The sequence below is a fragment of the Biomphalaria glabrata genome, chromosome 5 (genome assembly GCF_947242115.1).
Source record: "Biomphalaria glabrata chromosome 5, xgBioGlab47.1, whole genome shotgun sequence".
Classification (NCBI taxonomy): Eukaryota; Metazoa; Mollusca; class Gastropoda; family Planorbidae; genus Biomphalaria; species Biomphalaria glabrata.
In genome coordinates this window covers 15143568-15287746 of record NC_074715.1, presented here as the reverse complement: position 1 = coordinate 15287746, position 144179 = coordinate 15143568, and positions in this window count along the sequence as shown.

The following is a 144179-nucleotide window of genomic DNA, read 5'->3' as shown; positions in this document are numbered from 1 at the left end:
GCGAACTTCAAAAGTCCCAGAGGACTGGCAAATAGGAGTGATTGTAAATCTTCCAAAAAAGAGCAACTTGGCAGACTGCAACAACTGGAGAATCATTACTCTCCTCTCTGTCCCAGGCAAAGTTTTCAGCACTGTTTTGTTGAGACGGCTTCAACAGTCTGTAGATGAAAGGCTCAGAGAAGAATAAGCAGGTTTCCAAAGAGGCAGATCATGTACATAGCAGCGTAGCATGAGGTTTGCGGGACATGTTCAACGTCAAAATGAATTACGCACACCAAGAGTTGCGATAACATGGAAGCCAAAACGAGGAAAGCGCAAACAGGGACGTCCTCGTATTACCTGGCGACACACCTTCATAGAGGACCTCAGAACAGTGGACTCCGGGTGGGAGGAGGCTTCAGACATTGCCAGTGACAGATCATTATGGAGACAGCTTGCCGCCCAATGCGCAGAAAGGCGCAAGAGTACCTAAGTCTAAGTCTAAGTCTAAGACCATCACATAACGTATATGAAAACGCAACCATCAATTCGAAGTTATATAAAAGTTAGCCTCAAACATTAAAAGCATATACATTTCATAGCCTTTCGGTAGTCTATTTGTTCGTAATATTTTCCTCTCTATCTATAAGTCTGCTGGTGCAGTAGTAGTTTTGACAGAGTTGTAAATTGCATTATATTGCAATGTTAATACCTAATGGTTGTGTGCAGGTCTTCTCCTTACTGCCAGATCTCGAGAAAAATCTTTTAAAATGCGTTTTTCATGTTCTTCTCTCCAGCCTGTTGAATTATAGCTCACATTTCCTAAACTCCAGCTCACTTTCCCCATTTTAGATAACTATTGAAAAGCGAGTTACATACCTTTGATTTAACATTAAAAAAGCCGTTGAAATGTATCTTTTAAGAGAGAATTGTTGCACAAATATAAAGGGCTTCAATCCATGGAGCGCTGGGCTTTTTGAGGGACATATTCAGTGATACATTTTCTAAAGAAACAAGAAGAATTAACTTTGTTGGTGCAGTGAGATAAAGTTTTTCCATGTTTTATTCCATTCTTGAATATTCGGGTGCCAATGGAGCTGTTGAGTTTGAATACTAAATCTACTTTTAGATATAAGAAAAATAGTTTGTACTTTAACAAATGAACACTTTGGCTGGCAAACAATAGGCCTACTCCTTAATACTGTATCATGGCCAACGTTGAGCTGGTATGGCCATATTGTTAGACTCGACTCACTTTCAAAATCATTCTTAAAAAACAGCCCGGACATTATATACAATCAATTAAGTTGAAGCATTGGTTTACTATACACATGCATAGAGTGACATCTACATTTTTAAAAGGAAGTATAGGCTCTATAATGCTATTAAATCGTGAAGTGTGTAGCCCCTAAAAGGCTGACTCCTACTAGATCTAGTAGCACGTTCTACCTATGTAGGTTATTACAGTATTTCTTAAAATATAATAGATTACAGTGTACAGAGAATTTTAAACACGACGCACAGAGGGCCCATTTATAAGTAAATATTATAAAACCATTAACAATTTAATACATAGTGGCATCTATGTTGTACTTTCAGTGACCCTAACGGCCCATTTGGGTAGATTCCTACAGGGCTTTGCAATAATGCTCATATAGCTAGTTTTCCCCTGTCAATAATTGTACAAAAATTATAGATAAAAAGAGAAGATAAACAAGATGATCGAAATAAAAAATTGGCGGGCCTTTCTCTTGATCTGTGATAAGATAGCTGCTAAATCGAAGGAATAAAAAATTGTTGTTTGTGAAGCATAACAGCAGCCCAGCGACATTATTTAAGAGACAGATAATGATAACAATTGTTTAAAGAGATAAGCATTAAATATATTTTCGGACAAAATTGCAAGTTTTAGAATATCCTAATACAGTTATTTATTTGTTTAAAAAAAATGAATGAAAAAGAATTTAAAAAAAAAAAATACATCTACGGAGATTTGAACTCTCTACATTTGCATTGGAAAGCCAATTATCTACGCAACTGCCACACGGCACAAGTAACAAGAGAAAATATAGGATATTTATGAAAAACACTTTCATCAAAGTTTCTTACTGAAAGATAAATCTACAATTTTTTATTTAGTATTTTTTAAATACTGCTTCAAAATGTTGAATTTTATATAAAGTAATAAATTGTATATGTTTTAAAACATTATTAGTGAAATAAGAATGCATTTTTAATGCTGATGCTATATTTGACCTTTCAAATTCTAAATCTAGTAATATTTATATAGAATAAAAATAGATGACATCTTTTTCAAGAGTTATTCATCCTGCTAAGAATGACCCTACCGTTTTTCATTTTCGTAGTACAAAGACATAGAGAACTCTATAGTTGTTTAAATAAGAAAAATTAGCATTTTTTATCAAAATAAATTCCATTTTTCAGTAAAAACTCACAGTTGCATAAACTTACTAAATTAATTTTAAAAGTCATTATTATAACAATTTTACAAAAACAAAATAATTTTTTATTCATTTTTTTGGACAATTTATAATTTTTTTTGAATATAGTACATTGCTATAATCTACCTATTCTACTTTGAATATTTAGTTTATATAAATAGAAAACCTTAACCAGCTTTTTCCGCAATAGTTTACATAATGATAGTACTGTATCTGTCCAATGACCATCACATAACGTATATGAAAACGCAACCGTCAATTCGTAGTTATATAAAAGTTAGCCTCAAACATTTAAAGCATATACATTTCACAGTCTTTCGGTAGGCATTTCGTGTGTAATATCTATGTATAAGTCTGATGATGCAGTAGTAGTTTTGACAGAGTAGTAAATAGTCTTTTATTGCAATGTTAATAACAAGTGGTTGTGTTCATGTCTTCTCCTTACTGCCAGATCTCGAGAAAAATCTTAAAAATGCAATTTTTATGTTTTTCTCTCCAGCCAACTTAGACACCTATAATTGCCATAAGTATATGTAAAATAATAGTATCGTATCTCTTACTCCACCAGACATGATAGTCACCTTGGCGATAAGGAAATAGTGTCCCCGGTCTAAAGGGAGACAATAAAAAATTGTCAAGAAAGGGAGAGTTTATAATTTTATGACATTAACCTAGTTCTTTCCTAAGAACGCTTGCTGCAGTTGTAATCCACAAACATACCAAAAGTATTTGAATATATGTCGTTGGCCTGTTACTTGTTCCATTTTTTTTTAGATACATTCATCTATATTTTTATTAGTAAAAAAAAAAGGTAGTCTTGCGCGAATATTTAACGTGAGTAAAAACTTTCAACATGTATGTAAATTGACTTTAGCATCAATATCTGGCTGTTGCTGTCATCATTTTCCAGAGTACTTCTGCAGTCTAATCGACGTCCATGATGGAAATCATGAATTGTGCTTTTGAAACTAATCCTTCACAAATTTTAGTTTTTATTAAATATTCTTTGTATTATTACTGATATAAAATAATATATTGTGCCTTTTCTTTTGAATACAATTTTATTTTTAAAAAAAAGGAGCCCAAAAGAGAAGCTAAAGCCCCAAAAAGAGTTGAATGAAATACCCGAAAAAGAGGCAATAAAAGAGGCCTAGGGCTCAAGGATTCCTATGATGAAAAAGCTAAAAATAAATAGCACAAATGCTGAGGATTTAAAAAAAAAGAAAAGAAAAAAGTATCTCTCCACTGACCATCACAATACAAGGGACAAGAGGCACAAGCAGCTGCAAGCAGAAATGACACAAAAACCCTCCATCGTATTGTCCGAGATCTCACTGGAGCAAAAAGTGGACATGGGGCACCAATAAAAGACAAGCAAGGCAAAACTTTGTTAACGAAAGAAGAACAGGATGCAAGATCGGTAGAGCACTTTAAAGAGACCCTTAACCAACTGTCGCCAGACCTAACTTACATATTCAAGGACCCCTCTCCAGACAATGATCTCAAGGTCAAGACAGACCCAATAACTGCTGAGGAGGTTACCATGGCCATTGCAGTGCTAAAGAATAACAAAGCACCAGGACTAGACATGATATCAGCAGAAATGCTAAAATATGGGGGACAGTGCATTGTTAACAGAATGACTGATCTCTTAAATCTCTGTTGGCGAACTTTAAAAGTCCCAGAGAACTGGCAAAAGGGATTGATTGTAAAGCTTCCAAAAAAGGGCAACTTGGCAGACTGCCACAACTGGAGAATCATTACTCTCCTCTCTGTCCCAGGCAAAGTTTTCAGCACTGTTTTGTTGAGACGGCTTCAACAGTCTGTAGATGAAAGGCTCAGAGAAGAACATGCAGGTTTCCGAAGAGGCAGATCATGTACAGAGCAGATTTTGTTTTACGAAATATCATAGAACAAAGTCTTGAGTACCAACAACGGCTAACGATCAGTTTCGTGGACTTCAAAAAAGCGTTTGATAGTGTCCACCGATAATCACTATGGAAAATAGTTAGAGAATACGGTATCCCAGAAAAATTCGTCCACATCCTACGACACCTTTACAGTCAGTCTAGTTGCTGCATTAAAACAGAAGAGGGAACAACAGAGTTTTTTACAATCGAGACAGGTGTGAGACAGGGGTGCATCTTATCTCCCTTGCCTTTTCCTCCTAGCCATCGACTACATAATGCTATGGTGCCACAGCATGGGGCTCAGCAGCCCATACCAACCTTTGAAAAATAGACAAGGTTCAAAATATTGGTCTAAGGATAATGACAGGAGCAATCAAAACAACACCCATAAGAGCTATGGAGGAAACCGCTGCCCTGATCTCTCTGGATGAAAGAAGAGAAATAAAAATCCTTTCCCAATTCACAAAATTGGAAACCTTGGAGAGGCACCCACTCAGAACAAAAATCCACAAAACTGGCACAAAAAACCGTCTCAAAAGGACCAATTTCATACAGGAATCTCTAAACCTAAAAAAGAAACACCAACTTGAAAAAATTACTCTGGAATCCTCGATACACTATAATGAATCTCCACCCTGGGACGAAAGCCCTCTTCCTACTATAAGGGACCATATTGAAAACATAAAAAGAAAATCTGATTACAGACCAACAGAGCTTAAGGAAATAGTGAACTGTTTTCTACATACCAATTACCCTAGCAATCAGTGGATCAGAGTTTACACGGATGGCTCATCCCATAAAGCCACCACAAATGGAGGAGCTGGAATACTTATCGAATGGCCAGATGGAGAAAAACTAGAAAAATCCTTTGCAACTGGAGAGCTCTCTGACAGTCACAGAGCAGAAAGGGAAGCACTAGCACTAGCTGCTACCATGCTAGCAAATCATCCAAGTTCCCCTCACAGTCAGATTGTCTTTCTAACAGACGCAAAAACAACCCTCCAAAGCCTGCAAAACTCTGATTCCCCTTATATTAAAAACCTCAGAACAGCACTCACAAAGCTCAACCACAACAGCAAAAAAACTGTCATTCAATGGATACCAGCTCACATACAACTAGCAGGAAATGAGAAGGCTGACACACTCGCCAAGAGTGGGAGAACAAACTCACAAGTAAACTCTGCTCTCTATCCAGAAGAAATGAAGAAATTAATTGTAGATAAAATAAATGAGAAATGGACGAGCTCCCATCCAAATCACAAGAAAGATGATGCTTACTATAAGCTATCCCGACAAGACCAACGTCTAATCTTTCGACTCAGGACCGGACACAACAGAATGCGACAACACATGTTCCGGAAGCTCAAAATTGGAACCAGTGAAATCTGCCCATGTGGAGTATCACCAGAAAATGCCGACCACGTCCTCCAAAACTGCTCTCTCTACCAAGAGGCCCGTATAAGACATTGGCCCCAAATCACCCCAATAGAAAGAAAACTATATGGAGAGCTCCCTGATTTGGAAACCACTGCGCAGTTCATCTCATGTATTGGTCTAGTCATATGAACACTCCAACATAACAATAAGAACGATGAAGAAGAAGAAGAAGAAGACTACATAATGAGGAGAGCAATGAACCAGACTGCCTTTGGTATTCCATGGCATGAACAACTCCGATTGACGGACTTGGACTTTGCTGATGATGTGGCACTACTCGGGGCTACAAATAAATGCATTCAAGAAATGACGGAGAGCCTAGACAGAGAGGCACCCAAAATTGGCCTCAGCATAAACTTGGATAAGACTAAAATTATGCGAGTGGGATATAAGGCAAAGGGTGTCCCCGTACGACTTGGCGAATCAAAGCTTGAAGAGCTATACAAGTTCACGTACCTTGGCAGCATCATAACAAATGATGGAGATGCTTACCATGATGTAGCGTGCCGAAAAGGAAAGGCAGGGAGCATTTTCCAAAGGCTGCAGCCTATTTGGACTAACCAAGCCATTGGACTCGAGACAAAAATACACCTTCTCAACACAATCGTCATTCCAACTGCTACATATGCATGTGAGACGTGGAAGTCATCTGTCAAAATTGAGAAAAGACTAAATGTGGCTAAACAGAGATGGCTGAGATGGATTTTGGAAGTCAGTTACACAGACCGGATCTCAAACAAGGAAATCCTATGCCGAACTGGGAGTCGAACACTTAGTGAGGTTGTGACTGAGCGTAGCATGAGGTTTGCGGGACATGTTCTACGTCAAACTGAATTACGCACACCAAGAGTTGCGATAACATAGAAGCCAAAACGAGGAAAGCGCAAACAGGGACGTCCTCGTATTACCTTGCGACACACCTTCATGGAGGACCTCAGAACAGTGGATTCCAGGTGGGAGGAGGCTTCAGACATTGCCAGTGACAGATCATTATGGAGACAGCTTGCCGCACAATGCGCAGAACGCTGCAGGAGTACCTAAGTCTAAGTCTAAGTCTAAGACCATCACATAACGTATATGAAAACGCAACCATCAATTCGAAGTTATATAAAAGTTAGCCTCAAACATTTAAAGCATATAACATTTCACAGCCTTTCGGTAGACTATTTGTTCGTAATATTTTCCTCTCTATCTATAAGTCTGCTGGTGCAGTAGTAGTTTTGACAGAGTTGTAAATTGCATTATATTGCAATGTTAATACCAAGTGGTTGTGTGCAGGTCTTCTCCTTACTGCCAGATCTCGAGAAAAATCTTTTAAAATGCGTTTTTCATGTTCTTCTCTCCAGCCTGTTGAATTATAGCTCACATTTCCTAAACTCCAGCTCACTTTCCCCATTTTAGATAACTATTGGAAAGCGAGTCACATACCTTTGATTTAACATTAAAAAAGCCGGTGAAATGTATCTTTTAAGAGAGAATTGTTGCACAAATATAAAGGGCTTCAATCCATGGAGCGCTGGGCTTTTTGAGGGACATATTAAGTGATACATTTTCTAAAGAAACAAGAAGAATTAACTTTGTTGGTGCAGTGAGATAAAGTTTTTCCATGATTTAGTCCATTCTTGCATATTCGGGTGCCAATGGAGCTGTTGAGTTTGAATACTAAATCTACTTTTAGATATCAGAAAAATAGTTTGTACTTTAACAAATGAACACTTTGGCTGGCAAACAATAGGCCTACTCCTTAATACTGTATCATGGCCAACGTTGAGCTGGTATGGCCATATTGTTAGACTCGACTCACTTTCAAAATCATTCTTAATAAACAGCCCGGACATTCTATACAATCAATTAAGTTGAAGCATTGTTTTACTATACACATGCATAGAGTGACATCTACATTTTTAAAAGGAAGTATAGGCTCTATAATGCTATTAAATCGTGAAGTGTGTAGCCCCTAAAAGGCTGACTCCTACTAGATCTAGTAGCACGTTCTACCTATGTAGGTTATTACAGTATTTCTTAAAATATAATAGATTACAGTGTACAGAGAATTTTAAACACGACGCACAGAGGGCCCATTTATAAGTAAATATTATAAAACCATTAACAATTTAATACATAGTGGCATCTATGTTGTACTTTCAGTGACCCTAACGGCCCATTTGGGTAGATTCCTACAGGGCTTTGCAATAATGCTCATATAGCCAGTTTTCCCCTGTCAATAATTGTACAAAAATTATAGATAAAAAAAGAAGATAAACAAGATGATCGAAATAAAAAATTGGCGGGCCTTTCTCTTGATCTGTGATAAGATAGCTGCTAAATCGAAGGAATAAAAAATTGTTGTTTGTGAAGCATAACAGCAGCCCAGCGACATTATTTAAGAGACAGATAATGATAACAATTGTTTAAAGAGATAAGCATTAAATATATTTTCGGACAAAATTGCAAGTTTTAGAATATCCTAATACAGTTATTTATTTGTTTAAAAAAATGAATGAAAAGAATTTAAAAAAAAAATACATCTACGGAGATTTGAACTCTCTACATTTGCATTGGAAAGCCAATTATCTACGCAACTGCCACACGGCACAAGTAACAAGAGAAAATATAGGATATTTATGAAAAACACTTTCATCAAAGTTTCTTACTGAAAGATAAATCTACAATTTTTTATTTAGTATTTTTTAAATACTGCTTCAAAATGTTGAATTTTATATAAAGTAATAAATTGTATATGTTTTAAAACATTATTAGTGAAATAAGAATGCATTTTTAATGCTGATGCTATATTTGACCTTTCAAATTCTAAATCTAGTAATATTTATATAGAATAAAAATAGATGACATCTTTTTCAAGAGTTATTCATCCTGCTAGGAATGACCCTACCGTTTTTCATTTTCGTAGTACAAAGACATAGAGAACTCTATAGTTGTTTAAATAAGAAAAATTAGCATTTTTTATCAAAATAAATTCCATTTTTCAGTAAAAACTCACAGTTGCATAATCTTACTAAATTGATTTTAAAAGTCATTATTATAACAATTTTACAAAAACAAAATAATTTTTTATTCATTTTTTTGGACAATTTATATTTTTTTTTGAATATAGTACATTGCTATAATCTACCTATTCTACTTTGAATATTTAGTTTATATAAATAGAAAACCTTAACCAGCTTTTTCCGCTGTAGTTTACATAATGATAGTATTGTATCTGTCCAATGACCATCACATAACGTATATGAAAACGCAACCGTCAATTCGTAGTTATATAAAAGTTAGCCTCAAACATTTAAAGCATATACATTTCACAGTCTTTCGGTAGGCATTTCGTGTGTAATATTTTCCTCTATGTATAAGTTTGATGATGCAGTAGTAGTTTTGACAGAGTAGTAAATAGTCTTTTATTGCAATGTTAATAACAAGTGGTTGTGTTCATGTCTTCTCCTTACTGCCAGATCTCGAGAAAAATCTTAAAAATGCAATTTTCATGTTTTTCTCTCCAGCCAACTTAGACACCTATAATTGCCATAAGTATATGTAAAATAATAGTATCGTATCTCTCTGACTCTACCAGACATGATAGTCACCTTGGCGATAAGGAAATAGTGTCCCCGGTCTAAAGGGAGACAATCAAAAATTGTCAAGAAAGGGAGAGTTTATAATTTTATGACATTAACCTAGTTCTTTCCTAAGAACGCTTGCTGCAGTTGTAATCCACAAACATACCAAAAGTATTTGAATATATGTCGATAGTCTATTACTTGTTCAATTTTTTTTTAGATACATTCATCTATATTTTCATTAGTAAAAAAAAAAAGGTAGTCTTGCCGCGAATATTTGACGTGAGTAAAAACTTTCAACATGTATGTAAATTGACTTTAGCATCAATATCTGGCTGTTGCTGTCATCATTTTCTAGAGCTCTTCTGCAGTCTAATCGACGTCCATGATGGAAATCATGAATTGTGCTTTTGAAACTAATCCTTCACAAATTTTAGTTTTTATTAAATATTCTTTGTATTATTACTGATATAAAATAATATATTGTGCCTTTTCTTTTGAATACAATTTTATTTTTAAAAAAAAGGAGCCCAAAAGAGAAGCTAAAGCCCCAAAAAGAGTTGAATGAAATACCCGAAAAAGAGGCAATAAAAGAGGCCTAGGGCTCAAGGATTCCTATGATGAAAAAGCTAAAAATAAATAGCACAAATGCTGAGGATTTAAAAAAAAAGAAAAGAAAAAAGTATCTCTCCACTGACCATCACAATACAAGGGACAAGAGGCACAAGCAGCTGCAAGCAGAAATGACACAAAAACCCTCCATCGTATTGTCCGAGATCTCACTGGAGCAAAAAGTGGACATGGGGCACCAATAAAAGACAAGCAAGGCAAAACTTTGTTAACGAAAGAAGAACAGGATGCAAGATCGGTAGAGCACTTTAAAGAGACCCTTAACCAACTGTCGCCAGACCTAACTTACATATTCAAGGACCCCTCTCCAGACAATGATCTCAAGGTCAAGACAGACCCAATAACTGCTGAGGAGGCTACCATGGCCATTGCAGTGCTAAAGAATAACAAAGCACCAGGACTAGACATGATATCAGCAGAAATGCTAAAATATGGGGGACAGTGCATTGTTAACAGAATGACTGATCTCTTAAATCTCTGTTGGCGAACTTTAAAAGTCCCAGAGAACTGGCAAAAGGGATTGATTGTAAAGCTTCCAAAAAAGGGCAACTTGGCAGACTGCCACAACTGGAGAATCATTACTCTCCTCTCTGTCCCAGGCAAAGTTTTCAGCACTGTTTTGTTGAGACGGCTTCAACAGTCTGTAGATGAAAGGCTCAGAGAAGAACATGCAGGTTTCCGAAGAGGCAGATCATGTACAGAGCAGATTTTGTTTTACGAAATATCATAGAACAAAGTCTTGAGTACCAACAACGGCTAACGATCAGTTTCGTGGACTTCAAAAAAGCGTTTGATAGTGTCCACCGATAATCACTATGGAAAATAGTTAGAGAATACGGTATCCCAGAAAAATTCGTCCACATCCTACGACACCTTTACAGTCAGTCTAGTTGCTGCATTAAAACAGAAGAGGGAACAACAGAGTTTTTTACAATCGAGACAGGTGTGAGACAGGGGTGCATCTTATCTCCCTTGCCTTTTCCTCCTAGCCATCGACTACATAATGAGGAGAGCAATGAACCAGACTGCCTTTGGTATTCCATGGCATGAACAACTCCGATTGACGGACTTGGACTTTGCTGATGATGTGGCACTACTCGGGGCTACAAATAAATGCATTCAAGAAATGACGGAGAGCCTAGACAGAGAGGCACCCAAAATTGGCCTCAGCATAAACTTGGATAAGACTAAAATTATGCGAGTGGGATATAAGGCAAAGGGTGTCCCCGTACGACTTGGCGAATCAAAGCTTGAAGAGCTATACAAGTTCACGTACCTTGGCAGCATCATAACAAATGATGGAGATGCTTACCATGATGTAGCGTGCCAAAAAGGAAAGGCAGGGAGCATTTTCCAAAGGCTGCAGCCTATTTGGACTAACCAAGCCATTGGACTCGAGACAAAAATACACCTTCTCAACACAATCGTCATTCCAACTGCTACATATGCATGTGAGACGTGGAAGTCATCTGTCAAAATTGAGAAAAGACTAAATGTGGCTAAACAGAGATGGCTGAGATGGATTTTGGAAGTCAGTTACACAGACCGGATCTCAAACAAGGAAATCCTATGCCGAACTGGGAGTCGAACACTTAGTGAGGTTGTGACTGAGCGTAGCATGAGGTTTGCGGGACATGTTCTACGTCAAACTGAATTACGCACACCAAGAGTTGCGATAACATAGAAGCCAAAACGAGGAAAGCGCAAACAGGGACGTCCTCGTATTACCTTGCGACACACCTTCATGGAGGACCTCAGAACAGTGGACTCCAGGTGGGAGGAGGCTTCAGACATTGCCAGTGACAGATCATTATGGAGACAGCTTGCCGCACAATGCGCAGAACGCTGCAGGAGTACCTAAGTCTAAGTCTAAGTCTAAGACCATCACATAACGTATATGAAAACGCAACCATCAATTCGAAGTTATATAAAAGTTAGCCTCAAACATTTAAAGCATATACATTTCACAGCCTTTCGGTAGACTATTTGTTCGTAATATTTTCCTCTCTATCTATAAGTCTGCTGGTGCAGTAGTAGTTTTGACAGAGTTGTAAATTGCATTATATTGCAATGTTAATACCAAGTGGTTGTGTGCAGGTCTTCTCCTTACTGCCAGATCTCGAGAAAAATCTTTTAAAATGCGTTTTTCATGTTCTTCTCTCCAGCCTGTTGAATTATAGCTCACATTTCCTAAACTCCAGCTCACTTTCCCCATTTTAGATAACTATTGGAAAGCGAGTTACATACCTTTGATTTAACATTAAAAAAGCCGGTGAAATGTATCTTTTAAGAGAGAATTGTTGCACAAATATAAAGGGCTTCAATCCATGGAGCGCTGGGCTTTTTGAGGGACATATTAAGTGATACATTTTCTAAAGAAACAAGAAGAATTAACTTTGTTGGTGCAGTGAGATAAAGTTTTTCCATGATTTAGTCCATTCTTGCATATTCGGGTGCCAATGGAGCTGTTGAGTTTGAATACTAAATCTACTTTTAGATATCAGAAAAATAGTTTGTACTTTAACAAATGAACACTTTGGCTGGCAAACAACAGGCCTACTCCTTAATACTGTATCATGGCCAACGTTGAGCTGGTATGGCCATATTGTTAGACTCGACTCACTTTCAAAATCATTCTTAATAAACAGCCCGGACATTCTATACAATCAATTAAGTTGAAGCATTGTTTTACTATACACATGCATAGAGTGACATCTACATTTTTAAAAGGAAGTATAGGCTCTATAATGCTATTAAATCGTGAAGTGTGTAGCCCCTAAAAGGCTGACTCCTACTAGATCTAGTAGCACGTTCTACCTATGTAGGTTATTACAGTATTTCTTAAAATATAATAGATTACAGTGTACAGAGAATTTTAAACACGACGCACAGAGGGCCCATTTATAAGTAAATATTATAAAACCATTAACAATTTAATACATAGTGGCATCTATGTTGTACTTTCAGTGACCCTAACGGCCCATTTGGGTAGATTCCTACAGGGCTTTGCAATAATGCTCATATAGCCAGTTTTCCCCTGTCAATAATTGTACAAAAATTATAGATAAAAAAAGAAGATAAACAAGATGATCGAAATAAAAAATTGGCGGGCCTTTCTCTTGATCTGTGATAAGATAGCTGCTAAATCGAAGGAATAAAAAATTGTTGTTTGTGAAGCATAACAGCAGCCCAGCGACATTATTTAAGAGACAGATAATGATAACAATTGTTTAAAGAGATAAGCATTAAATATATTTTCGGACAAAATTGCAAGTTTTAGAATATCCTAATACAGTTATTTATTTGTTTAAAAAAAATGAATGAAAAAGAATTTAAAAAAAAAAAAATACATCTACGGAGATTTGAACTCTCTACATTTGCATTGGAAAGCCAATTATCTACGCAACTGCCACACGGCACAAGTATAAGTGAAAATATAGGATATTTATGAAAAACACTTTCATCAAAGTTTCTTACTGAAAGATAAATCTACAATTTTTTATTTAGTATTTTTTAAATACTGCTTCAAAATGTTGAATTTTATATAAAGTAATAAATTGTATATGTTTTAAAACATTATTAGTGAAATAAGAATGCATTTTTAATGCTGATGCTATATTTGACCTTTCAAATTCTAAATCTAGTAATATTTATATAGAATAAAAATAGATGACATCTTTTTCAAGAGTTATTCATCCTGCTAGGAATGACCCTACCGTTTTTCATTTTCGTAGTACAAAGACATAGAGAACTCTATAGTTGTTTAAATAAGAAAAATTAGCATTTTTTATCAAAATAAATTCCATTTTTCAGTAAAAACTCACAGTTGCATAAACTTACTAAATTGATTTTAAAAGTCATTATTATAACAATTTTACAAAAACAAAATAATTTTTTATTCATTTTTTTGGACAATTTATAATTTTTTTTGAATATAGTACATTGCTATAATCTACCTATTCTACTTTGAATATTTAGTTTATATAAATAGAAAACCTTAACCAGCTTTTTCCGCTATAGTTTACATAATGATAGTATTGTATCTGTCCAATGACCATCACATAACGTATATGAAAACGCAACCGTCAATTCGTAGTTATATAAAAGTTAGCCTCAAACATTTAAAGCATATACATTTCACAGTCTTTCGGTAGGCATTTCGTGTGTAATATTTTCCTCTATGTATAAGTCTGATGATGCACTAGTAGTTTTGACAGAGTAGTAAATAGTCTTTTATTGCAATGTTAATAACAAGTGGTTGTGTTCATGTCTTCTCCTTACTGCCAGATCTCGAGAAAAATCTTAAAAATTCAATTTTCATGTTTTTCTCTCCAGCCAACTTAGACACCTATAATTGCCATAAGTATATGTAAAATAATAGTATCGTATCTCTCTGACTCTACCAGACATGATAGTCACCTTGGCGATAAGGAAATAGTGTCCCCGGTCTAAAGGGAGACAATCAAAAATTGTCAAGAAAGGGAGAGTTTATAATTTTATGACATTAACCTAGTTCTTTCCTAAGAACGCTTGCTGCAGTTGTAATCCACAAACATACCAAAAGTATTTGAATATATGTCGATAGTCTATTACTTGTTCAATTTTTTTTTAGATACATTCATCTATATTTTCATTAGTAAAAAAAAAAAGGTAGTCTTGCCGCGAATATTTGACGTGAGTAAAAACTTTCAACATGTATGTAAATTGACTTTAGCATCAATATCTGGCTGTTGCTGTCATCATTTTCTAGAGCTCTTCTGCAGTCTAATCGACGTCCATGATGGAAATCATGAATTGTGCTTTTGAAACTAATCCTTCACAAATTTTAGTTTTTATTAAATATTCTTTGTATTATTACTGATATAAAATAATATATTGTGCCTTTTCTTTTGAATACAATTTTATTTTAAAAAAAAAGGAGCCCAAAAGAGAAGCTAAAGCCCCAAAAAGAGTTGAATGAAATACCCGAAAAAGAGGCAATAAAAGAGGCCTAGGGCTCAAGGATTCCTATGATGAAAAAGCTAAAAATAAATAGCACAAATGCTGAGGATTTAAAAAAAAAGAAAAGAAAAAAGTATCTCTCCACTGACCATCACAATACAAGGGACAAGAGGCACAAGCAGCTGCAAGCAGAAATGACACAAAAACCCTCCATCGTATTGTCCGAGATCTCACTGGAGCAAAAAGTGGACATGGGGCACCAATAAAAGACAAGCAAGGCAAAACTTTGTTAACGAAAGAAGAACAGGATGCAAGATCGGTAGAGCACTTTAAAGAGACCCTTAACCAACTGTCGCCAGACCTAACTTACATATTCAAGGACCCCTCTCCAGACAATGATCTCAAGGTCAAGACAGACCCAATAACTGCTGAGGAGGTTACCATGGCCATTGCAGTGCTAAAGAATAACAAAGCACCAGGACTAGACATGATATCAGCAGAAATGCTAAAATATGGGGGACAGTGCATTGTTAACAGAATGACTGATCTCTTAAATCTCTGTTGGCGAACTTTAAAAGTCCCAGAGAACTGGCAAAAGGGATTGATTGTAAAGCTTCCAAAAAAGGGCAACTTGGCAGACTGCCACAACTGGAGAATCATTACTCTCCTCTCTGTCCCAGGCAAAGTTTTCAGCACTGTTTTGTTGAGACGGCTTCAACAGTCTGTAGATGAAAGGCTCAGAGAAGAACATGCAGGTTTCCGAAGAGGCAGATCATGTACAGAGCAGATTTTGTTTTACGAAATATCATAGAACAAAGTCTTGAGTACCAACAACGGCTAACGATCAGTTTCGTGGACTTCAAAAAAGCGTTTGATAGTGTCCACCGATAATCACTATGGAAAATAGTTAGAGAATACGGTATCCCAGAAAAATTCGTCCACATCCTACGACACCTTTACAGTCAGTCTAGTTGCTGCATTAAAACAGAACAGAGTTTTTTACAATCGAGACAGGTGTGAGACAGGGGTGCATCTTATCTCCCTTGCCTTTTCCTCCTAGCCATCGACTACATAATGAGGAGAGCAATGAACCAGACTGCCTTTGGTATTCCATGGCATGAACAACTCCGATTGACGGACTTGGACTTTGCTGATGATGTGGCACTACTCGGGGCTACAAATAAATGCATTCAAGAAATGACGGAGAGCCTAGACAGAGAGGCACCCAAAATTGGCCTCAGCATAAACTTGGATAAGACTAAAATTATGCGAGTGGGATATAAGGCAAAGGGTGTCCCCGTACGACTTGGCGAATCAAAGCTTGAAGAGCTATACAAGTTCACGTACCTTGGCAGCATCATAACAAATGATGGAGATGCTTACCATGATGTAGCGTGCCAAAAAGGAAAGGCAGGGAGCATTTTCCAAAGGCTGCAGCCTATTTGGACTAACCAAGCCATTGGACTCGAGACAAAAATACACCTTCTCAACACAATCGTCATTCCAACTGCTACATATGCATGTGAGACGTGGAAGTCATCTGTCAAAATTGAGAAAAGACTAAATGTGGCTAAACAGAGATGGCTGAGATGGATTTTGGAAGTCAGTTACACAGACCGGATCTCAAACAAGGAAATCCTATGCCGAACTGGGAGTCGAACACTTAGTGAGGTTGTGACTGAGCGTAGCATGAGGTTTGCGGGACATGTTCTACGTCAAACTGAATTACGCACACCAAGAGTTGCGATAACATAGAAGCCAAAACGAGGAAAGCGCAAACAGGGACGTCCTCGTATTACCTTGCGACACACCTTCATGGAGGACCTCAGAACAGTGGACTCCAGGTGGGAGGAGGCTTCAGACATTGCCAGTGACAGATCATTATGGAGACAGCTTGCCGCACAATGCGCAGAACGCTGCAGGAGTACCTAAGTCTAAGTCTAAGTCTAAGACCATCACATAACGTATATGAAAACGCAACCATCAATTCGAAGTTATATAAAAGTTAGCCTCAAACATTTAAAGCATATACATTTCACGGCCTTTCGGTAGACTATTTGTTCGTAATATTTTCCTCTCTATCTATAAGTCTGCTGGTGCAGTAGTAGTTTTGACAGAGTTGTAAATTGCATTATATTGCAATGTTAATACCAAGTGGTTGTGTGCAGGTCTTCTCCTTACTGCCAGATCTCGAGAAAAATCTTTTAAAATGCGTTTTTCATGTTCTTCTCTCCAGCCTGTTGAATTATAGCTCACATTTCCTAAACTCCAGCTCACTTTCCCCATTTTAGATAACTATTGGAAAGCGAGTTACATACCTTTGATTTAACATTAAAAAAGCCGGTGAAATGTATTTTTTAAGAGAAAATTGTTGCACAAATATAAAGGGCTTCAATCCATGGAGCGCTGGGCTTTTTGAGGGACATATTAAGTGATACATTTTCTAAAGAAACAAGAAGAATTAACTTTGTTGGTGCAGTGAGATAAAGTTTTTCCATGATTTAGTCCATTCTTGCATATTCGGGTGCCAATGGAGCTGTTGAGTTTGAATACTAAATCTACTTTTAGATATCAGAAAAATAGTTTGTACTTTAACAAATGAACACTTTGGCTGGCAAACAATAGGCCTACTCCTTAATACTGTATCATGGCCAACGTTGAGCTGGTATGGCCATATTGTTAGACTCGACTCACTTTCAAAATCATTCTTAATAAACAGCCCGGACATTCTATACAATCAATTAAGTTGAAGCATTGTTTTACTATACACATGCATAGAGTGACATCTACATTTTTAAAAGGAAGTATAGGCTCTATAATGCTATTAAATCGTGAAGTGTGTAGCCCCTAAAAGGCTGACTCCTACTAGATCTAGTAGCACGTTCTACCTATGTAGGTTATTACAGTATTTCTTAAAATATAATAGATTACAGTGTACAGAGAATTTTAAACACGACGCACAGAGGGCCCATTTATAAGTAAATATTATAAAACCATTAACAATTTAATACATAGTGGCATCTATGTTGTACTTTCAGTGACCCTAACGGCCCATTTGGGTAGATTCCTACAGGGCTTTGCAATAATGCTCATATAGCCAGTTTTCCCCTGTCAATAATTGTACAAAAATTATAGATAAAAAAAGAAGATAAACAAGATGATCGAAATAAAAAATTGGCGGGCCTTTCTCTTGATCTGTGATAAGATAGCTGCTAAATCGAAGGAATAAAAAATTGTTGTTTGTGAAGCATAACAGCAGCCCAGCGACATTATTTAAGAGACAGATAATGATAACAATTGTTTAAAGAGATAAGCATTAAATATATTTTCGGACAAAATTGGCAAGTTTTAGAATATCCTAATACAGTTATTTATTTGTTTAAAAAAAATGAATGAAAAAGAATTTAAAAAAAAAAAAATACATCTACGGAGATTTGAACTCTCTACATTTGCATTGGAAAGCCAATTATCTACGCAACTGCCACACGGCACAAGTAACAAGAGAAAATATAGGATATTTATGAAAAACACTTTCATCAAAGTTTCTTACTGAAAGATAAATCTACAATTTTTTATTTAGTATTTTTTAAATACTGCTTCAAAATGTTGAATTTTATATAAAGTAATAAATTGTATATGTTTTAAAACATTATTAGTGAAATAAGAATGCATTTTTAATGCTGATGCTATATTTGACCTTTCAAATTCTAAATCTAGTAATATTTATATAGAATAAAAATAGATGACATCTTTTTCAAGAGTTATTCATCCTGCTAGGTATGACCCTACCGTTTTTCAATTTCGTAGTACAAAGACATAGAGAACTCTATAGTTGTTTAAATAAAAAAAATAAGCATTTTTTATCAAAATAAATTCCATTTTTCAGTAAAAACTCACAGTTGCATAAACTTACTAAATTAATTTTAAAAGTCATTATTATAACAATTTTACAAAAACAAAATAATTTTTTATTCATTTTTTTGGACAATTTATAATTTTTTTTGAATATAGTACATTGCTATAATCTACCTATTCTACTTTGAATATTTAGTTTATATAAATAGAAAACCTTAACCAGCTTTTTCCGCAATAGTTTACATAATGATAGTACTGTATCTGTCCAATGACCATCACATAACGTATATGAAAACGCAACCGTCAATTCGTAGTTATATAAAAGTTAGCCTCAAACATTTAAAGCATATACATGTCACAGTCTTTCGGTAGGCATTTCGTGTGTAATATTTTCCTCTATGTATAAGTCTGATGATGCAGTAGTAGTTTTGACAGAGTAGTAAATAGTCTTTTATTGCAATGTTAATAACAAGTGGTTGTGTTCATGTCTTCTCCTTACTGCCAGATCTCGAGAAAAATCTTAAAAATGCAATTTTCATGTTTTTCTCTCCAGCCAACTTAGACACCTATAATTGCCATAAGTATATGTAAAATAATAGTATCGTATCTCTCTGACTCTACCAGACATGATAGTCACCTTGGCGATAAGGAAATAGTGTCCCCGGTCTAAAGGGAGACAATCAAAAATTGTCAAGAAAAGGAGAGTTTATAATTTTATGACATTAACCTAGTTCTTTCCTAAGAACGCTTGCTGCAGTTGTAATCCACAAACATACCAAAAGTATTTGAATATATGTCGATGGTCCATTACTTGTTCAATTTTTTTTTAGATACATTCATCTATATTTTCATTAGTAAAATAAAAAAGGTAGTCTTGCCGCGAATATTTGACGTGAGTAAAAACTTTTAACATGTATGTAAATTGACTTTAGCATCAATATCTGGCTGTTGCTGTCATCATTTTCTAGAGCTCTTCTGCAGTCTAATCGACGTCCATGATGGAAATCATAAATTGTGCTTTTGAAACTAATCCTTCACAAATTTTAGTTTTTATTAAATATTCTTTGTATTATTACTGATATAAAATAATATATTGTGCCTTTTCTTTTGAATACAATTTTATTTTTAAAAAAAAGGAGCCCAAAAGAGAAGCTAAAGCCCCAAAAAGAGTTGAATGAAATACCCAAAAAAGAGGAAATAAAAGAGGCCTAGGGCTCAAGGATTCCTATGATGAAAAAGCTAAAAATAAATAGCACAAATGCTGAGGATTTAAAAAAAAAGAAAAGAAAAAAGTATCTCTCCACTGACCATCACAATACAAGGGACAAGAGGCACAAGCAGCTGCAAGCAGAAATGACACAAAAACCCTCCATCGTATTGTCCGAGATCTCACTGGGGCAAAAAGTGGACATGGGGCACCAATAAAAGACAAGCAAGGCAAACCTTTGTTAACGAAAGAAGAACAAGATGCAAGATCGGTAGAGCACTTTAAAGAGACCCTTAACCAACTGTCGCCAGACCTAACTTACATATTCAAGGACCCCTCTCCAGACAATGATCTCAAGGTCAAGACAGACCCAATAACTGCTGAGGAGGTTACCATGGCCATTGCAGTGCTAAAGAATAACAAAGCACCAGGACTAGACATGATATCAGCAGAAATGCTAAAATATGGGGGACAGTGCATTGTTAACAGAATGACTGATCTCTCAAATCTCTGTTGGCGAACTTTAAAAGTCCCAGAGAACTGGCAAAAGGGATTGATTGTAAAGCTTCCAAAAAAGGGCAACTTGGCAGACTGCCACAACTGGAGAATCATTACTCTCCTCTCTGTCCCAGGCAAAGTTTTCAGCACTGTTTTGTTGAGACGGCTTCAACAGTCTGTAGATGAAAGGCTCAGAGAAGAACATGCAGGTTTCCGAAGAGGCAGATCATGTACAGAGCAGATTTTGTTTTACGAAATATCATAGAACAAAGTCTTGAGTACCAACAACGGCTAACGATCAGTTTCGTGGACTTCAAAAAAGCGTTTGATAGTGTCCACCGATAATCACTATGGAAAATAGTTAGAGAATACGGTATCCCAGAAAAATTCGTCCACATCCTACGACACCTTTACAGTCAGTCTAGTTGCTGCATTAAAACAGAACAGAGTTTTTTACAATCGAGACAGGTGTGAGACAGGGGTGCATCTTATCTCCCTTGCCTTTTCCTCCTAGCCATCGACTACATAATGAGGAGAGCAATGAACCAGACTGCCTTTGGTATTCCATGGCATGAACAACTCCGATTGACGGACTTGGACTTTGCTGATGATGTGGCACTACTCGGGGCTACAAATAAATGCATTCAAGAAATGACGGAGAGCCTAGACAGAGAGGCACCCAAAATTGGCCTCAGCATAAACTTGGATAAGACTAAAATTATGCGAGTGGGATATAAGGCAAAGGGTGTCCCCGTACGACTTGGCGAATCAAAGCTTGAAGAGCTATACAAGTTCACGTACCTTGGCAGCATCATAACAAATGATGGAGATGCTTACCATGATGTAGCGTGCCGAAAAGGAAAGGCAGGGAGCATTTTCCAAAGGCTGCAGCCTATTTGGACTAACCAAGCCATTGGACTCGAGACAAAAAAAATACACCTTCTCAACACAATCGTCATTCCAACTGCTACATATGCATGTGAGACGTGGAAGTCATCTGTCAAAATTGAGAAAAGACTAAATGTGGCTAAACAGAGATGGCTGAGATGGATTTTGGAAGTCAGTTACACAGACCGGATCTCAAACAAGGAAATCCTATGCCGAACTGGGAGTCGAACACTTAGTGAGGTTGTGACTGAGCGTAGCATGAGGTTTGCGGGACATGTTCTACGTCAAACTGAATTACGCACACCAAGAGTTGCGATAACATAGAAGCCAAAACGAGGAAAGCGCAAACAGGGACGTCCTCGTATTACCTTGCGACACACCTTCATGGAGGACCTCAGAACAGTGGACTCCAGGTGGGAGGAGGCTTCAGACATTGCCAGTGACAGATCATTATGGAGACAGCTTGCCGCACAATGCGCAGAACGCTGCAGGAGTACCTAAGTCTAAGTCTAAGTCTAAGACCATCACATAACGTATATGAAAACGCAACCATCAATTCGAAGTTATATAAAAGTTAGCCTCAAACATTTAAAGCATATACATTTCACGGCCTTTCGGTAGACTATTTGTTCGTAATATTTTCCTCTCTATCTATAAGTCTGCTGGTGCAGTAGTAGTTTTGAAAGAGTTGTAAATTGCATTATATTGCAATGTTAATACCAAGTGGTTGTGTGCAGGTCTTCTCCTTACTGCCAGATCTCGAGAAAAATCTTTTAAAATGCGTTTTTCATGTTCTTCTCTCCAGCCTGTTGAATTATAGCTCACATTTCCTAAACTCCAGCTCACTTTCCCCATTTTAGATAACTATTGGAAAGCGAGTTACATACCTTTGATTTAACATTAAAAAAGCCGGTGAAATGTATCTTTTAAGAGAGAATTGTTGCACAAATATAAAGGGCTTCAATCCATGGAGCGCTGGGCTTTTTGAGGGACATATTAAGTGATACATTTTCTAAAGAAACAAGAAGAATTAACTTTGTTGGTGCAGTGAGATAAAGTTTTTCCATGATTTAGTCCATTCTTGCATATTCGGGTGCCAATGGAGCTGTTGAGTTTGAATACTAAATCTACTTTTAGATATCAGAAAAATAGTTTGTACTTTAACAAATGAACACTTTGGCTGGCAAACAATAGGCCTACTCCTTAATACTGTATCATGGCCAACGTTGAGCTGGTATGGCCATATTGTTAGACTCGACTCACTTTCAAAATCATTCTTAATAAACAGCCCGGACATTCTATACAATCAATTATGTTGAAGCATTGTTTTACTATACACATGCATAGAGTGACATCTACATTTTTAAAAGGAAGTATAGGCTCTATAATGCTATTAAATCGTGAAGTGTGTAGCCCCTAAAAGGCTGACTCCTACTAGATCTAGTAGCACGTTCTACCTATGTAGGTTATTACAGTATTTCTTAAAATATAATAGATTACAGTGTACAGAGAATTTTAAACACGACGCACAGAGGGCCCATTTATAAGTAAATATTATAAAACCATTAACAATTTAATACATAGTGGCATCTATGTTGTACTTTCAGTGACCCTAACGGCCCATTTGGGTAGATTCCTACAGGGCTTTGCAATAATGCTCATATAGCCAGTTTTCCCCTGTCAATAATTGTACAAAAATTATAGATAAAAAAAAGAAGATAAACAAGATGATCGAAATAAAAAATTGGCGGGCCTTTCTCTTGATCTGTGATAAGATAGCTGCTAAATCGAAGGAATAAAAAATTGTTGTTTGTGAAGCATAACAGCAGCCCAGCGACATTATTTAAGAGACAGATAATGATAACAATTGTTTAAAGAGATAAGCATTAAATATATTTTCGGACAAAATTGCAAGTTTTAGAATATCCTAATACAGTTATTTATTTGTTTAAAAAAATGAATGAAAAAGAATTTTAAAAAAAAATACATCTACGGAGATTTGAACTCTCTACATTTGCATTGGAAAGCCAATTATCTACGCAACTGCCACACGGCACAAGTAACAAGAGAAAATATAGGATATTTATGAAAAACACTTTCATCAAAGTTTCTTACTGAAAGATAAATCTACAATTTTTTATTTAGTATTTTTTAAATACTGCTTCAAAATGTTGAATTTTATATAAAGTAATAAATTGTATATGTTTTAAAACATTATTAGTGAAATAAGAATGCATTTTTAATGCTGATGCTATATTTGACCTTTCAAATTCTAAATCTAGTAATATTTATATAGAATAAAAATAGATGACATCTTTTTCAAGAGTTATTCATCCTGCTAGGAATGACCCTACCGTTTTTCATTTTCGTAGTACAAAGACATAGAGAACTCTATAGTTGTTTAAATAAGAAAAATTAGCATTTTTTATCAAAATAAATTCCATTTTTCAGTAAAAACTCACAGTTGCATAAACTTACTAAATTGATTTTAAAAGTCATTATTATAACAATTTTACAAAAACAAAATAATTTTTTATTCATTTTTTTGGACAATTTATATTTTTTTTTGAATATAGTACATTGCTATAATCTACCTATTCTACTTTGAATATTTAGTTTATATAAATAGAAAACCTTAACCAGCTTTTTCCGCTATAGTTTACATAATGATAGTATTGTATCTGTCCAATGACCATCACATAACGTATATGAAAACGCAACCGTCAATTCGTAGTTATATAAAAGTTAGCCTCAAACATTTAAAGCATATACATTTCACAGTCTTTCGGTAGGCATTTCGTGTGTAATATTTTCCTCTATGTATAAGTCTGATGATGCAGTAGTAGTTTTGACAGAGTAGTAAATAGTCTTTTATTGCAATGTTAATAACAAGTGGTTGTGTTCATGTCTTCTCCTTACTGCCAGATCTCGAGAAAAATCTTAAAAATTCAATTTTCATGTTTTTCTCTCCAGCCAACTTAGACACCTATAATTGCCATAAGTATATGTAAAATAATAGTATCGTATCTCTCTGACTCTACCAGACATGATAGTCACCTTGGCGATAAGGAAATAGTGTCCCCGGTCTAAAGGGAGACAATCAAAAATTGTCAAGAAAGGGAGAGTTTATAATTTTATGACATTAACCTAGTTCTTTCCTAAGAACGCTTGCTGCAGTTGTAATCCACAAACATACCAAAAGTATTTGAATATATGTCGATAGCCTATTACTTGTTCAATTTTTTTTTAGATACATTCATCTATATTTTCATTAGTAAAAAAAAAAAGGTAGTCTTGCCGCGAATATTTGACGTGAGTAAAAACTTTTAACATGTATGTAAATTGACTTTAGCATCAATATCTGGCTGTTGCTGTCATCATTTTCTAGAGCCCTTCTGCAGTCTAATCGACGTCCATGATGGAAATCATAAATTGTGCTTTTGAAACTAATCCTTCACAAATTTTAGTTTTTATTAAATATTCTTTGTATTATTACTGATATAAAATAATATATTGTGCCTTTTCTTTTGAATACAATTTTATTTTAAAAAAAAGGAGCCCAAAAGAGAAGCTAAAGCCCCAAAAAGAGTTGAATGAAATACCCAAAAAAGAGGAAATAAAAGAGGCCTAGGGCTCAAGGATTCCTATGATGAAAAAGCTAAAAATAAATAGCACAAATGCTGAGGATTTAAAAAAAAAGAAAAGAAAAAAGTATCTCTCCACTGACCATCACAATACAAGGGACAAGAGGCACAAGCAGCTGCAAGCAGAAATGACACAAAAACCCTCCATCGTATTGTCCGAGATCTCACTGGGGCAAAAAGTGGACATGGGGCACCAATAAAAGACAAGCAAGGCAAACCTTTGTTAACGAAAGAAGAACAGGATGCAAGATCGGTAGAGCACTTTAAAGAGACCCTTAACCAACTGTCGCCAGACCTAACTTACATATTCAAGGACCCCTCTCCAGACAATGATCTCAAGGTCAAGACAGACCCAATAACTGCTGAGGAGGTTACCATGGCCATTGCAGTGCTAAAGAATAACAAAGCACCAGGACTAGACATGATATCAGCAGAAATGCTAAAATATGGGGGACAGTGCATTGTTAACAGAATGACTGATCTCTTAAATCTCTGTTGGCGAACTTTAAAAGTCCCAGAGAACTGGCAAAAGGGATTGATTGTAAAGCTTCCAAAAAAGGGCAACTTGGCAGACTGCCACAACTGGAGAATCATTACTCTCCTCTCTGTCCCAGGCAAAGTTTTCAGCACTGTTTTGTTGAGACGGCTTCAACAGTCTGTAGATGAAAGGCTCAGAGAAGAACATGCAGGTTTCCGAAGAGGCAGATCATGTACAGAGCAGATTTTGTTTTACGAAATATCATAGAACAAAGTCTTGAGTACCAACAACGGCTAACGATCAGTTTCGTGGACTTCAAAAAAGCGTTTGATAGTGTCCACCGATAATCACTATGGAAAATAGTTAGAGAATACGGTATCCCAGAAAAATTCGTCCACATCCTACGACACCTTTACAGTCAGTCTAGTTGCTGCATTAAAACAGAAGAGGGAACAACAGAGTTTTTTACAATCGAGACAGGTGTGAGACAGGGGTGCATCTTATCTCCCTTGCCTTTTCCTCCTAGCCATCGACTACATAATGAGGAGAGCAATGAACCAGACTGCCTTTGGTATTCCATGGCATGAACAACTCCGATTGACGGACTTGGACTTTGCTGATGATGTGGCACTACTCGGGGCTACAAATAAATGCATTCAAGAAATGACGGAGAGCCTAGACAGAGAGGCACCCAAAATTGGCCTCAGCATAAACTTGGATAAGACTAAAATTATGCGAGTGGGATATAAGGCAAAGGGTGTCCCCGTACGACTTGGCGAATCAAAGCTTGAAGAGCTATACAAGTTCACGTACCTTGGCAGCATCATAACAAATGATGGAGATGCTTACCATGATGTAGCGTGCCGAAAAGGAAAGGCAGGGAGCATTTTCCAAAGGCTGCAGCCTATTTGGACTAACCAAGCCATTGGACTCGAGACAAAAAAAAATACACCTTCTCAACACAATCGTCATTCCAACTGCTACATATGCATGTGAGACGTGGAAGTCATCTGTCAAAATTGAGAAAAGACTAAATGTGGCTAAACAGAGATGGCTGAGATGGATTTTGGAAGTCAGTTACACAGACCGGATCTCAAACAAGGAAATCCTATGCCGAACTGGGAGTCGAACACTTAGTGAGGTTGTGACTGAGCGTAGCATGAGGTTTGCGGGACATGTTCTACGTCAAACTGAATTACGCACACCAAGAGTTGCGATAACATAGAAGCCAAAACGAGGAAAGCGCAAACAGGGACGTCCTCGTATTACCTTGCGACACACCTTCATGGAGGACCTCAGAACAGTGGACTCCAGGTGGGAGGAGGCTTCAGACATTGCCAGTGACAGATCATTATGGAGACAGCTTGCCGCACAATGCGCAGAACGCTGCAGGAGTACCTAAGTCTAAGTCTAAGTCTAAGACCATCACATAACGTATATGAAAACGCAACCATCAATTCGAAGTTATATAAAAGTTAGCCTCAAACATTTAAAGCATATACATTTCACGGCCTTTCGGTAGACTATTTGTTCGTAATATTTTCCTCTCTATCTATAAGTCTGCTGGTGCAGTAGTAGTTTTGACAGAGTTGTAAATTGCATTATATTGCAATGTTAATACCAAGTGGTTGTGTGCAGGTCTTCTCCTTACTGCCAGATCTCGAGAAAAATCTTTTAAAATGCGTTTTTCATGTTCTTCTCTCCAGCCTGTTGAATTATAGCTCACATTTCCTAAACTCCAGCTCACTTTCCCCATTTTAGATAACTATTGGAAAGCGAGTTACATACCTTTGATTTAACATTAAAAAAGCCGGTGAAATGTATCTTTTAAGAGAGAATTGTTGCACAAATATAAAGGGCTTCAATCCATGGAGCGCTGGGCTTTTTGAGGGACATATTAAGTGATACATTTTCTAAAGAAACAAGAAGAATTAACTTTGTTGGTGCAGTGAGATAAAGTTTTTCCATGATTTAGTCCATTCTTGCATATTCGGGTGCCAATGGAGCTGTTGAGTTTGAATACTAAATCTACTTTTAGATATCAGAAAAATAGTTTGTACTTTAACAAATGAACACTTTGGCTGGCAAACAATAGGCCTACTCCTTAATACTGTATCATGGCCAACGTTGAGCTGGTATGGCCATATTGTTAGACTCGACTCACTTTCAAAATCATTCTTAAAAAACAGCCCGGACATTATATACAATCAATTAAGTTGAAGCATTGTTTTACTATACACATGCATAGAGTGACATCTACATTTTTAAAAGGAAGTATAGGCTCTATAATGCTATTAAATCGTGAAGTGTGTAGCCCCTAAAAGGCTGACTCCTACTAGATCTAGTAGCACGTTCTACCTATGTAGGTTATTACAGTATTTCTTAAAATATAATAGATTACAGTGTACAGAAAATTTTAAACACGACGCACAGAGGGCCCATTTATAAGTAAATATTATAAAACCATTAACAATTTAATACATAGTGGCATCTATGTTGTACTTTCAGTGACCCTAACGGCCCATTTGGGTAGATTCCTACAGGGCTTTGCAATAATGCTTATATAGCCAGTTTTCCCCTGTCAATAATTGTACAAAAATTATAGATAAAAAAAGAAGATAAACAAGATGATCGAAATAAAAAATTGGCGGGCCTTTCTCTTGATATGTGATAAGATAGCTGCTAAATCGAAGGAATAAAAAATTGTAGTTTGTGAAGCATAACAGCAGCCCAGCGACATTATTTAAGAGACAGATAATGATAACAATTGTTTAAAGAGATAAGCATTAAATATATTTTCGGACAAAATTGCAAGTTTTAGAATATCCTAATACAGTTATTTATTTGTTTAAAAAAAATGAATGAAAAAGAATTTAAAAAAAAAATACATCTACAGAGATTTGAACTCTCTACATTTGCATTGGAAGGCCAATTATCTACGCAATTGCCACACGGCACAAGTAACAAGAGAAAATATAGGATATTTATGAAAAACACTTTCATCAAAATTTCTTACTGAAAGATAAATCTACAATTTTTTATTTAGTATTTTTTAAATACTGCTTCAAAATGTTGAATTTTATATAAAGTAATAAATTGTATATGTTTTAAAACATTATTAGTGAAATAAGAATGCATTTTTAATGCTGATGCTATATTTGACCTTTCAAATTCTAAATCTAGTAATATTTATATAGAATAAAAATAGATGACATCTTTTTCAAGAGTTATTCATCCTGCTAGGAATGACCCTACCGTTTTTCATTTTCGTAGTACAAAGACATAGAGAACTCTATAGTTGTTTAAATAAGAAAAATTAGCATTTTTTATCAAAATAAATTCCATTTTTCAGTAAAAACTCACAGTTGCATAAACTTACTAAATTGATTTTAAAAGTCATTATTATAACAATTTTACAAAAACAAAATAATTTTTTTTTCATTTTTTTGGACAATTTATAATTTTTTTTGAATATAGTACATTGCTATAATCTACCTATTCTACTTTGAATATTTAGTTTATATAAATAGAAAACCTTAACCAGCTTTTTCCGCTATAGTTTACATAATGATAGTATTGTATCTGTCCAATGACCATCACATAACGTATATGAAAACGCAACCTTCAATTCGTAGTTATATAAAAGTTAGCCTCAAACATTTAAAGCATATACATTTCACAGTCTTTCGGTAGGCATTTCGTGTGTAATATTTTCCTCTATGTATAAGTCTGATGATGCAGTAGTAGTTTTGACAGAGTAGTAAATAGTCTTTTATTGCAATGTTAATAACAAGTGGTTGTGTTCATGTCTTCTCCTTACTGCCAGATCTTGAGAAAAATCTTAAAAATTCAATTTTCATGTTTTTCTCTCCAGCCAACTTAGACACCTATAATTGCCATAAGTATATGTAAAATAATAGTATCGTATCTCTCTGACTCTACCAGACATGATAGTCACCTTGGCGATAAGGAAATAGTGTCCCCGGTCTAAAGGGAGACAATCAAAAATTGTCAAGAAAGGGAGAGTTTATAATTTTATGACATTAACCTAGTTCTTTCCTAAGAACGCTTGCTGCAGTTGTAATCCACAAACATACCAAAAGTATTTGAATATATGTCGATAGTCTATTACTTGTTCAATTTTTTTTTAGATACATTCATCTATATTTTCATTAGTAAAAAAAAAAAGGTAGTCTTGCCGCGAATATTTAACGTGAGTAAAAACTTTTAACATGTATGTAAATTCACTTTAGCATCAATATCTGGCTGTTGCTGTCATCATTTTCTAGAGCACTTCTGCAGTCTAATCGACGTCCATGATGGAAATCATAAATTGTGCTTTTGAAACTAATCCTTCACAAATTTTAGTTTTTATTAAATATTCTTTGTATTATTACTGATATAAAATAATATATTGTGCCTTTTCTTTTGAATACAATTTTATTTTTAAAAAAAAGGAGCCCAAAAGAGAAGCTAAAGCCCCAAAAAGAGTTGAATGAAATACCCAAAAAAGAGGAAATAAAAGAGGCCTAGGGCTCAAGGATTCCTATGATGAAAAAGCTAAAAATAAATAGCACAAATGCTGAGGATTTAAAAAAAAAGAAAAGAAAAAAGTATCTCTCCACTGACCATCACAATACAAGGGACAAGAGGCACAAGCAGCTGCAAGCAGAAATGACACAAAAACCCTCCATCGTATTGTCCGAGATCTCACTGGGGCAAAAAGTGGACATGGGGCACCAATAAAAGACAAGCAAGGCAAACCTTTGTTAACGAAAGAAGAACAGGATGCAAGATCGGTAGAGCACTTTAAAGAGACCCTTAACCAACTGTCGCCAGACCTAACTTACATATTCAAGGACCCCTCTCCAGACAATGATCTCAAGGTCAAGACAGACCCAATAACTGCTGAGGAGGTTACCATGGCCATTGCAGTGCTAAAGAATAACAAAGCACCAGGACTAGACATGATATCAGCAGAAATGCTAAAATATGGGGGACAGTGCATTGTTAACAGAATGACTGATCTCTTAAATCTCTGTTGGCGAACTTTAAAAGTCCCAGAGAACTGGCAAAAGGGATTGATTGTAAAGCTTCCAAAAAAGGGCAACTTGGCAGACTGCCACAACTGGAGAATCATTACTCTCCTCTCTGTCCCAGGCAAAGTTTTCAGCACTGTTTTGTTGAGACGGCTTCAACAGTCTGTAGATGAAAGGCTCAGAGAAGAACATGCAGGTTTCCGAAGAGGCAGATCATGTACAGAGCAGATTTTGTTTTACGAAATATCATAGAACAAAGTCTTGAGTACCAACAACGGCTAACGATCAGTTTCGTGGACTTCAAAAAAGCGTTTGATAGTGTCCACCGATAATCACTATGGAAAATAGTTAGAGAATACGGTATCCCAGAAAAATTCGTCCACATCCTACGACACCTTTACAGTCAGTCTAGTTGCTGCATTAAAACAGAACAGAGTTTTTTACAATCGAGACAGGTGTGAGACAGGGGTGCATCTTATCTCCCTTGCCTTTTCCTCCTAGCCATCGACTACATAATGAGGAGAGCAATGAACCAGACTGCCTTTGGTATTCCATGGCATGAACAACTCCGATTGACGGACTTGGACTTTGCTGATGATGTGGCACTACTCGGGGCTACAAATAAATGCATTCAAGAAATGACGGAGAGCCTAGACAGAGAGGCACCCAAAATTGGCCTCAGCATAAACTTGGATAAGACTAAAATTATGCGAGTGGGATATAAGGCAAAGGGTGTCCCCGTACGACTTGGCGAATCAAAGCTTGAAGAGCTATACAAGTTCACGTACCTTGGCAGCATCATAACAAATGATGGAGATGCTTACCATGATGTAGCGTGCCGAAAAGGAAAGGCAGGGAGCATTTTCCAAAGGCTGCAGCCTATTTGGACTAACCAAGCCATTGGACTCGAGACAAAAATACACCTTCTCAACACAATCGTCATTCCAACTGCTACATATGCATGTGAGACGTGGAAGTCATCTGTCAAAATTGAGAAAAGACTAAATGTGGCTAAACAGAGATGGCTGAGATGGATTTTGGAAGTCAGTTACACAGACCGGATCTCAAACAAGGAAATCCTATGCCGAACTGGGAGTCGAACACTTAGTGAGGTTGTGACTGAGCGTAGCATGAGGTTTGCGGGACATGTTCTACGTCAAACTGAATTACGCACACCAAGAGTTGCGATAACATAGAAGCCAAAACGAGGAAAGCGCAAACAGGGACGTCCTCGTATTACCTTGCGACACACCTTCATGGAGGACCTCAGAACAGTGGATTCCAGGTGGGAGGAGGCTTCAGACATTGCCAGTGACAGATCATTATGGAGACAGCTTGCCGCACAATGCGCAGAACGCTGCAGGAGTACCTAAGTCTAAGTCTAAGTCTAAGACCATCACATAACGTATATGAAAACGCAACCATCAATTCGAAGTTATATAAAAGTTAGCCTCAAACATTTAAAGCATATAACATTTCACAGCCTTTCGGTAGACTATTTGTTCGTAATATTTTCCTCTCTATCTATAAGTCTGCTGGTGCAGTAGTAGTTTTGACAGAGTTGTAAATTGCATTATATTGCAATGTTAATACCAAGTGGTTGTGTGCAGGTCTTCTCCTTACTGCCAGATCTCGAGAAAAATCTTTTAAAATGCGTTTTTCATGTTCTTCTCTCCAGCCTGTTGAATTATAGCTCACATTTCCTAAACTCCAGCTCACTTTCCCCATTTTAGATAACTATTGGAAAGCGAGTTACATACCTTTGATTTAACATTAAAAAAGCCGGTGAAATGTATCTTTTAAGAGAGAATTGTTGCACAAATATAAAGGGCTTCAATCCATGGAGCGCTGGGCTTTTTGAGGGACATATTAAGTGATACATTTTCTAAAGAAACAAGAAGAATTAACTTTGTTGGTGCAGTGAGATAAAGTTTTTCCATGATTTAGTCCATTCTTGCATATTCGGGTGCCAATGGAGCTGTTGAGTTTGAATACTAAATCTACTTTTAGATATCAGAAAAATAGTTTGTACTTTAACAAATGAACACTTTGGCTGGCAAACAATAGGCCTACTCCTTAATACTGTATCATGGCCAACGTTGAGCTGGTATGGCCATATTGTTAGACTCGACTCACTTTCAAAATCATTCTTAATAAACAGCCCGGACATTCTATACAATCAATTAAGTTGAAGCATTGTTTTACTATACACATGCATAGAGTGACATCTACATTTTTAAAAGGAAGTATAGGCTCTATAATGCTATTAAATCGTGAAGTGTGTAGCCCCTAAAAGGCTGACTCCTACTAGATCTAGTAGCACGTTCTACCTATGTAGGTTATTACAGTATTTCTTAAAATATAATAGATTACAGTGTACAGAGAATTTTAAACACGACGCACAGAGGGCCCATTTATAAGTAAATATTATAAAACCATTAACAATTTAATACATAGTGGCATCTATGTTGTACTTTCAGTGACCCTAACGGCCCATTTGGGTAGATTCCTACAGGGCTTTGCAATAATGCTCATATAGCCAGTTTTCCCCTGTCAATAATTGTACAAAAATTATAGATAAAAAAAGAAGATAAACAAGATGATCGAAATAAAAAATTGGCGGGCCTTTCTCTTGATCTGTGATAAGATAGCTGCTAAATCGAAGGAATAAAAAATTGTTGTTTGTGAAGCATAACAGCAGCCCAGCGACATTATTTAAGAGACAGATAATGATAACAATTGTTTAAAGAGATAAGCATTAAATATATTTTCGGACAAAATTGCAAGTTTTAGAATATTTTAATACAGTTATTTATTTGTTTAAAAAAATGAATGAAAAAGAATTTAAAAAAAAAAATACATCTACGGAGATTTGAACTCTCTACATTTGCATTGGAAAGCCAATTATCTACGCAACTGCCACACGGCACAAGTAACAAGAGAAAATACAGGATATTTATGAAAAACACTTTCATCAAAGTTTCTTACTGAAAGATAAATCTACAATTTTTTATTTAGTATTTTTTAAATACTGCTTCAAAATGTTGAATTTTATATAAAGTAATAAATTGTATATGTTTTAAAACATTATTAGTGAAATAAGAATGCATTTTTAATGCTGATGCTATATTTGACCTTTCAAATTCTAAATCTAGTAATATTTATATAGAATAAAAATAGATGATATCTTTTTCAAGAGTTATTCATCCTGCTAGGAATGACCCTACCGTTTTTCATTTTCGTAGTACAAAGACATAGAGAACTCTATAGTTGTTTAAATAAGAAAAATTAGCATTTTTTATCAAAATAAATTCCATTTTTCAGTAAAAACTCACAGTTGCATAATCTTACTAAATTGATTTTAAAAGTCATTATTATAACAATTTTACAAAAACAAAATAATTTTTTATTCATTTTTTTGGACAATTTATATTTTTTTTTGAATATAGTACATTGCTATAATCTACCTATTCTACTTTGAATATTTAGTTTATATAAATAGAAAACCTTAACCAGCTTTTTCCGCTATAGTTTACATAATGATAGTATTGTATCTGTCCAATGACCATCACATAACGTATATGAAAACGCAACCGTCAATTCGTAGTTATATAAAAGTTAGCCTCAAACATTTAAAGCATATACATTTCACAGTCTTTCGGTAGGCATTTCGTGTGTAATATTTTCCTCTATGTATAAGTTTGATGATGCAGTAGTAGTTTTGACAGAGTAGTAAATAGTCTTTTATTGCAATGTTAATAACAAGTGGTTGTGTTCATGTCTTCTCCTTACTGCCAGATCTCGAGAAAAATCTTAAAAATGCAATTTTCATGTTTTTCTCTCCAGCCAACTTAGACACCTATAATTGCCATAAGTATATGTAAAATAATAGTATCGTATCTCTCTGACTCTACCAGACATGATAGTCACCTTGGCGATAAGGAAATAGTGTCCCCGGTCTAAAGGGAGACAATCAAAAATTGTCAAGAAAGGGAGAGTTTATAATTTTATGACATTAACCTAGTTCTTTCCTAAGAACGCTTGCTGCAGTTGTAATCCACAAACATACCAAAAGTATTTGAATATATGTCGATAGTTTATTACTTGTTCAATTTTTTTTTAGATACATTCATCTATATTTTCATTAGTAAAAAAAAAAAGGTAGTCTTGCCGCGAATATTTGACGTGAGTAAAAACTTTCAACATGTATGTAAATTGACTTTAGCATCAATATCTGGCTGTTGCTGTCATCATTTTCTAGAGCTCTTCTGCAGTCTAATCGACGTCCATGATGGAAATCATGAATTGTGCTTTTGAAACTAATCCTTCACAAATTTTAGTTTTTATTAAATATTCTTTGTATTATTACTGATATAAAATAATATATTGTGCCTTTTCTTTTGAATACAATTTTATTTTTAAAAAAAAGGAGCCCAAAAGAGAAGCTAAAGCCCCAAAAAGAGTTGAATGAAATACCCGAAAAAGAGGCAATAAAAGAGGCCTAGGGCTCAAGGATTCCTATGATGAAAAAGCTAAAAATAAATAGCACAAATGCTGAGGATTTAAAAAAAAAGAAAAGAAAAAAGTATCTCTCCACTGACCATCACAATACAAGGGACAAGAGGCACAAGCAGCTGCAAGCAGAAATGACACAAAAACCCTCCATCGTATTGTCCGAGATCTCACTGGAGCAAAAAGTGGACATGGGGCACCAATAAAAGACAAGCAAGGCAAAACTTTGTTAACGAAAGAAGAACAGGATGCAAGATCGGTAGAGCACTTTAAAGAGACCCTTAACCAACTGTCGCCAGACCTAACTTACATATTTAAGGACCCCTCTCCAGACAATGATCTCAAGGTCAAGACAGACCCAATAACTGCTGAGGAGGTTACCATGGCCATTGCAGTGCTAAAGAATAACAAAGCACCAGGACTAGACATGATATCAGCAGAAATGCTAAAATATGGGGGACAGTGCATTGTTAACAGAATGACTGATCTCTTAAATCTCTGTTGGCGAACTTTAAAAGTCCCAGAGAACTGGCAAAAGGGATTGATTGTAAAGCTTCCAAAAAAGGGCAACTTGGCAGACTGCCACAACTGGAGAATCATTACTCTCCTCTCTGTCCCAGGCAAAGTTTTCAGCACTGTTTTGTTGAGACGGCTTCAACAGTCTGTAGATGAAAGGCTCAGAGAAGAACATGCAGGTTTCCGAAGAGGCAGATCATGTACAGAGCAGATTTTGTTTTACGAAATATCATAGAACAAAGTCTTGAGTACCAACAACGGCTAACGATCAGTTTCGTGGACTTCAAAAAAGCGTTTGATAGTGTCCACCGATAATCACTATGGAAAATAGTTAGAGAATACGGTATCCCAGAAAAATTCGTCCACATCCTACGACACCTTTACAGTCAGTCTAGTTGCTGCATTAAAACAGAAGAGGGAACAACAGAGTTTTTTACAATCGAGACAGGTGTGAGACAGGGGTGCATCTTATCTCCCTTGCCTTTTCCTCCTAGCCATCGACTACATAATGAGGAGAGCAATGAACCAGACTGCCTTTGGTATTCCATGGCATGAACAACTCCGATTGACGGACTTGGACTTTGCTGATGATGTGGCACTACTCGGGGCTACAAATAAATGCATTCAAGAAATGACGGAGAGCCTAGACAGAGAGGCACCCAAAATTGGCCTCAGCATAAACTTGGATAAGACTAAAATTATGCGAGTGGGATATAAGGCAAAGGGTGTCCCCGTACGACTTGGCGAATCAAAGCTTGAAGAGCTATACAAGTTCACGTACCTTGGCAGCATCATAACAAATGATGGAGATGCTTACCATGATGTAGCGTGCCGAAAAGGAAAGGCAGGGAGCATTTTCCAAAGGCTGCAGCCTATTTGGACTAACCAAGCCATTGGACTCGAGACAAAAATACACCTTCTCAACACAATCGTCATTCCAACTGCTACATATGCATGTGAGACGTGGAAGTCATCTGTCAAAATTGAGAAAAGACTAAATGTGGCTAAACAGAGATGGCTGAGATGGATTTTGGAAGTCAGTTACACAGACCGGATCTCAAACAAGGAAATCCTATGCCGAACTGGGAGTCGAACACTTAGTGAGGTTGTGACTGAGCGTAGCATGAGGTTTGCGGGACATGTTCTACGTCAAACTGAATTACGCACACCAAGAGTTGCGATAACATAGAAGCCAAAACGAGGAAAGCGCAAACAGGGACGTCCTCGTATTACCTTGCGACACACCTTCATGGAGGACCTCAGAACAGTGGATTCCAGGTGGGAGGAGGCTTCAGACATTGCCAGTGACAGATCATTATGGAGACAGCTTGCCGCACAATGCGCAGAACGCTGCAGGAGTACCTAAGTCTAAGTCTAAGTCTAAGACCATCACATAACGTATATGAAAACGCAACCATCAATTCGAAGTTATATAAAAGTTAGCCTCAAACATTTAAAGCATATAACATTTCACAGCCTTTCGGTAGACTATTTGTTCGTAATATTTTCCTCTCTATCTATAAGTCTGCTGGTGCAGTAGTAGTTTTGACAGAGTTGTAAATTGCATTATATTGCAATGTTAATACCAAGTGGTTGTGTGCAGGTCTTCTCCTTACTGCCAGATCTCGAGAAAAATCTTTTAAAATGCGTTTTTCATGTTCTTCTCTCCAGCCTGTTGAATTATAGCTCACATTTCCTAAACTCCAGCTCACTTTCCCCATTTTAGATAACTATTGGAAAGCGAGTTACATACCTTTGATTTAACATTAAAAAAGCCGGTGAAATGTATCTTTTAAGAGAGAATTGTTGCACAAATATAAAGGGCTTCAATCCATGGAGCGCTGGGCTTTTTGAGGGACATATTAAGTGATACATTTTCTAAAGAAACAAGAAGAATTAACTTTGTTGGTGCAGTGAGATAAAGTTTTTCCATGATTTAGTCCATTCTTGCATATTCGGGTGCCAATGGAGCTGTTGAGTTTGAATACTAAATCTACTTTTAGATATCAGAAAAATAGTTTGTACTTTAACAAATGAACACTTTGGCTGGCAAACAATAGGCCTACTCCTTAATACTGTATCATGGCCAACGTTGAGCTGGTATGGCCATATTGTTAGACTCGACTCACTTTCAAAATCATTCTTAATAAACAGCCCGGACATTCTATACAATCAATTAAGTTGAAGCATTGTTTTACTATACACATGCATAGAGTGACATCTACATTTTTAAAAGGAAGTATAGGCTCTATAATGCTATTAAATCGTGAAGTGTGTAGCCCCTAAAAGGCTGACTCCTACTAGATCTAGTAGCACGTTCTACCTATGTAGGTTATTACAGTATTTCTTAAAATATAATAGATTACAGTGTACAGAGAATTTTAAACACGACGCACAGAGGGCCCATTTATAAGTAAATATTATAAAACCATTAACAATTTAATACATAGTGGCATCTATGTTGTACTTTCAGTGACCCTAACGGCCCATTTGGGTAGATTCCTACAGGGCTTTGCAATAATGCTCATATAGCCAGTTTTCCCCTGTCAATAATTGTACAAAAATTATAGATAAAAAAAGAAGATAAACAAGATGATCGAAATAAAAAATTGGCGGGCCTTTCTCTTGATCTGTGATAAGATAGCTGCTAAATCGAAGGAATAAAAAATTGTTGTTTGTGAAGCATAACAGCAGCCCAGCGACATTATTTAAGAGACAGATAATGATAACAATTGTTTAAAGAGATAAGCATTAAATATATTTTCGGACAAAATTGCAAGTTTTAGAATATTTTAATACAGTTATTTATTTGTTTAAAAAAATGAATGAAAAAGAATTTAAAAAAAAAAATACATCTACGGAGATTTGAACTCTCTACATTTGCATTGGAAAGCCAATTATCTACGCAACTGCCACACGGCACAAGTAACAAGAGAAAATATAGGATATTTATGAAAAACACTTTCATCAAAGTTTCTTACTGAAAGATAAATCTACAATTTTTTATTTAGTATTTTTTAAATACTGCTTCAAAATGTTGAATTTTATATAAAGTAATAAATTGTATATGTTTTAAAACATTATTAGTGAAATAAGAATGCATTTTTAATGCTGATGCTATATTTGACCTTTCAAATTCTAAATCTAGTAATATTTATATAGAATAAAAAAAGATGATATCTTTTTCAAGAGTTATTCATCCTGCTAGGAATGACCCTACCGTTTTTCATTTTCGTAGTACAAAGACATAGAGAACTCTATAGTTGTTTAAATAAGAAAAATTAGCATTTTTTATCAAAATAAATTCCATTTTTCAGTAAAAACTCACAGTTGCATAATCTTACTAAATTGATTTTAAAAGTCATTATTATAACAATTTTACAAAAACAAAATAATTTTTTATTCATTTTTTTGGACAATTTATATTTTTTTTTGAATATAGTACATTGCTATAATCTACCTATTCTACTTTGAATATTTAGTTTATATAAATAGAAAACCTTAACCAGCTTTTTCCGCTATAGTTTACATAATGATAGTATTGTATCTGTCCAATGACCATCACATAACGTATATGAAAACGCAACCGTCAATTCGTAGTTATATAAAAGTTAGCCTCAAACATTTAAAGCATATACATTTCACAGTCTTTCGGTAGGCATTTCGTGTGTAATATTTTCCTCTATGTATAAGTTTGATGATGCAGTAGTAGTTTTGACAGAGTAGTAAATAGTCTTTTATTGCAATGTTAATAACAAGTGGTTGTGTTCATGTCTTCTCCTTACTGCCAGATCTCGAGAAAAATCTTAAAAATGCAATTTTCATGTTTTTCTCTCCAGCCAACTTAGACACCTATAATTGCCATAAGTATATGTAAAATAATAGTATCGTATCTCTCTGACTCTACCAGACATGATAGTCACCTTGGCGATAAGGAAATAGTGTCCCCGGTCTAAAGGGAGACAATCAAAAATTGTCAAGAAAGGGAGAGTTTATAATTTTATGACATTAACCTAGTTCTTTCCTAAGAACGCTTGCTGCAGTTGTAATCCACAAACATACCAAAAGTATTTGAATATATGTCGATAGTTTATTACTTGTTCAATTTTTTTTTAGATACATTCATCTATATTTTCATTAGTAAAAAAAAAAAGGTAGTCTTGCCGCGAATATTTGACGTGAGTAAAAACTTTCAACATGTATGTAAATTGACTTTAGCATCAATATCTGGCTGTTGCTGTCATCATTTTCTAGAGCTCTTCTGCAGTCTAATCGACGTCCATGATGGAAATCATGAATTGTGCTTTTGAAACTAATCCTTCACAAATTTTAGTTTTTATTAAATATTCTTTGTATTATTACTGATATAAAATAATATATTGTGCCTTTTCTTTTGAATACAATTTTATTTTTAAAAAAAAGGAGCCCAAAAGAGAAGCTAAAGCCCCAAAAAGAGTTGAATGAAATACCCGAAAAAGAGGCAATAAAAGAGGCCTAGGGCTCAAGGATTCCTATGATGAAAAAGCTAAAAATAAATAGCACAAATGCTGAGGATTTAAAAAAAAAGAAAAGAAAAAAGTATCTCTCCACTGACCATCACAATACAAGGGACAAGAGGCACAAGCAGCTGCAAGCAGAAATGACACAAAAACCCTCCATCGTATTGTCCGAGATCTCACTGGAGCAAAAAGTGGACATGGGGCACCAATAAAAGACAAGCAAGGCAAAACTTTGTTAACGAAAGAAGAACAGGATGCAAGATCGGTAGAGCACTTTAAAGAGACCCTTAACCAACTGTCGCCAGACCTAACTTACATATTCAAGGACCCCTCTCCAGACAATGATCTCAAGGTCAAGACAGACCCAATAACTGCTGAGGAGGTTACCATGGCCATTGCAGTGCTAAAGAATAACAAAGCACCAGGACTAGACATGATATCAGCAGAAATGCTAAAATATGGGGGACAGTGCATTGTTAACAGAATGACTGATCTCTTAAATCTCTGTTGGCGAACTTTAAAAGTCCCAGAGAACTGGCAAAAGGGATTGATTGTAAAGCTTCCAAAAAAGGGCAACTTGGCAGACTGCCACAACTGGAGAATCATTACTCTCCTCTCTGTCCCAGGCAAAGTTTTCAGCACTGTTTTGTTGAGACGGCTTCAACAGTCTGTAGATGAAAGGCTCAGAGAAGAACATGCAGGTTTCCGAAGAGGCAGATCATGTACAGAGCAGATTTTGTTTTACGAAATATCATAGAACAAAGTCTTGAGTACCAACAACGGCTAACGATCAGTTTCGTGGACTTCAAAAAAGCGTTTGATAGTGTCCACCGATAATCACTATGGAAAATAGTTAGAGAATACGGTATCCCAGAAAAATTCGTCCACATCCTACGACACCTTTACAGTCAGTCTAGTTGCTGCATTAAAACAGAAGAGGGAACAACAGAGTTTTTTACAATCGAGACAGGTGTGAGACAGGGGTGCATCTTATCTCCCTTGCCTTTTCCTCCTAGCCATCGACTACATAATGAGGAGAGCAATGAACCAGACTGCCTTTGGTATTCCATGGCATGAACAACTCCGATTGACGGACTTGGACTTTGCTGATGATGTGGCACTACTCGGGGCTACAAATAAATGCATTCAAGAAATGACGGAGAGCCTAGACAGAGAGGCACCCAAAATTGGCCTCAGCATAAACTTGGATAAGACTAAAATTATGCGAGTGGGATATAAGGCAAAGGGTGTCCCCGTACGACTTGGCGAATCAAAGCTTGAAGAGCTATACAAGTTCACGTACCTTGGCAGCATCATAACAAATGATGGAGATGCTTACCATGATGTAGCGTGCCGAAAAGGAAAGGCAGGGAGCATTTTCCAAAGGCTGCAGCCTATTTGGACTAACCAAGCCATTGGACTCGAGACAAAAATACACCTTCTCAACACAATCGTCATTCCAACTGCTACATATGCATGTGAGACGTGGAAGTCATCTGTCAAAATTGAGAAAAGACTAAATGTGGCTAAACAGAGATGGCTGAGATGGATTTTGGAAGTCAGTTACACAGACCGGATCTCAAACAAGGAAATCCTATGCCGAACTGGGAGTCGAACACTTAGTGAGGTTGTGACTGAGCGTAGCATGAGGTTTGCGGGACATGTTCTACGTCAAACTGAATTACGCACACCAAGAGTTGCGATAACATAGAAGCCAAAACGAGGAAAGCGCAAACAGGGACGTCCTCGTATTACCTTGCGACACACCTTCATGGAGGACCTCAGAACAGTGGATTCCAGGTGGGAGGAGGCTTCAGACATTGCCAGTGACAGATCATTATGGAGACAGCTTGCCGCACAATGCGCAGAACGCTGCAGGAGTACCTAAGTCTAAGTCTAAGTCTAAGACCATCACATAACGTATATGAAAACGCAACCATCAATTCGAAGTTATATAAAAGTTAGCCTCAAACATTTAAAGCATATAACATTTCACAGCCTTTCGGTAGACTATTTGTTCGTAATATTTTCCTCTCTATCTATAAGTCTGCTGGTGCAGTAGTAGTTTTGACAGAGTTGTAAATTGCATTATATTGCAATGTTAATACCAAGTGGTTGTGTGCAGGTCTTCTCCTTACTGCCAGATCTCGAGAAAAATCTTTTAAAATGCGTTTTTCATGTTCTTCTCTCCAGCCTGTTGAATTATAGCTCACATTTCCTAAACTCCAGCTCACTTTCCCCATTTTAGATAACTATTGGAAAGCGAGTTACATACCTTTGATTTAACATTAAAAAAGCCGGTGAAATGTATCTTTTAAGAGAGAATTGTTGCACAAATATAAAGGGCTTCAATCCATGGAGCGCTGGGCTTTTTGAGGGACATATTAAGTGATACATTTTCTAAAGAAACAAGAAGAATTAACTTTGTTGGTGCAGTGAGATAAAGTTTTTCCATGATTTAGTCCATTCTTGCATATTCGGGTGCCAATGGAGCTGTTGAGTTTGAATACTAAATCTACTTTTAGATATCAGAAAAATAGTTTGTACTTTAACAAATGAACACTTTGGCTGGCAAACAATAGGCCTACTCCTTAATACTGTATCATGGCCAACGTTGAGCTGGTATGGCCATATTGTTAGACTCGACTCACTTTCAAAATCATTCTTAAAAAACAGCCCGGACATTCTATACAATCAATTAAGTTGAAGCATTGTTTTACTATACACATGCATAGAGTGACATCTACATTTTTAAAAGGAAGTATAGGCTCTATAATGCTATTAAATCGTGAAGTGTGTAGCCCCTAAAAGGCTGACTCCTACTAGATCTAGTAGCACGTTCTACCTATGTAGGTTATTACAGTATTTCTTAAAATATAATAGATTACAGTGTACAGAGAATTTTAAACACGACGCACAGAGGGCCCATTTATAAGTAAATATTATAAAACCATTAACAATTTAATACATAGTGGCATCTATGTTGTACTTTCAGTGACCCTAACGGCCCATTTGGGTAGATTCCTACAGGGCTTTGCAATAATGCTCATATAGCCAGTTTTCCCCTGTCAATAATTGTACAAAAATTATAGATAAAAAAAGAAGATAAACAAGATGATCGAAATAAAAAATTGGCGGGCCTTTCTCTTGATCTGTGATAAGATAGCTGCTAAATCGAAGGAATAAAAAATTGTTGTTTGTGAAGCATAACAGCAGCCCAGCGACATTATTTAAGAGACAGATAATGATAACAATTGTTTAAAGAGATAAGCATTAAATATATTTTCGGACAAAATTGCAAGTTTTAGAATATCCTAATACAGTTATTTATTTGTTTAAAAAAAATGAATGAAAAAGAATTTAAAAAAAAAAAATACATCTACGGAGATTTGAACTCTCTACATTTGCATTGGAAAGCCAATTATCTACGCAACTGCCACACGGCACAAGTAACAAGAGAAAATATAGGATATTTATGAAAAACACTTTCATCAAAGTTTCTTACTGAAAGATAAATCTACAATTTTTTATTTAGTATTTTTTAAATACTGCTTCAAAATGTTGAATTTTATATAAAGTAATAAATTGTATATGTTTTAAAACATTATTAGTGAAATAAGAATGCATTTTTAATGCTGATGCTATATTTGACCTTTCAAATTCTAAATCTAGTAATATTTATATAGAATAAAAATAGATGACATCTTTTTCAAGAGTTATTCATCCTGCTAGGAATGACCCTACCGTTTTTCAATTTCGTAGTACAAAGACATAGAGAACTCTATAGTTGTTTAAATAAAAAAAATAAGCATTTTTTATCAAAATAAATTCCATTTTTCAGTAAAAACTCACAGTTGCATAAACTTACTAAATTGATTTTAAAAGTCATTATTATAACAATTTTACAAAAACAAAATAATTTTTTTTTCATTTTTTTGGACAATTTATAATTTTTTTTGAATATAGTACATTGCTATAATCTACCTATTCTACTTTGAATATTTAGTTTATATAAATAGAAAACCTTAACCATCTTTTTCCGCTATAGTTTACATAATGATAGTATTGTATCTGTCCAATGACCATCACATAACGTATATGAAAACGCAACCGTCAATTCGTAGTTATATAAAAGTTAGCCTCAAACATTTAAAGCATATACATGTCACAGTCTTTCGGTAGGCATTTCGTGTGTAATATTTTCCTCTATGTATAAGTCTGATGATGCAGTAGTAGTTTTGACAGAGTAGTAAATAGTCTTTTATTGCAATGTTAATAACAAGTGGTTGTGTTCATGTCTTCTCCTTACTGCCAGATCTCGAGAAAAATCTTAAAAATGCAATTATCATGTTTTTCTCTCCAGCCAACTTAGACACCTATAATTGCCATAAGTATATGTAAAATAATAGTATCGTATCTCTCTGACTCTACCAGACATGATAGTCACCTTGGCGATAAGGAAATAGTGTCCCCGGTCTAAAGGGAGACAATCAAAAATTGTCAAGAAAGGGAGAGTTTATAATTTTATGACATTAACCTAGTTCTTTCCTAAGAACGCTTGCTGCAGTTGTAATCCACAAACATACCAAAAGTATTTGAATATATGTCGATAGTCTATTACTTGTTCAATTTTTTTTTAGATACATTCATCTATATTTTCATTAGTAAAAAAAAAAAGGTAGTCTTGCCGCGAATATTTGACGTGAGTAAAAACTTTCAACATGTATGTAAATTGACTTTAGCATCAATATCTGGCTGTTGCTGTCATCATTTTCTAGAGCTCTTCTGCAGTCTAATCGACGTCCATGATGGAAATCATGAATTGTGCTTTTGAAACTAATCCTTCACAAATTTTAGTTTTTATTAAATATTCTTTGTATTATTACTGATATAAAATAATATATTGTGCCTTTTCTTTTGAATACAATTTTATTTTTAAAAAAAAGGAGCCCAAAAGAGAAGCTAAAGCCCCAAAAAGAGTTGAATGAAATACCCGAAAAAGAGGCAATAAAAGAGGCCTAGGGCTCAAGGATTCCTATGATGAAAAAGCTAAAAATAAATAGCACAAATGCTGAGGATTTAAAAAAAAAGAAAAGAAAAAAGTATCTCTCCACTGACCATCACAATACAAGGGACAAGAGGCACAAGCAGCTGCAAGCAGAAATGACACAAAAACCCTCCATCGTATTGTCCGAGATCTCACTGGAGCAAAAAGTGGACATGGGGCACCAATAAAAGACAAGCAAGGCAAAACTTTGTTAACGAAAGAAGAACAGGATGCAAGATCGGTAGAGCACTTTAAAGAGACCCTTAACCAACTGTCGCCAGACCTAACTTACATATTCAAGGACCCCTCTCCAGACAATGATCTCAAGGTCAAGACAGACCCAATAACTGCTGAGGAGGTTACCATGGCCATTGCAGTGCTAAAGAATAACAAAGCACCAGGACTAGACATGATATCAGCAGAAATGCTAAAATATGGGGGACAGTGCATTGTTAACAGAATGACTGATCTCTTAAATCTCTGTTGGCGAACTTTAAAAGTCCCAGAGAACTGGCAAAAGGGATTGATTGTAAAGCTTCCAAAAAAGGGCAACTTGGCAGACTGCCACAACTGGAGAATCATTACTCTCCTCTCTGTCCCAGGCAAAGTTTTCAGCACTGTTTTGTTGAGACGGCTTCAACAGTCTGTAGATGAAAGGCTCAGAGAAGAACATGCAGGTTTCCGAAGAGGCAGATCATGTACAGAGCAGATTTTGTTTTACGAAATATCATAGAACAAAGTCTTGAGTACCAACAACGGCTAACGATCAGTTTCGTGGACTTCAAAAAAGCGTTTGATAGTGTCCACCGATAATCACTATGGAAAATAGTTAGAGAATACGGTATCCCAGAAAAATTCGTCCACATCCTACGACACCTTTACAGTCAGTCTAGTTGCTGCATTAAAACAGAAGAGGGAACAACAGAGTTTTTTACAATCGAGACAGGTGTGAGACAGGGGTGCATCTTATCTCCCTTGCCTTTTCCTCCTAGCCATCGACTACATAATGCTATGGTGCCACAGCATGGGGCTCAGCAGCCCATACCAACCTTTGAAAAATAGACAAGGTTCAAAATATTGGTCTAAGGATAATGACAGGAGCAATCAAAACAACACCCATAAGAGCTATGGAGGAAACCGCTGCCCTGATCTCTCTGGATGAAAGAAGAGAAATAAAAATCCTTTCCCAATTCACAAAATTGGAAACCTTGGAGAGGCACCCACTCAGAACAAAAATCCACAAAACTGGCACAAAAAACCGTCTCAAAAGGACCAATTTCATACAGGAATCTCTAAACCTAAAAAAGAAACACCAACTTGAAAAAATTACTCTGGAATCCTCGATACACTATAATGAATCTCCACCCTGGGACGAAAGCCCTCTTCCTACTATAAGGGACCATATTGAAAACATAAAAAGAAAATCTGATTACAGACCAACAGAGCTTAAGGAAATAGTGAACTGTTTTCTACATACCAATTACCCTAGCAATCAGTGGATCAGAGTTTACACGGATGGCTCATCCCATAAAGCCACCACAAATGGAGGAGCTGGAATACTTATCGAATGGCCAGATGGAGAAAAACTAGAAAAATCCTTTGCAACTGGAGAGCTCTCTGACAGTCACAGAGCAGAAAGGGAAGCACTAGCACTAGCTGCTACCATGCTAGCAAATCATCCAAGTTCCCCTCACAGTCAGATTGTCTTTCTAACAGACGCAAAAACAACCCTCCAAAGCCTGCAAAACTCTGATTCCCCTTATATTAAAAACCTCAGAACAGCACTCACAAAGCTCAACCACAACAGCAAAAAAACTGTCATTCAATGGATACCAGCTCACATACAACTAGCAGGAAATGAGAAGGCTGACACACTCGCCAAGAGTGGGAGAACAAACTCACAAGTAAACTCTGCTCTCTATCCAGAAGAAATGAAGAAATTAATTGTAGATAAAATAAATGAGAAATGGACGAGCTCCCATCCAAATCACAAGAAAGATGATGCTTACTATAAGCTATCCCGACAAGACCAACGTCTAATCTTTCGACTCAGGACCGGACACAACAGAATGCGACAACACATGTTCCGGAAGCTCAAAATTGGAACCAGTGAAATCTGCCCATGTGGAGTATCACCAGAAAATGCCGACCACGTCCTCCAAAACTGCTCTCTCTACCAAGAGGCCCGTATAAGACATTGGCCCCAAATCACCCCAATAGAAAGAAAACTATATGGAGAGCTCCCTGATTTGGAAACCACTGCGCAGTTCATCTCATGTATTGGTCTAGTCATATGAACACTCCAACATAACAATAAGAACGATGAAGAAGAAGAAGAAGAAGACTACATAATGAGGAGAGCAATGAACCAGACTGCCTTTGGTATTCCATGGCATGAACAACTCCGATTGACGGACTTGGACTTTGCTGATGATGTGGCACTACTCGGGGCTACAAATAAATGCATTCAAGAAATGACGGAGAGCCTAGACAGAGAGGCACCCAAAATTGGCCTCAGCATAAACTTGGATAAGACTAAAATTATGCGAGTGGGATATAAGGCAAAGGGTGTCCCCGTACGACTTGGCGAATCAAAGCTTGAAGAGCTATACAAGTTCACGTACCTTGGCAGCATCATAACAAATGATGGAGATGCTTACCATGATGTAGCGTGCCGAAAAGGAAAGGCAGGGAGCATTTTCCAAAGGCTGCAGCCTATTTGGACTAACCAAGCCATTGGACTCGAGACAAAAATACACCTTCTCAACACAATCGTCATTCCAACTGCTACATATGCATGTGAGACGTGGAAGTCATCTGTCAAAATTGAGAAAAGACTAAATGTGGCTAAACAGAGATGGCTGAGATGGATTTTGGAAGTCAGTTACACAGACCGGATCTCAAACAAGGAAATCCTATGCCGAACTGGGAGTCGAACACTTAGTGAGGTTGTGACTGAGCGTAGCATGAGGTTTGCGGGACATGTTCTACGTCAAACTGAATTACGCACACCAAGAGTTGCGATAACATAGAAGCCAAAACGAGGAAAGCGCAAACAGGGACGTCCTCGTATTACCTTGCGACACACCTTCATGGAGGACCTCAGAACAGTGGATTCCAGGTGGGAGGAGGCTTCAGACATTGCCAGTGACAGATCATTATGGAGACAGCTTGCCGCACAATGCGCAGAACGCTGCAGGAGTACCTAAGTCTAAGTCTAAGTCTAAGACCATCACATAACGTATATGAAAACGCAACCATCAATTCGAAGTTATATAAAAGTTAGCCTCAAACATTTAAAGCATATAACATTTCACAGCCTTTCGGTAGACTATTTGTTCGTAATATTTTCCTCTCTATCTATAAGTCTGCTGGTGCAGTAGTAGTTTTGACAGAGTTGTAAATTGCATTATATTGCAATGTTAATACCAAGTGGTTGTGTGCAGGTCTTCTCCTTACTGCCAGATCTCGAGAAAAATCTTTTAAAATGCGTTTTTCATGTTCTTCTCTCCAGCCTGTTGAATTATAGCTCACATTTCCTAAACTCCAGCTCACTTTCCCCATTTTAGATAACTATTGGAAAGCGAGTCACATACCTTTGATTTAACATTAAAAAAGCCGGTGAAATGTATCTTTTAAGAGAGAATTGTTGCACAAATATAAAGGGCTTCAATCCATGGAGCGCTGGGCTTTTTGAGGGACATATTAAGTGATACATTTTCTAAAGAAACAAGAAGAATTAACTTTGTTGGTGCAGTGAGATAAAGTTTTTCCATGATTTAGTCCATTCTTGCATATTCGGGTGCCAATGGAGCTGTTGAGTTTGAATACTAAATCTACTTTTAGATATCAGAAAAATAGTTTGTACTTTAACAAATGAACACTTTGGCTGGCAAACAATAGGCCTACTCCTTAATACTGTATCATGGCCAACGTTGAGCTGGTATGGCCATATTGTTAGACTCGACTCACTTTCAAAATCATTCTTAATAAACAGCCCGGACATTCTATACAATCAATTAAGTTGAAGCATTGTTTTACTATACACATGCATAGAGTGACATCTACATTTTTAAAAGGAAGTATAGGCTCTATAATGCTATTAAATCGTGAAGTGTGTAGCCCCTAAAAGGCTGACTCCTACTAGATCTAGTAGCACGTTCTACCTATGTAGGTTATTACAGTATTTCTTAAAATATAATAGATTACAGTGTACAGAGAATTTTAAACACGACGCACAGAGGGCCCATTTATAAGTAAATATTATAAAACCATTAACAATTTAATACATAGTGGCATCTATGTTGTACTTTCAGTGACCCTAACGGCCCATTTGGGTAGATTCCTACAGGGCTTTGCAATAATGCTCATATAGCCAGTTTTCCCCTGTCAATAATTGTACAAAAATTATAGATAAAAAAAGAAGATAAACAAGATGATCGAAATAAAAAATTGGCGGGCCTTTCTCTTGATCTGTGATAAGATAGCTGCTAAATCGAAGGAATAAAAAATTGTTGTTTGTGAAGCATAACAGCAGCCCAGCGACATTATTTAAGAGACAGATAATGATAACAATTGTTTAAAGAGATAAGCATTAAATATATTTTCGGACAAAATTGCAAGTTTTAGAATATCCTAATACAGTTATTTATTTGTTTAAAAAAATGAATGAAAAGAATTTAAAAAAAAAATACATCTACGGAGATTTGAACTCTCTACATTTGCATTGGAAAGCCAATTATCTACGCAACTGCCACACGGCACAAGTAACAAGAGAAAATATAGGATATTTATGAAAAACACTTTCATCAAAGTTTCTTACTGAAAGATAAATCTACAATTTTTTATTTAGTATTTTTTAAATACTGCTTCAAAATGTTGAATTTTATATAAAGTAATAAATTGTATATGTTTTAAAACATTATTAGTGAAATAAGAATGCATTTTTAATGCTGATGCTATATTTGACCTTTCAAATTCTAAATCTAGTAATATTTATATAGAATAAAAATAGATGACATCTTTTTCAAGAGTTATTCATCCTGCTAGGAATGACCCTACCGTTTTTCATTTTCGTAGTACAAAGACATAGAGAACTCTATAGTTGTTTAAATAAGAAAAATTAGCATTTTTTATCAAAATAAATTCCATTTTTCAGTAAAAACTCACAGTTGCATAATCTTACTAAATTGATTTTAAAAGTCATTATTATAACAATTTTACAAAAACAAAATAATTTTTTATTCATTTTTTTGGACAATTTATATTTTTTTTTGAATATAGTACATTGCTATAATCTACCTATTCTACTTTGAATATTTAGTTTATATAAATAGAAAACCTTAACCAGCTTTTTCCGCTGTAGTTTACATAATGATAGTATTGTATCTGTCCAATGACCATCACATAACGTATATGAAAACGCAACCGTCAATTCGTAGTTATATAAAAGTTAGCCTCAAACATTTAAAGCATATACATTTCACAGTCTTTCGGTAGGCATTTCGTGTGTAATATTTTCCTCTATGTATAAGTTTGATGATGCAGTAGTAGTTTTGACAGAGTAGTAAATAGTCTTTTATTGCAATGTTAATAACAAGTGGTTGTGTTCATGTCTTCTCCTTACTGCCAGATCTCGAGAAAAATCTTAAAAATGCAATTTTCATGTTTTTCTCTCCAGCCAACTTAGACACCTATAATTGCCATAAGTATATGTAAAATAATAGTATCGTATCTCTCTGACTCTACCAGACATGATAGTCACCTTGGCGATAAGGAAATAGTGTCCCCGGTCTAAAGGGAGACAATCAAAAATTGTCAAGAAAGGGAGAGTTTATAATTTTATGACATTAACCTAGTTCTTTCCTAAGAACGCTTGCTGCAGTTGTAATCCACAAACATACCAAAAGTATTTGAATATATGTCGATAGTCTATTACTTGTTCAATTTTTTTTTAGATACATTCATCTATATTTTCATTAGTAAAAAAAAAAAGGTAGTCTTGCCGCGAATATTTGACGTGAGTAAAAACTTTCAACATGTATGTAAATTGACTTTAGCATCAATATCTGGCTGTTGCTGTCATCATTTTCTAGAGCTCTTCTGCAGTCTAATCGACGTCCATGATGGAAATCATGAATTGTGCTTTTGAAACTAATCCTTCACAAATTTTAGTTTTTATTAAATATTCTTTGTATTATTACTGATATAAAATAATATATTGTGCCTTTTCTTTTGAATACAATTTTATTTTTAAAAAAAAGGAGCCCAAAAGAGAAGCTAAAGCCCCAAAAAGAGTTGAATGAAATACCCGAAAAAGAGGCAATAAAAGAGGCCTAGGGCTCAAGGATTCCTATGATGAAAAAGCTAAAAATAAATAGCACAAATGCTGAGGATTTAAAAAAAAAGAAAAGAAAAAAGTATCTCTCCACTGACCATCACAATACAAGGGACAAGAGGCACAAGCAGCTGCAAGCAGAAATGACACAAAAACCCTCCATCGTATTGTCCGAGATCTCACTGGAGCAAAAAGTGGACATGGGGCACCAATAAAAGACAAGCAAGGCAAAACTTTGTTAACGAAAGAAGAACAGGATGCAAGATCGGTAGAGCACTTTAAAGAGACCCTTAACCAACTGTCGCCAGACCTAACTTACATATTCAAGGACCCCTCTCCAGACAATGATCTCAAGGTCAAGACAGACCCAATAACTGCTGAGGAGGCTACCATGGCCATTGCAGTGCTAAAGAATAACAAAGCACCAGGACTAGACATGATATCAGCAGAAATGCTAAAATATGGGGGACAGTGCATTGTTAACAGAATGACTGATCTCTTAAATCTCTGTTGGCGAACTTTAAAAGTCCCAGAGAACTGGCAAAAGGGATTGATTGTAAAGCTTCCAAAAAAGGGCAACTTGGCAGACTGCCACAACTGGAGAATCATTACTCTCCTCTCTGTCCCAGGCAAAGTTTTCAGCACTGTTTTGTTGAGACGGCTTCAACAGTCTGTAGATGAAAGGCTCAGAGAAGAACATGCAGGTTTCCGAAGAGGCAGATCATGTACAGAGCAGATTTTGTTTTACGAAATATCATAGAACAAAGTCTTGAGTACCAACAACGGCTAACGATCAGTTTCGTGGACTTCAAAAAAGCGTTTGATAGTGTCCACCGATAATCACTATGGAAAATAGTTAGAGAATACGGTATCCCAGAAAAATTCGTCCACATCCTACGACACCTTTACAGTCAGTCTAGTTGCTGCATTAAAACAGAAGAGGGAACAACAGAGTTTTTTACAATCGAGACAGGTGTGAGACAGGGGTGCATCTTATCTCCCTTGCCTTTTCCTCCTAGCCATCGACTACATAATGAGGAGAGCAATGAACCAGACTGCCTTTGGTATTCCATGGCATGAACAACTCCGATTGACGGACTTGGACTTTGCTGATGATGTGGCACTACTCGGGGCTACAAATAAATGCATTCAAGAAATGACGGAGAGCCTAGACAGAGAGGCACCCAAAATTGGCCTCAGCATAAACTTGGATAAGACTAAAATTATGCGAGTGGGATATAAGGCAAAGGGTGTCCCCGTACGACTTGGCGAATCAAAGCTTGAAGAGCTATACAAGTTCACGTACCTTGGCAGCATCATAACAAATGATGGAGATGCTTACCATGATGTAGCGTGCCGAAAAGGAAAGGCAGGGAGCATTTTCCAAAGGCTGCAGCCTATTTGGACTAACCAAGCCATTGGACTCGAGACAAAAATACACCTTCTCAACACAATCGTCATTCCAACTGCTACATATGCATGTGAGACGTGGAAGTCATCTGTCAAAATTGAGAAAAGACTAAATGTGGCTAAACAGAGATGGCTGAGATGGATTTTGGAAGTCAGTTACACAGACCGGATCTCAATTAAGGAAATCCTATGCCGAACTGGGAGTCGAACACTTAGTGAGGTTGTGACTGAGCGTAGCATGAGGTTTGCGGGACATGTTCTACGTCAAACTGAATTACGCACACCAAGAGTTGCGATAACATAGAAGCCAAAACGAGGAAAGCGCAAACAGGGACGTCCTCGTATTACCTTGCGACACACCTTCATGGAGGACCTCAGAACAGTGGACTCCAGGTGGGAGGAGGCTTCAGACATTGCCAGTGACAGATCATTATGGAGACAGCTTGCCGCACAATGCGCAGAACGCTGCAGGAGTACCTAAGTCTAAGTCTAAGTCTAAGACCATCACATAACGTATATGAAAACGCAACCATCAATTCGAAGTTATATAAAAGTTAGCCTCAAACATTTAAAGCATATAACATTTCACGGCCTTTCGGTAGACTATTTGTTCGTAATATTTTCCTCTCTATCTATAAGTCTGCTGGTGCAGTAGTAGTTTTGACAGAGTTGTAAATTGCATTATATTGCAATGTTAATACCAAGTGGTTGTGTGCAGGTCTTCTCCTTACTGCCAGATCTCGAGAAAAATCTTTTAAAATGCGTTTTTCATGTTCTTCTCTCCAGCCTGTTGAATTATAGCTCACATTTCCTAAACTCCAGCTCACTTTCCCCATTTTAGATAACTATTGGAAAGCGAGTTACATACCTTTGATTTAACATTAAAAAAGCCGGTGAAATGTATCTTTTAAGAGAGAATTGTTGCACAAATATAAAGGGCTTCAATCCATGGAGCGCTGGGCTTTTTGAGGGACATATTAAGTGATACATTTTCTAAAGAAACAAGAAGAATTAACTTTGTTGGTGCAGTGAGATAAAGTTTTTCCATGATTTAGTCCATTCTTGCATATTCGGGTGCCAATGGAGCTGTTGAGTTTGAATACTAAATCTACTTTTAGATATCAGAAAAATAGTTTGTACTTTAACAAATGAACACTTTGGCTGGCAAACAATAGGCCTACTCCTTAATACTGTATCATGGCCAACGTTGAGCTGGTATGGCCATATTGTTAGACTCGACTCACTTTCAAAATCATTCTTAATAAACAGCCCGGACATTCTATACAATCAATTAAGTTGAAGCATTGTTTTACTATACACATGCATAGAGTGATATCTACATTTTTAAAAGGAAGTATAGGCTCTATAATGCTATTAAATCGTGAAGTGTGTAGCCCCTAAAAGGCTGACTCCTACTAGATCTAGTAGCACGTTCTACCTATGTAGGTTATTACAGTATTTCTTAAAATATAATAGATTACAGTGTACAGAGAATTTTAAACACGACGCACAGAGTGCCCATTTATAAGTAAATATTATAAAACCATTAACAATTTAATACATAGTGGCATCTATGTTGTACTTTCAGTGACCCTAACGGCCCATTTGGGTAGATTCCTACAGGGCTTTGCAATAATGCTCATATAGCCAGTTTTCCCCTGTCAATAATTGTACAAAAATTATAGATAAAAAAAGAAGATAAACAAGATGATCGAAATAAAAAATTGGCGGGCCTTTCTCTTGATCTGTGATAAGATAGCTGCTAAATCGAAGGAATAAAAAAATGTTGTTTGTGAAGCATAACAGCAGCCCAGCGACATTATTTAAGAGACAGATAATGATAACAATTGTTTAAAGAGATAAGCATTAAATATATTTTCGGACAAAATTGCAAGTTTTAGAATATCCTAATACAGTTATTTATTTGTTTAAAAAAAATGAATGAAAAAGAATTTAAAAAAAAAAATACATGTACGGAGATTTGAACTCTCTACATTTGCATTGGAAAGCCAATTATCTACGCAACTGCCACACGGCACAAGTAACAAGAGAAAATATAGGATATTTATGAAAAACACTTTCATCAAAGTTTCTTACTGAAAGATAAATCTACAATTTTTTATTTAGTATTTTTTAAATACTGCTTCAAAATGTTGAATTTTATATAAAGTAATAAATTGTATATGTTTTAAAACATTATTAGTGAAATAAGAATGCATTTTTAATGCTGATGCTATATTTGACCTTTCAAATTCTAAATCTAGTAATATTTATATAGAATAAAAATAGATGACATCTTTTTCAAGAGTTATTCATCCTGCTAGGAATGACCCTACCGTTTTTCATTTTCGTAGTACAAAGACATAGAGAACTCTATAGTTGTTTAAATAAGAAAAATTAGCATTTTTTATCAAAATAAATTCCATTTTTCAGTAAAAACTCACAGTTGCATAAACTTACTAAATTGATTTTAAAAGTCATTATTATAACAATTTTACAAAAACAAAATAATTTTTTATTCATTTTTTTGGACAATTTATAATATTTTTTGAACATAGTACATTGCTATAATCTACCTATTCTACTTTGAATATTTAGTTTATATAAATAAAAAACCTTAACCAGCTTTTTCCGCTATAGTTTACATAATGATAGTATTGTATCTGTCCAATGACCATCACATAACGTATATGAAAACGCAACCGTCAATTCGTAGTTATATAAAAGTTAGCCTCAAACATTTAAAGCATATACATTTCACAGTCTTTCGGTAGGCATTTCGTGTGTAATATTTTCCTCTATGTATAAGTCTGATGATGCAGTAGTAGTTTTGACAGAGTAGTAAATAGTCTTTTATTGCAATGTTAATAACAAGTGGTTGTGTTCATGTCTTCTCCTTACTGCCAGATCTCGAGAAAAATCTTAAAAATTCAATTTTCATGTTTTTCTCTCCAGCCAACTTAGACACCTATAATTGCCATAAGTATATGTAAAATAATAGTATCGTATCTCTCTGACTCTACCAGACATGATAGTCACCTTGGCGATAAGGAAATAGTGTCCCCGGTCTAAAGGGAGACAATCAAAAATTGTCAAGAAAGGGAGAGTTTATAATTTTATGACATTAACCTAGTTCTTTCCTAAGAACGCTTGCTGCAGTTGTAATCCACATACATACCAAAAGTATTTGAATATATGTCGATAGACTATTACTTGTTCAATTTTTTTTTAGATACATTCATCTATATTTTCATTAGTAAAAAAAAAGGTAGTCTTGCCGCGAATATTTGACGTGAGTAAAAACTTTTAACATGTATGTAAATTGACTTTAGCATCAATATCTGGCTGTTGCTGTCATCATTTTCTAGAGCTCTTCTGCAGTCTAATCGACGTCCATGATGGAAATCATGAATTGTGCTTTTGAAACTAATCCTTCACAAATTTTAGTTTTTATTAAATATTCTTTGTATTATTACTGATATAAAATAATATATTGTGCCTTTTCTTTTGAATACAATTTTATTTTTAAAAAAAAGGAGCCCAAAAGAGAAGCTAAAGCCCCAAAAAGAGTTGAATGAAATACCCAAAAAAGAGGAAATAAAAGAGGCCTAGGGCTCAAGGATTCCTATGATGAAAAAGCTAAAAATAAATAGCACAAATGCTGAGGATTTAAAAAAAAAGAAAAGAAAAAAGTATCTCTCCACTGACCATCACAATACAAGGGACAAGAGGCACAAGCAGCTGCAAGCAGAAATGACACAAAAACCCTCCATCGTATTGTCCGAGATCTCACTGGAGCAAAAAGTGGACATGGGGCACCAATAAAAGACAAGCAAGGCAAAACTTTGTTAACGAAAGAAGAACAGGATGCAAGATCGGTAGAGCACTTTAAAGAGACCCTTAACCAACTGTCGCCAGACCTAACTTACATATTCAAGGACCCCTCTCCAGACAATGATCTCAAGGTCAAGACAGACCCAATAACTGCTGAGGAGGCTACCATGGCCATTGCAGTGCTAAAGAATAACAAAGCACCAGGACTAGACATGATATCAGCAGAAATGCTAAAATATGGGGGACAGTGCATTGTTAACAGAATGACTGATCTCTTAAATCTCTGTTGGCGAACTTTAAAAGTCTTAGAGAACTGGAAAAAGGGATTGATTGTAAAGCTTCCAAAAAAGGGCAACTTGGCAGACTGCCACAACTGGAGAATCATTACTCTCCTCTCTGTCCCAGGCAAAGTTTTCAGCACTGTTTTGTTGAGACGGCTTCAACAGTCTGTAGATGAAAGGCTCAGAGAAGAACATGCAGGTTTCCGAAGAGGCAGATCATGTACAGAGCAGATTTTGTTTTACGAAATATCATAGAACAAAGTCTTGAGTACCAACAACGGCTAACGATCAGTTTCGTGGACTTCAAAAAAGCGTTTGATAGTGTCCACCGATAATCACTATGGAAAATAGTTAGAGAATACGGTATCCCAGAAAAATTCGTCCACATCCTACGACACCTTTACAGTCAGTCTAGTTGCTGCATTAAAACAGAACAGAGTTTTTTACAATCGAGACAGGTGTGAGACAGGGGTGCATCTTATCTCCCTTGCCTTTTCCTCCTAGCCATCGACTACATAATGAGGAGAGCAATGAACCAGACTGCCTTTGGTATTCCATGGCATGAACAACTCCGATTGACGGACTTGGACTTTGCTGATGATGTGGCACTACTCGGGGCTACAAATAAATGCATTCAAGAAATGACGGAGAGCCTAGACAGAGAGGCACCCAAAATTGGCCTCAGCATAAACTTGGATAAGACTAAAATTATGCGAGTGGGATATAAGGCAAAGGGTGTCCCCGTACGACTTGGCGAATCAAAGCTTGAAGAGCTATACAAGTTCACGTACCTTGGCAGCATCATAACAAATGATGGAGATGCTTACCATGATGTAGCGTGCCGAAAAGGAAAGGCAGGGAGCATTTTCCAAAGGCTGCAGCCTATTTGGACTAACCAAGCCATTGGACTCGAGACAAAAATACACCTTCTCAACACAATCGTCATTCCAACTGCTACATATGCATGTGAGACGTGGAAGTCATCTGTCAAAATTGAGAAAAGACTAAATGTGGCTAAACAGAGATGGCTGAGATGGATTTTGGAAGTCAGTTACACAGACCGGATCTCAAACAAGGAAATCCTATGCCGAACTGGGAGTCGAACACTTAGTGAGGTTGTGACTGAGCGTAGCATGAGGTTTGCGGGACATGTTCTACGTCAAACTGAATTACGCACACCAAGAGTTGCGATAACATAGAAGCCAAAACGAGGAAAGCGCAAACAGGGACGTCCTCGTATTACCTTGCGACACACCTTCATGGAGGACCTCAGAACAGTGGACTCCAGGTGGGAGGAGGCTTCAGACATTGCCAGTGACAGATCATTATGGAGACAGCTTGCCGCACAATGCGCAGAACGCTGCAGGAGTACCTAAGTCTAAGTCTAAGTCTAAGACCATCACATAACGTATATGAAAACGCAACCATCAATTCGAAGTTATATAAAAGTTAGCCTCAAACATTTAAAGCATATAACATTTCACGGCCTTTCGGTAGACTATTTGTTCGTAATATTTTCCTCTCTATCTATAAGTCTGCTGGTGCAGTAGTAGTTTTGACAGAGTTGTAAATTGCATTATATTGCAATGTTAATACCAAGTGGTTGTGTGCAGGTCTTCTCCTTACTGCCAGATCTCGAGAAAAATCTTTTAAAATGCGTTTTTCATGTTCTTCTCTCCAGCCTGTTGAATTATAGCTCACATTTCCTAAACTCCAGCTCACTTTCCCCATTTTAGATAACTATTGGAAAGCGAGTTACATACCTTTGATTTAACATTAAAAAAGCCGGTGAAATGTATCTTTTAAGAGAGAATTGTTGCACAAATATAAAGGGCTTCAATCCATGGAGCGCTGGGCTTTTTGAGGGACATATTAAGTGATACATTTTCTAAAGAAACAAGAAGAATTAACTTTGTTGGTGCAGTGAGATAAAGTTTTTCCATGATTTAGTCCATTCTTGCATATTCGGGTGCCAATGGAGCTGTTGAGTTTGAATACTAAATCTACTTTTAGATATCAGAAAAATAGTTTGTACTTTAACAAATGAACACTTTGGCTGGCAAACAATAGGCCTACTCCTTAATACTGTATCATGGCCAACGTTGAGCTGGTATGGCCATATTGTTAGACTCGACTCACTTTCAAAATCATTCTTAAAAAACAGCCCGGACATTATATACAATCAATTAAGTTGAAGCATTGTTTTACTATACACATGCATAGAGTGACATCTACATTTTTAAAAGGAAGTATAGGCTCTATAATGCTATTAAATCGTGAAGTGTGTAGCCCCTAAAAGGCTGAATCCTACTAGATCTAGTAGCACGTTCTACCTATGTAGGTTATTACAGTATTTCTTAAAATATAATAGATTACAGTGTACAGAAAATTTTAAACACGACGCACAGAGGGCCCATTTATAAGTAAATATTATAAAACCATTAACAATTTAATACATAGTGGCATCTATGTTGTACTTTCAGTGACCCTAACGGCCCATTTGGGTAGATTCCTACAGGGCTTTGCAATAATGCTCATATAGCCAGTTTTCCCCTGTCAATAATTGTACATAAATTATAGATAAAAAAAGAAGATAAACAAGATGATCGAAATAAAAAATTGGCGGGCCTTTCTCTTGATATGTGATAAGATAGCTGCTAAATCGAAGGAATAAAAAATTGTAGTTTGTGAAGCATAACAGCAGCCCAGCGACATTATTTAAGAGACAGATAATGATAACAATTGTTTAAAGAGATAAGCATTAAATATATTTTCGGACAAAATTGCAAGTTTTAGAATATCCTAATACAGTTATTTATTTGTTTAAAAAAAATGAATGAAAAAGAATTTAAAAAAAAAATACATCTACGGAGATTTGAACTCTCTACATTTGCATTGGAAAGCCAATTATCTACGCAACTGCCACACGGCACAAGTAACAAGAGAAAATATAGGATATTTATGAAAAACACTTTCATCAAAGTTTCTTACTGAAAGATAAATCTACAATTTTTTATTTAGTATTTTTTAAATACTGCTTCAAAATGTTGAATTTTATATAAAGTAATAAATTGTATATGTTTTAAAACATTATTAGTGAAATAAGAATGCATTTTTAATGCTGATGCTATATTTGACCTTTCAAATTCTAAATCTAGTAATATTTATATAGAATAAAAATAGATGACATCTTTTTCAAGAGTTATTCATCCTGCTAGGAATGACCCTACCGTTTTTCATTTTCGTAGTACAAAGACATAGAGAACTCTATAGTTGTTTAAATAAGAAAAATTAGCATTTTTTATCAAAATAAATTCCATTTTTCAGTAAAAACTCACAGTTGCATAAACTTACTAAATTGATTTAAAAAGTCATTATTATAACAATTTTACAAAAACAAAATAATTTTTTTTTCATTTTTTTGGACAATTTATAATTTTTTTTGAATATAGTACATTGCTATAATCTACCTATTCTACTTTGAATATTTAGTTTATATAAATAGAAAACCTTAACCAGCTTTTTCCGCTATAGTTTACATAATGATAGTATTGTATCTGTCCAATGACCATCACATAACGTATATGAAAACGCAACCTTCAATTCGTAGTTATATAAAAGTTAGCCTCAAACATTTAAAGCATATACATTTCACAGTCTTTCGGTAGGCATTTCGTGTGTAATATTTTCCTCTATGTATAAGTCTGATGATGCAGTAGTAGTTTTGACAGAGTAGTAAATAGTCTTTTATTGCAATGTTAATAACAAGTGGTTGTGTTCATGTCTTCTCCTTACTGCCAGATCTCGAGAAAAATCTTAAAAATTCAATTTTCATGTTTTTCTCTCCAGCCAACTTAGACACCTATAATTGCCATAAGTATATGTAAAATAATAGTATCGTATCTCTCTGACTCTACCAGACATGATAGTCACCTTGGCGATAAGGAAATAGTGTCCCCGGTCTAAAGGGAGACAATCAAAAATTGTCAAGAAAGGGAGAGTTTATAATTTTATGACATTAACCTAGTTCTTTCCTAAGAACGCTTGCTGCAGTTGTAATCCACAAACATACCAAAAGTATTTGAATATATGTCGATGGTCTATTACTTGTTCAATTTTTTTTTAGATACATTCATCTATATTTTCATTAGTAAAATAAAAAAGGTAGTCTTGCCGCGAATATTTGACGTGAGTAAAAACTTTTAACATGTATGTAAATTGACTTTAGCATCAATATCTGGCTGTTGCTGTCATCATTTTCTAGAGCTCTACTGCAGTCTAATCGACGTCCATGATGGAAATCATAAATTGTGCTTTTGAAACTAATCCTTCACAAATTTTAGTTTTTATTAAATATTCTTTGTATTATTACTGATATAAAATAATATATTGTGCCTTTTCTTTTGAATACAATTTTATTTTTAAAAAAAAGGAGCCCAAAAGAGAAGCTAAAGCCCCAAAAAGAGTTGAATGAAATACCCAAAAAAGAGGAAATAAAAGAGGCCTAGGGCTCAAGGATTCCTATGATGAAAAAGCTAAAAATAAATAGCACAAATGCTGAGGATTTAAAAAAAAAGAAAAGAAAAAAGTATCTCTCCACTGACCATCACAATACAAGCGACAAGAGGCACAAGCAGCTGCAAGCAGAAATGACACAAAAACCCTCCATCGTATTGTCCGAGATCTCACTGGGGCAAAAAGTGGACATGGGGCACCAATAAAAGACAAGCAAGGCAAACCTTTGTTAACGAAAGAAGAACAGGATGCAAGATCGGTAGAGCACTTTAAAGAGACCCTTAACCAACTGTCGCCAGACCTAACTTACATATTCAAGGACCCCTCTCCAGACAATGATCTCAAGGTCAAGACAGACCCAATAACTGCTGAGGAGGTTACCATGGCCATTGCAGTGCTAAAGAATAACAAAGCACCAGGACTAGACATGATATCAGCAGAAATGCTAAAATATGGGGGACAGTGCATTGTTAACAGAATGACTGATCTCTTAAATCTCTGTTGGCGAACTTTAAAAGTCCCAGAGAACTGGCAAAAGGGATTGATTGTAAAGCTTCCAAAAAAGGGCAACTTGGCAGACTGCCACAACTGGAGAATCATTACTCTCCTCTCTGTCCCAGGCAAAGTTTTCAGCACTGTTTTGTTGAGACGGCTTCAACAGTCTGTAGATGAAAGGCTCAGAGAAGAACATGCAGGTTTCCGAAGAGGCAGATCATGTACAGAGCAGATTTTGTTTTACGAAATATCATAGAACAAAGTCTTGAGTACCAACAACGGCTAACGATCAGTTTCGTGGACTTCAAAAAAGCGTTTGATAGTGTCCACCGATAATCACTATGGAAAATAGTTAGAGAATACGGTATCCCAGAAAAATTCGTCCACATCCTACGACACCTTTACAGTCAGTCTAGTTGCTGCATTAAAACAGAACAGAGTTTTTTACAATCGAGACAGGTGTGAGACAGGGGTGCATCTTATCTCCCTTGCCTTTTCCTCCTAGCCATCGACTACATAATGAGGAGAGCAATGAACCAGACTGCCTTTGGTATTCCATGGCATGAACAACTCCGATTGACGGACTTGGACTTTGCTGATGATGTGGCACTACTCGGGGCTACAAATAAATGCATTCAAGAAATGACGGAGAGCCTAGACAGAGAGGCACCCAAAATTGGCCTCAGCATAAACTTGGATAAGACTAAAATTATGCGAGTGGGATATAAGGCAAAGGGTGTCCCCGTACGACTTGGCGAATCAAAGCTTGAAGAGCTATACAAGTTCACGTACCTTGGCAGCATCATAACAAATGATGGAGATGCTTACCATGATGTAGCGTGCCGAAAAGGAAAGGCAGGGAGCATTTTCCAAAGGCTGCAGCCTATTTGGACTAACCAAGCCATTGGACTCGAGACAAAAATACACCTTCTCAACACAATCGTCATTCCAACTGCTACATATGCATGTGAGACGTGGAAGTCATCTGTCAAAATTGAGAAAAGACTAAATGTGGCTAAACAGAGATGGCTGAGATGGATTTTGGAAGTCAGTTACACAGACCGGATCTCAAACAAGGAAATCCTATGCCGAACTGGGAGTCGAACACTTAGTGAGGTTGTGACTGAGCGTAGCATGAGGTTTGCGGGACATGTTCTACGTCAAACTGAATTACGCACACCAAGAGTTGCGATAACATAGAAGCCAAAACGAGGAAAGCGCAAACAGGGACGTCCTCGTATTACCTTGCGACACACCTTCATGGAGGACCTCAGAACAGTGGATTCCAGGTGGGAGGAGGCTTCAGACATTGCCAGTGACAGATCATTATGGAGACAGCTTGCCGCACAATGCGCAGAACGCTGCAGGAGTACCTAAGTCTAAGTCTAAGTCTAAGACCATCACATAACGTATATGAAAACGCAACCATCAATTCGAAGTTATATAAAAGTTAGCCTCAAACATTTAAAGCATATAACATTTCACAGCCTTTCGGTAGACTATTTGTTCGTAATATTTTCCTCTCTATCTATAAGTCTGCTGGTGCAGTAGTAGTTTTGACAGAGTTGTAAATTGCATTATATTGCAATGTTAATACCAAGTGGTTGTGTGCAGGTCTTCTCCTTACTGCCAGATCTCGAGAAAAATCTTTTAAAATGCGTTTTTCATGTTCTTCTCTCCAGCCTGTTGAATTATAGCTCACATTTCCTAAACTCCAGCTCACTTTCCCCATTTTAGATAACTATTGGAAAGCGAGTTACATACCTTTGATTTAACATTAAAAAAGCCGGTGAAATGTATCTTTTAAGAGAGAATTGTTGCACAAATATAAAGGGCTTCAATCCATGGAGCGCTGGGCTTTTTGAGGGACATATTAAGTGATACATTTTCTAAAGAAACAAGAAGAATTAACTTTGTTGGTGCAGTGAGATAAAGTTTTTCCATGATTTAGTCCATTCTTGCATATTCGGGTGCCAATGGAGCTGTTGAGTTTGAATACTAAATCTACTTTTAGATATCAGAAAAATAGTTTGTACTTTAACAAATGAACACTTTGGCTGGCAAACAATAGGCCTACTCCTTAATACTGTATCATGGCCAACGTTGAGCTGGTATGGCCATATTGTTAGACTCGACTCACTTTCAAAATCATTCTTAATAAACAGCCCGGACATTCTATACAATCAATTAAGTTGAAGCATTGTTTTACTATACACATGCATAGAGTGACATCTACATTTTTAAAAGGAAGTATAGGCTCTATAATGCTATTAAATCGTGAAGTGTGTAGCCCGTAAAAGGCTGACTCCTACTAGATCTAGTAGCACGTTCTACCTATGTAGGTTATTACAGTATTTCTTAAAATATAATAGATTACAGTGTACAGAGAATTTTAAACACGACGCACAGAGGGCCCATTTATAAGTAAATATTATAAAACCATTAACAATTTAATACATAGTGGCATCTATGTTGTACTTTCAGTGACCCTAACGGCCCATTTGGGTAGATTCCTACAGGGCTTTGCAATAATGCTCATATAGCCAGTTTTCCCCTGTCAATAATTGTACAAAAATTATAGATAAAAAAAGAAGATAAACAAGATGATCGAAATAAAAAATTGGCGGGCCTTTCTCTTGATCTGTGATAAGATAGCTGCTAAATCGAAGGAATAAAAAATTGTTGTTTGTGAAGCATAACAGCAGCCCAGCGACATTATTTAAGAGACAGATAATGATAACAATTGTTTAAAGAGATAAGCATTAAATATATTTTCGGACAAAATTGCAAGTTTTAGAATATCCTAATACAGTTATTTATTTGTTTAAAAAAATGAATGAAAAAGAATTTAAAAAAAAAATACATCTACGGAGATTTGAACTCTCTACATTTGCATTGGAAAGCCAATTATCTACGCAACTGCCACACGGCACAAGTAACAAGAGAAAATATAGGATATTTATGAAAAACACTTTCATCAAAGTTTCTTACTGAAAGATAAATCTACAATTTTTTATTTAGTATTTTTTAAATACTGCTTCAAAATGTTGAATTTTATATAAAGTAATAAATTGTATATGTTTTAAAACATTATTAGTGAAATAAGAATGCATTTTTAATGCTGATGCTATATTTGACCTTTCAAATTCTAAATCTAGTAATATTTATATAGAATAAAAATAGATGACATCTTTTTCAAGAGTTATTCATCCTGCTAGGAATGACCCTACCGTTTTTCATTTTCGTAGTACAAAGACATAGAGAACTCTATAGTTGTTTAAATAAGAAAAATTAGCATTTTTTATCAAAATAAATTCCATTTTTCAGTAAAAACTCACAGTTGCATAATCTTACTAAATTGATTTTAAAAGTCATTATTATAACAATTTTACAAAAACAAAATAATTTTTTATTCATTTTTTTGGACAATTTATATTTTTTTTTGAATATAGTACATTGCTATAATCTACTTATTCTACTTTGAATATTTAGTTTATATAAATAGAAAACCTTAACCAGCTTTTTCCGCTATAGATTACATAATGATAGTATTGTATCTGTCCAATGACCATCACATAACGTATATGAAAACGCAACCGTCAATTCGTAGTTATATAAAAGTTAGCCTCAAACATTTAAAGCATATACATTTCACAGTCTTTCGGTAGGCATTTCGTGTGTAATATTTTCCTCTATGTATAAGTTTGATGATGCAGTAGTAGTTTTGACAGAGTAGTAAATAGTCTTTTATTGCAATGTTAATAACAAGTGGTTGTGTTCATGTCTTCTCCTTACTGCCAGATCTCGAGAAAAATCTTAAAAATTCAATTTTCATGTTTTTCTCTCCAGCCAACTTAGACACCTATAATTGCCATAAGTATATGTAAAATAATAGTATCGTATCTCTCTGACTCTACCAGACATGATAGTCACCTTGGCGATAAGGAAATAGTGTCCCCGGTCTAAAGGGAGACAATCAAAAATTGTCAAGAAAGGGAGAGTTTATAATTTTATGACATTAACCTAGTTCTTTCCTAAGAACGCTTGCTGCAGTTGTAATCCACAAACATACCAAAAGTATTTGAATATATGTCGATAGTCTATTACTTGTTCAATTTTTTTTTAGATACATTCATCTATATTTTCATTAGTAAAAAAAAAAAGGTAGTCTTGCCGCGAATATTTGACGTGAGTAAAAACTTTCAACATGTATGTAAATTGACTTTAGCATCAATATCTGGCTGTTGCTGTCATCATTTTCTAGCGCTCTTCTGCAGTCTAATCGACGTCCATGATGGAAATCATGAATTGTGCTTTTGAAACTAATCCTTCACAAATTTTAGTTTTTATTAAATATTCTTTGTATTATTACTGATATAAAATAATATATTGTGCCTTTTCTTTTGAATACAATTTTATTTTTAAAAAAAAGGAGCCCAAAAGAGAAGCTAAAGCCCCAAAAAGAGTTGAATGAAATACCCGAAAAAGAGGCAATAAAAGAGGCCTAGGGCTCAAGGATTCCTATGATGAAAAAGCTAAAAATGAATAGCACAAATGCTGAGGATTTAAAAAAAAAGAAAAGAAAAAAGTATCTCTCCACTGACCATCACAATACAAGGGACAAGAGGCACAAGCAGCTGCAAGCAGAAATGACACAAAAACCCTCCATCGTATTGTCCGAGATCTCACTGGAGCAAAAAGTGGACATGGGGCACCAATAAAAGACAAGCAAGGCAAAACTTTGTTAACGAAAGAAGAACAGGATGCAAGATCGGTAGAGCACTTTAAAGAGACCCTTAACCAACTGTCGCCAGACCTAACTTACATATTCAAGGACCCCTCTCCAGACAATGATCTCAAGGTCAAGACAGACCCAATAACTGCTGAGGAGGTTACCATGGCCATTGCAGTGCTAAAGAATAACAAAGCACCAGGACTAGACATGATATCAGCAGAAATGCTAAAATATGGGGGACAGTGCATTGTTAACAGAATGACTGATCTCTTAAATCTCTGTTGGCGAACTTTAAAAGTCCCAGAGAACTGGCAAAAGGGATTGATTGTAAAGCTTCCAAAAAAGGGCAACTTGGCAGACTGCCACAACTGGAGAATCATTACTCTCCTCTCTGTCCCAGGCAAAGTTTTCAGCACTGTTTTGTTGAGACGGCTTCAACAGTCTGTAGATGAAAGGCTCAGAGAAGAACATGCAGGTTTCCGAAGAGGCAGATCATGTACAGAGCAGATTTTGTTTTACGAAATATCATAGAACAAAGTCTTGAGTACCAACAACGGCTAACGATCAGTTTCGTGGACTTCAAAAAAGCGTTTGATAGTGTCCACCGATAATCACTATGGAAAATAGTTAGAGAATACGGTATCCCAGAAAAATTCGTCCACATCCTACGACACCTTTACAGTCAGTCTAGTTGCTGCATTAAAACAGAAGAGGGAACAACAGAGTTTTTTACAATCGAGACAGGTGTGAGACAGGGGTGCATCTTATCTCCCTTGCCTTTTCCTCCTAGCCATCGACTACATAATGAGGAGAGCAATGAACCAGACTGCCTTTGGTATTCCATGGCATGAACAACTCCGATTGACGGACTTGGACTTTGCTGATGATGTGGCACTACTCGGGGCTACAAATAAATGCATTCAAGAAATGACGGAGAGCCTAGACAGAGAGGCACCCAAAATTGGCCTCAGCATAAACTTGGATAAGACTAAAATTATGCGAGTGGGATATAAGGCAAAGGGTGTCCCCGTACGACTTGGCGAATCAAAGCTTGAAGAGCTATACAAGTTCACGTACCTTGGCAGCATCATAACAAATGATGGAGATGCTTACCATGATGTAGCGTGCCGAAAAGGAAAGGCAGGGAGCATTTTCCAAAGGCTGCAGCCTATTTGGACTAACCAAGCCATTGGACTCGAGACAAAAATACACCTTCTCAACACAATCGTCATTCCAACTGCTACATATGCATGTGAGACGTGGAAGTCATCTGTCAAAATTGAGAAAAGACTAAATGTGGCTAAACAGAGATGGCTGAGATGGATTTTGGAAGTCAGTTACACAGACCGGATCTCAAACAAGGAAATCCTATGCCGAACTGGGAGTCGAACACTTAGTGAGGTTGTGACTGAGCGTAGCATGAGGTTTGCGGGACATGTTCTACGTCAAACTGAATTACGCACACCAAGAGTTGCGATAACATAGAAGCCAAAACGAGGAAAGCGCAAACAGGGACGTCCTCGTATTACCTTGCGACACACCTTCATGGAGGACCTCAGAACAGTGGACTCCAGGTGGGAGGAGGCTTCAGACATTGCCAGTGACAGATCATTATGGAGACAGCTTGCCGCACAATGCGCAGAACGCTGCAGGAGTACCTAAGTCTAAGTCTAAGTCTAAGACCATCACATAACGTATATGAAAACGCAACCATCAATTCGAAGTTATATAAAAGTTAGCCTCAAACATTTAAAGCATATACATTTCACGGCCTTTCGGTAGACTATTTGTTCGTAATATTTTCCTCTCTATCTATAAGTCTGCTGGTGCAGTAGTAGTTTTGACAGAGTTGTAAATTGCATTATATTGCAATGTTAATACCAAGTGGTTGTGTGCAGGTCTTCTCCTTACTGCCAGATCTCGAGAAAAATCTTTTAAAATGCGTTTTTCATGTTCTTCTCTCCAGCCTGTTGAATTATAGCTCACATTTCCTAAACTCCAGCTCACTTTCCCCATTTTAGATAACTATTGGAAAGCGAGTTACATACCTTTGATTTAACATTAAAAAAGCCGGTGAAATGTATCTTTTAAGAGAGAATTGTTGCACAAATATAAAGGGCTTCAATCCATGGAGCGCTGGGCTTTTTGAGGGACATATTAAGTGATACATTTTCTAAAGAAACAAGAAGAATTAACTTTGTTGGTGCAGTGAGATAAAGTTTTTCCATGATTTAGTCCATTCTTGCATATTCGGGTGCCAATGGAGCTGTTGAGTTTGAATACTAAATCTACTTTTAGATATCAGAAAAATAGTTTGTACTTTAACAAATGAACACTTTGGCTGGCAAACAATAGGCCTACTCCTTAATACTGTATCATGGCCAACGTTGAGCTGGTATGGCCATATTGTTAGACTCGACTCACTTTCAAAATCATTCTTAATAAACAGCCCGTTGAAGCATTGTTTTACTATACACATGCATAGAGTGACATCTACATTTTTAAAAGGAAGTATAGGCTCTATAATGCTATTAAATCGTGAAGTGTGTAGCCCCTAAAAGGCTGACTCCTACTAGATCTAGTAGCACGTTCTACCTATGTAGGTTATTACAGTATTTCTTAAAATATAATAGATTACAGTGTACAGAGAATTTTAAACACGACGCACAGAGGGCCCATTTACAGTGGCGTAACTAAGGGGGGGGGATGGGGGGGGAGAATTTTAAAATCCCCCCGGGCCCCCACCTAGGGGGGGCCCCCAAATGGGTGTCCGAAATTTATTTGTAAATACATAAATTAATATGTTTGATTGACAAATAGTGTCAACGGGTGTCTTTTTTTTCAACATTTATGGATTAAATTTATCACATAGACTAAACCTAGATCTAGGTCTATCAGTAAGTTGACTTTGTTGACATTTTAAAAATATTTTTTTCCCACAGAGATCAAATTAAAAAAAAAATTAGTCTTACATTTTAAACTTTGTTGCCACGAATAAAACTGCATGATATACAGCGAATTCCAGGTATCTTGTTACCTTTACTAATAATAGATCTAAATGGCGAGTATTATATGGCTACACTAATTAACCTTGAAGCAAAATTTACAGAATCCAGTATAACAGATCTAAAAGTTATTCCTAATAATGCTAGAATAGTCCATTATTTGGGTGTGGCGTCTATAATTTCAGAATTAAACTTCACACTCGAGTTACCCCTTTATTCATCTTTCCTCATTCCAATGGAAATTCTCTTTTTGTTTACATCTAATCCTTTTGATTTCGCACAAATTATAAACAAAAAATAACGACGTAATATCATATACTATTAGCACATCCTTCCTTTTGAAGTTATTATCACACCCTTCATTTTAAAGTTCTTAAGAGTAATATCTACTAGCAGGGCCGGCCCTAGCATTTTCGGGGCCCTATGCGAAACGGATCGAGCGAGGCCTAGTCTGGGTAGGGATAAGCATAATGTCAAAATAATTTTTTTTTTGAATTAGAAAATAGGCCTACTTTCGTCTTTGCAATAAATTTTTTATCAAATGAAAGCTCGCAATGCCACTTTTTATTTATTGGCACCCCAAAATGTCAATTTCGTCTATTCTTTAGGAGATTTGAATAAATTCAAAAAAAGTTGAGGACTTTATCGTATATTTTGCCTTTTCATGAGATTTCCCGGAGGCCCTGGAAAATCAGGAGGTCGCGAAAACCCTGTTATTTTTTATACGTTATAATGGTTTAATTTAATAATGTACACTTGGAATTAGCGCGGGGCCTATGAAAGCGCGGCGCCCACTGCGACCGCATAGTCTTCAGTGGCCTAAGGCCGGCCCTGTCTACTAGGAACTTTAACAATTCGTCCATTTCTGGTTGTCTTGACTGACACAACAAGTTCTCTAGACGTTGGTCTATAACTGTCTGTTTCGTTTGTTCCAACAGTTTGCAGTTCATTGTCTCCATCGGTATCATAGTACCCAGAAATGTCTTCATCGAAACTCTTATTAAAAAAGCGTTGATTTCTTCTGTATGTTTTTCCACCGTTTGTCTTTACGATGTAAGATCTGGGTGCTGAATGTTTTATTATGACAACTGCTTTCTGCCATGTTTGACCTAGACGAACTCTCCTCCGACAGAATAATCTTTAGGTAGTCTTGCTTTTGCATCGTATTTCACTTTGTTTTTCATCTGTCATTCGTAGAGTAATGTCTCTGCATTTTCAGCTACCGATGGTTTCAATAGTTTGTGATCAGTTGAAATCATTCCCTGAGTCTTCTACTCGTCAGCAGTTGTGATGGTGAATACAGCAGTCTACTTATCGGAGTATTTCTATACTCGAGCATAACGAGATATGGATCTTTCCCACTTTTGTATGCTCTGAATCCTTTTGCTTTCGCATAAAACATAAACAACCAACAATGACGTAATACCATATAATATTAGCACAGAATCTTCTTCATGCAGTGGAAAATTAAGATTTTTTTTGCCTATCTTGAATTCTGGTCAAAGCTCCTGCGCCCAATTAATATATTCGGAAGAAGCTACAAAAGTCTGGACTGCATATACGGGAAGCTGCTAAAGAAATTAGTACCCTTTCATGCTTTCTGCAAAATGATGACAAACTGATAAAAACCCAATCCATCGAAAAAGCAAAAGAAGGTAGTGAATACTATGGATTCCCTGTAATCAAAACAACCAGAAGAAAGAAAAGACTTGATGGGAAGTTGAGTTCTAATGTAGGACTGTCAATAGAATTGCAATTCAAACGTAATACGACAGAAGTGCTGGACAGATTTCATATGGAGATGAAGGGCAGATTCCAAAGGCTGGAAAGAAAATGAATACCTTTAGGTTTCTTCTTGAACCAAGACACCTGTTAGATGAAGACACGCTTATGACAAACTGTGCTACTTTTCCTGTTTGTATGATGAAATAAATGGAAAATCGCTTTTTCAATGATGTCATTGATGCACGAGCACTTTTCATTAACAAACCAGTAATACAATTACCAATAGACATATTGAGGAAACAGGCTTCATATGGGAATTGCGTGTGCTCAAACTTTGCAACCTCCTCCGAATACCGCTAACTAAGGCCACTTCCATTACGTCATGTGAGAGATCATTTCTCAAAGCTCAAGTTCATCAAAAACTATTTCAGGAGCACAATGATGCAAGAAAGGCTTATCATGGTTTTAATGTCAGTGAAGTCACAAATACTAGAAAGTATCGATGTAGTTGATGTTATAGATGTCTTTGCTGCACAGAATGCACGACGTGAAGCGATATCAATTTAGATTTGTCACTTGTGCATTATTTAACTAATAAACAACGGTATTATTCATTAAAAGAGTCTTGATGATTACTTTTTGTTAAGTTTAATGATATACTGAACCAATTTGATTTGGGGCTTATTTATTTTTGCGTACATTATCTCATGTCATATGTCGAATGTCAAAATGCAAGGGGCCCCCAAACAGGTCAATCCCCCCGGGCCCCCAAATCCCTAGTTACGCCCCTGCCCATTTATAAGTAAATATTATAAAACCATTAACAATTTAATACATAGTGGCATCTATGTTGTACTTTCAGTGACCCTAACGGCCCATTTGGGTAGATTCCTACAGGGCTTTGCAATAATGCTCATATAGCCAGTTTTCCCCTGTCAATAATTGTACAAAAATTATAGATAAAAAAAGAAGATAAACAAGATGATCGAAATAAAAAATTGGCGGGCCTTTCTCTTGATCTGTGATAAGATAGCTGCTAAATCGAAGGAATAAAAAATTGTTGTTTGTGAAGCATAACAGCAGCCCAGCGACATTATTTAAGAGACAGATAATGATAACAATTGTTTAAAGAGATAAGCATTAAATATATTTTCGGACAAAATTGCAAGTTTTAGAATATCCTAATACAGTTATTTATTTGTTTAAAAAAATGAATGAAAAAGAATTTTAAAAAAAAAAAAAAATTAACGGAGATTTGAACTCTCTACATTTGCATTGGAAAGCCAATTATCTACGCAACTGCCACACGGCACAAGTAACAAGAGAAAATATAGGATATTTATGAAAAACACTTTCATCAAAGTTTCTTACTGAAAGATAAATCTACAATTTTTTTATTTAGTATTTTTTAAATACTGCTTCAAAATGTTGAATTTTATATAAAGTAATAAATTGTATATGTTTTAAAACATTATTAGTGAAATAAGAATGCATTTTTAATGCTGATGCTATATTTGACCTTTCAAATTCTAAATCTAGTAATATTTATATAGAATAAAAATAGATGACATCTTTTTCGAGAGTTATTCATCCTGCTAGGAATGACCCTACCGTTTTTCATTTTCGTAGTACAAAGACATAGAGAACTCTATAGTTGTTTAAATAAGAAAAATTAGCATTTTTTATCAAAATAAATTCCATTTTTCAGTAAAAACTCACAGTTGCATAATCTTACTAAATTGATTTTAAAAGTCATTATTATAACAATTTTACAAAAACAAAATAATTTTTTATTCATTTTTTTGGACAATTTATATTTTTTTTGAATATAGTACATTGCTATAATCTACCTATTCTACTTTGAATATTTAGTTTATATAAATAGAAAACCTTAACCAGCTTTTTCCGCTATAGTTTACATAATGATAGTATTGTATCTGTCCAATGACCATCACATAACGTATATGAAAACGCAACCGTCAATTCGTAGTTATATAAAAGTTAGCCTCAAACATTTAAAGCATATACATTTCACAGTCTTTCGGTAGGCATTTCGTGTGTAATATTTTCCTCTATGTATAAGTTTGATGATGCAGTAGTAGTTTTGACAGAGTAGTAAATAGTCTTTTATTGCAATGTTAATAACAAGTGGTTGTGTTCATGTCTTCTCCTTACTGCCAGATCTCGAGAAAAATCTTAAAAATTCAATTTTCATGTTTTTCTCTCCAGCCAACTTAGACACCTATAATTGCCATAAGTATATGTAAAATAATAGTATCGTATCTCTCTGACTCTACCAGACATGATAGTCACCTTGGCGATAAGGAAATAGTGTCCCCGGTCTAAAGGGAGACAATCAAAAATTGTCAAGAAAGGGAGAGTTTATAATTTTATGACATTAACCTAGTTCTTTCCTAAGAACGCTTGCTGCAGTTGTAATCCACAAACATACCAAAAGTATTTGAATATATGTCGATAGTCTATTACTTGTTCAATTTTTTTTTAGATACATTCATCTATATTTTCATTAGTAAAAAAAAAAAGGTAGTCTTGCCGCGAATATTTGACGTGAGTAAAAACTTTCAACATGTATGTAAATTGACTTTAGCATCAATATCTGGCTGTTGCTGTCATCATTTTCTAGCGCTCTTCTGCAGTCTAATCGACGTCCATGATGGAAATCATGAATTGTGCTTTTGAAACTAATCCTTCACAAATTTTAGTTTTTATTAAATATTCTTTGTATTATTACTGATATAAAATAATATATTGTGCCTTTTCTTTTGAATACAATTTTATTTTTAAAAAAAAGGAGCCCAAAAGAGAAGCTAAAGCCCCAAAAAGAGTTGAATGAAATACCCGAAAAAGAGGCAATAAAAGAGGCCTAGGGCTCAAGGATTCCTATGATGAAAAAGCTAAAAATGAATAGCACAAATGCTGAGGATTTAAAAAAAAAGAAAAGAAAAAAGTATCTCTCCACTGACCATCACAATACAAGGGACAAGAGGCACAAGCAGCTGCAAGCAGAAATGACACAAAAACCCTCCATCGTATTGTCCGAGATCTCACTGGAGCAAAAAGTGGACATGGGGCACCAATAAAAGACAAGCAAGGCAAAACTTTGTTAACGAAAGAAGAACAGGATGCAAGATCGGTAGAGCACTTTAAAGAGACCCTTAACCAACTGTCGCCAGACCTAACTTACATATTCAAGGACCCCTCTCCAGACAATGATCTCAAGGTCAAGACAGACCCAATAACTGCTGAGGAGGTTACCATGGCCATTGCAGTGCTAAAGAATAACAAAGCACCAGGACTAGACATGATATCAGCAGAAATGCTAAAATATGGGGGACAGTGCATTGTTAACAGAATGACTGATCTCTTAAATCTCTGTTGGCGAACTTTAAAAGTCCCAGAGAACTGGCAAAAGGGATTGATTGTAAAGCTTCCAAAAAAGGGCAACTTGGCAGACTGCCACAACTGGAGAATCATTACTCTCCTCTCTGTCCCAGGCAAAGTTTTCAGCACTGTTTTGTTGAGACGGCTTCAACAGTCTGTAGATGAAAGGCTCAGAGAAGAACATGCAGGTTTCCGAAGAGGCAGATCATGTACAGAGCAGATTTTGTTTTACGAAATATCATAGAACAAAGTCTTGAGTACCAACAACGGCTAACGATCAGTTTCGTGGACTTCAAAAAAGCGTTTGATAGTGTCCACCGATAATCACTATGGAAAATAGTTAGAGAATACGGTATCCCAGAAAAATTCGTCCACATCCTACGACACCTTTACAGTCAGTCTAGTTGCTGCATTAAAACAGAAGAGGGAACAACAGAGTTTTTTACAATCGAGACAGGTGTGAGACAGGGGTGCATCTTATCTCCCTTGCCTTTTCCTCCTAGCCATCGACTACATAATGAGGAGAGCAATGAACCAGACTGCCTTTGGTATTCCATGGCATGAACAACTCCGATTGACGGACTTGGACTTTGCTGATGATGTGGCACTACTCGGGGCTACAAATAAATGCATTCAAGAAATGACGGAGAGCCTAGACAGAGAGGCACCCAAAATTGGCCTCAGCATAAACTTGGATAAGACTAAAATTATGCGAGTGGGATATAAGGCAAAGGGTGTCCCCGTACGACTTGGCGAATCAAAGCTTGAAGAGCTATACAAGTTCACGTACCTTGGCAGCATCATAACAAATGATGGAGATGCTTACCATGATGTAGCGTGCCGAAAAGGAAAGGCAGGGAGCATTTTCCAAAGGCTGCAGCCTATTTGGACTAACCAAGCCATTGGACTCGAGACAAAAATACACCTTCTCAACACAATCGTCATTCCAACTGCTACATATGCATGTGAGACGTGGAAGTCATCTGTCAAAATTGAGAAAAGACTAAATGTGGCTAAACAGAGATGGCTGAGATGGATTTTGGAAGTCAGTTACACAGACCGGATCTCAAACAAGGAAATCCTATGCCGAACTGGGAGTCGAACACTTAGTGAGGTTGTGACTGAGCGTAGCATGAGGTTTGCGGGACATGTTCTACGTCAAACTGAATTACGCACACCAAGAGTTGCGATAACATAGAAGCCAAAACGAGGAAAGCGCAAACAGGGACGTCCTCGTATTACCTTGCGACACACCTTCATGGAGGACCTCAGAACAGTGGACTCCAGGTGGGAGGAGGCTTCAGACATTGCCAGTGACAGATCATTATGGAGACAGCTTGCCGCACAATGCGCAGAACGCTGCAGGAGTACCTAAGTCTAAGTCTAAGTCTAAGACCATCACATAACGTATATGAAAACGCAACCATCAATTCGAAGTTATATAAAAGTTAGCCTCAAACATTTAAAGCATATACATTTCACGGCCTTTCGGTAGACTATTTGTTCGTAATATTTTCCTCTCTATCTATAAGTCTGCTGGTGCAGTAGTAGTTTTGACAGAGTTGTAAATTGCATTATATTGCAATGTTAATACCAAGTGGTTGTGTGCAGGTCTTCTCCTTACTGCCAGATCTCGAGAAAAATCTTTTAAAATGCGTTTTTCATGTTCTTCTCTCCAGCCTGTTGAATTATAGCTCACATTTCCTAAACTCCAGCTCACTTTCCCCATTTTAGATAACTATTGGAAAGCGAGTTACATACCTTTGATTTAACATTAAAAAAGCCGGTGAAATGTATCTTTTAAGAGAGAATTGTTGCACAAATATAAAGGGCTTCAATCCATGGAGCGCTGGGCTTTTTGAGGGACATATTAAGTGATACATTTTCTAAAGAAACAAGAAGAATTAACTTTGTTGGTGCAGTGAGATAAAGTTTTTCCATGATTTAGTCCATTCTTGCATATTCGGGTGCCAATGGAGCTGTTGAGTTTGAATACTAAATCTACTTTTAGATATCAGAAAAATAGTTTGTACTTTAACAAATGAACACTTTGGCTGGCAAACAATAGGCCTACTCCTTAATACTGTATCATGGCCAACGTTGAGCTGGTATGGCCATATTTATAGACTCGACTCACTTTCAAAATCATTCTTAAAAAACAGCCCGGACATTCTATACAATCAATTAAGTTGAAGCATTGTTTTACTATACACATGCATAGAGTGACATCTACATTTTTAAAAGGAAGTATAGGCTCTATAATGCTATTAAATCGTGAAGTGTGTAGCCCCTAAAAGGCTGACTCCTACTAGATCTAGTAGCACGTTCTACCTATATAGGTTATTACAGTATTTCTTAAAATATAATAGATTACAGTGTACAGAAAATTTTAAACACGACGCACAGAGGGCCCATTTATAAGTAAATATTATAAAACCATTAACAATTTAATACATAGTGGCATCTATGTTGTACTTTCAGTGACCCTAACGGCCCATTTGGGTAGATTCCTACAGGGCTTTGCAATAATGCTCATATAGCCAGTTTTCCCCTGTCAATAATTGTACAAAAATTATAGATAAAAAAAGAAGATAAACAAGATGATCGAAATAAAAAATTGGCGGGCCTTTCTCTTGATATGTGATAAGATAGCTGCTAAATCGAAGGAATAAAAAATTGTAGTTTGTGAAGCATAACAGCAGCCCAGCGACATTATTTAAGAGACAGATAATGATAACAATTGTTTAAAGAGATAAGCATTAAATATATTTTCGGACAAAATTGCAAGTTTTAGAATATCCTAATACAGTTATTTATTTGTTTAAAAAAAATGAATGAAAAAGAATTTTAAAAAAAAAATACATCTACAGAGATTTGAACTCTCTACATTTGCATTGGAAGGCCAATTATCTACGCAACTGCCACACGGCACAAGTAACAAGAGAAAATATAGGATATTTATGAAAAACACTTTCATCAAAATTTCTTACTGAAAGATAAATCTACAATTTTTTATTTAGTATTTTTTAAATACTGCTTCAAAATGTTGAATTTTATATAAAGTAATAAATTGTATATGTTTTAAAACATTATTAGTGAAATAAGAATGCATTTTTAATGCTGATGCTATATTTGACCTTTCAAATTCTAAATCTAGTAATATTTATATAGAATAAAAATAGATGACATCTTTTTCAAGAGTTATTCATCCTGCTAGGAATGACCCTACCGTTTTTCATTTTCGTAGTACAAAGACATAGAGAACTCTATAGTTGTTTAAATAAGAAAAATTAGCATTTTTTATCAAAATAAATTCCATTTTTCAGTAAAAACTCACAGTTGCATAAACTTACTAAATTGATTTTAAAAGTCATTATTATAACAATTTTACAAAAACAAAATAATTTTTTATTCATTTTTTTGGACAATTTATAATTTTTTTTGAATATAGTACATTGCTATAATCTACCTATTCTACTTTGAATATTTAGTTTATATAAATAGAAAACCTTAACCAGCTTTTTCCGCTATAGTTTACATAATGATAGAATTGTATCTGTCCAATGACCATCACATAACGTATATGAAAACGCAACCGTCAATTCGTAGTTATATAAAAGTTAGCCTCAAACATTTAAAGCATATACATTTCACAGTCTTTCGGTAGGCATTTCGTGTGTAATATTTTCCTCTATGTATAAGTCTGATGATGCAGTAGTAGTTTTGACAGAGTAGTAAATAGTCTTTTATTGCAATGTTAATAACAAGTGGTTGTGTTCATGTCTTCTCCTTACTGCCAGATTTCGAGAAAAATCTTAAAAATTCAATTTTCATGTTTTTCTCTCCAGCCAACTTAGACACCTATAATTGCCATAAGTATATGTAAAATAATAGTATCGTATCTCTCTGACTCTACCAGACATGATAGTCACCTTGGCGATAAGGAAATAGTGTCCCCGGTCTAAAGGGAGACAATCAAAAATTGTCAAGAAAGGGAGAGTTTATAATTTTATGACATTAACCTAGTTCTTTCCTAAGAACGCTTGCTGCAGTTGTAATCCACATACATACCAAAAGTATTTAAATATATGTTGACAGACTATTACTTGTTCAATTTTTTTTTAGATACATTCATCTATATTTTCATTAGTAAAAAAAAAAGGTAGTCTTGCCGCGAATATTTGACGTGAGTAAAAACTTTTAACATGTATGTAAATTGACTTTAGCATCAATATCTGGCTGTTGCTGTCATCATTTTCCAGAGCTCTTCTGCAGTCTAATCGACGTCCATGATGGAAATCATGAATTGTGCTTTTGAAACTAATCCTTCACAAATTTTAGTTTTTATTAAATATTCTTTGTATTATTACTGATATAAAATAATATATTGTGCCTTTTCTTTTGAATACAATTTTATTTTTAAAAAAAAGGAGCCCAAAAGAGAAGCTAAAGCCCCAAAAAGAGTTGAATGAAATACCCAAAAAAGAGGAAATAAAAGAGGCCTAGGGCCTAAGGATTCCTATGATGAAAAAGCTAAAAATAAATAGCACAAATGCTGAGGATTTAAAAAAAAAAGAAAAGAAAAAAGTATCTCTCCACTGACCATCACAATACAAGGGACAAGAGGCACAAGCAGCTGCAAGCAGAAATGACACAAAAACCCTCCATCGTATTGTCCGAGATCTCACTGGAGCAAAAAGTGGACATGGGGCACCAATAAAAGACAAGCAAGGCAAAACTTTGTTAACGAAAGAAGAACAGGATGCAAGATCGGTAGAGCACTTTAAAGAGACCCTTAACCAACTGTCGCCAGACCTAACTTACATATTCAAGGACCCCTCTCCAGACAATGATCTCAAGGTCAAGACAGACCCAATAACTGCTGAGGAGGCTACCATGGCCATTGCAGTGCTAAAGAATAACAAAGCACCAGGACTAGACATGATATCAGCAGAAATGCTAAAATATGGGGGACAGTGCATTGTTAACAGAATGACTGATCTCTTAAATCTCTGTTGGCGAACTTTAAAAGTCTTAGAGAACTGGCAAAAGGGATTGATTGTAAAGCTTCCAAAAAAGGGCAACTTGGCAGACTGCCACAACTGGAGAATCATTACTCTCCTCTCTGTCCCAGGCAAAGTTTTCAGCACTGTTTTGTTGAGACGGCTTCAACAGTCTGTAGATGAAAGGCTCAGAGAAGAACATGCAGGTTTCCGAAGAGGCAGATCATGTACAGAGCAGATTTTGTTTTACGAAATATCATAGAACAAAGTCTTGAGTACCAACAACGGCTAACGATCAGTTTCGTGGACTTCAAAAAAGCGTTTGATAGTGTCCACCGATAATCACTATGGAAAATAGTTAGAGAATACGGTATCCCAGAAAAATTCGTCCACATCCTACGACACCTTTACAGTCAGTCTAGTTGCTGCATTAAAACAGAAGAGGGAACAACAGAGTTTTTTACAATCGAGACAGGTGTGAGACAGGGGTGCATCTTATCTCCCTTGCCTTTTCCTCCTAGCCATCGACTACATAATGAGGAGAGCAATGAACCAGACTGCCTTTGGTATTCCATGGCATGAACAACTCCGATTGACGGACTTGGACTTTGCTGATGATGTGGCACTACTCGGGGCTACAAATAAATGCATTCAAGAAATGACGGAGAGCCTAGACAGAGAGGCACCCAAAATTGGCCTCAGCATAAACTTGGATAAGACTAAAATTATGCGAGTGGGATATAAGGCAAAGGGTGTCCCCGTACGACTTGGCGAATCAAAGCTTGAAGAGCTATACAAGTTCACGTACCTTGGCAGCATCATAACAAATGATGGAGATGCTTACCATGATGTAGCGTGCCGAAAAGGAAAGGCAGGGAGCATTTTCCAAAGGCTGCAGCCTATTTGGACTAACCAAGCCATTGGACTCGAGACAAAAATACACCTTCTCAACACAATCGTCATTCCAACTGCTACATATGCATGTGAGACGTGGAAGTCATCTGTCAAAATTGAGAAAAGACTAAATGTGGCTAAACAGAGATGGCTGAGATGGATTTTGGAAGTCAGTTACACAGACCGGATCTCAAACAAGGAAATCCTATGCCGAACTGGGAGTCGAACACTTAGTGAGGTTGTGACTGAGCGTAGCATGAGGTTTGCGGGACATGTTCTACGTCAAACTGAATTACGCACACCAAGAGTTGCGATAACATAGAAGCCAAAACGAGGAAAGCGCAAACAGGGACGTCCTCGTATTACCTTGCGACACACCTTCATGGAGGACCTCAGAACAGTGGACTCCAGGTGGGAGGAGGCTTCAGACATTGCCAGTGACAGATCATTATGGAGACAGCTTGCCGCACAATGCGCAGAACGCTGCAGGAGTACCTAAGTCTAAGTCTAAGTCTAAGACCATCACATAACGTATATGAAAACGCAACCATCAATTCGAAGTTATATAAAAGTTAGCCTCAAACATTTAAAGCATATACATTTCACGGCCTTTCGGTAGACTATTTGTTCGTAATATTTTCCTCTCTATCTATAAGTCTGCTGGTGCAGTAGTAGTTTTGACAAAGCTGTAAATTGCATTATATTGCAATGTTAATACCAAGTGGTTGTGTGCAGGTCTTCTCCTTACTGCCAGATCTCGAGAAAAATCTTTTAAAATGCGTTTTTCATGTTCTTCTCTCCAGCCTGTTGAATTATAGCTCACATTTCCTAAACTCCAGCTCACTTTCCCCATTTTAGATAACTATTGGAAAGCGAGTTACATACCTTTGATTTAACATTAAAAAAGCCGGTGAAATGTATTTTTTAAGAGAAAATTGTTGCACAAATATAAAGGGCTTCAATCCATGGAGCGCTGGGCTTTTTGAGGGACATATTAAGTGATACATTTTCTAAAGAAACAAGAAGAATTAACTTTGTTGGTGCAGTGAGATAAAGTTTTTCCATGATTTAGTCCATTCTTGCATATTCGGGTGCCAATGGAGCTGTTGAGTTTGAATACTAAATCTACTTTTAGATATCAGAAAAATAGTTTGTACTTTAACAAATGAACACTTTGGCTGGCAAACAATAGGCCTACTCCTTAATACTGTATCATGGCCAACGTTGAGCTGGTATGGCCATATTGTTAGACTCGACTCACTTTCAAAATCATTCTTAATAAACAGCCCGGACATTCTATACAATCAATTAAGTTGAAGCATTGTTTTACTATACACATGCATAGAGTGACATCTACATTTTTAAAAGGAAGTATAGGCTCTATAATGCTATTAAATCGTGAAGTGTGTAGCCCCTAAAAGGCTGACTCCTACTAGATCTAGTAGCAAGTTCTACCTATGTAGGTTATTACAGTATTTCTTAAAATATAATAGATTACAGTGTACAGAGAATTTTAAACACGACGCACAGAGGGCCCATTTATAAGTAAATATTATAAAACCATTAACAATTTAATACATAGTGGCATCTATGTTGTACTTTCAGTGACCCTAACGGCCCATTTGGGTAGATTCCTACAGGGCTTTGCAATAATGCTCATATAGCCAGTTTTCCCCTGTCAATAATTGTACAAAAATTATAGATAAAAAAAGAAGATAAACAAGATGATCGAAATAAAAAATTGGCGGGCCTTTCTCTTGATCTGTGATAAGATAGCTGCTAAATCGAAGGAATAAAAAATTGTTGTTTGTGAAGCATAACAGCAGCCCAGCGACATTATTTAAGAGACAGATAATGATAACAATTGTTTAAAGAGATAAGCATTAAATATATTTTCGGACAAAATTGCAAGTTTTAGAATATCCTAATACAGTTATTTATTTGTTTAAAAAAAATGAATGAAAAAGAATTTAAAAAAAAAAAATACATCTACGGAGATTTGAACTCTCTACATTTGCATTGGAAAGCCAATTATCTACGCAACTGCCACACGGCACAAGTAACAAGAGAAAATATAGGATATTTATGAAAAACACTTTCATCAAAGTTTCTTACTGAAAGATAAATCTACAATTTTTTATTTAGTATTTTTTAAATACTGCTTCAAAATGTTGAATTTTATATAAAGTAATAAATTGTATATGTTTTAAAACATTATTAGTGAAATAAGAATGCATTTTTAATGCTGATGCTATATTTGACCTTTCAAATTCTAAATCTAGTAATATTTATATAGAATAAAAATAGATGACATCTTTTTCAAGAGTTATTCATCCTGCTAGGAATGACCCTACCGTTTTTCATTTTCGTAGTACAAAGACATAGAGAACTCTATAGTTGTTTAAATAAGAAAAATTAGCATTTTTTATCAAAATAAATTCCATTTTTCAGTAAAAACTCACAGTTGCATAAACTTACTAAATTGATTTTAAAAGTCATTATTATAACAATTTTACAAAAACAAAATAATTTTTTATTCATTTTTTTGGACAATTTATAATTTTTTTTGAATATAGTACATTGCTATAATCTACCTATTCTACTTTGAATATTTAGTTTATATAAATAGAAAACCTTAACCAGCTTTTTCCGCTATAGTTTACATAATGATAGTATTGTATCTGTCCAATGACCATCACATAACGTATATGAAAACGCAACCGTCAATTCGTAGTTATATAAAAGTTAGCCTCAAACATTTAAAGCATATACATTTCACAGTCTTTCGGTAGGCATTTCGTGTGTAATATTTTCCTCTATGTATAAGTCTGATGATGCAGTAGTAGTTTTGACAGAGTAGTAAATAGTCTTTTATTGCAATGTTAATAACAAGTGGTTGTGTTCATGTCTTCTCCTTACTGCCAGATCTCGAGAAAAATCTTAAAAATTCAATTTTCATGTTTTTCTCTCCAGCCAACTTAGACACCTATAATTGCCATAAGTATATGTAAAATAATAGTATCGTATCTCTCTGACTCTACCAGACATGATAGTCACCTTGGCGATAAGGAAATAGTGTCCCCGGTCTAAAGGGAGACAATCAAAAATTGTCAAGAAAGGGAGAGTTTATAATTTTATGACATTAACCTAGTTCTTTCCTAAGAACGCTTGCTGCAGTTGTAATCCACAAACATACCAAAAGTATTTGAATATATAACGATAGCCTATTACTTGTTCAATTTTTTTTTAGATACATTCATCTATATTTTCATTAGTAAAAAAAAAAGGTAGTCTTGCCGCGAATATTTGACGTGAGTAAAAACTTTTAACATGTATGTAAATTGACTTTAGCATCAATATCTGGCTGTTGCTATCATCATTTTCTAGGGCTCTTCTGCAGTCTAATCGACGTCCATGATGGAAATCATGAATTGTGCTTTTGAAATTAATCCTTCACAAATTTTAGTTTTTATTAAATATTCTTTGTATTATTACTGATATAAAATAATATATTGTGCCTTTTCTTTTGAATACAATTTTATTTTTAAAAAAAAGGAGCCCAAAAGAGAAGCTAAAGCCCCAAAAAGAGTTGAATGAAATACCCAAAAAAGAGGCAATAAAAAAGGCCTAGGGCTCAAGGATTCCTATGATGAAAAAGCTAAAAATAAATAGCACAAATGCTGAGGATTTAAAAAAAAAGAAAAGAAAAAAGTATCTCTCCACTGACCATCACAATACAAGGGACAAGAGGCACAAGCAGCTGCAAGCAGAAATGACACAAAAACCCTCCATCGTATTGTCCGAGATCTCACTGGAGCAAAAAGTGGACATGGGGCACCAATAAAAGACAAGCAAGGCAAAACTTTGTTAACGAAAGAAGAACAGGATGCAAGATCGGTAGAGCACTTTAAAGAGACCCTTAACCAACTGTCGCCAGACCTAACTTACATATTCAAGGACCCCTCTCCAGACAATGATCTCAAGGTCAAGACAGACCCAATAACTGATGAGGAGGTTACCATGGCCATTGCAGTGCTAAAGAATAACAAAGCACCAGGACTAGACATGATATCAGCAGAAATGCTAAAATATGGGGGACAGTGCATTGTTAACAGAATGACTGATCTCTTAAATCTCTGTTGGCGAACTTTAAAAGTCCCAGAGAACTGGCAAAAGGGATTGATTGTAAAGCTTCCAAAAAAGGGCAACTTGGCAGACTGCCACAACTGGAGAATCATTACTCTCCTCTCTGTCCCAGGCAAAGTTTTCAGCACTGTTTTGTTGAGACGGCTTCAACAGTCTGTAGATGAAAGGCTCAGAGAAGAACATGCAGGTTTCCGAAGAGGCAGATCATGTACAGAGCAGATTTTGTTTTACGAAATATCATAGAACAAAGTCTTGAGTACCAACAACGGCTAACGATCAGTTTCGTGGACTTCAAAAAAGCGTTTGATAGTGTCCACCGATAATCACTATGGAAAATAGTTAGAGAATACGGTATCCCAGAAAAATTCGTCCACATCCTACGACACCTTTACAGTCAGTCTAGTTGCTGCATTAAAACAGAAGAGGGAACAACAGAGTTTTTTACAATCGAGACAGGTGTGAGACAGGGGTGCATCTTATCTCCCTTGCCTTTTCCTCCTAGCCATCGACTACATAATGAGGAGAGCAATGAACCAGACTGCCTTTGGTATTCCATGGCATGAACAACTCCGATTGACGGACTTGGACTTTGCTGATGATGTGGCACTACTCGGGGCTACAAATAAATGCATTCAAGAAATGACGGAGAGCCTAGACAGAGAGGCACCCAAAATTGGCCTCAGCATAAACTTGGATAAGACTAAAATTATGCGAGTGGGATATAAGGCAAAGGGTGTCCCCGTACGACTTGACGAATCAAAGCTTGAAGAGCTATACAAGTTCACGTACCTTGGCAGCATCATAACAAATGATGGAGATGCTTACCATGATGTAGCGTGCCGAAAAGGAAAGGCAGGGAGCATTTTCCAAAGGCTGCAGCCTATTTGGACTAACCAAGCCATTGGACTCGAGACAAAAATACACCTTCTCAACACAATCGTCATTCCAACTGCTACATATGCATGTGAGACGTGGAAGTCATCTGTCAAAATTGAGAAAAGACTAAATGTGGCTAAACAGAGATGGCTGAGATGGATTTTGGAAGTCAGTTACACAGACCGGATCTCAAACAAGGAAATCCTATGCCGAACTGGGAGTCGAACACTTAGTGAGGTTGTGACTGAGCGTAGCATGAGGTTTGCGGGACATGTTCTACGTCAAACTGAATTACGCACACCAAGAGTTGCGATAACATAGAAGCCAAAACGAGGAAAGCGCAAACAGGGACGTCCTCGTATTACCTTGCGACACACCTTCATGGAGGACCTCAGAACAGTGGACTCCAGGTGGGAGGAGGCTTCAGACATTGCCAGTGACAGATCATTATGGAGACAGCTTGCCGCACAATGCGCAGAACGCTGCAGGAGTACCTAAGTCTAAGTCTAAGTCTAAGACCATCACATAACGTATATGAAAACGCAACCATCAATTCGAAGTTATATAAAAGTTAGCCTCAAACATTTAAAGCATATACATTTCACGGCCTTTCGGTAGACTATTTGTTCGTAATATTTTCCTCTCTATCTATAAGTCTGCTGGTGCAGTAGTAGTTTTGACAGAGCTGTAAATTGCATTATATTGCAATGTTAATACCAAGTGGTTGTGTGCAGGTCTTCTCCTTACTGCCAGATCTCGAGAAAAATCTTTTAAAATGCGTTTTTCATGTTCTTCTCTCCAGCCTGTTGAATTATAGCTCACATTTCCTAAACTCCAGCTCACTTTCCCCATTTTAGATAACTATTGGAAAGCGAGTTACATACCTTTGATTTAACATTAAAAAAGCCGGTGAAATGTATCTTTTAAGAGAGAATTGTTGCACAAATATAAAGGGCTTCAATCCATGGAGCGCTGGGCTTTTTGAGGGACATATTAAGTGATACATTTTCTAAAGAAACAAGAAGAATTAACTTTGTTGGTGCAGTGAGATAAAGTTTTTCCATGATTTAGTCCATTCTTGCATATTCGGGTGCCAATGGAGCTGTTGAGTTTGAATACTAAATCTACTTTTAGATATCAGAAAAATAGTTTGTACTTTAACAAATGAACACTTTGGCTGGCAAACAATAGGCCTACTCCTTAATACTGTATCATGGCCAACGTTGAGCTGGTATGGCCATATTGTTAGACTCGACTCACTTTCAAAATCATTCTTAATAAACAGCCCGGACATTCTATACAATCAATTAAGTTGAAGCATTGTTTTACTATACACATGCATAGAGTGACATCTACATTTTTAAAAGGAAGTATAGGCTCTATAATGCTATTAAATCGTGAAGTGTGTAGCCCCTAAAAGGCTGACTCCTACTAGATCTAGTAGCACGTTCTACCTATGTAGGTTATTACAGTATTTCTTAAAATATAATAGATTACAGTGTACAGAGAATTTTAAACACGACGCACAGAGGGCCCATTTATAAGTAAATATTATAAAACCATTAACAATTTAATACATAGTGGCATCTATGTTGTACTTTCAGTGACCCTAACGGCCCATTTGGGTAGATTCCTACAGGGCTTTGCAATAATGCTCATATAGCCAGTTTTCCCCTGTCAATAATTGTACAAAAATTATAGATAAAAAAAGAAGATAAACAAGATGATCGAAATAAAAAATTGGCGGGCCTTTCTCTTGATCTGTGATAAGATAGCTGCTAAATCGAAGGAATAAAAAATTGTTGTTTGTGAAGCATAACAGCAGCCCAGCGACATTATTTAAGAGACAGATAATGATAACAATTGTTTAAAGAGATAAGCATTAAATATATTTTCGGACAAAATTGCAAGTTTTAGAATATCCTAATACAGTTATTTATTTGTTTAAAAAAAATGAATGAAAAAGAATTTAAAAAAAAAAAAATACATCTACGGAGATTTGAACTCTCTACATTTGCATTGGAAAGCCAATTATCTACGCAACTGCCACACGGCACAAGTAACAAGAGAAAATATAGGATATTTATGAAAAACACTTTCATCAAAGTTTCTTACTGAAAGATAAATCTACAATTTTTTATTTAGTATTTTTTAAATACTGCTTCAAAATGTTGAATTTTATATAAAGTAATAAATTGCATATGTTTTAAAACATTATTAGTGAAATAAGAATGCATTTTTAATGCTGATGCTATATTTGACCTTTCAAATTCTAAATCTAGTAATATTTATATAGAATAAAAATAGATGACATCTTTTTCAAGAGTTATTCATCCTGCTAGGAATGACCCTACCGTTTTTCATTTTCGTAGTACAAAGACATAGAGAACTCTATAGTTGTTTAAATAAGAAAAATTAGCATTTTTTATCAAAATAAATTCCATTTTCAGTAAAAACTCACAGTTGCATAAACTTACTAAATTGATTTTAAAAGTCATTATTATAACAATTTTACAAAAACAAAATAATTTTTTATTCATTTTTTTGGACAATTTATAATTTTTTTTGAATATAGTACATTGCTATAATCTACCTATTCTACTTTGAATATTTAGTTTATATAAATAGAAAACCTTAACCAGCTTTTTCCGCTATAGTTTACATAATGATAGTATTGTATCTGTCCAATGACCATCACATAACGTATATGAAAACGCAACCGTCAATTCGTAGTTATATAAAAGTTAGCCTCAAACATTTAAAGCATATACATTTCACAGTCTTTCGGTAGGCATTTCGTGTGTAATATTTTCCTCTATGTATAAGTCTGATGATGCAGTAGTAGTTTTGACAGAGTAGTAAATAGTCTTTTATTGCAATGTTAATAACAAGTGGTTGTGTTCATGTCTTCTCCTTACTGCCAGATCTCGAGAAAAATCTTAAAAATTCAATTTTCATGTTTTTCTCTCCAGCCAACTTAGACACCTATAATTGCCATAAGTATATGTAAAATAATAGTATCGTATCTCTCTGACTCTACCAGACATGATAGTCACCTTGGCGATAAGGAAATAGTGTCCCCGGTCTAAAGGGAGACAATTAAAAATTGTCAAGAAAGGGAGAGTTTATAATTTTATGACATTAACCTAGTTCTTTCCTAAGAACGCTTGCTGCAGTTGTAATCCACAAACATACCAAAAGTATTTGAATATATGTCGATGGCCTATTACTTGTTCATTTTTTTTTTAGATACATTCATCTATATTTTCATTAGTAAAAAAAAAAAGGTAGTCTTGCCGCGAATATTTGACGTGAGTAAAAACTTTTAACATGTATGTAAATTGACTTTAGCATCAATATCTGGCTGTTGCTGTCATCATTTTCTAGAGCTCTTCTGCAGTCTAATCGACGTCCATGATGGAAATCATGAATTGTGCTTTTGAAACTAATCCTTCACAAATTTTAGTTTTTATTAAATATTCTTTGTATTATTACTGATATAAAATAATATATTGTGCCTTTTCTTTTGAATACAATTTTATTTAAAAAAAAAAGGAGCCCAAAAGAGAAGCTAAAGCCCCAAAAAGAGTTGAATGAAATACCCAAAAAAAAAGGGAATAAAAGAGTCCTAGGGCTCAAGGATTCCTATGATGAAAAAGCTAAAAATAAATAGCACAAATGCTGAGGATTTAAAAAAAAAGAAAAGAAAAAAGTATCTCTCCACTGACCATCACAATACAAGGGACAAGAGGCACAAGCAGCTGCAAGCAGAAATGACACAAAAACCCTCCATCGTATTGTCCGAGATCTCACTGGAGCAAAAAGTGGACATGGGGCACCAATAAAAGACAAGCAAGGCAAAATTTTGTTAACGAAAGAAGAACAGGATGCAAGATCGGAAGAGCACTTTAAAGAGACCCTTAACCAACTGTCGCCAGACCTAACTTACATATTCAAGGACCCCTCTCCAGACAATGATCTCAAGGTCAAGACAGACCCAATAACTGCTGAGGAGGTTACCATGGCCATTGCAGTGCTAAAGAATAACAAAGCACCAGGACTAGACATGATATCAGCAGAAATGCTAAAATATGGGGGACAGTGCATTGTTAACAGAATGACTGATCTCTTAAATCTCTGTTGGCGAACTTTAAAAGTCCCAGAGAACTGGCAAAAGGGATTGATTGTAAAGCTTCCAAAAAAGGGCAACTTGGCAGACTGCCACAACTGGAGAATCATTACTCTCCTCTCTGTCCCAGGAAAAGTTTTCAGCACTGTTTTGTTGAGACGGCTTCAACAGTCTGTAGATGAAAGGCTCAGAGAAGAACATGCAGGTTTCCGAAGAGGCAGATCATGTACAGAGCAGATTTTGTTTTACGAAATATCATAGAACAAAGTCTTGAGTACCAACAACGGCTAACGATCAGTTTCGTGGACTTCAAAAAAGCGTTTGATAGTGTCCACCGATAATCACTATGGAAAATAGTTAGAGAATACGGTATCCCAGAAAAATTCGTCCACATCCTACGACACCTTTACAGTCAGTCTAGTTGCTGCATTAAAACAGAAGAGGGAACAACAGAGTTTTTTACAATCGAGACAGGTGTGAGACAGGGGTGCATCTTATCTCCCTTGCCTTTTCCTCCTAGCCATCGACTACATAATGAGGAGAGCAATGAACCAGACTGCCTTTGGTATTCCATGGCATGAACAACTCCGATTGACGGACTTGGACTTTGCTGATGATGTGGCACTACTCGGGGCTACAAATAAATGCATTCAAGAAATGACGGAGAGCCTAGACAGAGAGGCACCCAAAATTGGCCTCAGCATAAACTTGGATAAGACTAAAATTATGCGAGTGGGATATAAGGCAAAGGGTGTCCCCGTACGACTTGACGAATCAAAGCTTGAAGAGCTATACAAGTTCACGTACCTTGGCAGCATCATAACAAATGATGGAGATGCTTACCATGATGTAGCGTGCCGAAAAGGAAAGGCAGGGAGCATTTTCCAAAGGCTGCAGCCTATTTGGACTAACCAAGCCATTGGACTCGAGACAAAAATACACCTTCTCAACACAATCGTCATTCCAACTGCTACATATGCATGTGAGACGTGGAAGTCATCTGTCAAAATTGAGAAAAGACTAAATGTGGCTAAACAGAGATGGCTGAGATGGATTTTGGAAGTCAGTTACACAGACCGGATCTCAAACAAGGAAATCCTATGCCGAACTGGGAGTCGAACACTTAGTGAGGTTGTGACTGAGCGTAGCATGAGGTTTGCGGGACATGTTCTACGTCAAACTGAATTACGCACACCAAGAGTTGCGATAACATAGAAGCCAAAACGAGGAAAGCGCAAACAGGGACGTCCTCGTATTACCTTGCGACACACCTTCATGGAGGACCTCAGAACAGTGGACTCAAGGTGGGAGGAGGCTTCAGACATTGCCAGTGACAGATCATTATGGAGACAGCTTGCCGCACAATGCGCAGAACGCTGCAGGAGTACCTAAGTCTAAGTCTAAGACCATCACATAACGTATATGAAAACGCAACCATCAATTCGAAGTTATATAAAAGTTAGCCTCAAACATTTAAAGCATATAACATTTCACGGCCTTTCGGTAGACTATTTGTTCGTAATATTTTCCTCTCTATCTATAAGTCTGCTGGTGCAGTAGTAGTTTTGACAGAGTTGTAAATTGCATTATATTGCAATGTTAATACCAAGTGGTTGTGTGCAGGTCTTCTCCTTACTGCCAGATCTCGAGAAAAATCTTTTAAAATGCGTTTTTCATGTTCTTCTCTCCAGCCTGTTGAATTATAGCTCACATTTCCTAAACTCCAGCTCACTTTCCCCATTTTAGATAACTATTGGAAAGCGAGTTACATACCTTTGATTTAATATTAAAAAAGCCGGTGAAATGTATCTTTTAAGAGAGAATTGTTGCACAAATATAAAGGGCTTCAATCCATGGAGCGCTGGGCTTTTTGAGGGACATATTAAGTGATACATTTTCTAAAGAAACAAGAAGAATTAACTTTGTTGGTGCAGTGAGATAAAGTTTTTCCATGATTTAGTCCATTCTTGCATATTCGGGTGCCAATGGAGCTGTTGAGTTTGAATACTAAATCTACTTTTAGATATCAGAAAAATAGTTTGTACTGTAACAAATGAACACTTTGGCTGGCAAACAATAGGCCTACTCCTTAATACTGTATCATGGCCAACGTTGAGCTGGTATGGCCATATTGTTAGACTCGACTCACTTTCAAAATCATTCTTAATAAACAGCCCGGACATTCTATACAATCAATTAAGTTGAAGCATTGTTTTACTATACACATGCATAGAGTGACATCTACATTTTTAAAAGGAAGTATAGGCTCTATAATGCTATTAAATCGTGAAGTGTGTAGCCCCTAAAAGGCTGACTCCTACTAGATCTAGTAGCACGTTCTACCTATGTAGGTTATTACAGTATTTCTTAAAATATAATAGATTACAGTGTACAGAGAATTTTAAACACGACGCACAGAGGGCCCATTTATAAGTAAATATTATAAAACCATTAACAATTTAATACATAGTGGCATCTATGTTGTACTTTCAGTGACCCTAACGGCCCATTTGGGTAGATTCCTACAGGGCTTTGCAATAATGCTCATATAGCCAGTTTTCCCCTGTCAATAATTGTACAAAAATTATAGATAAAAAAAGAAGATAAACAAGATGATCGAAATAAAAAATTGGCGGGCCTTTCTCTTGATCTGTGATAAGATAGCTGCTAAATCGAAGGAATAAAAAATTGTTGTTTGTGAAGCATAACAGCAGCCCAGCGACATTATTTAAGAGACAGATAATGATAACAATTGTTTAAAGAGATAAGCATTAAATATATTTTCGGACAAAATTGCAAGTTTTAGAATATCCTAATACAGTTATTTATTTGTTTAAAAAAAATGAATGAAAAAGAATTTAAAAAAAAAAATACATCTACGGAGATTTGAACTCTCTACATTTGCATTGGAAAGCCAATTATCTACGCAACTGCCACACGGCACAAGTAACAAGAGAAAATATAGGATATTTATGAAAAACACTTTCATCAAAGTTTCTTACTGAAAGATAAATCTACAATTTTTTATTTAGTATTTTTTAAATACTGCTTCAAAATGTTGAATTTTATATAAAGTAATAAATTGTATATGTTTTAAAACATTATTAGTGAAATAAGAATGCATTTTTAATGCTGATGCTATATTTGACCTTTCAAATTCTAAATCTAGTAATATTTATATAGAATAAAAATAGATGACATCTTTTTCAAGAGTTATTCATCCTGCTAGGAATGACCCTACCGTTTTTCATTTTCGTAGTACAAAGACATAGAGAACTCTATAGTTGTTTAAATAAGAAAAATTAGCATTTTTTATCAAAATAAATTCCATTTTTCAGTAAAAACTCACAGTTGCATAAACTTACTAAATTGATTTTAAAAGTCATTATTATAACAATTTTACAAAAACAAAATAATTTTTTATTCATTTTTTTGGACAATTTATAATTTTTTTTGAATATAGTACATTGCTATAATCTACCTATTCTACTTTGAATATTTAGTTTATATAAATAGAAAACCTTAACCAGCTTTTTCCGCTATATTTTACATAATGATAGTACTGTATCTGTCCAATGACCAGCACATAACGTATATGAAAACGCAACCGTCAATTCGTAGTTATATAAAAGTTAGCCTCAAACATTTAAAGCATATACATTTCACAGTCTTTCGGTAGGCATTTCGTGTGTAATATTTTCCTCTATGTATAAGTCTGATGATGCAGTAGTAGTTTTGACAGAGTAGTAAATAGTCTTTTATTGCAATGTTAATAACAAGTGGTTGTGTTCATGTCTTCTCCTTACTGCCAGATCTCGAGAAAAATCTTAAAAATTCAATTTTCATGTTTTTCTCTCCAGCCAACTTAGACACCTATAATTGCCAAAAGTATATGTAAAATAATAGTATCGTATCTCTCTGACTCTACCAGACATGATAGTCACCTTGGCGATAAGGAAATAGTGTCCCCGGTCTAAAGGGAGACAATCAAAAATTGTCAAGAAAGGGAGAGTTTATAATTTTATGACATTAACCTAGTTCTTTCCTAAGAACGCTTGCTGCAGTTGTAATCCACAAACATACCAAAAGTATTTGAATATATGTCGATGGCCTATTACTTGTTCAATTTTTTTTTAGATACATTCATCTATATTTTCATTAGTAAAAAAAAAAGGTAGTCTTGCCGCGAATATTTGACGTGAGTAAAAACTTTTAACATGTATGTAAATTGACTTTAGCATCAATATCTGGCTGTTGCTGTCATCATTTTCTAGAGCTCTTCTGCAGTCTAATCGACGTCCATGATGGAAATCATGAATTGTGCTTTTGAAATTAATCCTTCACAAATTTTAGTTTTTATTAAATATTCTTTGTATTATTACTGATATAAAATAATATATTGTGCCTTTTCTTTTGAATACAATTTTATTTTTAAACAAAAGGAGCCCAAAAGAGAAGCTAAAGCCCCAAAAAGAGTTGAATGAAATACCCAAAAAAGAGGCAATAAAAGAGGCCTAGGGCTCAAGGATTCCTATGATGAAAAAGCTAAAAATAAATAGCACAAATGCTGAGGATTTAAAAAAAAAGAAAAGAAAAAAGTATCTCTCCAATGACCATCACAATACAAGGGACAAGAGGCACAAGCAGCTGCAAGCAGAAATGACACAAAAACCCTCCATCGTATTGTCCGAGATCTCACTGGAGCAAAAAGTGGACATGGGGCACCAATAAAAGACAAGCAAGGCAAAACTTTGTTAACGAAAGAAGAACAGGATGCAAGATCGGTAGAGCACTTTAAAGAGACCCTTAACCAACTGTCGCCAGACCTAACTTACATATTCAAGGACCCCTCTCCAGACAATGATCTCAAGGTCAAGACAGACCCAATAACTGATGAGGAGGTTACCATGGCCATTGCAGTGCTAAAGAATAACAAAGCACCAGGACTAGACATGATATCAGCAGAAATGCTAAAATATGGGGGACAGTGCATTGTTAACAGAATGACTGATCTCTTAAATCTCTGTTGGCGAACTTTAAAAGTCCCAGAGAACTGGCAAAAGGGATTGATTGTAAAGCTTCCAAAAAAGGGCAACTTGGCAGACTGCCACAACTGGAGAATCATTACTCTCCTCTCTGTCCCAGGCAAAGTTTTCAGCACTGTTTTGTTGAGACGGCTTCAACAGTCTGTAGATGAAAGGCTCAGAGAAGAACATGCAGGTTTCCGAAGAGGCAGATCATGTACAGAGCAGATTTTGTTTTACGAAATATCATAGAACAAAGTCTTGAGTACCAACAACGGCTAACGATCAGTTTCGTGGACTTCAAAAAAGCGTTTGATAGTGTCCACCGATAATCACTATGGAAAATAGTTAGAGAATACGGTATCCCAGAAAAATTCGTCCACATCCTACGACACCTTTACAGTCAGTCTAGTTGCTGCATTAAAACAGAACAGAGTTTTTTACAATCGAGACAGGTGTGAGACAGGGGTGCATCTTATCTCCCTTGCCTTTTCCTCCTAGCCATCGACTACATAATGAGGAGAGCAATGAACCAGACTGCCTTTGGTATTCCATGGCATGAACAACTCCGATTGACGGACTTGGACTTTGCTGATGATGTGGCACTACTCGGGGCTACAAATAAATGCATTCAAGAAATGACGGAGAGCCTAGACAGAGAGGCACCCAAAATTGGCCTCAGCATAAACTTGGATAAGACTAAAATTATGCGAGTGGGATATAAGGCAAAGGGTGTCCCCGTACGACTTGGCGAATCAAAGCTTGAAGAGCTATACAAGTTCACGTACCTTGGCAGCATCATAACAAATGATGGAGATGCTTACCATGATGTAGCGTGCCAAAAAGGAAAGGCAGGGAGCATTTTTCAAAGGCTGCAGCCTATTTGGACTAACCAAGCCATTGGACTCGAGACAAAAATACACCTTCTCAACACAATCGTCATTCCAACTGCTACATATGCATGTGAGACGTGGAAGTCATCTGTCAAAATTGAGAAAAGACTAAATGTGGCTTAACAGAGATGGCTGAGATGGATTTTGGAAGTCAGTTACACAGACCGGATCTCAAACAAGGAAATCCTATGCCGAACTGGGAGTCGAACACTTAGTGAGGTTGTGACTGAGCGTAGCATGAGGTTTGCGGGACATGTTCTACGTCAAACTGAATTACGCACACCAAGAGTTGCGATAACATAGAAGCCAAAACGAGGAAAGCGCAAACAGGGACGTCCTCGTATTACCTTGCGACACACCTTCATGGAGGACCTCAGAACAGTGGACTCCAGGTGGGAGGAGGCTTCAGACATTGCCAGTGACAGATCATTATGGAGACAGCTTGCCGCACAATGCGCAGAACGCTGCAGGAGTACCTAAGTCTAAGTCTAAGTCTAAGACCATCACATAACGTATATGAAAACGCAACCATCAATTCGAAGTTATATAAAAGTTAGCCTCAAACATTTAAAGCATATACATTTCACGGCCTTTCGGTAGACTATTTGTTCGTAATATTTTCCTCTCTATCTATAAGTCTGCTGGTGCAGTAGTAGTTTTGACAGAGTTGTAAATTGCATTATATTGCAATGTTAATACCAAGTGGTTGTGTGCAGGTCTTCTCCTTACTGCCAGATCTCGAGAAAAATCTTTTAAAATGCGTTTTTCATGTTCTTTTCTCCAGCCTGTTGAATTATAGCTCACATTTCCTAAACTCCAGCTCACTTTCCCCATTTTAGATAACTATTGGAAAGCGAGTTACATACCTTTGATTTAACATTAAAAAAGCCGGTGAAATGTATCTTTTAAGAGAGAATTGTTGCACAAATATAAAGGACTTCAATCCATGGAGCGCTGGGCTTTTTGAGGGACATATTAAGTGATACATTTTCTAAAGAAACAAGAAGAATTAACTTTGTTGGTGCAGTGAGATAAAGTTTTTCCATGATTTAGTCCATTCTTGCATATTCGGGTGCCAATGGAGCTGTTGAGTTTGAATACTAAATCTACTTTTAGATATCAGAAAAATAGTTTGTACTTTAACAAATGAACACTTTGGCTGGCAAACAATAGGCCTACTCCTTAATACTGTATCATGGCCAACGTTGAGCTGGTATGGCCATATTGTTAGACTCGACTCACTTTCAAAATCATTCTTAAAAATTAGCCCGGACATTATATACAATCAATTAAGTTGAAGCATTGTTTTACTATACACATGCATAGAGTGACATCTACATTTTTAAAAGGAAGTATAGGCTCTATAATGCTATTAAATCGTGAAGTGTGTAGCCCCTAAAAGGCTGACTCCTACTAGATCTAGTAGCACGTTCTACATATGTAGGTTATTACAGTATTTCTTAAAATATAATAGATTACAGTGTACAGAAAATTTTAAACACGACGCACAGAGGGCCCATTTATAAGTAAATATTATAAAACCATTAACAATTTAATACATAGTGGCATCTATGTTGTACTTTCAGTGACCCTAACGGCCCATTTGGGTAGATTCCTACAGGGCTTTGCAATAATGCTCATATAGCCAGTTTTCCCCTGTCAATAATTGTACAAAAATTATAGATAAAAAAAGAAGATAAACAAGATGATCGAAATAAAAAATTGGCGGGCCTTTCTCTTGATATGTGATAAGATAGCTGCTAAATCGAAGGAATAAAAAATTGTAGTTTGTGAAGCATAACAGCAGCCCAGCGACATTATTTAAGAGACAGATAATGATAACAATTGTTTAAAGAGATAAGCATTAAATATATTTTCGGACAAAATTGCAAGTTTTAGAATATCCTAATACAGTTATTTATTTGTTTAAAAAAAATGAATGAAAAAGAATTTTAAAAAAAAAATACATCTACAGAGATTTGAACTCTCTACATTTGCATTGGAAGGCCAATTATCTACGCAACTGCCACACGGCACAAGTAACAAGAGAAAATATAGGATATTTATGAAAAACACTTTCATCAAAATTTCTTACTGAAAGATAAATCTACAATTTTTTATTTAGTATTTTTTAAATACTGCTTCAAAATGTTGAATTTTATATAAAGTAATAAATTGTATATGTTTTAAAACATTATTAGTGAAATAAGAATGCATTTTTAATGCTGATGCTATATTTGACCTTTCAAATTCTAAATCTAGTAATATTTATATAGAATAAAAATAGATGACATCTTTTTCAAGAGTTATTCATCCTGCTAGGAATGACCCCTACCGTTTTTCATTTTCGTAGTACAAAGACATAGAGAACTCTATAGTTGTTTAAATAAGAAAAATTAGCATTTTTTATCAAAATAAATTCCATTTTTCAGTAAAAACTCACAGTTGCATAAACTTACTAAATTGATTTTAAAAGTCATTATTATAACAATTTTACAAAAACAAAATAATTTTTTTTCATTTTTTTGGACAATTTATAATTTTTTTTGAATATAGTACATTGCTATAATCTACCTATTCTACTTTGAATATTTAGTTTATATAAATAGAAAACCTTAACCAGCTTTTTCCGCTATAGTTTACATAATGATAGTATTGTATCTGTCCAATGACCATCACATAACGTATATGAAAACGCAACCGTCAATTCGTAGTTATATAAAAGTTAGCCTCAAACATTTAAAGCATATACATTTCACAGTCTTTCGGTAGGCATTTCGTGTGTAATATTTTCCTCTATGTATAAGTCTGATGATGCAGTAGTAGTTTTGACAGAGTAGTAAATAGTCTTTTATTGCAATGTTAATAACAAGTGGTTGTGTTCATGTCTTCTCCTTACTGCCAGATCTCGAGAAAAATCTTAAAAATTCAATTTTCATGTTTTTCTCTCCAGCCAACTTAGACACCTATACTTGCCATAAGTATATGTAAAATAATAGTATCGTATCTCTCTGACTCTACCAGACATGATAGTCACCTTGGCGATAAGGAAATAGTGTCCCCGGTCTAAAGGGAGACAATCAAAAATTGTCAAGAAAGGGAGAGTTTATAATTTTATGACATTAACCTAGTTCTTTCCTAAGAACGCTTGCTGCTGTTGTAATCCACAAACATACCAAAAGTATTTGAATATATGTCGATAGCCTATTACTTGTTCAATTTTTTTTTAGATACATTCATCTATATTTTCATTAGTAAAAAAAGAAGGTAGTCTTGCCGCGAATATTTGACGTGAGTAAAAACTTTTAACATGTATGTTAATTGACTTTAGCATCATTATCTGGCTGTTGCTGTCATCATTTTCTAGAGCTCTTCTACAGTCTAATCGACGTCCATGATGGAAATCATGAATTGTGCTTTTGAAACTAATCCTTCACAAATTTTAGTTTTTATTAAATATTCTTTGTATTATTACTGATATAAAATAATATATTGTGCCTTTTCTTTTGAATACAATTTTATTTTTAAACAAAAGGAGCCCAAAAGAGAAGCTAAAGCCCCAAAAAGTGTTGAATGAAATACCCAAAAAAGAGGCAATAAAAGAGGCCTAGGGCTCAAGGATTCCTATGATGAAAAAGCTAAAAATAAATAGCACAAATGCTGAGGATTTAAAAAAAAAGAAAAGAAAAAAGTATCTCTCCACTGACCATCACAATACAAGGGACAAGAGGCACAAACAGCTGCAAGCAGAAATGACACAAAAACCCTCCATCGTATTGTCCGAGATCTCACTGGAGCAAAAAGTGGACATGGGGCACCAATAAAAGACAAGCAAGGCAAAACTTTGTTAACGAAAGAAGAACAGGATGCAAGATCGGTAGAGCACTTTAAAGAGACCCTTAACCAACTGTCGCCAGACCTAACTTACATATTCAAGGACCCCTCTCCAGACAATGATCTCAAGGTCAAGACAGACCCAATAACTGCTGAGGAGGTTACCATGGCCATTGCAGTGCTAAAGAATAACAAAGCACCAGGACTAGACATGATATCAGCAGAAATGCTAAAATATGGGGGACAGTGCATTGTTAACAGAATGACTGATCTCTTAAATCTCTGTTGGCGAACTTTAAAAGTCCCAGAGAACTGGCAAAAGGGATTGATTGTAAAGCTTCCAAAAAAGGGCAACTTGGCAGACTGCCACAACTGGAGAATCATTACTCTCCTCTCTGTCCCAGGCAAAGTTTTCAGCACTGTTTTGTTGAGACGGCTTCAACAGTCTGTAGATGAAAGGCTCAGAGAAGAACATGCAGGTTTCCGAAGAGGCAGATCATGTACAGAGCAGATTTTGTTTTACGAAATATCATAGAACAAAGTCTTGAGTACCAACAACGGCTAACGATCAGTTTCGTGGACTTCAAAAAAGCGTTTGATAGTGTCCACCGATAATCACTATGGAAAATAGTTAGAGAATACGGTATCCCAGAAAAATTCGTCCACATCCTACGACACCTTTACAGTCAGTCTAGTTGCTGCATTAAAACAGAAGAGGGAACAACAGAGTTTTTTACAATCGAGACAGGTGTGAGACAGGGGTGCATCTTATCTCCCTTGCCTTTTCCTCCTAGCCATCGACTACATAATGAGGAGAGCAATGAACCAGACTGCCTTTGGTATTCCATGGCATGAACAACTCCGATTGACGGACTTGGACTTTGCTGATGATGTGGCACTACTCGGGGCTACAAATAAATGCATTCAAGAAATGACGGAGAGCCTAGACAGAGAGGCACCCAAAATTGGCCTCAGCATAAACTTGGATAAGACTAAAATTATGCGAGTGGGATATAAGGCAAAGGGTGTCCCCGTACGACTTGGCGAATCAAAGCTTGAAGAGCTATACAAGTTCACGTACCTTGGCAGCATCATAACAAATGATGGAGATGCTTACCATGATGTAGCGTGCCGAAAAGGAAAGGCAGGGAGCATTTTCCAAAGGCTGCAGCCTATTTGGACTAACCAAGCCATTGGACTCGAGACAAAAAAAATACACCTTCTCAACACAATCGTCATTCCAACTGCTACATATGCATGTGAGACGTGGAAGTCATCTGTCAAAATTGAGAAAAGACTAAATGTGGCTAAACAGAGATGGCTGAGATGGATTTTGGAAGTCAGTTACACAGACCGGATCTCAAACAAGGAAATCCTATGCCGAACTGGGAGTCGAACACTTAGTGAGGTTGTGACTGAGCGTAGCATGAGGTTTGCGGGACATGTTCTACGTCAAACTGAATTACGCACACCAAGAGTTGCGATAACATAGAAGCCAAAACGAGGAAAGCGCAAACAGGGACGTCCTCGTATTACCTTGCGACACACCTTCATGGAGGACCTCAGAACAGTGGACTCCAGGTGGGAGGAGGCTTCAGACATTGCCAGTGACAGATCATTATGGAGACAGCTTGCCGCACAATGCGCAGAACGCTGCAGGAGTACCTAAGTCTAAGTCTAAGTCTAAGACCATCACATAACGTATATGAAAACGCAACCATCAATTCGAAGTTATATAAAAGTTAGCCTCAAACATTTAAAGCATATACATTTCACGGCCTTTCGGTAGACTATTTGTTCGTAATATTTTCCTCTCTATCTATAAGTCTGCTGGTGCAGTAGTAGTTTTGACAGAGTTGTAAATTGCATTATATTGCAATGTTAATACCAAGTGGTTGTGTGCAGGTCTTCTCCTTACTGCCAGATCTCGAGAAAAATCTTTTAAAATGCGTTTTTCATGTTCTTCTCTCCAGCCTGTTGAATTATAGCTCACATTTCCTAAACTCCAGCTCACTTTCCCCATTTTAGATAACTATTGGAAAGCGAGTTACATACCTTTGATTTAACATTAAAAAAGCCGGTGAAATGTATCTTTTAAGAGAGAATTGTTGCACAAATATAAAGGGCTTCAATCCATGGAGCGCTGGGCTTTTTGAGGGACATATTAAGTGATACATTTTCTAAAGAAACAAGAAGAATTAACTTTGTTGGTGCAGTGAGATAAAGTTTTTCCATGATTTAGTCCATTCTTGCATATTCGGGTGCCAATGGAGCTGTTGAGTTTGAATACTAAATCTACTTTTAGATATCAGAAAAATAGTTTGTACTTTAACAAATGAACACTTTGGCTGGCAAACAATAGGCCTACTCCTTAATACTGTATCATGGCCAACGTTGAGCTGGTATGGCCATATTGTTAGACTCGACTCACTTTCAAAATCATTCTTAATAAACAGCCCGGACATTCTATACAATCAATTAAGTTGAAGCATTGTTTTACTATACACATGCATAGAGTGACATCTACATTTTTAAAAGGAAGTATAGGCTCTATAATGCTATTAAATCGTGAAGTGTGTAGCCCCTAAAAGGCTGACTCCTACTAGATCTAGTAGCACGTTCTACCTATGTAGGTTATTACAGTATTTCTTAAAATATAATAGATTACAGTGTACAGAGAATTTTAAACACGACGCACAGAGGGCCCATTTATAAGTAAATATTATAAAACCATTAACAATTTAATACATAGTGGCATCTATGTTGTACTTTCAGTGACCCTAACGGCCCATTTGGGTAGATTCCTACAGGGCTTTGCAATAATGCTCATATAGCCAGTTTTCCCCTGTCAATAATTGTACAAAAATTATAGATAAAAAAAAGAAGATAAACAAGATGATCGAAATAAAAAATTGGCGGGCCTTTCTCTTGATCTGTGATAAGATAGCTGCTAAATCGAAGGAATAAAAAATTGTTGTTTGTGAAGCATAACAGCAGCCCAGCGACATTATTTAAGAGACAGATAATGATAACAATTGTTTAAAGAGATAAGCATTAAATATATTTTCGGACAAAATTGCAAGTTTTAGAATATCCTAATACAGTTATTTATTTGTTTAAAAAAAATGAATGAAAAAGAATTTAAAAAAAAAAATACATCTACGGAGATTTGAACTCTTTACATTTGCATTGGAAAGCCAATTATCTACGCAACTGCCACACGGCACAAGTAACAAGAGAAAATATAGGATATTTATGAAAAACACTTTCATCAAAGTTTCTTACTGAAAGATAAATCTACAATTTTTTATTTAGTATTTTTTAAATACTGCTTCAAAATGATGAATTTTATATAAAGTAATAAATTGTATATGTTTTAAAACATTATTAGTGAAATAAGAATGCATTTTTAATGCTGATGCTATATTTGACCTTTCAAATTCTAAATCTAGTAATATTTATATAGAATAAAAATAGATGACATCTTTTTCAAGAGTTATTCATCCTGCTAGGAATGACCCTACCGTTTTTCATTTTCGTAGTACAAAGACATAGAGAACTCTATAGTTGTTTAAATAAGAAAAATTAGCATTTTTTATCAAAATAAATTCCATTTTTCAGTAAAAACTCACAGTTGCATAAACTTACTAAATTGATTTTAAAAGTCATTATTATAACAATTTTACAAAAACAAAATAATTTTTAATTCATTTTTTTTGGACAATTTATAATTTTTTTTGAATATAGTACATTGCTATAATCTACCTATTCTACTTTGAATATTTAGTTTATATAAATAGAAAACCTTAACCAGCTTTTTCCGCTATAGTTTACATAATGATAGTATTGTATCTGTCCAATGACCATCACATAACGTATATGAAAACGCAACCGTCAATTCGTAGTTATATAAAAGTTAGCCTCAAACATTTAAAGCATATACATTTCACAGTCTTTCGGTAGGCATTTCGTGTGTAATATTTTCCTCTATGTATAAGTCTGATGATGCAGTAGTAGTTTTGACAGAGTAGTAAATAGTCTTTTATTGCAATGTTAATAACAAGTGGTTGTGTTCATGTCTTCTCCTTACTGCCAGATCTCGAGAAAAATCTTAAAAATTCAATTTTCATGTTTTTCTCTCCAGCCAACTTAGACACCTATAATTGCCATAAGTATATGTAAAATAATAGTATCGTATCTCTCTGACTCTACCAGACATGATAGTCACCTTGGCGATAAGGAAATAGTGTCCCCGGTCTAAAGGGAGACAATCAAAAATTGTCAAGAAAGGGAGAGTTTATAATTTTATGACATTAACCTAGTTCTTTCCTAAGAACGCTTGCTGCAGTTGTAATCCACAAACATACCAAAAGTATTTGAATATATGTCGATAGCCTATTACTTGTTCAATTTTTTTTTAGATACATTCATCTATATTTTCATTAGTAAAAAAAAAAGGTAGTCTTGCCGCGAATATTTGACGTGAGTAAAAACTTTTAACATGTATGTAAATTGACTTTAGCATCAATATCTGGCTGTTGCTGTCATCGTTTTCTAGCGCTCTTCTGCAGTCTAATCGACGTCCATGATGGAAATCATGAATTGTGCTTTTGAAACTAATCCTTCACAAATTTTAGTTTTTATTAAATATTCTTTGTATTATTACTGATATAAAATAATATATTGTGCCTTTTCTTTTGAATACAATTTTATTTTTAAAAAAAAGGAGCCCAAAAGAGAAGCTAAAGCCCCAAAAAGAGTTGAATGAAATACCCAAAAAAGAGGCAATAAAAGAGGCCTAGGGCTCAAGGATTCCTATGATGAAAAAGCTAAAAATAAATAGCACAAATGCTGAGGATTTAAAAAAAAAGAAAAGAAAAAAGTATCTCTCCACTGACCATCACAATACAAGGGACAAGAGGCACAAGCAGCTGCAAGCAGAAATGACACAAAAACCCTCCATCGTATTGTCCGAGATCTCACTGGAGCAAAAAGTGGACATGGGGCACCAATAAAAGACAAGCAAGGCAAAACTTTGTTAACGAAAGAAGAACAGGATGCAAGATCGGTAGAGCACTTTAAAGAGACCCTTAACCAACTGTCGCCAGACCTAACTTACATATTCAAGGACCCCTCTCCAGACAATGATCTCAAGGTCAAGACAGACCCAATAACTGCTGAGGAGGTTACCATGGCCATTGCAGTGCTAAAGAATAACCAAGCACCAGGACTAGACATGATATCAGCAGAAATGCTAAAATATGGGGGACAGTGCATTGTTAACAGAATGACTGATCTCTTAAATCTCTGTTGGCGAACTTTAAAAGTCCCAGAGAACTGGCAAAAGGGATTGATTGTAAAGCTTCCAAAAAAGGGCAACTTGGCAGACTGCCACAACTGGAGAATCATTACTCTCCTCTCTGTCCCAGGCAAAGTTTTCAGCACTGTTTTGTTGAGACGGCTTCAACAGTCTGTAGATGAAAGGCTCAGAGAAGAACATGCAGGTTTCCGAAGAGGCAGATCATGTACAGAGCAGATTTTGTTTTACGAAATATCATAGAACAAAGTCTTGAGTACCAACAACGGCTAACGATCAGTTTCGTGGACTTCAAAAAAGCGTTTGATAGTGTCCACCGATAATCACTATGGAAAATAGTTAGAGAATACGGTATCCCAGAAAAATTCGTCCACATCCTACGACACCTTTACAGTCAGTCTAGTTGCTGCATTAAAACAGAACAGAGTTTTTTACAATCGAGACAGGTGTGAGACAGGGGTGCATCTTATCTCCCTTGCCTTTTCCTCCTAGCCATCGACTACATAATGAGGAGAGCAATGAACCAGACTGCCTTTGGTATTCCATGGCATGAACAACTCCGATTGACGGACTTGGACTTTGCTGATGATGTGGCACTACTCGGGGCTACAAATAAATGCATTCAAGAAATGACGGAGAGCCTAGACAGAGAGGCACCCAAAATTGGCCTCAGCATAAACTTGGATAAGACTAAAATTATGCGAGTGGGATATAAGGCAAAGGGTGTCCCCGTACGACTTGGCGAATCAAAGCTTGAAGAGCTATACAAGTTCACGTACCTTGGCAGCATCATAACAAATGATGGAGATGCTTACCATGATGTAGCGTGCCGAAAAGGAAAGGCAGGGAGCATTTTCCAAAGGCTGCAGCCTATTTGGACTAACCAAGCCATTGGACTCGAGACAAAAAAAATACACCTTCTCAACACAATCGTCATTCCAACTGCTACATATGCATGTGAGACGTGGAAGTCATCTGTCAAAATTGAGAAAAGACTAAATGTGGCTAAACAGAGATGGCTGAGATGGATTTTGGAAGTCAGTTACACAGACCGGATCTCAAACAAGGAAATCCTATGCCGAACTGGGAGTCGAACACTTAGTGAGGTTGTGACTGAGCGTAGCATGAGGTTTGCGGGACATGTTCTACGTCAAACTGAATTACGCACACCAAGAGTTGCGATAACATAGAAGCCAAAACGAGGAAAGCGCAAACAGGGACGTCCTCGTATTACCTTGCGACACACCTTCATGGAGGACCTCAGAACAGTGGACTCCAGGTGGGAGGAGGCTTCAGACATTGCCAGTGACAGATCATTATGGAGACAGCTTGCCGCACAATGCGCAGAACGCTGCAGGAGTACCTAAGTCTAAGTCTAAGTCTAAGACCATCACATAACGTATATGAAAACGCAACCATCAATTCGAAGTTATATAAAAGTTAGCCTCAAACATTTAAAGCATATACATTTCACGGCCTTTCGGTAGACTATTTGTTCGTAATATTTTCCTCTCTATCTATAAGTCTGCTGGTGCAGTAGTAGTTTTGACAGAGTTGTAAATTGCATTATATTGCAATGTTAATACCAAGTGGTTGTGTGCAGGTCTTCTCCTTACTGCCAGATCTCGAGAAAAATCTTTTAAAATGCGTTTTTCATGTTCTTCTCTCCAGCCTGTTGAATTATAGCTCACATTTCCTAAACTCCAGCTCACTTTCCCCATTTTAGATAACTATTGGAAAGCGAGTTACATACCTTTGATTTAACATTAAAAAAGCCGGTGAAATGTATCTTTTAAGAGAGAATTGTTGCACAAATATAAAGGGCTTCAATCCATGGAGCGCTGGGCTTTTTGAGGGACATATTAAGTGATACATTTTCTAAAGAAACAAGAAGAATTAACTTTGTTGGTGCAGTGAGATAAAGTTTTTCCATGATTTAGTCCATTCTTGCATATTCGGGTGCCAATGGAGCTGTTGAGTTTGAATACTAAATCTACTTTTAGATATCAGAAAAATAGTTTGTACTTTAACAAATGAACACTTTGGCTGGCAAACAATAGGCCTACTCCTTAATACTGTATCATGGCCAACGTTGAGCTGGTATGGCCATATTGTTAGACTCGACTCACTTTCAAAATCATTCTTAATAAACAGCCCGGACATTCTATACAATCAATTAAGTTGAAGCATTGTTTTACTATACACATGCATAGAGTGACATCTACATTTTTAAAAGGAAGTATAGGCTCTATAATGCTATTAAATCGTGAAGTGTGTAGCCCCTAAAAGGCTGACTCCTACTAGATCTAGTAGCACGTTCTACCTATGTAGGTTATTACAGTATTTCTTAAAATATAATAGATTACAGTGTACAGAGAATTTTAAACACGACGCACAGAGGGCCCATTTATAAGTAAATATTATAAAACCATTAACAATTTAATACATAGTGGCATCTATGTTGTACTTTCAGTGACCCTAACGGCCCATTTGGGTAGATTCCTACAGGGCTTTGCAATAATGCTCATATAGCCAGTTTTCCCCTGTCAATAATTGTACAAAAATTATAGATAAAAAAAGAAGATAAACAAGATGATCGAAATAAAAAATTGGCGGGCCTTTCTCTTGATCTGTGATAAGATAGCTGCTAAATCGAAGGAATAAAAAATTGTTGTTTGTGAAGCATAACAGCAGCCCAGCGACATTATTTAAGAGACAGATAATGATAACAATTGTTTAAAGAGATAAGCATTAAATATATTTTCGGACAAAATTGCAAGTTTTAGAATATCCTAATACAGTTATTTATTTGTTTAAAAAAATGAATGAAAAAGAATTTAAAAAAAAAATACATCTTCGGAGATTTGAACTCTCTACATTTGCATTGGAAAGCCAATTATCTACGCAACTGCCTCACGGCACAAGTAACAAGAGAAAATATAGGATATTTATGAAAAACACTTTCATCAAAGTTTCTTACTGAAAGATAAATCTACAATTTTTTATTTAGTATTTTTTAAATACTGCTTCAAAATGTTGAATTTTATATAAAGTAATAAATTGTATATGTTTTAAAACATTATTAGTGAAATAAGAATGCATTTTTAATGCTGATGCTATATTTGACCTTTCAAATTCTAAATCTAGTAATATTTATATAGAATAAAAATAGATGACATCTTTTTCAAGAGTTATTCATCCTGCTAGGAATGACCCTACCGTTTTTCATTTTCGTAGTACAAAGACATAGAGAACTCTATAGTTGTTTAAATAAGAAAAATTAGCATTTTTTATCAAAATAAATTCCATTTTTCAGTAAAAACTCACAGTTGCATAAACTTACTAAATTGATTTTAAAAGTCATTATTATAACAATTTTACAAAAACAAAATAATTTTTAATTCATTTTTTTTGGACAATTTATAATTTTTTTTGAATATAGTACATTGCTATAATCTACCTATTCTACTTTGAATATTTAGTTTATATAAATAGAAAACCTTAACCAGCTTTTTCCGCTATAGTTTACATAATGATAGTATTGTATCTGTCCAATGACCATCACATAACGTATATGAAAACGCAACCGTCAATTCGTAGTTATATAAAAGTTAGCCTCAAACATTTAAAGCATATACATTTCACAGTCTTTCGGTAGGCATTTCGTGTGTAATATTTTCCTCTATGTATAAGTCTGATGATGCAGTAGTAGTTTTGACAGAGTAGTAAATAGTCTTTTATTGCAATGTTAATAACAAGTGGTTGTGTTCATGTCTTCTCCTTACTGCCAGATCTCGAGAAAAATCTTAAAAATTCAATTTTCATGTTTTTCTCTCCAGCCAACTTAGACACCTATAATTGCCATAAGTATATGTAAAATAATAGTATCGTATCTCTCTGACTCTACCAGACATGATAGTCACCTTGGCGATAAGGAAATAGTGTCCCCGGTCTAAAGGGAGACAATCAAAAATTGTCAAGAAAGGGAGAGTTTATAATTTTATGACATTAACCTAGTTCTTTCCTAAGAACGCTTGCTGCAGTTGTAATCCACAAACATACCAAAAGTATTTGAATATATGTCGATAGCCTATTACTTGTTCATTTTTTTTTTAGATACATTCATCTATATTTTCATTAGTAAAAAAAAAAGGTAGTCTTGCCGCGAATATTTGACGTGAGTAAAAACTTTTAACATGTATGTAAATTGACTTTAGCATCAATATCTGGCTGTTGCTGTCATCGTTTTCTAGCGCTCTTCTGCAGTCTAATCGACGTCCATGATGGAAATCATGAATTGTGCTTTTGAAACTAATCCTTCACAAATTTTAGTTTTTATTAAATATTCTTTGTATTATTACTGATATAAAATAATATATTGTGCCTTTTCTTTTGAATACAATTTTATTTTTAAAAAAAAGGAGCCCAAAAGAGAAGCTAAAGCCCCAAAAAGAGTTGAATGAAATACCCAAAAAAGAGGCAATAAAAGAGGCCTAGGGCTCAAGGATTCCTATGATGAAAAAGCTAAAAATAAATAGCACAAATGCTGAGGATTTAAAAAAAAAGAAAAGAAAAAAGTATCTCTCCACTGACCATCACAATACAAGGGACAAGAGGCACAAGCAGCTGCAAGCAGAAATGACACAAAAACCCTCCATCGTATTGTCCGAGATCTCACTGGAGCAAAAAGTGGACATGGGGCACCAATAAAAGACAAGCAAGGCAAAACTTTGTTAACGAAAGAAGAACAGGATGCAAGATCGGTAGAGCACTTTAAAGAGACCCTTAACCAACTGTCGCCAGACCTAACTTACATATTCAAGGACCCCTCTCCAGACAATGATCTCAAGGTCAAGACAGACCCAATAACTGCTGAGGAGGTTACCATGGCCATTGCAGTGCTAAAGAATAACAAAGCACCAGGACTAGACATGATATCAGCAGAAATGCTAAAATATGGGGGACAGTGAATTGTTAACAGAATGACTGATCTCTTAAATCTCTGTTGGCGAACTTTAAAAGTCCCAGAGAACTGGCAAAAGGGATTGATTGTAAAGCTTCCAAAAAAGGGCAACTTGGCAGACTGCCACAACTGGAGAATCATTACTCTCCTCTCTGTCCCAGGCAAAGTTTTCAGCACTGTTTTGTTGAGACGGCTTCAACAGTCTGTAGATGAAAGGCTCAGAGAAGAACATGCAGGTTTCCGAAGAGGCAGATCATGTACAGAGCAGATTTTGTTTTACGAAATATCATAGAACAAAGTCTTGAGTACCAACAACGGCTAACGATCAGTTTCGTGGACTTCAAAAAAGCGTTTGATAGTGTCCACCGATAATCACTATGGAAAATAGTTAGAGAATACGGTATCCCAGAAAAATTCGTCCACATCCTACGACACCTTTACAGTCAGTCTAGTTGCTGCATTAAAACAGAAGAGGGAACAACAGAGTTTTTTACAATCGAGACAGGTGTGAGACAGGGGTGCATCTTATCTCCCTTGCCTTTTCCTCCTAGCCATCGACTACATAATGAGGAGAGCAATGAACCAGACTGCCTTTGGTATTCCATGGCATGAACAACTCCGATTGACGGACTTGGACTTTGCTGATGATGTGGCACTACTCGGGGCTACAAATAAATGCATTCAAGAAATGACGGAGAGCCTAGACAGAGAGGCACCCAAAATTGGCCTCAGCATAAACTTGGATAAGACTAAAATTATGCGAGTGGGATATAAGGCAAAGGGTGTCCCCGTACGACTTGGCGAATCAAAGCTTGAAGAGCTATACAAGTTCACGTACCTTGGCAGCATCATAACAAATGATGGAGATGCTTACCATGATGTAGCGTGCCGAAAAGGAAAGGCAGGGAGCATTTTCCAAAGGCTGCAGCCTATTTGGACTAACCAAGCCATTGGACTCGAGACAAAAAAAATACACCTTCTCAACACAATCGTCATTCCAACTGCTACATATGCATGTGAGACGTGGAAGTCATCTGTCAAAATTGAGAAAAGACTAAATGTGGCTAAACAGAGATGGCTGAGATGGATTTTGGAAGTCAGTTACACAGACCGGATCTCAAACAAGGAAATCCTATGCCGAACTGGGAGTCGAACACTTAGTGAGGTTGTGACTGAGCGTAGCATGAGGTTTGCGGGACATGTTCTACGTCAAACTGAATTACGCACACCAAGAGTTGCGATAACATAGAAGCCAAAACGAGGAAAGCGCAAACAGGGACGTCCTCGTATTACCTTGCGACACACCTTCATGGAGGACCTCAGAACAGTGGACTCCAGGTGGGAGGAGGCTTCAGACATTGCCAGTGACAGATCATTATGGAGACAGCTTGCCGCACAATGCGCAGAACGCTGCAGGAGTACCTAAGTCTAAGTCTAAGTCTAAGACCATCACATAACGTATATGAAAACGCAACCATCAATTCGAAGTTATATAAAAGTTAGCCTCAAACATTTAAAGCATATACATTTCACGGCCTTTCGGTAGACTATTTGTTCGTAATATTTTCCTCTCTATCTATAAGTCTGCTGGTGCAGTAGTAGTTTTGACAGAGTTGTAAATTGCATTATATTGCAATGTTAATACCAAGTGGTTGTGTGCAGGTCTTCTCCTTACTGCCAGATCTCGAGAAAAATCTTTTAAAATGCGTTTTTCATGTTCTTCTCTCCAGCCTGTTGAATTATAGCTCACATTTCCTAAACTCCAGCTCACTTTCCCCATTTTAGATAACTATTGGAAAGCGAGTTACATACCTTTGATTTAACATTAAAAAAGCCGGTGAAATGTATCTTTTAAGAGAGAATTGTTGCACAAATATAAAGGGCTTCAATCCATGGAGCGCTGGGCTTTTTGAGGGACATATTAAGTGATACATTTTCTAAAGAAACAAGAAGAATTAACTTTGTTGGTGCAGTGAGATAAAGTTTTTCCATGATTTAGTCCATTCTTGCATATTCGGGTGCCAATGGAGCTGTTGAGTTTGAATACTAAATCTACTTTTAGATATCAGAAAAATAGTTTGTACTTTAACAAATGAACACTTTGGCTGGCAAACAATAGGCCTACTCCTTAATACTGTATCATGGCCAACGTTGAGCTGGTATGGCCATATTGTTAGACTCGACTCACTTTCAAAATCATTCTTAAAAAACAGCCCGGACATTCTATACAATCAATTAAGTTGAAGCATTGTTTTACTATACACATGCATAGAGTGACATCTACATTTTTAAAAGGAAGTATAGGCTCTATAATGCTATTAAATCGTGAAGTGTGTAGCCCCTAAAAGGCTGACTCCTACTAGATCTAGTAGCACGTTCTACCTATGTAGGTTATTACAGTATTTCTTAAAATATAATAGATTACAGTGTACAGAGAATTTTAAACACGACGCACAGAGGGCCCATTTATAAGTAAATATTATAAAACCATTAACAATTTAATACATAGTGGCATCTATGTTGTACTTTCAGTGACCCTAACGGCCCATTTGGGTAGATTCCTACAGGGCTTTGCAATAATGCTCATATAGCCAGTTTTCCCCTGTCAATAATTGTACAAAAATTATAGATAAAAAAAGAAGATAAACAAGATGATCGAAATAAAAAATTGGCGGGCCTTTCTCTTGATCTGTGATAAGATAGCTGCTAAATCGAAGAATAAAAAATTGTTGTTTGTGAAGCATAACAGCAGCCCAGCGACATTATTTAAGAGACAGATAATGATAACAATTGTTTAAAGAGATAAGCATTAAATATATTTTCGGACAAAATTGCAAGTTTTAGAATATCCTAATACAGTTATTTATTTGTTTAAAAAAATGAATGAAAAAGAATTTAAAAAAAAAATACATCTACGGAGATTTGAACTCTCTACATTTGCATTGGAAAGCCAATTATCTACGCAACTGCCACACGGCACAAGTAACAAGAGAAAATATAGGATATTTATGAAAAACACTTTCATCAAAGTTTCTTACTGAAAGATAAATCTACAATTTTTTATTTAGTATTTTTTAAATACTGCTTCAAAATGTTGAATTTTATATAAAGTAATAAATTGTATATGTTTTAAAACATTATTAGTGAAATAAGAATGCATTTTTAATGCTGATGCTATATTTGACCTTTCAAATTCTAAATCTAGTAATATTTATATAGAATAAAAATAGATGACATCTTTTTCAAGAGTTATTCATCCTGCTAGGAATGACCCTACCGTTTTTCATTTTCGTAGTACAAAGACATAGAGAACTCTATAGTTGTTTAAATAAGAAAAATTAGCATTTTTTATCAAAATAAATTCCATTTTTCAGTAAAAACTCACAGTTGCATAAACTTACTAAATTGATTTTAAAAGTCATTATTATAACAATTTTACAAAAACAAAATAATTTTTTATTCATTTTTTTGGACAATTTATTTTTTTTTTTGAATATAGTACATTGCTATAATCTACCTATTCTACTTTGAATATTTAGTTTATATAAATAGAAAACCTTAACCAGCTTTTTCCGCTATAGTTTACATAATGATAGTATTGTATCTGTCCAATGACCATCACATAACGTATATGAAAACGCAACCGTCAATTCGTAGTTATATAAAAGTTAGCCTCAAACATTTAAAGCATATACATTTCACAGTCTTTCGGTAGGCATTTCGTGTGTAATATTTTCCTCTATGTATAAGTCTGATGATGCAGTAGTAGTTTTGACAGAGTAGTAAATAGTCTTTTATTGCAATGTTAATAACAAGTGGTTGTGTTCATGTCTTCTCCTTACTGCCAGATCTCGAGAAAAATCTTAAAAATGCAATTTTCATGTTTTTCTCTCCAGCCAACTTAGACACCTATAATTGCCATAAGTATATGTAAAATAATAGTATCGTATCTCTCTGACTCTACCAGACATGATAGTCACCTTGGCGATAAGGAAATAGTGTCCCCGGTCTAAAGGGAGACAATCAAAAATTGTCAAGAAAGGGAGAGTTTATAATTTTATGACATTAACCTAGTTCTTTCCTAAGAACGCTTGCTGCAGTTGTAATCCACAAACATACCAAAAGTATTTGAATATATGTCGATAGCCTATTACTTGTTCAATTTTTTTTTAGATACATTCATCTATATTTTCATTAGTAAAAAAAAAAAGGTAGTCTTGCCGCGAATATTTGACGTGAGTAAAAACTTTCAACATGTATGTAAATTGACTTAAGCATCAATATCTGGCTGTTGCTGTCATCATTTTCTAGAGCACTTCTGCAGTCTAATCGACGTCCATGATGGAAATCATGAATTGTGCTTTTGAAACTAATCCTTTACAAATTTTAGTTTTTATTAAATATTCTTTGTATTATTACTGATATAAAATAATATATTGTGCCTTTTCTTTTGAATACAATTTTATTTTTAAAAAAAAGGAGCCCAAAAGAGAAGCTAAAGCCCCAAAAAGAGTTGAATGAAATACCCGAAAAAGAGGCAATAAAAGAGGCCTAGGGCTCAAGGATTCCTATGATGAAAAAGCTAAAAATAAATAGCACAAATGCTGAGGATTTAAAAAAAAAGAAAAGAAAAAAGTATCTCTCCACTGACCATCACAATACAAGGGACAAGAGGCACAAGCAGCTGCAAGCAGAAATGACACAAAAACCCTCCATCGTATTGTCCGAGATCTCACTGGAGCAAAAAGTGGACATGAGGCACCAATAAAAGACAAGCAAGGCAAAACTTTGTTAACGAAAGAAGAACAGGATGCAAGATCGGTAGAGCACTTTAAAGAGACCCTTAACCAACTGTCGCCAGACCTAACTTACATATTCAAGGACCCCTCTCCAGACAATGATCTCAAGGTCAAGACAGACCCAATAACTGCTGAGGAGGTTACCATGGCCATTGCAGTGCTAAAGAATAACAAAGCACCAGGACTAGACATGATATCAGCAGAAATGCTAAAATATGGGGGACAGTGCATTGTTAACAGAATGACTGATCTCTTAAATCTCTGTTGGCGAACTTTAAAAGTCCCAGAGAACTGGCAAAAGGGATTGATTGTAAAGCTTCCAAAAAAGGGCAACTTGGCAGACTGCCACAACTGGAGAATCATTACTCTCCTCTCTGTCCCAGGCAAAGTTTTCAGCACTGTTTTGTTGAGACGGCTTCAACAGTCTGTAGATGAAAGGCTCAGAGAAGAACATGCAGGTTTCCGAAGAGGCAGATCATGTACAGAGCAGATTTTGTTTTACGAAATATCATAGAACAAAGTCTTGAGTACCAACAACGGCTAACGATCAGTTTCGTGGACTTCAAAAAAGCGTTTGATAGTGTCCACCGATAATCACTATGGAAAATAGTTAGAGAATACGGTATCCCAGAAAAATTCGTCCACATCCTACGACACCTTTACAGTCAGTCTAGTTGCTGCATTAAAACAGAAGAGGGAACAACAGAGTTTTTTACAATCGAGACAGGTGTGAGACAGGGGTGCATCTTATCTCCCTTGCCTTTTCCTCCTAGCCATCGACTACATAATGAGGAGAGCAATGAACCAGACTGCCTTTGGTATTCCATGGCATGAACAACTCCGATTGACGGACTTGGACTTTGCTGATGATGTGGCACTACTCGGGGCTACAAATAAATGCATTCAAGAAATGACGGAGAGCCTAGACAGAGAGGCACCCAAAATTGGCCTCAGCATAAACTTGGATAAGACTAAAATTATGCGAGTGGGATATAAGGCAAAGGGTGTCCCCGTACGACTTGGCGAATCAAAGCTTGAAGAGCTATACAAGTTCACGTACCTTGGCAGCATCATAACAAATGATGGAGATGCTTACCATGATGTAGCGTGCCGAAAAGGAAAGGCAGGGAGCATTTTCCAAAGGCTGCAGCCTATTTGGACTAACCAAGCCATTGGACTCGAGACAAAAAAAATACACCTTCTCAACACAATCGTCATTCCAACTGCTACATATGCATGTGAGACGTGGAAGTCATCTGTCAAAATTGAGAAAAGACTAAATGTGGCTAAACAGAGATGGCTGAGATGGATTTTGGAAGTCAGTTACACAGACCGGATCTCAAACAAGGAAATCCTATGCCGAACTGGGAGTCGAACACTTAGTGAGGTTGTGACTGAGCGTAGCATGAGGTTTGCGGGACATGTTCTACGTCAAACTGAATTACGCACACCAAGAGTTGCGATAACATAGAAGCCAAAACGAGGAAAGCGCAAACAGGGACGTCCTCGTATTACCTTGCGACACACCTTCATGGAGGACCTCAGAACAGTGGACTCCAGGTGGGAGGAGGCTTCAGACATTGCCAGTGACAGATCATTATGGAGACAGCTTGCCGCACAATGCGCAGAACGCTGCAGGAGTACCTAAGTCTAAGTCTAAGTCTAAGACCATCACATAACGTATATGAAAACGCAACCATCAATTCGAAGTTATATAAAAGTTAGCCTCAAACATTTAAAGCATATACATTTCACGGCCTTTCGGTAGACTATTTGTTCGTAATATTTTCCTCTCTATCTATAAGTCTGCTGGTGCAGTAGTAGTTTTGACAGAGTTGTAAATTGCATTATATTGCAATGTTAATACCAAGTGGTTGTGTGCAGGTCTTCTCCTTACTGCCAGATCTCGAGAAAAATCTTTTAAAATGCGTTTTTCATGTTCTTCTCTCCAGCCTGTTGAATTATAGCTCACATTTCCTAAACTCCAGCTCACTTTCCCCATTTTAGATAACTATTGGAAAGCGAGTTACATACCTTTGATTTAACATTAAAAAAGCCGGTGAAATGTATCTTTTAAGAGAGAATTGTTGCACAAATATAAAGGGCTTCAATCCATGGAGCGCTGGGCTTTTTGAGGGACATATTAAGTGATACATTTTCTAAAGAAACAAGAATTAACTTTGTTGGTGCAGTGAGATAAAGTTTTTCCATGATTTAGTCCATTCTTGCATATTCGGGTGCCAATGGAGCTGTTGAGTTTGAATACTAAATCTACTTTTAGATATCAGAAAAATAGTTTGTACTTTAACAAATGAACACTTTGGCTGGCAAACAATAGGCCTACTCCTTAATACTGTATCATGGCCAACGTTGAGCTGGTATGGCCATATTGTTAGACTCGACTCACTTTCAAAATCATTCTTAATAAACAGCCCGGACATTCTATACAATCAATTAAGTTGAAGCATTGTTTTACTATACACATGCATAGAGTGACATCTACATTTTTAAAAGGAAGTATAGGCTCTATAATGCTATTAAATCGTGAAGTGTGTAGCCCCTAAAAGGCTGACTCCTACTAGATCTAGTAGCACGTTCTACCTATGTAGGTTATTACAGTATTTCTTAAAATATAATAGATTACAGTGTACAGAGAATTTTAAACACGACGCACAGAGGGCCCATTTATAAGTAAATATTATAAAACCATTAACAATTTAATACATAGTGGCATCTATGTTGTACTTTCAGTGACCCTAACGGCCCATTTGGGTAGATTCCTACAGGGCTTTGCAATAATGCTCATATAGCCAGTTTTCCCCTGTCAATAATTGTACAAAAATTATAGATAAAAAAAGAAGATAAACAAGATGATCGAAATAAAAAATTGGCGGGCCTTTCTCTTGATCTGTGATAAGATAGCTGCTAAATCGAAGGAATAAAAAATTGTTGTTTGTGAAGCATAACAGCAGCCCAGCGACATTATTTAAGAGACAGATAATGATAACAATTGTTTAAAGAGATAAGCATTAAATATATTTTCGGACAAAATTGCAAGTTTTAGAATATCCTAATACAGTTATTTATTTGTTTAAAAAAATGAATGAAAAAGAATTTTAAAAAAAAAAAAAAATTAACGGAGATTTGAACTCTCTACATTTGCATTGGAAAGCCAATTATCTACGCAACTGCCACACGGCACAAGTAACAAGAGAAAATATAGGATATTTATGAAAAACACTTTCATCAAAGTTTCTTACTGAAAGATAAATCTACAATTTTTTATTTAGTATTTTTTAAATACTGCTTCAAAATGTTGAATTTTATATAAAGTAATAAATTGTATATGTTTTAAAACATTATTAGTGAAATAAGAATGCATTTTTAATGCTGATGCTATATTTGACCTTTCAAATTCTAAATCTAGTAATATTTATATAGAATAAAAATAGATGACATCTTTTTCAAGAGTTATTCATCCTGCTAGGAATGACTCTACCGTTTTTCATTTTCGTAGTACAAAGACATAGAGAACTCTATAGTTGTTTAAATAAGAAAAATTAGCATTTTTTATCAAAATAAATTCCATTTTTCAGTAAAAACTCACAGTTGCATAAACTTACTAAATTGATTTTAAAAGTCATTATTATAACAATTTTACAAAAACAAAATAATTTTTTATTCATTTTTTTGGACAATTTATTTTTTTTTTTGAATATAGTACATTGCTATAATCTACCTATTCTACTTTGAATATTTAGTTTATATAAATAGAAAACCTTAACCAGCTTTTTCCGCTATAGTTTACATAATGATAGTATTGTATCTGTCCAATGACCATCACATAACGTATATGAAAACGCAACCGTCAATTCGTAGTTATATAAAAGTTAGCCTCAAACATTTAAAGCATATACATTTCACAGTCTTTCGGTAGGCATTTCGTGTGTAATATTTTCCTCTATGTATAAGTCTGATGATGCAGTAGTAGTTTTGACAGAGTAGTAAATAGTCTTTTATTGCAATGTTAATAACAAGTGGTTGTGTTCATGTCTTCTCCTTACTGCCAGATCTCGAGAAAAATCTTAAAAATGCAATTTTCATGTTTTTCTCTCCAGCCAACTTAGACACCTATAATTGCCATAAGTATATGTAAAATAATAGTATCGTATCTCTCTGACTCTACCAGACAAGATAGTCACCTTGGCGATAAGGAAATAGTGTCCCCGGTCTAAAGGGAGACAATCAAAAATTGTCAAGAAAGGGAGAGTTTATAATTTTATGACATTAACCTAGTTCTTTCCTAAGAACGCTTGCTGCAGTTGTAATCCACAAACATACCAAAAGTATTTGAATATATGTCGATAGCCTATTACTTGTTCAATTTTTTTTTAGATACATTCATCTATATTTTCATTAGTAAAAAAAAAAAGGTAGTCTTGCCGCGAATATTTGACGTGAGTAAAAACTTTCAACATGTATGTAAATTGACTTAAGCATCAATATCTGGCTGTTGCTGTCATCATTTTCTAGAGCTCTTCTGCAGTCTAATCGACGTCCATGATGGAAATCATGAATTGTGCTTTTGAAACTAATCCTTTACAAATTTTAGTTTTTATTAAATATTCTTTGTATTATTACTGATATAAAATAATATATTGTGCCTTTTCTTTTGAATACAATTTTATTTTTAAAAAAAAGGAGCCCAAAAGAGAAGCTAAAGCCCCAAAAAGAGTTGAATGAAATACCCGAAAAAGAGGCAATAAAAGAGGCCTAGGGCTCAAGGATTCCTATGATGAAAAAGCTAAAAATAAATAGCACAAATGCTGAGGATTTAAAAAAAAAGAAAAGAAAAAAGTATCTCTCCACTGACCATCACAATACAAGGGACAAGAGGCACAAGCAGCTGCAAGCAGAAATGACACAAAAACCCTCCATCGTATTGTCCGAGATCTCACTGGAGCAAAAAGTGGACATGAGGCACCAATAAAAGACAAGCAAGGCAAAACTTTGTTAACGAAAGAAGAACAGGATGCAAGATCGGTAGAGCACTTTAAAGAGACCCTTAACCAACTGTCGCCAGACCTAACTTACATATTCAAGGACCCCTCTCCAGACAATGATCTCAAGGTCAAGACAGACCCAATAACTGCTGAGGAGGTTACCATGGCCATTGCAGTGCTAAAGAATAACAAAGCACCAGGACTAGACATGATATCAGCAGAAATGCTAAAATATGGGGGACAGTGCATTGTTAACAGAATGACTGATCTCTTAAATCTCTGTTGGCGAACTTTAAAAGTCCCAGAGAACTGGCAAAAGGGATTGATTGTAAAGCTTCCAAAAAAGGGCAACTTGGCAGACTGCCACAACTGGAGAATCATTACTCTCCTCTCTGTCCCAGGCAAAGTTTTCAGCACTGTTTTGTTGAGACGGCTTCAACAGTCTGTAGATGAAAGGCTCAGAGAAGAACATGCAGGTTTCCGAAGAGGCAGATCATGTACAGAGCAGATTTTGTTTTACGAAATATCATAGAACAAAGTCTTGAGTACCAACAACGGCTAACGATCAGTTTCGTGGACTTCAAAAAAGCGTTTGATAGTGTCCACCGATAATCACTATGGAAAATAGTTAGAGAATACGGTATCCCAGAAAAATTCGTCCACATCCTACGACACCTTTACAGTCAGTCTAGTTGCTGCATTAAAACAGAAGAGGGAACAACAGAGTTTTTTACAATCGAGACAGGTGTGAGACAGGGGTGCATCTTATCTCCCTTGCCTTTTCCTCCTAGCCATCGACTACATAATGAGGAGAGCAATGAACCAGACTGCCTTTGGTATTCCATGGCATGAACAACTCCGATTGACGGACTTGGACTTTGCTGATGATGTGGCACTACTCGGGGCTACAAATAAATGCATTCAAGAAATGACGGAGAGCCTAGACAGAGAGGCACCCAAAATTGGCCTCAGCATAAACTTGGATAAGACTAAAATTATGCGAGTGGGATATAAGGCAAAGGGTGTCCCCGTACGACTTGGCGAATCAAAGCTTGAAGAGCTATACAAGTTCACGTACCTTGGCAGCATCATAACAAATGATGGAGATGCTTACCATGATGTAGCGTGCCGAAAAGGAAAGGCAGGGAGCATTTTCCAAAGGCTGCAGCCTATTTGGACTAACCAAGCCATTGGACTCGAGACAAAAAAAATACACCTTCTCAACACAATCGTCATTCCAACTGCTACATATGCATGTGAGACGTGGAAGTCATCTGTCAAAATTGAGAAAAGACTAAATGTGGCTAAACAGAGATGGCTGAGATGGATTTTGGAAGTCAGTTACACAGACCGGATCTCAAACAAGGAAATCCTATGCCGAACTGGGAGTCGAACACTTAGTGAGGTTGTGACTGAGCGTAGCATGAGGTTTGCGGGACATGTTCTACGTCAAACTGAATTACGCACACCAAGAGTTGCGATAACATAGAAGCCAAAACGAGGAAAGCGCAAACAGGGACGTCCTCGTATTACCTTGCGACACACCTTCATGGAGGACCTCAGAACAGTGGACTCAAGGTGGGAGGAGGCTTCAGACATTGCCAGTGACAGATCATTATGGAGACAGCTTGCCGCACAATGCGCAGAACGCTGCAGGAGTACCTAAGTCTAAGTCTAAGTCTAAGACCATCACATAACGTATATGAAAACGCAACCATCAATTCGAAGTTATATAAAAGTTAGCCTCAAACATTTAAAGCATATACATTTCACGGCCTTTCGGTAGACTATTTGTTCGTAATATTTTCCTCTCTATCTATAAGTCTGCTGGTGCAGTAGTAGTTTTGACAGAGTTGTAAATTGCATTATATTGCAATGTTAATACCAAGTGGTTGTGTGCAGGTCTTCTCCTTACTGCCAGATCTCGAGAAAAATCTTTTAAAATGCGTTTTTCATGTTCTTCTCTCCAGCCTGTTGAATTATAGCTCACATTTCCTAAACTCCAGCTCACTTTCCCCATTTTAGATAACTATTGGAAAGCGAGTTACATACCTTTGATTTAACATTAAAAAAGCCGGTGAAATGTATCTTTTAAGAGAGAATTGTTGCACAAATATAAAGGGCTTCAATCCATGGAGCGCTGGGCTTTTTGAGGGACATATTAAGTGATACATTTTCTAAAGAAACAAGAAGAATTAACTTTGTTGGTGCAGTGAGATAAAGTTTTTCCATGATTTAGTCCATTCTTGCATATTCGGGTGCCAATGGAGCTGTTGAGTTTGAATACTAAATCTACTTTTAGATATCAGAAAAATAGTTTGTACTTTAACAAATGAACACTTTGGCTGGCAAACAATAGGCCTACTCCTTAATACTGTATCATGGCCAACGTTGAGCTGGTATGGCCATATTGTTAGACTCGACTCACTTTCAAAATCATTCTTAATAAACAGCCCGGACATTCTATACAATCAATTAAGTTGAAGCATTGTTTTACTATACACATGCATAGAGTGACATCTACATTTTTAAAAGGAAGTATAGGCTCTATAATGCTATTAAATCGTGAAGTGTGTAGCCCCTAAAAGGCTGACTCCTACTAGATCTAGTAGCACGTTCTACCTATGTAGGTTATTACAGTATTTCTTAAAATATAATAGATTACAGTGTACAGAGAATTTTAAACACGACGCACAGAGGGCCCATTTATAAGTAAATATTATAAAACCATTAACAATTTAATACATAGTGGCATCTATGTTGTACTTTCAGTGACCCTAACGGCCCATTTGGGTAGATTCCTACAGGGCTTTGCAATAATGCTCATATAGCCAGTTTTCCCCTGTCAATAATTGTACAAAAATTATAGATAAAAAAAGAAGATAAACAAGATGATCGAAATAAAAAATTGGCGGGCCTTTCTCTTGATCTGTGATAAGATAGCTGCTAAATCGAAGGAATAAAAAATTGTTATTTGTGAAGCATAACAGCAGCCCAGCGACATTATTTAAGAGACAGATAATGATAACAATTGTTTAAAGAGATAAGCATTAAATATATTTTCGGACAAAATTGCAAGTTTTAGAATATCCTAATACAGTTATTTATTTGTTTAAAAAAATGAATGTAAAAGAATTTAAAAAAAAATACATCTACGGAGATTTGAACTCTCTACATTTGCATTGGAAAGCCAATTATCTACGCAACTGCCACACGGCACAAGTAACAAGAGAAAATATAGGATATTTATGAAAAACACTTTCATCAAAGTTTCTTACTGAAAGATAAATCTACAATTTTTTATTTAGTATTTTTTAAATACTGCTTCAAAATGTTGAATTTTATATAAAGTAATAAATTGTATATGTTTTAAAACATTATTAGTGAAATAAGAATGCATTTTTAATGCTGATGCTATATTTGACCTTTCAAATTCTAAATCTAGTAATATTTATATAGAATAAAAATAGATGACATCTTTTTCAAGAGTTATTCATCCTGCTAGGAATGACCCTACCGTTTTTCATTTTCGTAGTACAAAGACATAGAGAACTCTATAGTTGTTTAAATAAGAAAAATTAGCATTTTTTATCAAAATAAATTCCATTTTTCAGTAAAAACTCACAGTTGCATAAACTTACTAAATTGATTTTAAAAGTCATTATTATAACAATTTTACAAAAACAAAATAATTTTTTATTCATTTTTTTGGACAATTTATATTTTTTTTTGAATATAGTACATTGCTATAATCTACCTATTCTACTTTGAATATTTAGTTTATATAAATAGAAAACCTTAACCAGCTTTTTCCGCTATAGTTTACATAATGATAGTATTGTATCTGTCCAATGACCATCACATAACGTATATGAAAACGCAACCGTCAATTCGTAGTTATATAAAAGTTAGCCTCAAACATTTAAAGCATATACATTTCACAGTCTTTCGGTAGGCATTTCGTGTGTAATATTTTCCTCTATGTATAAGTCTGATGATGCAGTAGTAGTTTTGACAGAGTAGTAAATAGTCTTTTATTGCAATGTTAATAACAAGTGGTTGTGTTCATGTCTTCTCCTTACTGCCAGATCTCGAGAAAAATCTTAAAAATGCAATTTTCATGTTTTTCTCTCCAGCCAACTTAGACACCTATAATTGCCATAAGTATATGTAAAATAATAGTATCGTATCTCTCTGACTCTACCAGACATGATAGTCACCTTGGCGATAAGGAAATAGTGTCCCCGGTCTAAAGGGAGACAATCAAAAATTGTCAAGAAAGGGAGAGTTTATAATTTTATGACATTAACCTAGTTCTTTCCTAAGAACGCTTGCTGCAGTTGTAATCCACAAACATACCAAAAGTATTTGAATATATGTCGATAGCCTATTACTTGTTCAATTTTTTTTTAGATACATTCATCTATATTTTCATTAGTAAAAAAAAAAGGTAGTCTTGCCGCGAATATTTGACTTGAGTAAAAACTTTCAACATGTATGTAAATTGACTTTAGCATCAATATCTGGCTGTTGCTGTCATCATTTTCTAGAGCTCTTCTTCAGTCTAATCGACGTCCATGATGGAAATCATGAATTGTGCTTTTGAAACTAATCCTTCACAAATTTTAGTTTTTATTAAATATTCTTTGTATTATTACTGATATAAAATAATATATTGTGCCTTTTCTTTTGAATACAATTTTATTTTAAAAAAAAAGGAGCCCAAAAGAGAAGCTAAAGCCCCAAAAAGAGTTGAATGAAATACCCGAAAAAGAGGCAATAAAAGAGGCCTAGGGCTCAAGGATTCCTATGATGAAAAAGCTAAAAATAAATAGCACAAATGCTGAGGATTTAAAAAAAAAGAAAAGAAAAAAGTATCTCTCCACTGACCATCACAATACAAGGGACAAGAGGCACAAGCAGCTGCAAGCAGAAATGACACAAAAACCCTCCATCGTATTGTCCGAGATCTCACTGGAGCAAAAAGTGGACATGGGGCACCAATAAAAGACAAGCAAGGCAAAACTTTGTTAACGAAAGAAGAACAGGATGCAAGATCGGTAGAGCACTTTAAAGAGACCCTTAACCAACTGTCGCCAGACCTAACTTACATATTCAAGGACCCCTCTCCAGACAATGATCTCAAGGTCAAGACAGACCCAATAACTGCTGAGGAGGTTACCATGGCCATTGCAGTGCTAAAGAATAACAAAGCACCAGGACTAGACATGATATCAGCAGAAATGCTAAAATATGGGGGACAGTGCATTGTTAACAGAATGACTGATCTCTTAAATCTCTGTTGGCGAACTTTAAAAGTCCCAGAGAACTGGCAAAAGGGATTGATTGTAAAGCTTCCAAAAAAGGGCAACTTGGCAGACTGCCACAACTGGAGAATCATTACTCTCCTCTCTGTCCCAGGCAAAGTTTTCAGCACTGTTTTGTTGAGACGGCTTCAACAGTCTGTAGATGAAAGGCTCAGAGAAGAACATGCAGGTTTCCGAAGAGGCAGATCATGTACAGAGCAGATTTTGTTTTACGAAATATCATAGAACAAAGTCTTGAGTACCAACAACGGCTAACGATCAGTTTCGTGGACTTCAAAAAAGCGTTTGATAGTGTCCACCGATAATCACTATGGAAAATAGTTAGAGAATACGGTATCCCAGAAAAATTCGTCCACATCCTACGACACCTTTACAGTCAGTCTAGTTGCTGCATTAAAACAGAAGAGGGAACAACAGAGTTTTTTACAATCGAGACAGGTGTGAGACAGGGGTGCATCTTATCTCCCTTGCCTTTTCCTCCTAGCCATCGACTACATAATGAGGAGAGCAATGAACCAGACTGCCTTTGGTATTCCATGGCATGAACAACTCCGATTGACGGACTTGGACTTTGCTGATGATGTGGCACTACTCGGGGCTACAAATAAATGCATTCAAGAAATGACGGAGAGCCTAGACAGAGAGGCACCCAAAATTGGCCTCAGCATAAACTTGGATAAGACTAAAATTATGCGAGTGGGATATAAGGCAAAGGGTGTCCCCGTACGACTTGGCGAATCAAAGCTTGAAGAGCTATACAAGTTCACGTACCTTGGCAGCATCATAACAAATGATGGAGATGCTTACCATGATGTAGCGTGCCGAAAAGGAAAGGCAGGGAGCATTTTCCAAAGGCTGCAGCCTATTTGGACTAACCAAGCCATTGGACTCGAGACAAAAAAAATACACCTTCTCAACACAATCGTCATTCCAACTGCTACATATGCATGTGAGACGTGGAAGTCATCTGTCAAAATTGAGAAAAGACTAAATGTGGCTAAACAGAGATGGCTGAGATGGATTTTGGAAGTCAGTTACACAGACCGGATCTCAAACAAGGAAATCCTATGCCGAACTGGGAGTCGAACACTTAGTGAGGTTGTGACTGAGCGTAGCATGAGGTTTGCGGGACATGTTCTACGTCAAACTGAATTACGCACACCAAGAGTTGCGATAACATAGAAGCCAAAACGAGGAAAGCGCAAACAGGGACGTCCTCGTATTACCTTGCGACACACCTTCATGGAGGACCTCAGAACAGTGGACTCCAGGTGGGAGGAGGCTTCAGACATTGCCAGTGACAGATCATTATGGAGACAGCTTGCCGCACAATGCGCAGAACGCTGCAGGAGTACCTAAGTCTAAGTCTAAGTCTAAGACCATCACATAACGTATATGAAAACGCAACCATCAATTCGAAGTTATATAAAAGTTAGCCTCAAACATTTAAAGCATATACATTTCACGGCCTTTCGGTAGACTATTTGTTCGTAATATTTTCCTCTCTATCTATAAGTCTGCTGGTGCAGTAGTAGTTTTGACAGAGTTGTAAATTGCATTATATTGCAATGTTAATACCAAGTGGTTGTGTGCAGGTCTTCTCCTTACTGCCAGATCTCGAGAAAAATCTTTTAAAATGCGTTTTTCATGTTCTCCTCTCCAGCCTGTTGAATTATAGCTCACATTTCCTAAACTCCAGCTCACTTTCCCCATTTTAGATAACTATTGGAAAGCGAGTTACATACCTTTGATTTAACATTAAAAAAGCCGGTGAAATGTATCTTTTAAGAGAGAATTGTTGCACAAATATAAAGGGCTTCAATCCATGGAGCGCTGGGCTTTTTGAGGGACATATTAAGTGATACATTTTCTAAAGAAACAAGAAGAATTAACTTTGTTGGTGCAGTGAGATAAAGTTTTTCCATGATTTAGTCCATTCTTGCATATTCGGGTGCCAATGGAGCTGTTGAGTTTGAATACTAAATCTACTTTTAGATATCAGAAAAATAGTTTGTACTTTAACAAATGAACACTTTGGCTGGCAAACAATAGGCCTACTCCTTAATACTGTATCATGGCCAACGTTGAGCTGGTATGGCCATATTGTTAGACTCGACTCACTTTCAAAATCATTCTTAATAAACAGCCCGGACATTCTATACAATCAATTAAGTTGAAGCATTGTTTTACTATACACATGCATAGAGTGACATCTACATTTTTAAAAGGAAGTATAGGCTCTATAATGCTATTAAATCGTGAAGTGTGTAGCCCCTAAAAGGCTGACTCCTACTAGATCTAGTAGCACGTTCTACCTATGTAGGTTATTACAGTATTTCTTAAAATATAATAGATTACAGTGTACAGAGAATTTTAAACACGACGCACAGAGGGCCCATTTATAAGTAAATATTATAAAACCATTAACAATTTAATACATAGTGGCATCTATGTTGTACTTTCAGTGACCCTAACGGCCCATTTGGGTAGATTCCTACAGGGCTTTGCAATAATGCTCATATAGCCAGTTTTCCCCTGTCAATAATTGTACAAAAATTATAGATAAAAAAAGAAGATAAACAAGATGATCGAAATAAAAAATTGGCGGGCCTTTCTCTTGATCTGTGATAAGATAGCTGCTAAATCGAAGGAATAAAAAATTGTTGTTTGTGAAGCATAACAGCAGCCCAGCGACATTATTTAAGAGACAGATAATGATAACAATTGTTTAAAGAGATAAGCATTAAATATATTTTCGGACAAAATTGCAAGTTTTAGAATATCCTAATACAGTCATTTATTTGTTTAAAAAAATGAATGTAAAAGAATTTAAAAAAAAAATACATCTACGGAGATTTGAACTCTCTACATTTGCATTGGAAAGCCAATTATCTACGCAACTGCCACACGGCACAAGTAACAAGAGAAAATATAGGATATTTATGAAAAACACTTTCATCAAAGTTTCTTACTGAAAGATAAATCTACAATTTTTTATTTAGTATTTTTTAAATACTGCTTCAAAATGTTGAATTTTATATAAAGTAATAAATTGTATATGTTTAAAAACATTATTAGTGAAATAAGAATGCATTTTTAATGCTGATGCTATATTTGACCTTTCAAATTCTAAATCTAGTAATATTTATATAGAATAAAAATAGATGACATCTTTTTCAAGAGTTATTCATCCTGCTAGGAATGACCCTACCGTTTTTCATTTTCGTAGTACAAAGACATAGAGAACTCTATAGTTGTTTAAATAAGAAAAATTAGCATTTTTTATCAAAATAAATTCCATTTTTCAGTAAAAACTCACAGTTGCATAAACTTACTAAATTGATTTTAAAAGTCATTATTATAACAATTTTACAAAAACAAAATAATTTTTTATTCATTTTTTTGGACAATTTATATTTTTTTTTGAATATAGTACATTGCTATAATCTACCTATTCTACTTTGAATATTTAGTTTATATAAATAGAAAACCTTAACCAGCTTTTTCCGCTATAGTTAACATAATGATAGTATTGTATCTGTCCAATGACCATCACATAACGTATATGAAAACGCAACCGTCAATTCGTAGTTATATAAAAGTTAGCCTCAAACATTTAAAGCATATACATTTCACAGTCTTTCGGTAGGCATTTCGTGTGTAATATTTTCCTCTATGTATAAGTCTGATGATGCAGTAGTAGTTTTGACAGAGTAGTAAATAGTCTTTTATTGCAATGTTAATAACAAGTGGTTGTGTTCATGTCTTCTCCTTACTGCCAGATCTCGAGAAAAATCTTAAAAATGCAATTTTCATGTTTTTCTCTCCAGCCAACTTAGACACCTATAATTGCCATAAGTATATGTAAAATAATAGTATCGTATCTCTCTGACTCTACCAGACATGATAGTCACCTTGGCGATAAGGAAATAGTGTCCCCGGTCTAAAGGGAGACAATCAAAAATTGTCAAGAAAGGGAGAGTTTATAATTTTATGACATTAACCTAGTTCTTTCCTAAGAACGCTTGCTGCAGTTGTAATCCACAAACATACCAAAAGTATTTGAATATATGTCGATATCCTATTACTTGTTCAATTTTTTTTTAGATACATTCATCTATATTTTCATTAGTAAAAAAAAAAAGGTAGTCTTGCCGCGAATATTTGACTTGAGTAAAAACTTTCAACATGTATGTAAATTGACTTTAGCATCAATATCTGGCTGTTGCTGTCATCATTTTCTAGAGCTCTTCTGCAGTCTAATCGACGTCCATGATGGAAATCATGAATTGTGCTTTTGAAACTAATCCTTCACAAATTTTAGTTTTTATTAAATATTCTTTGTATTATTACTGATATAAAATAATATATTGTGCCTTTTCTTTTGAATACAATTTTATTTTTAAAAAAAAGGAGCCCAAAAGAGAAGCTAAAGCCCCAAAAAGAGTTGAATGAAATACCCGAAAAAGAGGCAATAAAAGAGGCCTAGGGCTCAAGGATTCCTATGATGAAAAAGCTAAAAATAAATAGCACAAATGCTGAGGATTTAAAAAAAAAGAAAAGAAAAAAGTATCTCTCCACTGACCATCACAATACAAGGGACAAGAGGCACAAGCAGCTGCAAGCAGAAATGACACAAAAACCCTCCATCGTATTGTCCGAGATCTCACTGGAGCAAAAAGTGGACATGGGGCACCAATAAAAGACAAGCAAGGCAAAACTTTGTTAACGAAAGAAGAACAGGATGCAAGATCGGTAGAGCACTTTAAAGAGACCCTTAACCAACTGTCGCCAGACCTAACTTACATATTCAAGGACCCCTCTCCAGACAATGATCTCAAGGTCAAGACAGACCCAATAACTGCTGAGGAGGTTACCATGGCCATTGCAGTGCTAAAGAATAACAAAGCACCAGGACTAGACATGATATCAGCAGAAATGCTAAAATATGGGGGACAGTGCATTGTTAACAGAATGACTGATCTCTTAAATCTCTGTTGGCGAACTTTAAAAGTCCCAGAGAACTGGCAAAAGGGATTGATTGTAAAGCTTCCAAAAAAGGGCAACTTGGCAGACTGCCACAACTGGAGAATCATTACTCTCCTCTCTGTCCCAGGCAAAGTTTTCAGCACTGTTTTGTTGAGACGGCTTCAACAGTCTGTAGATGAAAGGCTCAGAGAAGAACATGCAGGTTTCCGAAGAGGCAGATCATGTACAGAGCAGATTTTGTTTTACGAAATATCATAGAACAAAGTCTTGAGTACCAACAACGGCTAACGATCAGTTTCGTGGACTTCAAAAAAGCGTTTGATAGTGTCCACCGATAATCACTATGGAAAATAGTTAGAGAATACGGTATCCCAGAAAAATTCGTCCACATCCTACGACACCTTTACAGTCAGTCTAGTTGCTGCATTAAAACAGAAGAGGGAACAACAGAGTTTTTTACAATCGAGACAGGTGTGAGACAGGGGTGCATCTTATCTCCCTTGCCTTTTCCTCCTAGCCATCGACTACATAATGAGGAGAGCAATGAACCAGACTGCCTTTGGTATTCCATGGCATGAACAACTCCGATTGACGGACTTGGACTTTGCTGATGATGTGGCACTACTCGGGGCTACAAATAAATGCATTCAAGAAATGACGGAGAGCCTAGACAGAGAGGCACCCAAAATTGGCCTCAGCATAAACTTGGATAAGACTAAAATTATGCGAGTGGGATATAAGGCAAAGGGTGTCCCCGTACGACTTGGCGAATCAAAGCTTGAAGAGCTATACAAGTTCACGTACCTTGGCAGCATCATAACAAATGATGGAGATGCTTACCATGATGTAGCGTGCCGAAAAGGAAAGGCAGGGAGCATTTTCCAAAGGCTGCAGCCTATTTGGACTAACCAAGCCATTGGACTCGAGACAAAAAAAAATACACCTTCTCAACACAATCGTCATTCCAACTGCTACATATGCATGTGAGACGTGGAAGTCATCTGTCAAAATTGAGAAAAGACTAAATGTGGCTAAACAGAGATGGCTGAGATGGATTTTGGAAGTCAGTTACACAGACCGGATCTCAAACAAGGAAATCCTATGCCGAACTGGGAGTCGAACACTTAGTGAGGTTGTGACTGAGCGTAGCATGAGGTTTGCGGGACATGTTCTACGTCAAACTGAATTACGCACACCAAGAGTTGCGATAACATAGAAGCCAAAACGAGGAAAGCGCAAACAGGGACGTCCTCGTATTACCTTGCGACACACCTTCATGGAGGACCTCAGAACAGTGGACTCCAGGTGGGAGGAGGCTTCAGACATTGCCAGTGACAGATCATTATGGAGACAGCTTGCCGCACAATGCGCAGAACGCTGCAGGAGTACCTAAGTCTAAGTCTAAGTCTAAGACCATCACATAACGTATATGAAAACGCAACCATCAATTCGAAGTTATATAAAAGTTAGCCTCAAACATTTAAAGCATATACATTTCACGGCCTTTCGGTAGACTATTTGTTCGTAATATTTTCCTCTCTATCTATAAGTCTGCTGGTGCAGTAGTAGTTTTGACAGAGTTGTAAATTGCATTATATTGCAATGTTAATACCAAGTGGTTGTGTGCAGGTCTTCTCCTTACTGCCAGATCTCGAGAAAAATCTTTTAAAATGCGTTTTTCATGTTCTTCTCTCCAGCCTGTTGAATTATAGCTCACATTTCCTAAACTCCAGCTCACTTTCCCCATTTTAGATAACTATTGGAAAGCGAGTTACATACCTTTGATTTAACATTAAAAAAGCCGGTGAAATGTATCTTTTAAGAGAGAATTGTTGCACAAATATAAAGGGCTTCAATCCATGGAGCGCTGGGCTTTTTGAGGGACATATTAAGTGATACATTTTCTAAAGAAACAAGAAGAATTAACTTTGTTGGTGCAGTGAGATAAAGTTTTTCCATGATTTAGTTCATTCTTGCATATTCGGGTGCCAATGGAGCTGTTGAGTTTGAATACTAAATCTACTTTTAGATATCAGAAAAATAGTTTGTACTTTAACAAATGAACACTTTGGCTGGCAAACAATAGGCCTACTCCTTAATACTGTATCATGGCCAACGTTGAGCTGGTATGGCCATATTGTTAGACTCGACTCACTTTCAAAATCATTCTTAATAAACAGCCCGGACATTCTATACAATCAATTAAGTTGAAGCATTGTTTTACTATACACATGCATAGAGTGACATCTACATTTTTAAAAGGAAGTATAGGCTCTATAATGCTATTAAATCGTGAAGTGTGTAGCCCCTAAAAGGCTGACTCCTACTAGATCTAGTAGCACGTTCTACCTATGTAGGTTATTACAGTATTTCTTAAAATATAATAGATTACAGTGTACAGAGAATTTTAAACACGACGCACAGAGGGCCCATTTATAAGTAAATATTATAAAACCATTAACAATTTAATACATAGTGGCATCTATGTTGTACTTTCAGTGACCCTAACGGCCCATTTGGGTAGATTCCTACAGGGCTTTGCAATAATGCTCATATAGCCAGTTTTCCCCTGTCAATAATTGTACAAAAATTATAGATAAAAAAAGAAGATAAACAAGATGATCGAAATAAAAAATTGGCGGGCCTTTCTCTTGATCTGTGATAAGATAGCTGCTAAATCAAAGGAATAAAAAATTGTTGTTTGTGAAGCATAACAGCAGCCCAGCGACATTATTTAAGAGACAGATAATGATAACAATTGTTTAAAGAGATAAGCATTAAATATATTTTCGGACAAAATTGCAAGTTTTAGAATATCCTAATACAGTTATTTATTTGTTTAAAAAAATGAATGAAAAAGAATTTTAAAAAAAAATACATCTACGGAGATTTGAACTCTCTACATTTGCATTGGAAAGCCAATTATCTACGCAACTGCCACACGGCACAAGTAACAAGAGAAAATATAGGATATTTATGAAAAACACTTTCATCAAAGTTTCTTACTGAAAGATAAATCTACAATTTTTTATTTAGTATTTTTTAAATACTGCTTCAAAATGTTGAATTTTATATAAAGTAATAAATTGTATATGTTTTAAAACATTATTAGTGAAATAAGAATGCATTTTTAATGCTGATGCTATATTTGACCTTTCAAATTCTAAATCTAGTAATATTTATATAGAATAAAAATAGATGACATCTTTTTCAAGAGTTATTCATCCTGCTAGGAATGACCCTACCGTTTTTCATTTTCGTAGTACAAAGACATAGAGAACTCTATAGTTGTTTAAATAAGAAAAATTAGCATTTTTTATCAAAATAAATTCCATTTTTCAGTAAAAACTCACAGTTGCATAAACTTACTAAATTGATTTTAAAAGTCATTATTATAACAATTTTACAAAAACAAAATAATTTTTTATTCATTTTTTTAAACAATTTATATTTTTTTTTGAATATAGTACATTGCTATAATCTACCTATTCTACTTTGAATATTTAGTTTATATAAATAGAAAACCTTAACCAGCTTTTTCCGCTATAGTTTACATAATGATAGTATTGTATCTGTCCAATGACCATCACATAACGTATATGAAAACGCAACCGTCAATTCGTAGTTATATAAAAGTTAGCCTCAAACATTTAAAGCATATACATTTCACAGTCTTTCGGTAGGCATTTCGTGTGTAATATTTTCCTCTATGTATAAGTCTGATGATGCAGTAGTAGTTTTGACAGAGTAGTAAATAGTCTTTTATTGCAATGTTAATAACAAGTGGTTGTGTTCATGTCTTCTCCTTACTGCCAGATCTCGAGAAAAATCTTAAAAATGCAATTTTCATGTTTTTCTCTCCAGCCAACTTAGACACCTATAATTGCCATAAGTATATGTAAAATAATAGTATCGTATCTCTCTGACTCTACCAGACATGATAGTCACCTTGGCGATAAGGAAATAGTGTCCCCGGTCTAAAGGGAGACAATCAAAAATTGTCAAGAAAGGGAGAGTTTATAATTTTATGACATTAACCTAGTTCTTTCCTAAGAACGCTTGCTGCAGTTGTAATCCACAAACATACCAAAAGTATTTGAATATATGTCGATAGCCTATTACTTGTTCAATTTTTTTTTAGATACATTCATCTATATTTTCATTAGTAAAAAAAAAAGGTAGTCTTGCCGCGAATATTTGACTTGAGTAAAAACTTTCAACATGTATGTAAATTGACTTTAGCATCAATATCTGGCTGTTGCTGTCATCATTTTCTAGAGCTCTTCTTCAGTCTAATCGACGTCCATGATGGAAATCATGAATTGTGCTTTTGAAACTAATCCTTCACAAATTTTAGTTTTTATTAAATATTCTTTGTATTATTACTGATATAAAATAATATATTGTGCCTTTTCTTTTGAATACAATTTTATTTTTAAAAAAAAGGAGCCCAAAAGAGAAGCTAAAGCTCCAAAAAGAGTTGAATGAAATACCCGAAAAAGAGGCAATAAAAGAGGCCTAGGGCTCAAGGATTCCTATGATGAAAAAGCTAAAAATAAATAGCACAAATGCTGAGGATTTAAAAAAAAAGAAAAGAAAAAAGTATCTCTCCACTGACCATCACAATACAAGGGACAAGAGGCACAAGCAGCTGCAAGCAGAAATGACACAAAAACCCTCCATCGTATTGTCCGAGATCTCACTGGAGCAAAAAGTGGACATGGGGCACCAATAAAAGACAAGCAAGGCAAAACTTTGTTAACGAAAGAAGAACAGGATGCAAGATCGGTAGAGCACTTTAAAGAGACCCTTAACCAACTGTCGCCAGACCTAACTTACATATTCAAGGACCCCTCTCCAGACAATGATCTCAAGGTCAAGACAGACCCAATAACTGCTGAGGAGGTTACCATGGCCATTGCAGTGCTAAAGAATAACAAAGCACCAGGACTAGACATGATATCAGCAGAAATGCTAAAATATGGGGGACAGTGCATTGTTAACAGAATGACTGATCTCTTAAATCTCTGTTGGCGAACTTTAAAAGTCCCAGAGAACTGGCAAAAGGGATTGATTGTAAAGCTTCCAAAAAAGGGCAACTTGGCAGACTGCCACAACTGGAGAATCATTACTCTCCTCTCTGTCCCAGGCAAAGTTTTCAGCACTGTTTTGTTGAGACGGCTTCAACAGTCTGTAGATGAAAGGCTCAGAGAAGAACATGCAGGTTTCCGAAGAGGCAGATCATGTACAGAGCAGATTTTGTTTTACGAAATATCATAGAACAAAGTCTTGAGTACCAACAACGGCTAACGATCAGTTTCGTGGACTTCAAAAAAGCGTTTGATAGTGTCCACCGATAATCACTATGGAAAATAGTTAGAGAATACGGTATCCCAGAAAAATTCGTCCACATCCTACGACACCTTTACAGTCAGTCTAGTTGCTGCATTAAAACAGAAGAGGGAACAACAGAGTTTTTTACAATCGAGACAGGTGTGAGATAGGGGTGCATCTTATCTCCCTTGCCTTTTCCTCCTAGCCATCGACTACATAATGAGGAGAGCAATGAACCAGACTGCCTTTGGTATTCCATGGCATGAACAACTCCGATTGACGGACTTGGACTTTGCTGATGATGTGGCACTACTCGGGGCTACAAATAAATGCATTCAAGAAATGACGGAGAGCCTAGACAGAGAGGCACCCAAAATTGGCCTCAGCATAAACTTGGATAAGACTAAAATTATGCGAGTGGGATATAAGGCAAAGGGTGTCCCCGTACGACTTGGCGAATCAAAGCTTGAAGAGCTATACAAGTTCACGTACCTTGGCAGCATCATAACAAATGATGGAGATGCTTACCATGATGTAGCGTGCCGAAAAGGAAAGGCAGGGAGCATTTTCCAAAGGCTGCAGCCTATTTGGACTAACCAAGCCATTGGACTCGAGACAAAAAAAATACACCTTCTCAACACAATCGTCATTCCAACTGCTACATATGCATGTGAGACGTGGAAGTCATCTGTCAAAATTGAGAAAAGACTAAATGTGGCTAAACAGAGATGGCTGAGATGGATTTTGGAAGTCAGTTACACAGACCGGATCTCAAACAAGGAAATCCTATGCCGAACTGGGAGTCGAACACTTAGTGAGGTTGTGACTAAGCGTAGCATGAGGTTTGCGGGACATGTTCTACGTCAAACTGAATTACGCACACCAAGAGTTGCGATAACATAGAAGCCAAAACGAGGAAAGCGCAAACAGGGACGTCCTCGTATTACCTTGCGACACACCTTCATGGAGGACCTCAGAACAGTGGACTCAAGGTGGGAGGAGGCTTCAGACATTGCCAGTGACAGATCATTATGGAGACAGCTTGCCGCACAATGCGCAGAACGCTGCAGGAGTACCTAAGTCTAAGTCTAAGTCTAAGACCATCACATAACGTATATGAAAACGCAACCATCAATTCGAAGTTATATAAAAGTTAGCCTCAAACATTTAAAGCATATACATTTCACGGCCTTTCGGTAGACTATTTGTTCGTAATATTTTCCTCTCTATCTATAAGTCTGCTGGTGCAGTAGTAGTTTTGACAGAGTTGTAAATTGCATTATATTGCAATGTTAATACCAAGTGGTTGTGTGCAGGTCTTCTCCTTACTGCCAGATCTCGAGAAAAATCTTTTAAAATGCGTTTTTCATGTTCTTCTCTCCAGCCTGTTGAATTATAGCTCACATTTCCTAAACTCCAGCTCACTTTCCCCATTTTAGATAACTATTGAAAAGCGAGTTACATACCTTTGATTTAACATTAAAAAAGCCGGTGAAATGTATCTTTTAAGAGAGAATTGTTGCACAAATATAAAGGGCTTCAATCCATGGAGCGCTGGGCTTTTTGAGGGACATATTAAGTGATACATTTTCTAAAGAAACAAGAAGAATTAACTTTGTTGGTGCAGTGAGATAAAGTTTTTCCATGATTTAGTCCATTCTTGCATATTCGGGTGCCAATGGAGCTGTTGAGTTTGAATACTAAATCTACTTTTAGATATCAGAAAAATAGTTTGTACTTTAACAAATGAACACTTTGGCTGGCAAACAATAGGCCTACTCCTTAATACTGTATCATGGCCAACGTTGAGCTGGTATGGCCATATTGTTAGACTCGACTCACTTTCAAAATCATTCTTAATAAACAGCCCGGACATTCTATACAATCAATTAAGTTGAAGCATTGTTTTACTATACACATGCATAGAGTGACATCTACATTTTTAAAAGGAAGTATAGGCTCTATAATGCTATTAAATCGTGAAGTGTGTAGCCCCTAAAAGGCTGACTCCTACTAGATCTAGTAGCACGTTCTACCTATGTAGGTTATTACAGTATTTCTTAAAATATAATAGATTACAGTGTACAGAGAATTTTAAACACGACGCACAGAGGGCCCATTTATAAGTAAATATTATAAAACCATTAACAATTTAATACATAGTGGCATCTATGTTGTACTTTCAGTGACCCTAACGGCCCATTTGGGTAGATTCCTACAGGGCTTTGCAATAATGCTATTATAGCCAGTTTTCCCCTGTCAATAATTGTACAAAAATTATAGATAAAAAAAGAAGATAAACAAGATGATCGAAATAAAAAATTGGCGGGCCTTTCTCTTGATCTGTGATAAGATAGCTGCTAAATCGAAGGAATAAAAAATTGTTGTTTGTGAAGCATAACAGCAGCCCAGCGACATTATTTAAGAGACAGATAATGATAACAATTGTTTAAAGAGATAAGCATTAAATATATTTTCGGACAAAATTGCAAGTTTTAGAATATCCTAATACAGTTATTTATTTGTTTAAAAAAATGAATGAAAAAGAATTTAAAAAAAAAATACATCTACGGAGATTTGAACTCTCTACATTTGCATTGGAAAGCCAATTATCTACGCAACTGCCACACGGCACAAGTAACAAGAGAAAATATAAGATATTTATGAAAAACACTTTCATCAAAGTTTCTTACTGAAAGATAAATCTACAATTTTTTATTTAGTATTTTTTAAATACTGCTTCAAAATGTTGAATTTTATATAAAGTAATAAATTGTATATGTTTTAAAACATTATTAGTGAAATAAGAATGCATTTTTAATGCTGATGCTATATTTGACCTTTCAAATTCTAAATCTAGTAATATTTATATAGAATAAAAATAGATGACATCTTTTTCAAGAGTTATTCATCCTGCTAGGAATGACCCTACCGTTTTTCATTTTCGTAGTACAAAGACATAGAGAACTCTATAGTTGTTTAAATAAGAAAAATTAGCATTTTTTATCAAAATAAATTCCATTTTTCAGTAAAAACTCACAGTTGCATAAACTTACTAAATTGATTTTAAAAGTCATTATTATAACAATTTTACAAAAACAAAATAATTTTTTATTCATTTTTTTGGACAATTTATTTTTTTTTTTGAATATAGTACATTGCTATAATCTACCTATTCTACTTTGAATATTTAGTTTATATAAATAGAAAACCTTAACCAGCTTTTTCCGCTATAGTTTACATAATGATAGTATTGTATCTGTCCAATGACCATCACATAACGTATATGAAAACGCAACCGTCAATTCGTAGTTATATAAAAGTTAGCCTCAAACATTTAAAGCATATACATTTCACAGTCTTTCGGTAGGCATTTCGTGTGTAATATTTTCCTCTATGTATAAGTCTGATGATGCAGTAGTAGTTTTGACAGAGTAGTAAATAGTCTTTTATTGCAATGTTAATAACAAGTGGTTGTGTTCATGTCTTCTCCTTACTGCCAGATCTCGAGAAAAATCTTAAAAATGCAATTTTCATGTTTTTCTCTCCAGCCAACTTAGACACCTATAATTGCCATAAGTATATGTAAAATAATAGTATCGTATCTCTCTGACTCTACCAGACATGATAGTCACCTTGGCGATAAGGAAATAGTGTCCCCGGTCTAAAGGGAGACAATCAAAAATTGTCAAGAAAGGGAGAGTTTATAATTTTATGACATTAACCTAGTTCTTTCCTAAGAACGCTTGCTGCAGTTGTAATCCACAAACATACCAAAAGTATTTGAATATATGTCGATATCCTATTACTTGTTCAATTTTTTTTTAGATACATTCATCTATATTTTCATTAGTAAAAAAAAAAAGGTAGTCTTGCCGCGAATATTTGACTTGAGTAAAAACTTTCAACATGTATGTAAATTGACTTTAGCATCAATATCTGGCTGTTGCTGTCATCATTTTCTAGAGCTCTTCTGCAGTCTAATCGACGTCCATGATGGAAATCATGAATTGTGCTTTTGAAACTAATCCTTCACAAATTTTAGTTTTTATTAAATATTCTTTGTATTATTACTGATATAAAATAATATATTGTGCCTTTTCTTTTGAATACAATTTTATTTTAAAAAAAAAGGAGCCCAAAAGAGAAGCTAAAGCCCCAAAAAGAGTTGAATGAAATACCCGAAAAAGAGGCAATAAAAGAGGCCTAGGGCTCAAGGATTCCTATGATGAAAAAGCTAAAAATAAATAGCACAAATGCTGAGGATTTAAAAAAAAAGAAAAGAAAAAAGTATCTCTCCACTGACCATCACAATACAAGGGACAAGAGGCACAAGCAGCTGCAAGCAGAAATGACACAAAAACCCTCCATCGTATTGTCCGAGATCTCACTGGAGCAAAAAGTGGACATGGGGCACCAATAAAAGACAAGCAAGGCAAAACTTTGTTAACGAAAGAAGAACAGGATGCAAGATCGGTAGAGCACTTTAAAGAGACCCTTAACCAACTGTCGCCAGACCTAACTTACATATTCAAGGACCCCTCTCCAGACAATGATCTCAAGGTCAAGACAGACCCAATAACTGCTGAGGAGGTTACCATGGCCATTGCAGTGCTAAAGAATAACAAAGCACCAGGACTAGACATGATATCAGCAGAAATGCTAAAATATGGGGGACAGTGCATTGTTAACAGAATGACTGATCTCTTAAATCTCTGTTGGCGAACTTTAAAAGTCCCAGAGAACTGGCAAAAGGGATTGATTGTAAAGCTTCCAAAAAAGGGCAACTTGGCAGACTGCCACAACTGGAGAATCATTACTCTCCTCTCTGTCCCAGGCAAAGTTTTCAGCACTGTTTTGTTGAGACGGCTTCAACAGTCTGTAGATGAAAGGCTCAGAGAAGAACATGCAGGTTTCCGAAGAGGCAGATCATGTACAGAGCAGATTTTGTTTTACGAAATATCATAGAACAAAGTCTTGAGTACCAACAACGGCTAACGATCAGTTTCGTGGACTTCAAAAAAGCGTTTGATAGTGTCCACCGATAATCACTATGGAAAATAGTTAGAGAATACGGTATCCCAGAAAAATTCGTCCACATCCTACGACACCTTTACAGTCAGTCTAGTTGCTGCATTAAAACAGAAGAGGGAACAACAGAGTTTTTTACAATCGAGACAGGTGTGAGACAGGGGTGCATCTTATCTCCCTTGCCTTTTCCTCCTAGCCATCGACTACATAATGAGGAGAGCAATGAACCAGACTGCCTTTGGTATTCCATGGCATGAACAACTCCGATTGACGGACTTGGACTTTGCTGATGATGTGGCACTACTCGGGGCTACAAATAAATGCATTCAAGAAATGACGGAGAGCCTAGACAGAGAGGCACCCAAAATTGGCCTCAGCATAAACTTGGATAAGACTAAAATTATGCGAGTGGGATATAAGGCAAAGGGTGTCCCCGTACGACTTGGCGAATCAAAGCTTGAAGAGCTATACAAGTTCACGTACCTTGGCAGCATCATAACAAATGATGGAGATGCTTACCATGATGTAGCGTGCCGAAAAGGAAAGGCAGGGAGCATTTTCCAAAGGCTGCAGCCTATTTGGACTAACCAAGCCATTGGACTCGAGACAAAAAAAAATACACCTTCTCAACACAATCGTCATTCCAACTGCTACATATGCATGTGAGACGTGGAAGTCATCTGTCAAAATTGAGAAAAGACTAAATGTGGCTAAACAGAGATGGCTGAGATGGATTTTGGAAGTCAGTTACACAGACCGGATCTCAAACAAGGAAATCCTATGCCGAACTGGGAGTCGAACACTTAGTGAGGTTGTGACTGAGCGTAGCATGAGGTTTGCGGGACATGTTCTACGTCAAACTGAATTACGCACACCAAGAGTTGCGATAACATAGAAGCCAAAACGAGGAAAGCGCAAACAGGGACGTCCTCGTATTACCTTGCGACACACCTTCATGGAGGACCTCAGAACAGTGGACTCCAGGTGGGAGGAGGCTTCAGACATTGCCAGTGACAGATCATTATGGAGACAGCTTGCCGCACAATGCGCAGAACGCTGCAGGAGTACCTAAGTCTAAGTCTAAGTCTAAGACCATCACATAACGTATATGAAAACGCAACCATCAATTCGAAGTTATATAAAAGTTAGCCTCAAACATTTAAAGCATATACATTTCACGGCCTTTCGGTAGACTATTTGTTCGTAATATTTTCCTCTCTATCTATAAGTCTGCTGGTGCAGTAGTAGTTTTGACAGAGTTGTAAATTGCATTATATTGCAATGTTAATACCAAGTGGTTGTGTGCAGGTCTTCTCCTTACTGCCAGATCTCGAGAAAAATCTTTTAAAATGCGTTTTTCATGTTCTTCTCTCCAGCCTGTTGAATTATAGCTCACATTTCCTAAACTCCAGCTCACTTTCCCCATTTTAGATAACTATTGGAAAGCGAGTTACATACCTTTGATTTAACATTAAAAAAGCCGGTGAAATGTATCTTTTAAGAGAGAATTGTTGCACAAATATAAAGGGCTTCAATCCATGGAGCGCTGGGCTTTTTGAGGGACATATTAAGTGATACATTTTCTAAAGAAACAAGAAGAATTAACTTTGTTGGTGCAGTGAGATAAAGTTTTTCCATGATTTAGTCCATTCTTGCATATTCGGGTGCCAATGGAGCTGTTGAGTTTGAATACTAAATCTACTTTTAGATATCAGAAAAATAGTTTGTACTTTAACAAATGAACACTTTGGCTGGCAAACAATAGGCCTACTCCTTAATACTGTATCATGGCCAACGTTGAGCTGGTATGGCCATATTGTTAGACTCGACTCACTTTCAAAATCATTCTTAATAAACAGCCCGGACATTCTATACAATCAATTAAGTTGAAGCATTGTTTTACTATACACATGCATAGAGTGACATCTACATTTTTAAAAGGAAGTATAGGCTCTATAATGCTATTAAATCGTGAAGTGTGTAGCCCCTAAAAGGCTGACTCCTACTAGATCTAGTAGCACGTTCTACCTATGTAGGTTATTACAGTATTTCTTAAAATATAATAGATTACAGTGTACAGAGAATTATAAACACGACGCACAGAGGGCCCATTTATAAGTAAATATTATAAAACCATTAACAATTTAATACATAGTGGCATCTATGTTGTACTTTCAGTGACCCTAACGGCCCATTTGGGTAGATTCCTACAGGGCTTTGCAATAATGCTCATATAGCCAGTTTTCCCCTGTCAATAATTGTACAAAAATTATAGATAAAAAAAGAAGATAAACAAGATGATCGAAATAAAAAATTGGCGGGCCTTTCTCTTGATCTGTGATAAGATAGCTGCTAAATCGAAGGAATAAAAAATTGTTGTTTGTGAAGCATAACAGCAGCCCAGCGACATTATTTAAGAGACAGATAATGATAACAATTGTTTAAAGAGATAAGCATTAAATATATTTTCGGACAAAATTGCAAGTTTTAGAATATCCTAATACAGTTATTTATTTGTTTAAAAAAAATGAATGAAAAAGAATTTTAAAAAAAAATACATCTACGGAGATTTGAACTCTCTACATTTGCATTGGAAAGCCAATTATCTACGCAACTGCCACACGGCACAAGTAACAAGAGAAAATATAGGATATTTATGAAAAACACTTTCATCAAAGTTTCTTACTGAAAGATAAATCTACAATTTTTTATTTAGTATTTTTTAAATACTGCTTCAAAATGTTGAATTTTATATAAAGTAATAAATTGTATATGTTTTAAAACATTATTAGTGAAATAAGAATGCATTTTTAATGCTGATGCTATATTTGACCTTTCAAATTCTAAATCTAGTAATATTTATATAGAATAAAAATAGATGACATCTTTTTCAAGAGTTATTCATCCTGCTAGGAATGACCCTACCGTTTTTCATTTTCGTAGTACAAAGACATAGAGAACTCTATAGTTGTTTAAATAAGAAAAATTAGCATTTTTTATCAAAATAAATTCCATTTTTCAGTAAAAACTCACAGTTGCATAAACTTACTAAATTGATTTTAAAAGTCATTATTATAACAATTTTACAAAAACAAAATAATTTTTTATTCATTTTTTTGGACAATTTATTTTTTTTTTTGAATATAGTACATTGCTATAATCTACCTATTCTACTTTGAATATTTAGTTTATATAAATAGAAAACCTTAACCAGCTTTTTCCGCTATAGTTTACATAATGATAGTATTGTATCTGTCCAATGACCATCACATAACGTATATGAAAACGCAACCGTCAATTCGTAGTTATATAAAAGTTAGCCTCAAACATTTAAAGCATATACATTTCACAGTCTTTCGGTAGGCATTTCGTGTGTAATATTTTCCTCTATGTATAAGTCTGATGATGCAGTAGTAGTTTTGACAGAGTAGTAAATAGTCTTTTATTGCAATGTTAATAACAAGTGGTTGTGTTCATGTCTTCTCCTTACTGCCAGATCTCGAGAAAAATCTTAAAAATGCAATTTTCATGTTTTTCTCTCCAGCCAACTTAGACACCTATAATTGCCATAAGTATATGTAAAATAATAGTATCGTATCTCTCTGACTCTACCAGACATGATAGTCACCTTGGCGATAAGGAAATAGTGTCCCCGGTCTAAAGGGAGACAATCAAAAATTGTCAAGAAAGGGAGAGTTTATAATTTTATGACATTAACCTAGTTCTTTCCTAAGAACGCTTGCTGCAGTTGTAATCCACAAACATAC